The sequence below is a fragment of the Pholis gunnellus genome (assembly GCF_910591455.1).
Source record: "Pholis gunnellus genome assembly, chromosome: 7".
In the NCBI taxonomy this organism is placed as follows: Eukaryota; Metazoa; Chordata; class Actinopteri; order Perciformes; family Pholidae; genus Pholis; species Pholis gunnellus.
The window spans coordinates 21,348,329-21,470,224 of NC_136533.1; the positions used below are offsets into that span (position 1 = coordinate 21,348,329).

Genomic DNA, 121,896 nt, shown 5'->3' on the forward strand with positions numbered 1-121,896 from the left:
CTGTTTGATTTTCGTGCGCGCATGGATCTCATTTGCGCTCTCGGATTTTGACAGTGATTTGCCTTCATATGCGGCGTGTGGTGTTAAATGTATGGCTTGAGAAGGTCTTGTAAATAAATGATTCCGTGTCGGCAGAATCGATAGCGCTCGTACAGGAAGTCATCATGCCATACCAGACAGTGATGCCTGTGGTGAGGGTGCTCTCTACCAGTCCTCTGTAGGCCTGGGTGAGAGGGCGACGGCTCAGACCAGCTTTCCTGAGCAGCCTGATGAAATAAAGCCTTTTCTGGGCTTTCTTTACTGTGGCTGTGGTGTTAGGAGTCCAGCTCAGGTCCGAAGTAACCTGCATTCCCAAGAATCTGTAGCCGTCGGTCCTCTCCACCTCGGTCCCCTTGATGATAAGAGGCTGTAGAGGGGGAGGATTCTTCCTGAAGTCTATTATTATTTCTTTGGTTTTGTCTGTGTTGAGGATGAGGTTGTTCTCTTCTCCGTAGACAAGAATGTTATTTACCAGGGTCCTGCACCCTGACTCGTCCCCTCTGTATATATGTGGCCTAATTAAAAGGATGAGACCAAACACTCAGATACATTTAGATTTTATGTGGGTCTGTCATGTAGACAAGTTAACAAATTGAGTTTGAGGCGTTTACTTAGATTCAAGCAATAGTTTTATTTATCACAGAGATATTAGCCGAGCAGTTAAACATGCACGGTCCTAACAGTTCCTCTCCGAGTGAGAGCAACGTGAAAAGGCGCTTGGACACGGCAGCGCGGTAAGTTTTGTAGGTTCTCCTTAGAGGAGCCATTGGTCAAAGTCAAGTTGCAGGCGGGATCGATTTTAGCAGAGCGACGGCCTGGTTGGAGCACTGAGCATATCCGCTCACACTGGCTCTCGTCCGGGATCCTCCTTCGATGCGTCTTCAGTGTGTGTGTATGTTGTGAAAGCCTAACAGGCTCCAAAGTGTGACGTCTACGTTTTGCTATCTCAAGCTGTGGTACGTACTGTTCTCAGCTGGCAGTTTACTCCAAGATTTGATATCAGTGTATAGTTGCCCAAGCGTGTCCTTCAGAGTTACAGTTTTCTCATTCCTTTGTACAGGTGAGTGCTAGAGCGCCCCGCCTGGAGTTTTAAACCCTTCATAACCTGTAACTCGCAACTCCGCTAATTAGCACATAACGCTCTGATTAAGTGTATTTACATAACAGGTCTTTTATTTCCCCCCGACTGCACTCACAGAGTACAGCGTTAATTAGTCAGATTTTAAGGCACTTTACAATTTACAGCAAACCTAAACCATTGCTTTTTACTGAATTTAAGGTTACGATATACATATAGCTACATATAAAACACAACAGTAGTGGCTTCCTCCTGCCAAACAGAAACAAAGAACCTCGGCATCTGGGCCATGCTGTTCAACTCTCCAAGATATGCAGATAACATTCATTTACACAGGAACACAATTTATCACTCACTCACTCCCTCATCAGCAATCGACCTGTGCGCTCTGATCCACACCCATGGAACTGACGGCAGCTTCCGTCTCCCCTCTAAACGAAGCAGATGTACACAACTCAACACCAGATGCGTACAACTTAACACCAGTTAACAACAAACAGTTAACCCCAATTTCAAGGTGATTCTGCATTTATTCGTAACTTACGCTGACCCGTAGTTCAGGTATTTCTAATCAGCTCAGTCCTCAGCAGCCTCTGATTCCCGCTCTTTATTTACACATGTCGCGTGAACTCAGTCCTCTCGCGTAGCTCACGCTTCACGGTTCTTAAAGTGACAGTACAAAAACCTTCCTACCCCCACTTCGCCTGGCTACACATATATATATATATATATATATATATATATATATATATATATATATATATATATATATATATATATATATATATATATATTTGTGAGCTGTGGCCAGGTTTTAACACGTCAAGCACTTCTACATATCACAATTAGAAGAGCAATATACACTCTAAAAAGCACAACACAGCAAATGTGTAAACCATTCGCCGTCAAGTCAAGGCTCGCTCCGCCGTCAACTGCCGACAGGCTCCGCCCCACCCCATCCCGCTCCGCCCCACCCTGCCCCGCTCCGCCGTCGAGTGCAGACAGGCTCGACGGGCTCCGCTCCGCCGTCTAGTCCGACAGGCATGCCGACAAGCTCCGCCGAGCCACAAGCTCCGCCTGGCACACAAGCTCCACTGAACCGACAGGCCTCTGCCAATACCAACAAACTCCCGAATCCGACAAACTCCGCCGATGCCGACAGGCTCCTCCGATGCCGACAAGCTCCACCGATCCGACAGTCTCAGGAGACTGTCGGATCGGCGGTGCTGCTCCGCCGAGGCTAACGCTCGGCAGAACCTGTCGGATCAGCAGAGCCGCTCGTCGGACGCTCGCGGGTACTGTCGGATTGGTGGAGCTGCTCCGCCGAGCAGGCTCGGCGGAGCCATGAAGGCAAAGCTCCCGGCGTCAAGGCTCAAGCGGCCGCCGTCTAGGCTCAAGGCTTCGCCGTCTACACTCAGGCTCCAGCGTCAAGGCACAAGGCTTCGCAGTCAAGGCTCAAGGCTCTGCTCTGCCATCTGTTCAAGGTAGGGCCATCCAATCAATTTCAGCAAACTTCCCAGTATGATTTAATGCAAACAAATTAAGGTATCAAACACGCATTACTACCTTGCAGTTAAATATTTAACATTATTCCAACACGAGAAAAAGCAGTAAATAACATCTTATTTTTGTCACCCTCACAGGCAATTCAATATATATATATATAATAATAATAATAATAATAATAATGACGACTATAATACATTTAATTTCACTATATTTTTTAAATAAAGATGTCTACATTTCCCTTTCTCTCCTGTAAGCTAAGCTCTTTTTTATTCTACTAAGTTAATAATCAATGTGAACAATTTGATATTCAAGGAGGGATTTGGTAATCCTAAAATCAGTCTGGTGGCACCAAACATCCTGAGCCAAATAACAAAAAGTGGTAGCAGTCAAAGTCTATTCTGAATCCAAAGTTACAGGTCAGATATGCTACTCGTTTACACGACAGGAGTTTGGTGCAAGTATCTTACCACAGCATCCTACATCAGACCCACGGGAAGCTTGAAGTGAGCTCTGAGGCAGACTGGCACAAAGACTTCCTGCCCCCAGGTAGCACTGAAAACTGGCCGACCATCTTTACACTCTGCTGACGGCAGCCTGCGGCTTGCCCCACCCAGCGAAGTAAGCCACACAGTGACCTATCATTGGCAGGACTCAAGAGCGCGACTGAGTCTTCCCCCCAGTTCAAACACTCACCGTCAGCATTGGCTCCGAGAAGCCAGCTACTACCTGGGGGCAGTTCTGAAAATATGCTGCAGCCTACCTCAGAGCTATCCAGCTGTCCTCTATGGAGTTGTTTTTTTTCCATACTATACAACATTTCTACAACTGTGTGATTATAAATACCGTGGCTCATTGGGTAGAGGGGGTCGTCCGGTAACCGCGAGGGCGGCGGTTTCATCCTTGGCTGCTACATGTCCTGTGCCGAAGTATACCTGAGCAAGACACTAAACCCAGCCCACTGCTCCCAATATGCTAGGGATTGGTTAAATGCAGAGCTTGAATTTCATATGTATATAATGACGACTATAATACATTTAATTTCACTATATTTTTTAAATAAAGATGTCTACATTTCCCTTTCTCTCCTGTAAGCTAAGCTCTTTTTTATTCTACTAAGTTAATAATCAATGTGAACAATTTGATATTCAAGAAGGGATTTGGTAATCCTAAAATCAGTCTGGTGGCACCAAACATCCTGAGCCAAATAACAAAAAGTGGTAGCAGTCAAAGTCTATTCTGAATCCAAAGTTACAGGTCAGATATGCTACTGGTTTACACGACAGGAGTTTGGTGCAAGTATCTTACCACAGCATCCTACATCAGACCCACGGGAAGCTTGAAGTGAGCTCTGAGGCAGACTGGCACAAAGACTTCCTGCCCCCAGGTAGCACTGAAAACTGGCCGACCATCTTTACACTCTGCTGACGGCAGCCTGCGGCTTGCCCCACCCAGCGAAGTAAGCCACACAGTGACCTATCATTGGCAGGACTCAAGAGCGCGACTGAGTCTTCCCCCCAGTTCAAACACTCACCGTCAGCATTGGCTCCGAGAAGCCAGCTACTACCTGGGGGCAATTCTGAAAATATGCTGCGGCCTACCTCAGAGCCTCAGAGCTGTCCGGCTGTCCTCTGTAAAGTTTTGGAAGATACTGAGTTTAATTTGCATATTAACCTGGCTTCATACATAAGATGACACGTCAACATTCTAATTTATTCGAGTCAGAGAACAGTGCGTGTTCCATCCAGCATTCTATTCTATTCTCAAGGGCAGATAATGTCTTCTTTTATGAATTCACTATTTGCTAGTCCAGCGTTCACTATGTTTTCCATGGCACAGTTTTCACAAAACTCCACACATTATGACCAATTAGCAGTAATGAAATAACACTGTATATTACAAATAAAATGTGTCTATTGCTTTGCAGAGTCACAAGTCAGAACAAAAGTTTAAGCTGTTGCAAGTAACTCAACAAATTCTCCTTTTAACATTGTTAAGCTGTCTATGTTTGCAAATTCATATTCAAATACTAATATATTGCATCCCGTGTACTTGATGGTAACTATAGCAACATCCAATCTCACCTGCTCCTGAGTTTGGGAATTAGTCAGTTGATGGATTTAAGACCTTAAAACTGTTTTGAACTGAAGTATTTGGTGGTTAATAGTTATTAAGACAAATAATAATAATAAGTCTTTCTATTACCCAATTTACATTTTACTACTATGACTTTTTTTGACATAATATAGGCCTACTATGACTTTATTCAATATGCTATACTGTGACTTATTTATTACTTTATTCGACATGCTAAAGCTAAACTATGACTTTTTTAGCTTGTGAAGTAATTCATATTTTTCTAGCTACAACGTTAGCGAGCAAGCAAGCTAAGGTTAGCCAGCTAGCTGCAATTTAGCTATGCTGCATGGATTTGGCAAAAACGTTTTGGACATACTTTATATGACTTTTTTCAATATACAATACTTAAACTTTTTAGACATACTGTAATATGACTTTTCTTTGACTTGGTCCATATTATTTTGCGACAAAGGATGCTCTGCTTAATATTTAAAATGTAAAAGGTATTGTGGACTCTCATCTTAGTATAAATATTCATTTTTAATTGAAAGCTTCCTAAAATTCCTCTTTTTGGGGTCCCAGTAAAGGAGGACGATGCTGTAGGATCTCTGAAGTACTTAAACTGCAGGCTTGCTATCTTAGTGAGTGTGCAGTATGAGAACAACGGAACTGTGACATCAGTGGCGGCTGGTGGAAAATCCCAGTATGATTTAATGCTAACAAATTAAGGTATCAAACACGCATTACTACTTTGCAGTTAAATATTTAACATTTATTCCAACACGAAAAAAAGCAGTAAATAACATCTTATTTTTGTCACCCTCACAGGCAATTCAATATATATATATATATATTAATATAAAATACATATATAGATATAAGCTATGATGAGTTTTCACTGTTAATTTACCATCTCAATTAAATGTTGATGCCTCCATGACCAAGTTAAGCAGATGAGACTGAGGACAACTATGTAGAAGAAAAGATGTTCACTTTGCCTAATATGTAGCTTGACAGAGTTCTCATGTGTGCCCTGGTGTTCTCATGTTTCCTTACCTCCTCATCCCTCACTCCCAAACCTGGTTTTTTCATGTTTCCTTACCTCCTCATCCCGCACTCCCGTAACTGTCCGTGCTGGATCTGTTCCCGTTGTTTTAAGTTATTAGCATGACTGCATCCAGCTAGCCAAACCTGTCTGGTACAGCTAGTAGAGAAGCTTCATGTACTGCTTCCTTTTCCCGCTAGTCTGCTGTCTGATTGTGAGGTCAGGCTGATCTGGGGTCAGCTCTTTGGCCTGTAGTTTCTCCTAAAACTTCTCCTCTCAAACGGGTCTTGGGGGAGTAGCGCTCGCGCTCGCCTGTGGAGATTTCTCCTGACGAGAACGCGCAGCTTGGGGCCAAATCGTTTTGGCCCCACTCTGAATCTATTTGAGGACGCTGATTGGGTAAATTGTATGTCACTCATTTCTATCTTTAATCAGCAATTGGCTAAACTGCTTCATAGACCCACCTCGGTGGGGCCAGCCCCACTAGCTGCGCGTTTTGAGACGTGCACACAAGCGGAGATGATGAGCAGACAGGCTGCATACAAAATCCCCTTCAAAATAAAAGCACAGGATTTTCTTTTCTTCTTTTTTTTTGGGGCTCAAGGTGGGGCCAGGCCCCATGGCCCCCTATTGACCAGCCGCCACTGGAACCAATGTTCACAGGGTAGGCATTGCACGTAGAAATGTGTTCTCAATTATATGTTATCTATTTGTATTGTCATATGCAGGCTTTATAGAGTTAATTCAGATACTGTGTGATGGACAAAGAGAACAGCCAATAAGAGGTGCTGAAGGTGACATGTGTCAATAAAGTTTTACTTTGAAAAAAGAGTTCCACTGAACAGAAGTGATGCCCCACGTTGTTTTATTCCTCCGTAATTACATTTGGGTTAGCACTGGGTATACACGCCAGCATCGCTGTACAATCTACATCTGCTAACAGGTTATGGGCCCAGAGTTATCCAGAGCTACCCAGGGTCACCCAGAGAAAATTATCCAGCGAAGTACCACCGAGAGAAAAGTCGCAACGTACCGCGTGTCCAGTGAGAGTTTGCATACTATGCTAGCACCATGAGTAGGCGAAATTATGAACTGTGGGAGACGAAATTTTTGGGCCATCTTCGGTTGCAAGGGCTAAAGGATACTATTTTAAATGAGCCCACCGAGGATGAAGAACCGGCAGCCTACGAGACGAAAAATGCCAAAGCATACGCGGAGCTAATCCAGTTTCTGGATGATAAAAGTTTGTCGCTAGTAATGAGAGAAGCGGCAGACAATGGGCGGAAAGTACTGACGATTCTGAGAGACTATTATGCTGGCAAAGGGAAGCCACACGTAATTAGTGTGTATACAGAACTGACTTTGCTTCAAAAGTCGAGCAGTGAGAGTGTGACAGAGTATGTTATACGTGCAGAGACCGCCATCACAGCATTGAGAAACGCAGGTGAGACATTGAGTGACGGGCTGTTAGTAGCAATGATTTTGAAGGGACTGCCAGAATCATTTAAGAAGAGGGAGATTGGGAGCTTGTATGTCATATGTGATGAATATTTTCTTGTTGATACAACGCCAAAGTTTATGGGCTGTTAAGTCCCATTAATAAAAATATATATATACATAATCAATCAAGTTGTTGTCTTGTAATAGCTTTGCTTAGTTACACTGACATTCCGTGACTGTTCTTCTTTTTTGTGGGGTTCACCAGAGCTTTGTGTACATTATAGCCCAAACCTGAATGCTCTGCGATACCAAATTGTGAGAAAACAGAAAATCCAGAAAAAAGTATTTCCTATATTTTAAATACAAAATACATGTATTTTGTTACATTTTCTGGCACCAGTATTTAGTATTTTGTATTTTGTTGTAATACATTTATTTGGGGGTATTTTGTATCAAAATACATTTTGATGTATTTTTGCCCATCTCTGCCTGTCACCTGCCTTCTCTTGGACTCTCAAGTTGTCAGACATTTTCAACAATAAGTCATTGAACTTTTCCTTCTACCTCCTCATCAAACATTTTCTTTTTGGAATGTTAAAATAAAAAACATACAGTTTGAGTATTAAGCTTTGCAGCTACACAAAACAAGTCCGAGGGAGACATTAAAATGTCAGTCAGAGTCAGTGTTTTCAATCAACCCATGGAGCTAGCATTAGCTCAATTAGCTAGCTAGCTGGCTAGCTGCTGTTGTCATTACAGCTGGCAAAATTGGCTGTTGCCGGCTAGAAATGAGAAGCCTGCTTTTGTCAGTTGTACTTATTTGGACTAAAATATTAGTGAGCAGTCATTCCAGGAGCAGCAATTATTTTCTTTGGTGGGTGGCGTCACATGTGTCTGAATATATTGTAGTGTTTCTATTGGGATTGCTTCTGGAGAATGAATATATCTGAATATAAACCGTACTTAGGGAAAATAAATCTCCTTCTCTCCCCTCTTTCATCCTCCTTCAAGTCCCATTCTTTATAGCCTGTGTGTATTACTGAATCCTCCTCTCTCTGGTTACCTGGTAATAAATTGGTTGACACCAGACATTTAGGCCAGCGATGGAAATATCACAGCCAAATATCACGCTGACCCTCAGCAGCCCTCTCCATCACCCGCCAGACAATGTCCTCCTTTGTTCTTCACACAAAGAGGACAAGACATGGAATGGGAGGAAGAAGGACAAAAAGAGAGGAGGAAAGAAACATCTAAGAGATTAAAAAGAAAGGAAGAGGATACAGGTGGATACGGAGAGGGAGGCAGATGAAGGCAACAGAATCGGACGTCAAAAAGAACAGGTGTTTGATTATTGTAATTTCCTCCCTCACACTCTCTGAGGGCTCTGTAGCATCATTAAAAGCTAATTTGTTCTTTACCCAAACTCCTCCCCCTCTGCATTGATTAGATGTCTCATTGATGCTCCGGTGATTAAGACCGGGATTTTCATTCGTTGGCATATTGACCTAACCAATCAACGCACTTGTCATGATGAGCAAACTTCACTTTTAAGCGTTGGTGTTGTGTCGCATTGTTTAGTTTTTTTACCCTAATTCCTGCAGAGTCTGTTGGGTCCACTGAGGTAGAGAAAAAGCAATTAGGCTTTATGGACTAGAGGTTTCTGTTGCTTCTTGTGTTTCTGTGCTTTTGTCCATCAAAAGAAAAGGAAGTTGACATTATAGTGATTATGTTTCATTAATTATTTTTAAATGACACCTCTCAAAAAGTGCTCCTAAGTATCAGAAGCGAGGAAACAGATGGAGGATTGGAAACAGGTTCAACAGATTTCAAACTGTATTAAAAAACTAATCTTCCAGCATCAATAGTTGAAATTTCAATTTGTCCATCTAATGACAGATATATTGCAAAACTAGTGGCAATCCAATCAGCTTCAGCAAGTTCTCTCTCTCTCTCTTCTATGCTAATTAATGTTATCATGCTAACACACTAAACTAAGATGGTGACCAAGGCTAAACATTACACCTGCTGAACATCTTTATCAAATGTTAGCATGCTAAACAAAGATAGTAACCACGGTAAACATTACAACTGCTAAACATCATTATTGTTAGAATTGTGGGAACTGTGAGCACATTGGTGACAATTGTGACATACATGTTGACATTAGCGTTTTGTGCTTAATTACAGGCTAAACGAGTGTATCTCTGGACTTTAATCTTGTTTTGATTTCAATTTAACAATTTAAAATTGTATTTTGCACAGACATTAATATTTTTTAAATAAAATAAAGTCTGCATTGTTGTGATATATTGGAGCAGATAATGCATTCATTGTTGCTTTCATCTAAAATGACTCTCATCTAAAAAGTCATTCCAAATGTGAGCTAGCGCCTATTTTAACCCTGTACCTCTCCAAAGGAATTAGATACCGTTTATTCATGTTTCCTTCTGGTGGTATTGCTGCTGTGATAATAAGACAGAATGAGACAGCTGTTGGTGCTTTGTGAAGACAGAATTATTCGTTCATCAGTGAAAAACTTCAGATGACATTTCAGATAACCACATTTCTAGAGTGAATACACTGTATGTCATTTATTTAATCACTGATTGACTGATGGGTTATTTAAAGGGAAAAATTGTGATGTAACAGATTGCAATAGTGATTTCATAGAATGGTGCTGAGGAACACGTTTTTTCTCGTTGCCAAGCGAACAGGCTTTTTTTCGCATTGCTTTGTGTTGCTGCATTTGATATGTTTTGATTCCTTGACAGTTGGATTGAATCCGATGACAGCTCGGGGCCTGTGATGCTCTGTGTGTGTCTTCTGTAATTGGTAACACTTCATTTTCCTGTTTGAGAGGCAGAAAACCAGAGCAGCAATCTGTCTGTGAACAGGCAAACAGTCAAACCATCAAGGCAAGGTTTTTTTTTTTAGTTTTTTTTAGCAGAAAGGAGGAATATTGCTACTGATAGATCAAACCTAAAATCAATGAAGGCAGCGCGAGACAGGAATTCGCTCTCTCTATTACTCTCTCGCACATACACACAAGTACATGGGCTAATTAAAGGAATGGAGAATCAGACAGGCAGGTATGCCGATGGGATGAAGGAGACTTTAGACTTCATAAAGGAAGGCGAGCAAATTGACCTCCTGAATGAGGGAACCGTTTCATTACATGTCCCCCGGGTGTGCAGGGTAATAAGGTTAAAGCTAGGGGGCACGCACTACAGGATTAGAAGACACAAAGGCAGGATGGGAGTGAAGATAGAGATGAAGTCATTGCAGGACTGTAATGACTGTGTTGCTTAAAACACATCCCACACTGCCTCTAGTTTGAATTCAACTCACAAAGAATATAGCTGCAATTGAAAGAATTAAATTTCTTCAATGTAAAGACTGAAGATGACGATTATGTATTTGTAATTCAATGCAAAGGTTTGCATATTTTTTAGTTGACACGGATGCTGTGGGGGCGGTTTAACGTCATATTGATTAAAACAAATGAATAATTCCTAACCCTGACTCCTAATATCTGATTGGTCAACTTTTTCTGAGATTTGAGCAATGATTGACTGGAACCAGGCTATAGTCACACTAACCTCCTACTGTATTTATGTTGTGAACTTCTATCTACAATGATGGATCCATGCCCTTAGTGTCTCTGTGAGCTCTCAAGTTTAACTATGGGAATATAAAGCCTCATTGAGCTGAATCTGTCATGCGGGGGGCAAAGGAGAAGGACAAATAACAGTGATTTTAATAAAGAAATATCCAAAACAAACAAAACTTACAGAGCAGGGGAGTCCACAAATGAGTAACTAAAAAATCCAAGAGGCAAAACAACATGAACCTAGGAACAGGTAAATTGGACATGTGCACAAGCAAGATTAGCAGGAAAATAGCAGACAAACCAACACAGAGACATGGGAACACAGGGTTTAAATACACTGAGGGGCAGACAATTACAAAGGCGGGAAGTGAAGTGAACACTGGACACAAGAAGCGGGGAAATTCAAATACAACAGGAAACAAACTGAACCAAAACCAAGACCGTCACAGAATCAATAGAAGAAAAATAACGATTTTGTCCATTGAACAGATCAATAACGACATTTTTGTCATTAGTCAGCATGGTCTCTCCAGGATGCCGGTATAGCTGAGCCAGCAGGCGCTTAGCTTAGCTACGCCTGGCCCCGTACAATCTACCGACCAGTACCCCTGAAGCTCCTTATTTAACACGTTATCTCTGGGGTTTCATTTGTACAAAAAACAAAGTGACAAGTTGTGTCTTTTATTCAATTTTGTTCTAAATGATTGAAAGCAGAAGTCAGAACTTGTGTTTATTCTCAAAGAAAACACTCCAGTACTGTGTCCAGCGGCAGTATTTTGACCTTCCACAATGAGGTCGGTTTGGTTTGTTCCGGAGATATTTCACATTGTCGAGATCAGTCCAAAATGCACGACCATCGATGCAGAGCTTTTTGCAAAGCACTGATGGCTCGACTCTATCCAGGGTGCAGTGGTGAAAGAGAATTGTTAATGTGTTTTCTTTGTCAAAGCAAAGGTTAAATGAAGAAAAAAAAAAAAAAAAAGTCTTCCGAAGAAGACTGTTTGAAAAAGTGAGAGCTTTTTAGTTGGCCGAGGTCATCAGTCAGTCCTGAATCTTTTATAGCACATCTGAATGACCTATTGCTCTCTCCCCACCACCACCTCACGCACACACTTCCTGAAGAGGGTCCGTCAGACACAGTAAACCAGAAGCACACACACTTGCCCACACACACACACTGACTGGAGATGGGCAGTCACTATAGATGTGCATACACATACAGTAGCCTGCTGTTACCCGCACTCACATGCAGTCCCGGGTTGGATGGGCAATGAGAGTTCACCACACACACACACACAGACAGACACACACATAGCATGCGCCCAGAGTGATAGTGCCGGTTTGAAGGGCAGAGGGGCAGAGTTGAGAGGTTACCAGTGTCCAGGTGTGCCTCTCCAATTATCTGCCGCTGCCGACTCTCAAAAGTACGCGCACACACACACAGACACACAGACGCAAGCACACGCAGAAACACACCCTCCCATCTCCAATTCCCCTCTCATCTCTCCCCACCACACAATTAAAGCACCTCCCCGCTCCAGCACCTGGTCTCCCACTGTAGGGAGGCAGGTACAGGGGGAGAGAGATCAATTTGATATCCTGTTTGTATTGCCCCTCTCTCTCTCTCTCTTGTCTGCATCTCAGGCTGTCTTTTATTTCGTCTTTATTTGAAGTGAGATGGCAACCATGTGAGAGGCGACCCGCGTGGTCCTATTTGGCATGCTAGCGACTGCTATTTGACTTTGAAAATATGAAATCCATGAGGAACAGGGGGATACGGCTATGGAGGAGGAGGAGGAGGATGGGGAGGAGCGGAAAGAAAAGAAAAAATTGAGAAGGAGGGGTGTGAACACACTGATGGGTTTGTGTGAAGAGGAGAAAGAGTACAGGTGATGGAAACAATGTGGCGGAGGCAGGAGAGAGAGAGAGAGAGAGAGAGAGAGAGGTGGAGGTGAACGGGAAAAAAATAAAGTTAAACAAACAGAGAAAGTAATGACGGGAGCTGAACGTTAGAACTTTGTGGGGGATGAAAAGAAACGCTGGAACGGGAGCAGATCAAAGCGCAGAAGGGCGAGGCGTGAAATGGTGAGATGAAACAGGAAGTGGAGAAAAGATGGAGTAACAAAACAGGCGAGGCAGCATTTGGGCGGAGGCAGCAAGGAGAGAGGCCGCTTTCCATTCACGGGGTCAGAGGTTAAGATAGCACACACACTTCCTGAGCCCAGCAACAAAGCAGGATTTGGGGTTAGCAAGGTTTCGGTTTAACCCTGGGATTTCAGTCCTACGACGGTGGTTCACTTCTTATCGAGGTAAATGGCCGCAGTAAATTGTGCGGCAGACCTAACCTGCTATAACAGATTAACTAGTTAGTTACCTTTTTCCAGTTTCAAGTCCTCTTCAATACAGCATGATGTTCATTTAGTCAATTTTGATCCCGTTTAGAGTAAATACCTTGTGATTAACAGGTCGCTACCACGGCGTTGTCTGGTCCGGGAGTTGTCCGTGTTTGAGTCTTACAACTTTAACCCTTCTGCAGTGTGTTTTCAGTTCATAAAAGGTCATTGTAACATTTTTGGTCGCTAAAATGCAACCAAATGTCTCAGGACTCGATCCAACCAGGACGCATCGCAACAGGCGCGGACGCTTCAAAAATGCCACTTGGCAAAGCTAGTTGGGCAAAACAGCTGATGAGCTGATGTGCGTGCACAACCAAGCGATCAAATGTAAATAACGGAGGAAAAATGTATTCAATGAAGAGACGTCGAGCTCTTGCTCTTTCTCTATTGTTGAATGAGGATCAGGGGGAAATTATGTAGTTCATCGTAATTGACTATCGCTCATAGCCATGTCCGTTCCAACCACATCTACTGGCATGTAACCAGGAAGTCAGTAGTAAAGCCTGCCTCTTGCTTGATTTGATTGGCTGCCTCGGTCAATTGTGACAGACATTGACGAGCGGTGTGACCCCCTGCGCCTGGTGCAGAAAAGTTGACAATGTTTTAACTTTTATGCACGTCTAAACCGACTGAAAAATGCGGCGTGCAGCGCAAGACAGGAGCGCACGCCAGGCATATACCATAGGAAAACAACGGTTATGTGGGTGATGCGTCTCGTTGTGATCGGCCCCTTATTCGGCTCCAACCAATCATGTCTCTTCTGGTTGGAAAAAAATACAAGATGGCGACGGTCAACATGCATAAACTGAGGCTTCGACAGCATTCCACAAACCAATGGTCATGGTGACTACGTCCACTTGTTATATACGAAATCCCTTCCAGAGGCAGCATTGTGTGAATGATTGGAATGTGATGTGTAGTTGGCACCTTCTTTGGCAGCCTCTGCCATTAGTGTATCAGTGTGTGTATAAATGGGTTAATGTTGACATGTAGGCTGGTGTAAGGCGCTCTGAGTGGTTGGAAGACTTGAAAGGCGTTCTTCTTTAAGAGACAGAGAGAGACAGAGCGAGGGGAAGGGAAGGTGGACTATTGCACACAGCATCTCTGTAAGCCATTTACAGCAGGTTAATTATAATGAACGATTTCAATGTTACGTTATGAATGAAGCTTTGAACTCTTGAGCCCTACACTACGGGCCACACAACACTATTTTGAATTTGACAAATGCGGGATTTGGATCTACCAGCTTTTTATTTTTTTTAAACCACTTATTTTCCAATTATTTCAAATGCAGGCTATTATGTGGCTATTTCAGACGTTCGGAAGTCTGGTATGTTTACAACTTTTTGGTTATAACTGTCCTGCACACTTCAACCACAGGGTGGAGCAGCTGACTAAGCAGTTGCAACAAGACAATCTGTAAATTCGTAAATTCCAGTTTTACCAATTGCTTAAATTAGCAATTCATTATATTCTGGCCCGCCATCTAATGGTGAAGGAAAAAAAAACTGTCCCGAGGCCCTGCAGACTCCTGCATTAGATGGTTAACTAACATACATGCTATCACATTAACATACAAAATGTTAAGCTGAACAACCCTCTCTCTGTTCCTCATATATGCACAGATGGTAGCTGTGGGCATGGCGATTTGTGTAGGTGTCTCTAATGTAGGTGTGATTACAGTGTAAATCAGCCCTCTGATGTGGAGCGGTCCATGTCGCTTTAAGTTATAAATAACAGACCTTAATCTTGGTGTCATGAGTGTGTGCATATATTTGTCTTTATTTGTCTGCCATCTGCAGTGTTGCTGAGCATGTACCGTGTGTGTGTGTGTGTGTGTGTGTGTGTGTGTGTGTGTGTGTGTGTGTGTGTGTGTGTGTGTGTGTGTGTGTGTGTGTGTGTGTGTGTGTGTGTGTGACTGGCCCCCCGGATGTGCGTAACATCATTAACGATGGAACCGTCCTCTCAGGTAAGTGAAGTGGTCCATCTCTGTCAGCTTAGCTTCTCACCTGCACCCTCCCCCACCACAAGCTGCTACACACAGACACACACACACACACACAGTAACACACAGGAAAAATGATGGGCACACAGACGAACACACACGCAGTACAGCAAAGACCCGCTCATACATAAACACAGAGACCCTCATATGAGAAAGCGGGATGAATTAAATGCGACGATGTGAATGGACAGATGCTGTACTGCCTGAATCTCAAGCTGGCATTGCTCATGTTGGCTGCAGACGTCTAACTGCCCTTCAGTTGCAGATAGCACATTACACACAGTCGTTTGATGTTCCCAGTGTTAAAGGATGTTGCGTTGTTGTTGTTTTTTCTTCTATATTTTCACAGGCATCTGTTGAAAATTAAATTATCAGCTTTTTCTCCACTGCAGTTTTTTTTGTGAGCTACTATACTGTATATATATCATTTTGAAGTGGTGGTTAACTTGATATTAATGATCCCACATTTTTATATTGCTCTGCTTAATTGTTGGACCAGCATGTAATCCTTGGCTGTGTCATTGTTTTATGAGGTCTATTGTTCATATGTATGTCCCTATTGACAATAGTTGTGGTATTTAGATATATCGATACATCAAAATATTGATATCATGTTAATAATACACATATGATAATATTGTATAAATAATCCAGCGCCTCACTGGTTACAGACTCTCTCTCCACCTCCATACACTCGTATATATTCTATATATATCATTCTTGTGACTTCTTTTAGTCACAATATTCGTGTAGTAAAAATCTGATATTGTATCAGCCCCAAGTGTAATGTGCATTATCTTTATAATGTTCATAAGTAAACATTTCCCCGCTACCAGTTGTTAAATTAGGGACAACGGACAAGCACGGGCCCATTTACTAAGTTTGAATTGTGTACTCTGTACATGCGCACTAGTGTCCGTGTTATTGTTCAGTATGTAAATATACCAAAGTGATCACCCCACTGTTCAAATGCATACCAGGCAAACGCAGGAAGTAGTGTGCCCTTTATGTAGAAAAGCGGGTCTTAAAGGTGCATTTGTCCTTTTTAATGACCACAACCATGATTGATCTTTCCCAAACATAAAAGCCAGAAGCAAGAAGACATTGTTTAATGCTCAAGTTAGAACAGTTTGGTTCAAGACTGATGTCACATAATGCACCACTCAGACATGAGCAACGTTTGAATCAGGCTGCTGACAGTTGAGGGCTCGGGCCATCGTCTCTTGAACTCTTGATAAAGTAACCTAACTTTAAAATGTGGCTTATTAAGTCATGACTATTTCATCTAATGAAAAAAACACTTAGGATCTGAAACTGATCAGTGGTGGAATGTTGTACTGAACTACAAATTTGAGGTACTTTTCCTTAACTTGAGTATTTCTATTTCCCGCTACTCTACACTTAAGAAATATTTCTGACAACTGAGTTACTTTTTAGATTACAGTTGTTCATAACCTTCCTGTCCAGTGAAAACCATGTGCCTCCAAATTATAATTCTTTTTTTTTTAAAAGCCTCTTGGATCTTCTGGAAAATGCGTCGCCACAAAGCAACCAGGCTGTTTTTCTGAGCTTAAGAAAAGTTGACTTTTTAGAGCTACGTGGTTCTCACAAACCACCGTAAACAATAATATAATGTTGAAGGTTAAACTACCCAACAGTATAAAAACATCCACAGTGTAATATAACACATGAATGCTTTGCCATAACCACAATCATTCTCCTTAACCGCACCATAGTTGCTTTGCAAGATATTGGAGAAAGCAAGAATTTATAAAAAGCGTGGAGTTGGACGTCAAAGAGTCTGGGGTTTCTTAGAATCTTCCAGTATCGACATTTTTTGTTTTTACAATTAAAGTTGTTTGTCGCGACACAGGACATAAAGAGATGTCAGTAAAGCAGTAAAGATGTATTTCTTCATGGGTCGAACACATCCTATAAAAGGTAGAACTACATGGAAATCTGCCTGTAAAGGTCCAGAACCTCTCAGAACTGTGGAAGCTTCGTTCCAACCCCCGCTGGCAGACACCTCCTTACATTCTTGGGGCCAGTTCCTTTGTTTGATTCGCCAAACCCCCTCATAGAGACACTCAATGCATGACCGCAATCCTTGGTTTAATCTCCTTCAAATAAACACACTGTAACATATAAATATCCAGCACTAGGAAATGTTCTAAAACTTAAATTCCTCACACAGACACTGGCCAAAGCAATGAATTGCCCAAAAATGTTTCATTGTGTTGTAAAGGTTGAGCAAGGCTGAGACACCGTGCATTTGTCGATCTGAAGTGTCGAAACAGATGCTTTGTAAAAAAATTAAATCTCCGCACAATTCTTTCACCAAAGAAACTTAAATACATATTTGTCTTATAACAACTTTTTATTATTCATTAATCTGAAATGGACTATTTTGAAATGTCAGAAACATTAATCAGCTCTTTGTAATAGATATCACCTGGTATCTGTTTGAACGTCCTGCAGCAGACACATCATTTAAGGAGTTATATGTCATAAATTCCTAATGCGTAAGGAGAAACCAGACAGTCGCAACGCGCACACACACACACACACACAGCACAGAGCTCTGTAGGTCTTTACTTAATGAGCTTCATGCAGCTCTCCCCTACTGCGCTGAATAGGGAAAGAAAGATGGACGCATTAGAGAGGAGATGAGGGAGGAGGAGAGCAAAAGAGGGAGAGAGGGAGGGAGGGAGAGGTGGAGACGGGGACAAGGTGTGGGTGAGGGAAATGGAAGGAGAAGGGAGGGGGGAACGTGATGTCTGAAGTGTTTGTTGGTCTTTATGTTGTGTTATTGTGAGCGGTTAAAATGTTTTTTTCTCCTCCGTGTAATTTGAACGTCTCAGTGAAAGGATCTGAAAGGAAAGTAACGTCATGTATTAGAGTTTCTGTCATTTTTTGCGGGGAAAATGCAATTTCACATCTGGCTCCACAGATGTAGATTAGGGTCAAATCCAGGTGTAGATGCACCATTGAATCCTGATTCGTTTCTGATTTTAAACACATTTGAAGTGTTGCAGTCATTGCTATATGTATATCTATGCAGCCACAGTTCAACATGTTTGAGTTTTGGATCTTATGAGTTGGTTAATCATGTCTGCCTTTCTCGACTGCAGCTCTGTTTTAATGCCTACGCCTGGTGACACTTTTACCTGTAACACATTGTAACTCACGTTTATGTGAGTGATTCCCAAAGAGTTTGTCAAGATCCTCTTTAAGTCACCAAGTGTTAAGCTCTGACACTTTGTTTTTCAGTTAGCTCGAGCTAAAAGTCTTTCCATCAATTACCAAACATGCCACTGTGACAGCACTACTGCATCTTAGCAACACTTTGTTTTTCAACTCTGTATTAAGAAATGACACGCGTTGTGTTGCAGTTCCTTCCCATTAACATGTGTTGTAACATAGTACTCCCGCTCCTCTCAGCTCAAGTCTGTTGGCATTGATTTATATAAAATATCACATATGTATTGCACAAACAGTTCACATTATATATGTGTCAAATGATTATAACTAAAGAATGTTGTATAGAGCCAACATGGATATATTTATATCCATATATATAAACCAGGGGACTTTACAAAATAAAAATCCTTCAACCAAATAAATATTCATTTGTAACATCAGAGTGGAGGAAACCCTTCAAATGTAACAAACTATTTAGTTTCACAAGAAAACTAAAGGTTGTCAAGTTGTTTTGGAAAAACATCTTTTATTTTTTTGAGGCAACTTAATTGCCTCAAAAAAAGGCAATTATAATAATACTGCGAGAAAACAATCTTCTTTTTAATGATAATTATCGCATTATCACAAGAAAACAACATTTTAGAAATGTACTTGTGATCTCAAGATAATAGTTAAAATAATATGTCTTATTTATTATTATTATTATTATTATTATTATAGGCCAAACGGATTCAGTATTAGATAAATAAACAAGACATAAGAAATAAACAAACATGAGAATAAATACAGACAAAGTTTATGATGTGACAATGAAACCATGAAATAATCCAATTAAACTCACCTTAATATTATGAAATTTAATTGGCTGTCCGCTAATCCAGACCAAAACAACAGCCAATCACGTTACTTGACCCTATCTTGTTTTCTTGATCTTGATTGACAGAAAAAGACTGATTCAAGGAGGCGTTTATTTTGAAATAAAACCTGCTGGAATTACTATTATCGTTTTACCATTTATCAACGCTGCAACAAAGAGAAAACAGGATGAATGAATTCAATTAATATTAAAATGTTTTTAATTACAATTCCATGCTTACAATATATGTTTTGTCTGTATGTATTAACATCATTATTTATTTCATAATGTCTTAATTATCTAATATTGTAAAAACTTTACACGAGTTGAAAATATTTTAAAAAACTATAATAATTAAGAGAAGATTATTGTTGGGAAATATCAGTTCTATAATAAGGGAAGGGGTGTCCACATGATAAATAATCTCCCACTTTGATGACACTTCAGTCAAACAATCAAACAAAAAAATGACTCCATCTGCAAGCTCGTGTCTGTCATGCAGTCTTGATTTGAACATTCTTGTTGTTGGGATCTCTTCTCCCCCAGACTCGAGTCCGTACGGCTGTGTGACGCTTTCTGCCGCTTTCCATTTAACTTCCTTCTCCTGAGCGCTGCAGTTGGTGTGAAAAGCACGTTGGTGCACCGTGGCAGCCTTGACATGCTCAAACACACACGTGGTTAGTTTGTGTCACTACCTTAGTCTCACTTCTACACTCACACACATGCACGCGCACACACACACACACACATTTTATGACCCCCCTGTCCCATGTTCTCTCTGCCGGTCCTGGCTCCAGCTCCAATTACCTGGTGGCTACGGCGGCAGGGCCCTAAATGGGTTGTAGCACCGAACAAGCATGTCTGCAACGGATCGCCCAGTGGGAGGGATGGAAGAGGAAGAGGAGGAGGAGGAGGAGGAGGAGGAGGAGGAGGAGGAGGAGGAGGAGGAGGAGGAGGAGAGAAAAGAGAATGCAGCGCTAGAGAGAGAATGAAGAGTAAAAAAACAAAGGGGTATGTAAAAAAACGGAAGGTTAGACCAAGAAAGACGAGAGGAGGTAGAGGAAAACTGCAAGACAGGAGAAGAGGAGGAAGTCCTTGAGAAGATGCAGAAGCAGGGCGGAGGAGGAGGAGGAGGAGGAGAAGAAATGTGCCTCCTGCCGCTGGCCTGCAGAGGATTCAAGAAGAGGAGAAGAGAAAAGGAGACGAGGAGGGGTACAAGACGAAGGGAAATTCGTCTCAGTTTTGTTTAGTCAATATTTGATACAATCATGAATGCAGCTTTGAACGGTGTAAATGCATGTTAACATATTGATGGTGGCTGATGTGTTGGATTCTCGTTCTCTCAGGTTTCCAACATCTATGTATCATTCCTCATGTTTCCTCCCATCCCACAGTTCCACATTATTAATCTCTCTGTATTTTCTGTCATGTCTCTGCTGTATTCTGTATGTTTTCCTCATTGTCTTTTTGCTCTAATGCCTCTTTTCTTGTCTCTCTCCTCTTGTCTCTTTTCAGCGTGTGAGGAGGTAAAGGATAAAGGGAGGAGGAGGAGGAGGAGGAGACAGAGGAGAAGGAAAGCTAGCATAATAAAGGGCAGGAGTGGGTGAGAATGAAAAGGAGCTGTCATTTCCTACCCAGCTTAAGAAAATGATCTTGCTGGGCCCTAATGCAAGAAACAATCTGTGTGATTTGAGGTAAAAGCTAATTTGCTTTATTGGGCTATTTTTGTAACCAAAAAATGCAACATCAAAGGACCATTATTCTGAAAACCCGTTGGATACATTCAACATTCTTAATATAAGTCAAAATGGCTTCTGTCAACTATGTCTTCTAAATGCTCATGAGTTGGCCGTGGTGAGGCAGCCGTCCTGCCTTCACAGCATTTCTGTTGGTTCCATTGAGAATCTAGGCATCAAGAACTTCATGAGCTTTAACATCACAGAACACAAGTATTTATTCCTGTAACAGGAAGCTAGGTTAAAGGTAAATAAGTCTTATTTGTCATTGTCCCACTAAACAAAATGTGCTTAATTTATTTTAACATTACGCCAATGTGGTAACACTTTACTTTAGTATTCATACGCTGAACACTGAATACATACGTATAATGCACAGACTTAAAGATATTTTTTAAACTGTTAATTAATATATTAACAATTAATGAATGATTGATAACACTGAATACTGTAAGTCACATAATAAATTATGATTATACCCAACTAATACAGTTTGTAACCACTTACTACTCTTTAAATGTGTCTCAACCAATTCCCAAAACTCAAGGTCCACTTACTGGATTTCTGTGGGGCTTTCAGTCAGATCTCAAGGCTTTCATCAGCGGACGGAATATTCTCAGTCGTAATAAAAGGTGAAAAAATAATTACATCTATAGATGAATATATATGATTAAATAATTTCATGGACAAATTCAACAAATGAATATATTCTTCATTTTCCATTTCAATGTAAAATAGAAAGATTTGATGTGATTATTATGTTGTCACTTATTCATTATCTTTTTCAGATGCTTCATAAAAATATGCTTTCATTCTTGACAAATAGTAAATATCCTTATATCTCCTTACAGTGTGTTATAAACAATATATTATTGGATATTTGCTGCCTATATGTGAAACAGCCACATATTGCAGTTGAAACTCTCTGAGTTTGTGTGCAGCGAATTACAGATCCTTTCACATTTCAACTGAGGCCAAGTTTCTTTTTTTTCTTTTTCTTTTTTTAAAGCACCACCCCTCCATACAAATCAGACCACTGGTGCGTAAAACACCATCTGAACAATAAACCTCTGCCGAGCCATACTAAACGGTTATCAAGCATTCACAGGTTGAAAGATCCAGGAACTCATTATTCACGGTTAAGTGAAACACGAGCTGATGTAGCATCCGGTGTCTGAGAGTACTTCGTGTTTAACACTGACAATCAACATTTTACATTTTACTACCTGCCATGTCTTATAAACTGAGGCTTGTTAAACGGTGTGGTGATTTGTCTTGTGTTTCTTTTGTTTTTATCCTTCAAACTGTGGTTTTATTTTAATTTTAATTTGAAATACTTTACATGGGCCATAAAGCTGTGTGTGCTTGTGTCTGTGTATATATATTTCTTTCGCCCCACTTCTACACACAAAACAATAGTGTTAGAAATATTAGACCTGTGGTGATATTAAAGACAACACAACAGTCAGGGCCGGCTGAATATTATGTTGGTGAAGATCAGGGTGTAATAAATTAATACAAAATATAATATGTTTGTGAATGTGCATCCACCTTCTCTCTCTCTCTCTCTCTCTCTCTCTCTCTCTCTCTCTCTCTCTCTCTCTCTCTCTCTCTCTCTCTCTCTCTCTCTCTCTCTCTCTCTAGTAAACACATAAGGCAGTATAATGCAACATAGATTATACATTAAGTGACATTAAAGAGGGCATTATGTGTCATTATTACCACAGCTTTCAACTGATTTTAAAGATGTACAGATGCTGACAGGTGTAATGGTGGAGAGGAATCAGGAACACCTGAGTCTCTGTGAAAAGTGTCAAACGTCGTACTGACCGTAATTATGGAATTTCCTGCGTCTCTGAAAGCTACAGTGACTTGGCGGCAAATGTCCGAGGTGTAAACAAACATGGCCGCTTCATGTAATCATGAGATGACTCTTTAGATCATGCAAACATGTATTTAGTAGAGACGCACCGATACGGACTCCAACAGCTGGATCAGGTGTCGGTGGCAATAGGACCAATCTGATATTGGATACTGTTATTTTAATAAATAACAATTTAGTAAATTCATATCTATGTAGTCATTTGTGACATGTTGTCACGGCATACAGCTTACAAATGAAACTGTGGTATCGGATCGGTACTCTGCATCAGTTGAAACCCAAAGTCCAGGTATCTGTATCGGCTACATTATGTATCACCAGTGGTGGAGGAGGTATTCAAATCTGGTAATTAGGGAACAATAATGATACCACAATGTTACAAGTAAAAGTCATTCATTTAAAAAATATATTTAATTAACAGTACTACACAAGCAGAATTATTTTAAAGTATACTCATAGTATCTTGAATAAAAGCACTCACAATGCCCCTTTTTAATAATATTATACATATTTTTGGATCGCTTTTATTATTAAAGAAGTTAATCCTCTAGAGGTTATTATTAAATTACTTAAAATAAAAAAATTTAAATTAACAACCACGGAAACTATAATTATATTATTGGATTACACTGACTACAAACCTGCGTAATCTAATTGTATTCACTTTGGAATATAATTAGATTACGCAGGTTTGGTCCCTTTACACGCGTCTGTGAACAAATGCACATGCAGCAAGATGTGACTCTGTCTTTTAAGGACACTGAGGTCATGTCTTTGGTATTTGGTCCTGGGATTTGTTGGGGAAGTGTTTTAAGTGTGTTAAGAGTTGATATATTTAGTTTCAACTAATTTAAAGCCAATAAATGACTAATTTTCAAAGTTTTGTAGCTGGTAGTGTTGCGATTGCTTTGAGACAGCATTCAGATCTTCATCCTGGTACAGCCTTGAACTTCAGTCATATAAAATCTAATCAAATTAATTGTTTTCTTCAAAGCTGCTAAAATCCATATTGTACACCTCATCTCAACTTTCAGCTGATTGTTCTGGTTTTTCCAGCCCGCAACTTACTGCTGGTTGGTTCACGGTCATTGCTCTCTCCGTAAGCTCTACACAACCCACTGTGCAGTGTGCAGTCCCTGCCGAGCACCAAGCAGCAGACAGACAAGGTTAGCGGCAAGTTGGTGAACATAGAGGAGCGTTTAGCTGCAAAAGAGCCAGATATTTCCCTCAGGAGTTGGTGGTGAGACACACACACACAGCTACTAAAAGGTGAGTGAACATTAGATTTGGCCATGAACGCGGCGCCAAACGAATGCAAATACAGTAATTCTCCGTATCTGCGTAAAGCAAGCAATTGCTTGCAAACAGCAGCTTGTTTCTGCTGCCCCCATGTGGCCAAATAATCATCTCAATCAAGATGTTGAGCTTCAGACCCTTTTTGCTGTGTGTGTGTGTGGGGGTGGTAGCTTTCACCTGGAACTACCTCATTAAAAGTGAAAAGGTGCGATCACAGTTAAATTTGGTTTTTTCTCACTCATGCCAGAAAAAAAGATCCCCTTGTTTCACTTTCCATCAGTTTACAGTCCATGCGGCCTTCTTACGAATCAGCCAAGAGCAGCATGAACATGAAGTCGCATGACTTTTGTCTCATTCCTTGGTCAGTTCCGGTGACCTCTCGTCCTGCGCCATCAGCAAGTTTTGCACTGGTTGGCCTCATTCGTCCTCCTCTCCGTCACACCCCCATGCTGCTTTTGACTCAGAGCTCTGCCTGTAAACGTTCCCTCTTTCTTCTCTCTGTTATTTCACCCAGTGAGTGTGTGTTTTTCCACGTCTCCATATTTTCAGCATGAATCTCTTGTGTTCTTCTTTAGCACGTGTGGGCGGGTGTCTGTCTGTGTGTGTGTGTGTGTGTGTGTGTGTGTGTGAATGGGTAAGTGACTGTTAGGGTGTGTGTCCAACACCAGTCCCACATTCTGCATCACCATTCATCTCAATTTAACAGTGCTCAATGCGTGACTCGCTGCTGTGCATGTGTGCGTGCGCGTGTGTGTGTGTGTGCGCGCGGCCATCAGAGCCTGTAGATGTATAAATCATTGGTCGAGATTACGGCTGTTTTATTATTCATGATGCAGGCCTTTTATTGCCAGCGATATTTATCTCTTCGCTATCTCACATGACCTGCAAGAGAAAGAGGGAGGAGGAGAAAGAGAGAGGGAGGAGGGGGGGAAGTCAGTGTGTTCGGAGGGGGTGGGAGGCTTTAGCTGAGCTGTACATAAATAAATTTGTTAAGTGGGCGGGTGTGGTTGAGTATTTGTGTGAGAAAGCGTGTGTGTGTGTGTGTGTGTTTTTGTTGTTGCGAGTGTTACCTTCAAATCTCCCACCATGAGGCCGAGAAACCAAACGCAGCAGTCCTGCACGACACATTTTGCTTTTCCCTCCCTTTCGCTCTTCTTCCTCTTCACAGACGCAGTATTGTTTTTGTTTTTTTGGGATGAATTAATTATGAGTGCATATGTATTTCCCATGTCGTGAGTGAAAGTGCACTGTATAATCTGCCTTTGCTGTGATCCAATCACTCATTCCTGCGTAATCCTTTTATAATGTTATAATCTGTTTCCCGCCCTTTCTTTCTTTATTCAGATGCTGTAGATGATGGATCAAGGTTTTACTATCGACCGGTTTTTCAGCCCCACTAGCGAAGCCTGAACTGTGGATAGTTGCTCATTCGTTTGCTCAGTCTATTCAAATCACTTTGGTCCAGTTTCAGTCTCTGAGAGACGATGGTGGGACGGTTTCCCTTTTCTTTTTTCTTGTGAGCAGATTTGACCTGAGCTCCAGTGTCAGCCAGACATGGCTGAACACCCCGAGTGCGAAACAAGAATCTGTGTATAAGATGGTTCTGCAACACGCTGGATTGAGTTCAGGCAACTAAAAAATCCTGACTTAAGATCCAGGTGAGTTTTAATGTCTCACAAAGGTGTTAGCAAGGCATGAATCAAAACTCACCTGAAAGAAAACATGAATGCTTTTAGTCTCATCTAAAATATTGGGTAGTGGTGCTCTTCAGCCTCTTGTTGCTGAAATGAGTATTACAACAACTTTCCTCACTTGACCTCTCAGGGCTTCCGTAGGAAAACACTACTTCCTGAATCATGGTGGAGGGAGCAGCAGCAGCAGCAAATAGCATTGGCGTGAGCGTATCAGCTGAGTAATTGTGAGTCAGGTTACAAACAGAAATTAAAAAAAATCCCAGCATGCGTTATGACTTATCATAGTAGGAACTGGTGTTATTAATAACATTAAGAGTGGCTCTCAGTAACTCATGTACAGGGATGTGTCCCCAAACCAGCCCCCTTTGCTGACTCACTCTCTGCTAGTTGTGTAGCCTAATGTACGCTCGGTAGTTCACTCAATAGTTAGCAGGTTAAGATTGGTGACACTCACTAACCATCAGCGTTTTGCTTCAACACCAATATAGCTATAGAGTCACACAATGGCCATTTTCACATCCTTAAAATGCAGCACATTACATTGTTGGATATTTATCAGAAAATAGAGTAAATGTGAGTTTTCAGGGCTCAATAGTGGACATATTAACGAATAGTAAATGTAGTGCACTTTACAGTAAATAGGAAGAGATTTCAAATGTTCTAAATGCTAAGAAAAGATGCTCCAATGCTTCCTTTGTTACGTCCTTTGGCATAGGATGGATCATAATGCCGTCCCACAGTTCCTTGCTGCAGCAACATTAAAAGCGATGCACCATTTGACTGCCTACAACATCTGCTGTCGCTTTTCAATTGTACATTGTGGATAAATTCTTTCTGGTGTGATATTGTTTTGGACAGGAATCCTTACTCCAATCGCACACGATTGAGTTTGTCACGGCACTCATTTTCTATGTGTTATAAATAAAGTTTTGTTTTTAAATCAGACGTCGCAGCGCAAGTGCAGTCAGATCCTCTGACTTTTTTTTTTAAAAGTCCTTATGAGTTCTCTTTCTCATCTTTCCTTGACTTCATGACATTTTCCATCTAGGACAAATAGAAGTGGTTAGGAAAAGTCATAAGGACGTCATTTTTTGGACTATTCTCCAGCAGCCCAGGACTCTAAAACTGAGGCAGCGGTGTGCTTTTCCTGCTGTGATATGTCAAAAAGTCTGCCTTGCAACAGGCCTGTAGCTGTGCTGATGACTGGACGTTATTTGTTAGCTGATGGCCAGACATTTTGCGAGGCATGAATGAAACAAAGGATGCCTTATCAGCTCATGCAAGCTCACCTTCGGTGCTCCGCTTGAGCTCCTTTCCATTCCATTTCCAAACGTTTTCTAGTCGTACAAGCGCATAGGAGTTAAACAAAGGGGAAGTCTGACCTGTGAAACTTCAATACAAGTAAAAATAGGAGACAGAGAAGATGTTCGTATGCAAAATGTAATGTGACCACTATGCCTCGTAGCGTGTTTGTGTATGCAGCTTTTTCTGCCAAAGTCTAGGAAGCAAACACTAGCCAGAATATATCATGTTACCACATCAATCATAAATGAGCTTTTCAATATGAATTAAATGTCAGCAAAGCGATGGACGGTTTCCACCACTGGAAAAGTGTCTGCCGCCAAAAAACAAACTGCTGCGGAGCAGGCTGCTTCTGAAACATTTGGAAGTGTTTTGCTTGCAGGTTTAAATCATACACAAATAAATAATGTTCGTTTTTCTCCGGGCTCTCTTTAATGTTCTTCTCTTGGGCTACATTTGCTTTCTGATGATTTTTTAAAGCCAGAATTCAAGTAATTAATTAATTAATAACGATCTAAGGCCCGCTTCTGACTTAACAGGCGCCCGCTGTCCTTTGGATATTCAAGCTATCACTGCAAAATTCAACTTGTGTGGATTCTGCTGGGTTTTGAGGCCATTTCAACTAAGTGGTCCCCAAGATACTGTAGTCTGTCTCTTCCCTGAGTCTCTCTCTCTCTCTCTCTCTCTCTCTCTCTCTCTCTCTCTCTCTCTCTCTCTCTCTCTCTCTCTCTCTCTCTCTCTCTATCACACACACACACGCAGTCATGTGGGACTAAAGAGGAGCATGTGTCGCAGGTCAGCCTTGGTTTCACCTCACAGGTGGCAGTCACAGCTGTTCTCGCACACACACACACACACACACACACACACACAAACACTGTAACTGCAGTATGGAGCCCCCTGGTGAAGCACCGAGGCAATGGGAGGGTGTTCACTCTGTTTAGACTCCTTAATACTTCCACTGACAACAACTTCACGTGAATTTGACATTTATGATGTTGGTAAAATGTTTGCTGTGTTGTCCTTGTATGCTAGAATTTTGAATCATGATGAGTTAATACACTTTCCCGCCATTCTTTTGTCTGCCTGTCCACAAAAGGGAACTGATAAGTGTAATGTCTTCTTCACAAAGCCACTGGCAGGATTTCAACAACTCTGTGTAGCCTGACAGCACCACCAATCACAGGAGCACTGCCAAAAACTACAGTGAAACTAAGCAGCGCGGTACAACGGTGGATATTGCTGTTATACCTCCGTCTTAGTTTTTCTCCCCCTCTCGCCACATAATACATCACAATGAACTTTAATAAAGACAAAATTCCTTTGCCGGTGCGTCTGGACCTCAAATAATGAAAAATATTGATTTGAAACATCTTTAAGTCGATATTACTCTCTGTCATCGGGGAGCAAGAAGAGGAAGAGGGGCTCCGCATCGAGTTGCATTGTGAAGGTTACAGCACCATCTAGTGGCTGCTGACGATGCAGACAGCTTCAGTCACGATGCACCGTCGCCTGGTTGCTGTTGCTTTCAGGGCCTGAGCAGCAGGGATGCATATTTGTTTAGCTTCCTGTAGAAAGTGTAACCCAGAGATGGGAAATTCTTCCGATCTGCCTGTTCAATAATATACTGACGCATACACACTGACAGCAATCGAACTCTGTATATTACTCACGTGGCGGCGGCTTCACTAAAAGAAGCATAAGGAATTTTAATCTAAACATTATCTGCTTCATGGAATGATCATTTTTCATGACAGCCCCCGTGGGTCAGTAAGAGGACATGAAATTAGCCCCCCCCCCCCCAATCAGTTTTGGACAGTCCCTCAAGGACATTTACCTCCAAATGTTCCAGACCTTAGCAGCGAATAATGGCATGGCTACAGCTGATATATCAACAGCAAGTTGACTCTTTTTACTAACTTCAATCCTGAACATTGGCCCTGATATAGGTCTTAAAGCTTGACTTTGTCATAAAATACCTGCATTGGATGTACATGTGCAGTGCCCTCCATTCTCTATATGCTGCATATTGTTAATAACCTTGGCGTTGTTTCACGAGTGTGAGGATCTTCTCAAAAAGTGCATACTAAATTTCAAGCCAGTGGGGGTCAAATGTTCCCATGGCCCCAAGCGTTTCAAGAGCGATGGTAAGGGCGGAACAAGGTGGGTTGAGACTTTCTGAGTGGCGGCCTACTGTAAGTGTAGGTGCAGTGGAGATGATGAACTCTGACTGTACTGAGTGGAGGATGTGGTTTTCCAAAGCAACTTATTTCTTTTTTTTCAGCCCGTTGTGATATTGTGTACCTGACTGAATAAAACACGTGGGATGGCACGCACCGGCCTGGCAACTGCATGGTTTCACTCACCCGCCTACCTTTTCTTTAAAGTCAGGGTAAGTAACTTGAGAGTTCAGCACACTCATGGATGATGTCACCACAGCTCATGGATTGATTTGCACGCTTTTTTGTTGTTGCTTCGAAACCTGCTGGCCGGCCTTCAGCGTAGAGTTGCTCTCCCCGAGTCGGAGGCGTGGGTTGTTCTCCAGCTTCCTAGCACAGTCCAAAAGACATGCAGGTTGATTTGATTGTTGACTCTAACTTGCTTGTCGGTGTGAGCGCGAATGGTTTCCTTGTGTCCAGTCCTGTGATAGTCTGCCGACCTAGACTAGACGAATAGACTTAATTACTGTAACGTGTTCTGTAACACTGTTCTGAAAACTTCTGTTATCATTTGAATAAGGAGTAATACATTCATTATTTTCAAGTTGGAGCACTTTAGACTGGCAAGTTTAAATGTCTGGATTTATAAGGATTATGCCAGTCTTGCAACGGTTCATTTTCTAAAAGCTTTTAAGATCAATTACTGGAAAAGTATAAATGCTGTCGAGTTGAGTCCAAATGCAATTTTAATGAAATGACAACCACAATTAAAATTGAAATGTGTTTCTTTTTACCATTATGAAACAGGTCTGATGAATTTAGGTTGAAAAGTTTTGGAATACAAATAGTTCTAAGAGCACAAGTGGTAGTAAACTAATTCTTAATCTGTGTTATGAATATGAGGGCGTCCTTGGAAAATGATCTCAGCTGAAAGGGGTCCCTGGCCTCAAAAAGTTTGACAAACCCCTGAGATAATGAATGGATGGATGGATGGATGTGAGCTTTAATGGCGTTGAGGTCAACTGTAGAGTGACTTGAAATGAATTAGGGTTATCAATAAGACTGAAGAGCGTGTTTCAAAAAATACGATTGTAAACTTATTTGATATTTTGTATAGAAAACTGAGGTTCAACTAATTGAGATGTTAATTTGAAGTTGGTTAAAATGCTGTGTATCATGTATTTATCGACATTAATATTTTTCTTGTAAATATATATATATATTTTTTTACATATTCCTCCTATTTAAAAAGAACAATTGTACCATATGATGTTGATTAAGTCACATATTGATAGACCATAAAGAAACCAATAACAACATCAGATACCACCCTGATGAAGGAGAGATAGCAGAAAACATTTGGGCAATGACGCATGGTATGCTGAAGAGAAGATTAGTGAGGTGAGTACATGCAGGTTGGATAAATAGTTTCCATAAATGAGGGGAAATACAAAACATTCACATGGTGATTGCATAACCACACAAAGTGTTACTTGGCAACTGTCAGGAAATGTTATTCCAGCTCCATCATTCAAACTAATTGATTTCAAAATCATATTTGTTTTCTTCAGAGATCGTATTGTCCGATAACAAGCGTCTTTGTCTACATGTGTCATTCTTGCTTGTCAAAACAAATACAGGATGAGGTTGATATGACAAATGGTGTTTTAGGTTTCAGAACTGCAAAAACGCTACAGAATCATTCTGAAAAAGATTAGAATTAGTAACAGTTTCTGGCAGCACTAAAGTTCAAATATATAATATGATCGCTTGGTTTCAAGTTTCAGTTTCAATCTCATTAAAAAAAACATTGTTTGCTGCCTGCTTGTTTGCTTTGTTAGCTGTGAAGAATGTTAACAGAATTGAGCATCAAAAACGACATGTGTGACTGAGCTTATTAAACTGATTTCATGTCAAGTTTTGTCTCTCAGTTTTGATTTGGTAGTATTCCAAACCATCATTTACACATTATGTACCCAGTTCTAGACTGTGTTCAACATTTAGTCCACATTCAGCCATTTCCAATAAAGCTAATGTTTGCTGCAAAAATCTATGGGCCCCTACTGAACTCCCACCTACTGTTCTCTGCACAATGTGACAGGTACCATGTCACCTTCACGTTCCCATTAAATCCAGTACAAGTACTTGAAGCAAATACAAGGACATTTCATTTTGTGTTGATTTTGGCGTCCCTTGTGGACAAAGCCGGTAGTGTTTCCACAAGCATCAACACCACAAAATAAACCTTTAATGCATGCACATACTATTTCTGACATTTTAATTTAGTAATGCATATTTGCAAATAATCTAATTATAAATATATGTGACTGTACGTTTTACAACACATCAACACATAAGCAATGATGGAAAGTAACTATGTAGGCTACATTTACTCAAGTACTGTACTTATTTGAGTATTCGACTTTACTAGAGTATCTCCATTTTCTGCTACTTTATACTTTTACTCAACTACAATCTAGAGGAAAATATTATATTCGTTTTACACAACTGTATTTTGATCATTGTAGTTACAATCATAATCCAATAGTATAATATAGGTCTACATTATTCTGAAATGGGCTATTCTGCTAAATGAGTACTGTTATTATTACTGCTATTATCGTGTACTTTTACTTATGTCAAATAAAAAATGCATAACTTCTCTGCACTTTTACAGAAAAAATCTGAGTACTTTCACAACTGCAGATAAGCATCTTAGCCGTGCCGTTAGGAGCACGACTGTCGTGTTTTGATGACGCCATCACTGGGACTTTCCGGATACGTCATTCGGGGCTTCCGAGTTATTAAGCTAGCTCTACCTCTGTGTTCATGTCGTTAGACACTATAAACGTCGTCTCGTTGCTCTGGAGTACACACCAAAAGATACCATGAAAACGCCAAAGGCTCCCAACAGCGCCGAGAGGTTTGAATATTGAGACGTCGGTGTCTGGAGCGACGGTCAGACTGAGAGGCGGAATGTCAACAACGCGGCCTCTACTCGGAATGAGACGAGTCACCGAGGTAACGTGCGCCGAGCAGCCGGCCAGCAGGCTCCCTGCGTCAGCCGGGAGGCAGCAGCCAGAGGGCCCCACTGTGGACGAGTTTACGGTGCTAGAGGAGAAAGAAGATGAGCTGAAGTGTGCCAAGCCTCGAGTGGAGCAGGTTTTTAAAGTAACATTCACCATTATCGGTCTATTGGACCACACGGGACAGCCGCACGGCAGCAAAACATCACGGCAGATATGGCTGCAGCTCCGAGGGAACAGAGACGACGTGTCAAAGGCAAAGGTGAGGTCCTCCTAAACCGATCGATAAGAGCCCACTGTGACACGGAGTTGTTGTTTGTTTGTTTATATTTTATCCAAAGATAAAATATAAACCACACTGCCAGTACCGCTCAATGTCTGCCTGTTTGTGGCTCATGAACAGGTGTAGCAGTGTTCCTTGATTGGCACCTGTCGGCTCTTTAGTCACACATCTCACCAGAATGTTAACGGTTATAACGCCAGAGCTGGGAGATGATGTCGTATTCAGACTAGGTATGGCGAAATAAACAAACTGTTTTGTTTGGGCTTTGCTGGTCTATACAGGTTGTTGTTGTTGTTGTAGCAAAGAGATGCAGTTAAACAATGACTGTCTCTATCTCTTTAGCCACCACATCCGCAGTACAAACGGTGTTTTCTTGACATAATATCAACCACCCCTTGTTTAGATCAGATATTCACTGAAAGCGACAGTAGTCATAACGCTCCCGATATAAAACCTCACTTTTGACATTGTGGTGTCAAGTCGAAGATGTCATGACATTCTATTTTGTATCGTCACTGGCCATCAGTTAACAAAGAAGCCACCAAATGATGTCATGAGTCACACCCATGGACATAAATACGTCATTTCAGTTTACGTGTTGCATTTGTTTGTTGTTGTTGTTTGCGTTAAGACGTCTTGCGGTTTGTTACACGCACAGCTATTTTGGGGAGATGTGCACAGACATTACAACACATTGTATGCTTTTCTTTCTCGGTTGGAGTTTCTTTTATTGTGAGCATGTTGATATCAAGGACAGTGTATTGTGCTTGTATCAGTTGTTCAACAAGTTGTAGTAACACCCTAATTTGTAAATGAATACTTTCCACCAAAAAGGTGAACTTCACAACAACAGTCAATTTTAGAAAGGCACCTGGGCCTGCAACGCATTTAGAGATTATACACTACACTTGCATATGCAAAACAGCTGTCAGCATCTGTGGCATTTATTTATCCCTGTGTGACTTCCCATGCGTCTGTCACACTTCAGCATCTTGTGTCATGGGTCTCTTTTAGTGCGCAAGTTGCCCCCCCCCCCCCCCCCCAGAACAAGCTGTTCCAAGCTCTGCCAGTCAACCGAGAATGTGCTGTGATGATAAGAATGTCACAGGAGTCATAAATGACTTCCTGCCTCATATTAAAGTGGTGCTTCCTCTAGTTGGGAAATCACTGCCATTATTCCCATGACACCCTTTCTTGTAATGTAGTTTCAACCGTTTGCATCTCACTTGAACCACGAGAAAAACCGCTGCGCGTGACTGTGAAATAGTCCCGTATTGTTATACTTTCTCTTTTAATGATGTGCGACAGTTTGAAGGTGCTTCTCACAGCACCGGCGATGAAAAGCTATCTGCTTGAACTTTAGAAGGCGCACTACAGTTTGTGACTGGCTGTATTTAGTTTAATTGTAAATGAATCAATGGCTGGCAGCCAAATATTTGCTTTTTATTCTTGAATATGTCATGAATTGCTTTATAGTGTTTTTTTTGTTGTTGCTTCGACTAAACAGAGGGAGAGTGTCTGTACAATTAGTCACTTTGGTTTAACGGTTTGAATGTTGATTCCTTGAATGTTGATTCCTTGAATGTTGATTCCTTGAATGTTGATTCCTTGAGACAAATCTCCAAATACAGCCACACTGTTTCCCCTCCATAGCCGTGAAATGTCTGAACAGAATTCCATTACCGGAGCTTCTTTCATCCTGTTTCATTGGTGTGTTGTACTAGAACACTCTCTAACTATCAATAGACAAATATCAACCTTTTTTTTACCATTCCTTTAGCACTCTGCTTGTAACAGGCCTGTCTGTGTGTGCTGCTGTTTAATATAATTATGAATAAATGATGAAAGTTGTACAGAAATCTGTAAGGTCAAATACCATGGCATACATACAGTAATACATGCTGCAGTACTCTTACAAATCTTAAAAAGTACACTGACTTTAACTCTGACTTTTACCTCCAAAAATGTCAACTAAACTAAAAACCATATTTCTATTAATAGTTGTATTTCAGCTACAATAGCCCATTTGGTGGTTATTGCAGAGGGCCGCACCTCCTTACAATCCAGACTCATTTCATTGGTTGTTTGATTTCAAAAGCCAAACCCAAATATTTGTGAGCTGGTTCTCTTTCAAGTCTGACGTCCTTTCTTTCTGCGTCATTGTTGAGTCATTTTTACATTCATTGTCAGTCATTTTACACATTATTGCAAAAGAAATGTGACACAGTATCTGCTAGGAAGTAACCGCACCCACCTGCGGCTGATTCATCCGCACATTTCCCACAGCCAGGAGATTCCCTGAAGCAATGACAGGTGTTTAGTTTCAGCGCGTGTCAGCGCCACTGCTCTACAGCGAGTTGCGTGGGCGTTTGTGTGTGCTCATAAACTGAGAGAGAGCACGTACAAGCAATTTTTGCACTGATCTTGTAAAATAAATGTATATATTTCATTTTGCCTAACGTGCTTTATTCCGAATTTTGCTGAAATCCCAGATAGAATTTCTAGAAGGATGTCACTAAAATTCTTGTATCGTAGGAGCCCTGTTTGGTGTCTGTTTCTTCTTTTTGTGTGTGTGTGTGTGTGTGTTCAGAGTTTGTTTGTGGAGTTGCAAAAAACAACAGTGGTATATAATCCCAGCATTTTCCTCTCCTTGTCATGCAGGAATATGTTCGAGGACTCTGTGACCCAGAGCTACAGAAAGAAGAGAGGTACCCGGTGGACATGCACTGTATTTTTGCTGGGGCCCGGGGCCTCTTCCTGGAAAGGCTCATACGCGACACGAGCGCTGAAGTCGTGGTGCCTGAGCCGGGCCGCCTGCGGTTGTTGGGCCGGGCTGAACCCGTAGTGATGGCCCAGAGCAGAGTTCAGCAATTTGTAGCACTATTCCAGGTAGGGGTTTCTAATGACCTGTGCTTTTACTATACTGTAGTTTAGTCCAGTTGTGGGATGGACATTTCTTTTAAGTGCACAGAGGATTGTTCATGTACCCTCAATCTAGTAGTTGCAGAAGGCTTTACAGCAACTTTCCTAGTCCCATTGAAAATCTGTGTTTGTGCTGTATCCAGGAAAAGCGAAGTCTGCCGAGTGACACAGAGCCCACAGTGAAGCGAGCGTTCAAGTCCTTTGTGGAGGAAAGGGATGACAAGTACACTATGGAGCTTCTTCTGCTGCCCAGTGCCCTCAAGGAAGAGTTACTGGGACTGGCTCATAGCCCCACTACCACAAACACATCCTCCCTGGTTAGTGTATACCTTTACTTTTACTTTTTTACCTTTACTTTTTTTAAATAGGATTTATTACAGTACAGCAATAACCACTGTGTCTAGCTGAAATGCGCTACAGTGTCTTTGGGTAACTGTAGAAACTTTAGAAAACAGTGGCTGATTTCCAAATTGCATACTTTTAAAAAAACGTACAGTACATACTTCAGCTGCCTTGACAAAGTACGTACTGCTGCTTTTGCTCGTATAACCATTTGCATACTGCAAGATGCGACCTGATGTAGTAGAATATCTCGCTATTTTTGGCATTTGACATACTATGTTTTGGGACAAACAAAATCTTTTTCTGGCATACTAATAGTGTGGTAGTGGGTAAAATTCATCTACTGTAATGTTAAACCCTGAGGCACTGTGTGACGTTCTGCCACAGCTCAGTCAAAAATCTAATTGTAACTTTGCAGCTAAGGTGCAAGGATTCCACTGGTTTCATTTCACTCAAATACATCAAATCACGACGATAACGACGTGCATATCTCACCCCGACTGAAGCGAATTTACTTCCTGCTCTTGTCGGAGAGGTCACCAGTTTATTTGCCGATACAAAGTCTGCATCATCAGTTTGACATTCGACGTCTGTGTGTGAAAATGTTGGTCAAGTGCCTGAGGAGTTGAATTTCGGCAATATTCAGATATGGCAATGAAATGAAAAGTGTGTTCGCTACTAAGTTAGATAATCAACATGTCAAAGTAAATATCCATAGCAAGGTATTGAAAGAACTCCTGGTTGGATGTGCAAGAACTGCTAAAAACCCCAAAAGTGGGAATTTGATTAGTTAAAAGAAGCTAGAACTGCCGATTTGACATCCAGCACCACGGCTACAACAACTCGCGCGAGCCCGACTTTACCTCCAGCACCTATTTACTCCTCCAGCGTCTGCAGGGCTGTCATCTCTGGGGGGAAACCCTGTTGCTGGTCCAGACGGTGGTATGAGCAGTTCAAGTGGATCAAGTACAGTAAGGAAAAAGATGCAATCCTTTGCAAGGCCTGTAGGCATTTTCCAGAGTCTCCAACTGAGTTGACATTTGCAACTCTCGCAACAGACGCGCTCGATTCCTTGTCGGTTGGGATGCATTTGTTGGTGTAGCTCACTGTCTTAGGTTAACTAAACTCTGGATCTGACCTTAAGAAGCCGGTGCCGCTTGGTTGGATTTTGGAAGCGCTGAATGAAATGGTCAGGATAACCTGCGCACTGACGGTCTCCTGCGGCACATTCAAACCAAAATAATATTTTTTCACAGCAGCGGAAATGACCAATGAAACTGACAAAAACACAAGGAAAGTCCTCAGGCATCAAGATCAACATGGACTTACAACAGATGTGGAACAGTATTCTGAACAGTGCATTTCGGAGGCTGCTCTGTCAACCCTGTGTTCATGATCTGGTAGTAATAGTGATTTAAAAAAAAAGAAATCTTTACATTTGCTTTCAACTAAGTAGATTTGGGATTGCAGGATGATCATGGAAAATGTTGATTTGGACAAATGAAACGCAAAGATCTCGTCCCGTGCAGTTTTACAGGCCTGCCCAAATGTTTTTATGCGTCCGCGCTGGCGACAACCGTGGCCGGAGGAGATATGTTTTTGGTCCGTCCGTCCTGTTACTGTGAACGAGATATCTCAGGAACACCTTGAGCCAATTTCTTTAAATTTGGCAAAAACATTCACGAGGTCTCAAGGTTGAACTGATTAGAATTTGGTGGTCAAAGGTCTCTGTGACCTCACAAAACACATCTTTAGCCATAACTCAAGACTTGATGTTCTGTTATGTCAATTTCACACAAATGTCTATGAGGATAAAATGATGAAGTGAAGACATTTTGGAAGGACATGACGGTTGAGGCGACGGTAATTAGAGGCGGTAATTAGTATAGTGTTTGTCCTTGGCTGCAGGATACCTTTTTATATTAATCAAAGTAAGGCAGGTTGTTCCTTTCCAGTTCTACAGGACGTGCATCTCCAAAAACTAAACATTTCTGAGACCAAACAAAGCTTGAGACATATTTCTTTGAAAGCTTGACATTGTTCTATCCATGTTTTAACCTAAACTCACTTGTCCAATGAGAACGTTGAGTATTCCTGCTGGTCAGGGTCAGGATGGGATAGAAAGGGATGCACGATATGAATCGAGGCTGTGGCGAGTGTTTGAGGGGAACTTTGTTCTGTCCTTCTTAACCACGGTGATGCGATGCTGTGTTCCCTCTCCCAGATTCAGCTCAACCAGACGCTGCATCCCAGCATGGCCGAGGTCGACCAGGACCGCTCGCAGAGTAGCACTCCCGTGACGGAGCTCTCCAACCGCATACTCGGCACCAGCTTTGAGGAGAAAGGGAGCGGCGCAGCGTCTGTCGGTGGAGGTAGTAAAGCAGCAGGAGCGATGGGCTCGGGCCCCGAGGCCGTCCTGCTCAACGGCACGCGGCCCTCGCACAAGCGGCGATCCTCTGAGAGCGAGAATCGCGACACAAAGAGACAGTACTCCCTGGAGCGGCGGGACGAGTCGCCGGAGAGGGCGAGAGAGAGGGAGCGACAGAGAGACAGGGAGGGCCGGGGGGGCGGTAGCAGATCCAAAACGCCCTCGGCTTCATCCTCCTTCTCCTCCTGCTCCTCCTCCTCAGGAAAAGCAAACACAGTAGTCGGTGCGCTCATGTTGGACTCAAGTGAAGGAGTCTCGGATGACGGGGAGGCAGTAAGCCCAGAAACCAACCTCCGCTGCTTGGTCAATTTCTTCAGGTAAAGGTCGTAATAGTTTGAGATGTTTGCAAAACCTATTATGGGAATTACTTGTTAACCGGATATGTAGCTGTAGTCAAGTATAACATTTGGATTTTGTATTTACATTCTTTATTTGTGGTTTTGTGTCAGTCTATACGGGGTTCTAGATAACGGTGTGTTTTAAAGGAAAGGTTTTCAAGTCTGTATTAACACCGTGCTCATAATCCCATATGTGCATGGAAAGACTGAACTTTTGCTGTAATTGTTCCTTCTGTCCATACCGGTCATGAAGACATACCTTCGTAATGGGATTTCTATGTAAGAGGTGGGGCTCAAAACCCACAGTCAAATGTCTGTGCAAAACTGCATTCAAATGTTCAGATGAGGCTTCAGGGGACTGAGTTAGAAGACTGTTTCCCTGCTGAGCAGCAGTGGTAGGGTAGTGACAAACACAAGGCTATAGCTTTGGAAAGTTCTTTCATATTTGCATTGTTTGAATTTTAGAGCACACTTTATACAAAATAAGGACTGTAGAACAGAGGATTTTTTTCCTGTAGGATTAAGTCAATTTCCATATTCATCACGTGACTGGGATAAGACAGGAAAAATATAAGAAACCTCAGAAAGCCTTTACTGTGGAACGGTCCCCCATCTGGAATAGCGTTAGGAAGGTAGCCGGTATGGTCAAGAACGACAACAGCTACCATATAACTCTTTCAGTGTGCATATGGGCATGTATGAGTATTACAAATATCCTCAACACCTCTTACTGTAAATTAAAACGACGTTGAAACTCGTTTTCTTCAGAACCATGGGTTACCAGCAGGAAGTGGTGGAGCGCATCGTCAAGGAGACGGGACAGACGGAAGATACCTTCCTCGTTCTGGAGAAGATCGTTGAGGAAACCAAACGTTGTGAAGAGGGGTCAAACGGAGGGGAAAAAGAAAGATGGTTGAACTCTGTGCGCCCTCCAGACGCTCCCTCCTCATCCTCATCATCATCCTCCTCCTCTCTGGTCTCTCGGTTCCGAGAGAAGGAGCGCGAGCTGAGCAGAGCGCTGGTGGACCAGGGCCGGTCTAAAGAGAACATTAAGCCCAACCAGCGTGGAGGCAGTAGCAACGGTCTGGGGCACCGGAGGCAGTGCAGCGGCAGTGAGACCAGCACTCAGCAGGTAACACCCTTTTAAAAAATAAGATTGTTGCTTCTCGGTTCAACCTTCTTTTTTCCCTTCATCTCATAAAACACCCAAATTCAAGCGAAACCCTTGGACCATGACGCGGGGGAAAGACCAAATCTCAATTTTGAAGTCCCTGACTTAAGTGTAAAGGTTTTTTTGCTTCTTTTCATGATACATTTCAGCTAATATAACACAACGTTCTTCACCTCAGTACCTGCTCTCAGCTGTCAAATCCACATTTAATCCACCAGCCCACATCACATTTCATTTCCAGTTCTCGTATCTAAACTCCCACGACGCATTCTGTTTTCTTCAAAGCCACCTTGTCATCATTGAGTCTTCTCTCCTGCGCTGAAAGCTGATTTCACCTGCTGTGCCTGCTTACATTCCCCAAGATGCTTTGCATGCAAGCTCTAGAAACTAAACGGTGCCAAAAAACAAACCCCATCCGATCTCATTTCAGGCCATCACCATCAAGAGGAGCTCTAGTGCTCAAGGAGGCGCAGGAAACTACGAGGTTATTACCATTGACGACGACGACGACGACGTCCTCATGAACAGCAGAACAGCGGATAGTCGGACGTCCCGGATGATGACGGTGCCGCACCTGGACGCCCAGTCCGGATCCAGAACGGACTACTTGGCGCGGGGAGGGGGCAGCGCCTCGCAGAGGGACTACCTGTCGAGGGGCGGGACTCAGACGTTGGGGGGAGCAATGAAAGTTGAGACTGTGACGGCGCTGCGCAGCACGCCTCAGTGGTTCACGGCCACCACCACCTCCTTAACACCGACCCCCAGTGTAGGTATTACCTTCAAGTCCACTCATGAATGTGTTTTGGCTTTTTCGTTACTTCTCTTGGCTGTTTGGCCTTCACTGTGCAGAATGATGTATTTAAATGTCTATTTGAGATATTAACAAGATGAGTTCTAAAATAACAACTTGTTTGGAAGCCAATCATGATCCAATCATTTAGTTTAATTTAAATTGAGTTCACATTAACCGCACAATTTTAGTATCAGTATGAGAGTATTTGTATACGTCTTTAGAGTGTCCAAAGGGGATCCAGCGCTTGGTTGGGAAGTTGATGAAACCAGTCGTCTGATAACTTCCCGTTAGTCATGTTACATTACTACTGATGAATCATTTCTGGTTATAGACTCGATGTTTAAAGAACCAGTTTTACTTCTGGATGAAACTGATAAACCATGAAACAAAATAAGACAATATTTAGACTTATACAAAGAGGAACAAAAATGCCAGAAAGAGTATTAATCAATTGATTTGGTCTAAACCTGTCTGAATACAGATTTGTATTCCATTGAAATGTGTTTGACCAACCTTGATACCTCCTTGTCTTTCTGTTATTTTATGAGTCATTTTTTTCCTGCTCAGTCAGCTCAGCCCATCCCCCGGCCCGCGGCCTCTCCCTATCAGACCATCGGCCACATGGGGTTCCACGGGGTCGGAGCCAGGACCCCTCCTGCGAACGACCCCCCCGTGCCCCCGGTGACCGGTTTCGCTCGTTTCAATCAGTCGCTGCGGACTCCCTACGCTCTGAAGTTGCCGAATGAGCCGGGACGTCCAGAGCTCAGGCACATCATCATAGACGGCAGCAACGTGGCTATGGCGTGAGTCTGCACCACACACAAGCAAATATGAAGCCAGAAACACTGCGCTGGCATGAAGCAGGCTCTGCCCTTACATTGATATATGAGAAGGACACTTTAAAGGGATGTATTTAATAACAGTGTGTCGTGGAAGCTGCATACCGATTAGAAACTTTCAAGGGTAGAAAAGACAAAAACGGAACCATCTTCACTGTGGATTCTAATGTGCAGAAATAAGGGTTCAACCAAAGAAATCCTTCAGATACACGTTCAGCAACAAACAAAGCATCCAGTTTGTATTTCCAAGTAAACTTGCAGATGACGTTTCTGTGAGTTCTGAGACAGACTCGGCACCTCTCAGAGGGAGCAAAGTGCTCTGTCATCCTGGAGTCCGATCTGTTTAAATCTCTCATCGCTGTGCTCGGGCTCCTATCACTCTTGTGGTGACACTAGTGTCATTCTGACAGCCTTGTGGCTTTAGGTCGGGGGATTTTTGTTGAAGTGTCTGTGTGTGCAATGCACATAGTATTAGTCCAGCTCACAGAATATTGGTGTCACTTCTGGTACTTTTCTTTCTTGAAGCCCTGCATTCTTAAAGTAAAGTCAAAAATACAAGAACATTTTGAACCACATCTGAAGTAGAATGTTGACATGAGAAAAAATGATAATTTCAAGAGGTTTATTTTTATTTACTATTATCTCCATCAGCTCACTTTTACTGTTTTAGCCGGTGTGTTCCGCTAACGGCTATCGTAACCAGCCGTAACCAGTATACACACATTGCATGATGAGTCTTATACGACTTTGAGGCGATTGCTTGTTTTCCTTGTTTGACTTTGTGTGTTTCACAATGCATGAGAGGCCTTTGGTGTCGAGGCGGGAGGTTAGCCAATTGTGGGTTGTGTTCATTCAGTCGCAACATACATCAGTGGCCGTTGCAGACACACCTGGCGGAGATTTCTAGTTTTATTTGTTTATAATGTTCTCGTATATTTGCACTTCATTACTGTGTGACGTGGCTATGAAATAGTTTTAAAATGTTGGGCCAGCTGTTCAAAAAGCAGGATCAGAAGCAGCATACTTCACAACACATTTTACTGGTATGGTTGTCACGAGCGGTCGTTCCTTAGATGACAGTAGTTATGCCACACCTGTCGTATGTGCACCACGGTTTTTCCTTTTACACATGAAGCCATCACCCTTCCCATCAACATCGCATCGTCATCAGTTAAGGTTACACACACACACACACACACACACACGCTCTGTCATACTCTCAATCTAAATGAGCCACCTGTTAGGGTGCGTAGGCCGCAGCTACAACCCTTATTGTGTGGGTGCACCAAAACTTAGCCCACGGATTCACACAATGTTGTTACTCATCACCTTTGTGAGTGGGGGGGTGTACTATGGGGTGTTTTTGGGAAGAAAGGCCTTTTCTAGTAAAAATCTGTCTGTATTATCCAGAAATTATGCAACAAAGGAAGGATTGTTTGTATCACTCTCTGCTGATGTGTCATCACAGTTTTTTAACGCCGGGTGACTTCGTCTTGACTTCTCTGTTTTGCGACCGCTTCTTTATGGGCTCAGTTCTGTGTCACTCCCACTCTGCCTCCCTCCTTCCTTCAGTCCTCCCTGCCTCCTCTCCAGACGGCCGCCTGAACAGAAACCTTTGACTTGACATCTGTCATAAGGGATGAGATGCTGTCGTTATTGTTTTTGATGAGGTCATGTGAAGACGGAGACACGGTTATACGTCTGGTAGCCTGTTAAACCACAGCACATGAATCCAGTTCCATGTAGTGTGCTGTTTTCTTCTTGTTTGTTTATTTTTATTGGATGCAAAAGGCCACAACTGCTTCAAAATGATGTCCCGGTTTCCACGGTGATTTTACTGCTTGCATTATCTCTTCCTGCTCTGGTGTCCTTCATCACTTTCTTTTTCAACAGTTGATGGAACTTCCCTTGAGTTTGCATTGCGGCTCTGACCGCAAGCTGAAGTGTGTGTGTGTGTGTGTGTGTGTGTGTGTGTGTGTGTGTGTGTGTGTGTGTGTGTGTGTGTGTGTGTGTGTGTGTGTGTGTGTGTGTGTGTGTGTGTGTGTGTGTGTGTGTGTGTGTGTGTGTGTGTGTGTGTGTGTGTGTGTGTGTGTGTGTGTGTGCGCGCGCTCTAACTTGTGTTTGTATGTCTGTGCTTGTAATGCGATGTCACACAAAATAAGTTTGTAATCAGTTCCGTGCACTGCGACAGTGAGTGGAAAATACATCAGTGTTTTATTTGTTTGTCTGCATCACTGTTTGTGCGACGGGTGTCGGGCCTACGTCACTTAGCTGGAGACCTGCTAAATATGTTGTGTGTCACAAGCAGCCACACAGAGCGTTTGCTGTACGTCTCTGCTTCACCACAGCTCACGTGAGGCCAGATTGATGATCAAGTTAGTAACCCAGAGCAAAGGGAAGTTGCCAGTAGTGACAGAAATGCACATGACAAGGAAAAACAAAATAAATGGGCGAACAGAAGCTCCATTCATAAGGCTCAGGTTGACCTATCGGAACAGTTTTGTAATCATTTCTCTCAGAACGTCAGTTTGCCAAATGCTCCTCCAGCACTAGTTTGGCTTTTTGGACTCGGGACTTCTTACCGGTGGGCACATCCAGCTGGCCATTCAGTCCTGATTCAGATTTAATGCACGGTCAAAAACAATTCTGTTGACATGTAGATTTCCCCAATAGGTTGATTATCACTGTCAGAAAGATGGAAGGGTTTTGAGGCGTCGTAATGAGGCAGTCTGTCCTTTAACACACACACACAAACACATCTGAGAGCATCAGAGAAAGAATGACGTGTATATATATATATCTCTCTTTAAAAACATTTGAAAACAAATCTTTGCAGAGGACGTCACTAATGTTTTGAGTCTGTGGCTTGCAGCAGCAGCAGCAGCAGCTTCCTGCCCTCGGGGAGTTTCTTATCTCTGTTGGTGTTTGTTGTTTGTGATGTTTTGCGGTTTTCTGTCCTAGCGACCCATTTGTTGTATTACATCTGTCTGACGTGAGCGTACAGACCCAAACACACACACACACACACACACACACACACACTGCATCTCACACAGCTGACCCAGATTGTTGGCGTTGACGTGCAGTGTACGTGTGTACGTGTGTGTGTGCGTGTGTGTGGCTGCTTAATTGCATTGAGTACAACTAAAACAACTGCCATTATTTCTGTTTGCAGGGGAGACCATTGACAGTCAGTGCTGACCTGCTAACATGTTAAATATTCTTAATTTCTTTTACTTGGTCGCATCAATAAGACCTGATATTTGCAGCACGTCCTTACTTTCTTCGTGTTTTTCTTCTTTATTCTGATTCAACGATGCCCGTAAGGTTTTACACAGAACTGCAGGCGCTTGAACAATACTTCAGCGATAACGTAGCTGAGCCACGCTTGGCCTTTTTTGTAGCTTTGTCGCTCGTAGTGTGAACGCGTCATTAGAACATCATAGACTTGTGAGAATGTAGTGTGTAGGGATGGATACAACTCAACTCGTACTATCTGCCAATGTATCAGTGCTCCCTTTCGCCCGCATTTCATTTTAATTTAAATGTTATTTTGATAGTGATGTAAGGCCAGAGATGTTTGTGGCACCACAAACCGAGGTGGTGGCTCAAGACTTCTGGGTGTTTCTGATAGCGTAAATACAGAATTCTTACACTGGCATTGACAAAGAAACCGTTTTTTAATGTGGCTCAGTCAGGTCGTGGCCCGATACCCCATCTGCTTGGTGGGGTCGGCATCCACATGTTCCCTCCATCTCACTGTGTCCCTCTCCTCTTCCTCGGCACCTCTCCAGGCACGGCCTGCACCGCTTCTTCTCCTGTCGAGGAATAGCGCTGGCTGTGGAGACCTTCTGGAGGCTGGGTCACCGGGAGATCACCGTCTTTGTCCCCCAGTGGCGTCAGAAAAGAGACCGATTCACGACAGGTACACGTGTTCATACACAGCGCCGTCCTCAAGAAGTAGAAGAGTGATGTGTTTCTCACCGTTTCATTAGCAGGTTTAAGTGCTGACTTTAAGCTTCAAGGAGGTTTCAAAAGTGGTATAGATGCATTCTTTTACATGTTACCGTATCCTGTTAAATGTGGAAATGTAATATAGTTTCATACATATTCATTTCAGACCTGGTGGTGAAAGGAACTAGACCGTTTTAGATCAGACACGTGAAGGTGCCCTTTGCCGTGGGTTAAACCCTTCTAAACAAATTGTGTGTGCGTTTTCTTCCTTCCCCATTTTCATTATCATGTAATATTAATAGAATTATTGTTATCTTATTACAGAGCAGCATTTTCTAAACCAGCTAGAAGACCTGAGACTGCTCTCCTTCACTCCCTCCAGAGAGGTGTGTGGCCAGAGGATATCCTCACACGACGACAGGTACACACACACACACACACACCTACACACACACACTTTTCTTAAACCTTTGATTAAATCCGACTTCTTAGAGGAGAGAGTCCACCAATCTTGAATTCTTTACATCCAGACAGCGACATGTAGACTACAGGAGATTCAGGCGAGCGTGCGTCTCCAGACTCTGGGATTGAACCGCTCGGTTATCTTTCTGTTCTGTTATGAACGTATCTCTTCCTAAGCGGGTATCTTAACACCGTGTCCCTTACTGTCACCCCACCCATCACCAACTACAGTCAGATGAGTAAGCTTATTAGCTAGACGACAGATTCACCAGTCCAAAAGTGGTGTAATATGATTCAAAACTCTGCAATAACTGCTCTGTAATTGAACCCTGATTGTGAGTTTTGAAAGCCAGATCTCTCAGGACCTTTTAAAATTGATCAGCAAATATATATGTTCTCCCAGATATAATAGGTAATTTGTGTTCGGGGTTTGTAAAGATTAACTGAAACGTCATCCTGACTCAGCAATCCTCTACCGGTGGATTCACCTCCTTATGTGAGCCGTGAACGAGCTTCTGACCTTTGAGCGAAGGGAAAATCCAGAGTGTCTAATCACTCACACACACACTCACACACTCTCTCTCTGTGTGTTAGGTTCCTTCTCCACCTCGCAGAAAAAACAGACGGGATCATCGTAACCAATGACAACCTGAGGGACTTTGTCGACACCTCGGACACCTGGCGCAAGATCATTCAAGAGAGGTGATTGTACGCTTACGTATACACAGCAGCCCGGTCACTCATTCACCTCTACGGGATACTGGAAAGTCCAGTGAGGCAGACCGCCAGCTGGCGTAGGTTACTGTTTACTGCCAGTTTATTTACACTTACTACTATTCTTAAAGGAAGCGCAAACAGAACCCAAAGAGCATATTGACATTCACGGGGAACTTAGAAGTGTTGTTGGACTGATGTCTACACCTAATGCGTAAATAGGTTTTTGTTTGAGTTCATATGAAATTCAAAACCTTTTAACTATCATTTATTTTTGTAGTTTCATTTTGATTTAACATTTTAAAAAACATGAGAATTGGATATTAAGTAGGACAACTGGTTTAAAACGCTCTACTGGTTGAACCTGTGCCACCCATTCTATGTGATGCTGCTGTCACAGGTTAGTTCCTGGTCAGACTAGTCTGACTAGCTCAGGCGGATTAGTTCGACCTGTGTTTGTGAAGCCAGGGTGGATAATGTGAAATGTGTCCAATAGACTTGGAATTATTCTTCTGTTTCGATTAATTTTTGACTATCAGAAAACTTGCAAGCAGGTTTGTGTTATTTCTTGCAAACGTCCACATTAAAAACAGCCCAGTTTGCACTAAGAAGTTCATGAAGCAAAGGCTCTGTGCCCTTACCCTCTAAGGCAGGGGTGGCCAACCAGTCAGAGACCAAGAGCCACATTTTTTACTGTGTTACCGCAAAGAGCCACATCATACACATGGGCACACATGAACATCACCCTATCCCTTCCTCACACACACACATACCTTTGCTCAGCCAGATTTATTGTAAATATCACACACCAACATGATAATGACAGAAATTGACTCCTAAGACCACAGGCCAGTCATTTTCAACAATGAACATTGTGTGCACTGTCTCACACAGACAAACTCTCAGTTCAACCAAGTCCACAAACAAAAATATAATAATTTACAATAGTGTTTTTCTTTTACTATGCATGTTACTTAGTGGGACTTCTGGCATTCCTTGCCTTGAACAATCCTCTTCAAATCTGGCTTGTATTCCGTTGTTGCCACTCGAAGCAATTCTTTCACATGGGTGTCAGTCAGAACAGATCGATGCTTTGATTTCACGTGTTTCAGGGTAGAAAACACAGACTCGCAGACGTATGTTGACCCAAACATTGACAGTATCTTAAGCGCAGCCCGTTTGACATTGGGGTATTTTTTCATTGGCACACTTTTCCAGAACTCAATGGTCCCGTCCCTTAAAGCAGGTTTGAGTTGGTCCTCCTCACAAAGATCGATCATCTCCAACTCAGCCGCATCCTCATCTGTGACTAGCGGGGCTTTCAAACAGTCCGTCTCGGCGTTAAATGGGTCGACGAGGAACGTAATCTGTGGCCGCACATGCGCGTTTGACGAAAATACCGTATTTAACTCAAGCGAAGCGAACACGAACATTAAAAAAACACAAATACAAACTTCGATATGAACGTAAGAGCCGCATGAAACCGGGCAAAGAGCCGCATGCGGCTCGGGAGCCGCGGGTTGGCCACCCCTGCTCTAAGGCCAACATTTGTATTAGTTTAGACATTTTAGAAATTGGACGACAATAGAATCACATTTGTGAAACTTTGTGTAACGGTCATATTTCTTTCCTTTTCACCGATAGGTTGCTTCAGTTTACTTTTGTGGAGGACCACTTCATGATCCCTGATGACCCTCTGGGGAAAAATGGACCTCATCTCGACATCTTCCTGCTCAGAGACAACAGGTGTGTTTCAGCTGCACATGTTCGTACGGTCAGAGCCGACAGGGAACCTGTGACATCGATCCTTTTTTATGATTGTTACGTCATGTAAATACTTTCACTCATGATACGTTGTATATACGATATGTTAAATTATTGTTGTGGCAGTGTTTTCTCACCCCTCTCTCTATTCCTCCCCGTCAGGAGGGCTCCAGTCACCCCTCCCCCTCTGAGACTTCCAGACTTCCGGCCGCCCTCCCAGCAGCAGCAGCCGCTTTACGTCCAGGCCCTCCACTCCGCTCCTCGGCCCCCCGCCTCCACGCCTCGCCCCCCCGCCTCCACGCCTCGGCCCCCCGCCTCCACGCCTCGGACCCCCACCTCCACGCCTCGGGCCCCCACCTCCCTGACGCCCCACCCCCCCACTGTGCACTGGCCCCACTCCGGTCCCCCCGAATGGCACCCGCCCCGCCACTCCCATTCCCCCTCGCCCTCGCCCCCTCCCCAGCGGTCGCCGGGGGAGACGTCGGAGCTGAAGAGGAAGCTGTACGACATCTTCCCCGACCAGAAGCAGCGGATCGACCGCATCCTCAGCGACAACCCGTACATGAGAGACCTGAACGCCCTGTCTGGGCTGCTGCTGGGATAAATATCTGGCTCGAGGACAATCCGCAGACACACGCAGTACATATGAACACATATGCAAGAATATACACGTGTCGGCATAAAAATAATTTATTTCACCGTTTCTTCCTGCCTGGAGGTCATGTGAAGTTTTTGATTTTTTATATTATTTTCCGCAAAGACCGATCGTCAAACGAGCTGCTATTAGCAAAAAGTCTTTTTTTTTCTCGCCCTGCTCTCTGCTCTCAGATTGATGAAGGTGAACAACACTGGTGTCTACAGAGCCAAAATGTTAACACGTTGCCATTTCAGTCTTTTTTGGTTCCGATGGTCATAAATCATTGCAGATCCTTGACAAACAGCCCAGAGGTTCCTTGAATGTGGGACCATCGCTGGGAGAAAATGTTTTGGACTGACGGCGGCTCGGGCTCAGTACTTGACGGGTTTCCTCTCCTTGTTTACCCTCAGACTCTAACGCGTCTCTGAATACACAGAGCGCTGAGCTTTTTCTGGATACAAATTGGGACATAGACAGGTTTTGCATATTCTTCTGTTTTCAACATGTTAGTTCTAGACTTGTTATGTTCTGTACTGCACCACGTTGTTTAACTCGACGTCAGTGAGCAGTTTCAGCATTCAATCATCGACAGCACTACTTTTTTGGGAGCAGTGTACTTCTAGGAAGCAAGATGAGATCACTAGCTTTAGCATCATAAAATCACTATTAGTGACAGTTAATGTTGGACAGAAATCCCCAAAAAGTCATATTTGGATATTAGACACAACTTGCCACATTAAAGAAACACCTCTAGGCATGTGTACGGCCAGTATTTCTAAGCTATATAGATGGGCAGTTATGACGGTGTGTAGTCCTCTCATTATGTCTGATTTAGTTCACTATATGTAGTTTACATGATCTATAACTACAGGCTGAATTATTCTCACTTAGCAATTCATTTCTCATATTAAAGCAGCACTGCCCGTCTCTATCCCTTTGAAACAGCCTGGCCTTCACTCCTCAAATTCCTGACTGAATCCGAAATGATGCTTTCATACATCACCAATTATTTAACAAATGTCAACTAACTTATAAAAACAGCATCATTCTTCTTTAGTCATACATCTTGTGTTTGCTGATTTAATCTCATTGAGGATGCTTTACCATAGAATTTCACTGTTTGGCAGAAATCTGCCTCAATAATCAGAAGGAGATTCTGGCGTGTTTGAGTGGCATCACTATGACATAACCCCCACCCCCCACGTCCGCCATCACCGGAGACATGTTCTAAACCATCTCTGAAGAACTCGGGTGCTGAAACTGAATTTGCTGCTCTGATTAGGAATGTGGTTGAACGTGTCTTCAGCATCAGTTGTTCCAGTTAGATACACTTCAAGCCTGTGTTTTCAGGAGGATGCGGTCACTAGTTCTACATCAGCGTTCTCCGTTTTGTAAGTCCACCACACTACAAGAGTTTGGATTTATCCTTTTTTTATTGATTGAGTTAAAGAATCCACTTTAATTTGAAATCGCACACCAATACGTTTGCTCGGCAGAAGAAAAATCTTGCAAAGACGACAGATATTTTCATGTTACATTTGTAATTAGTGTTTAAATAGCTAAATTGAATGCACTGAAGGTAAGTAATGGTGTAGTGACTAAAACAAGGTTCCATCAATGAATCGTCTGAGAACTTGTGGTGTTTTTTCTGTTTTTTTTACCCTCGTACACCCAGAGAATGCGGGCCGCAGCTTGCATATTTCATGTGCATCTGAGTTTTGTAATATACACACATTTTATCTCCTTGTAAGAAAAGAAAAAAAAGAATCTCTGCACAACAATTTTACAAGGTGTCTAAAAGTAAGTTTTGTTTGTACTTGCTATGTTGTTGTAAGGATTACTGAAGGATTTTCTGTTTTTGTTGTATCATAATTCTTTTGTGTATATCGATTTTTCTTTTTTGTAAATACAAGCATTTTTGGCTATACGGTGCACATATGGTTTTATGTATGTGGGGAAAAAAGGAAATAAATACGGCAGTCCCCATAGAACTTTCTTTGTGAGTGTAGTTTTGTGTTTGTTCACATGTTCACTCATCTACCATGTTTCAAATTGTTCCTTCAATTCATTTTTCAGAGGCAACAATACTGTGATGACAAAAAGTTTAAGAATCACCCATTCAAAAGAAAGTTTGCGACATTCTGGGGTAAGACGCTCATGTGCTTTCTTTCAAAGAGTTTTATTAAAAGACTCTTTGAAATAAATCACTCTTCTGGACAAGAAATGGTCTTGCACATAACCACCAGTGAAGGTGTTCATACAATAACCCTTTAGAGATGCCGGTATGATGATTTTAATACCTGTGACCAAGAGTCAGGACAGCAGTTTCCCCGCGCCTAGTCTTTATGCTAAGCTATGCTAACTGGCTGCTAGTGGTAGCTCCATATTCATCGTACGGACATGAGTGGTATTGATCTTCCCGTGTAGCAAGAAAGTGAATAGGTGCATTTCCCAAAATGTTGAACTGTTGCTTTATATTTTTAAAGCGTAGTTACAAGTTAATTACATTATATATATATATATATATACATTGAGCAACATTATTTTTGTACAAATTGGCAGTTTTGAGTTGTTTCCTGAACTCTCTGATCTATTTTCCTGTCGGAGGTTTTTTTCTAAATCTGTTTTAGTAGTTGCCTAGTTGGGATTCATGGTCCGTACAAAAGTTTTTGACAATCCATGACGATATTTATTGAGATATTTCAGTCTGGACCGGCTGACGTGGCCATCCCGAGAGCCAAGTCGCTAGCGTGACTAAAAAAAAACAAATTGGCAGATTTTTATGGAAACTTCAAAATCCTTGATCCTTGCAAGCAGTTTCCAGGTCAGGCTGGCCCACAATGAGCACTATAAGTTGAAGTTTTTTATGCCATTAAAAAGTACAATTCAAATGCAATGAAATGCATCTGCCCTGGCTCTCTCAGCCCTTAAAAACTACATATAATAAATAAACTCTTTTGGGCATTTTCCTGAGGGAAGGAGTGAGAGGAGGCCACATGCTGTTAATACATGATGTCATGTCTTCATCGAGACATCCAAAAACTGTCAACATTTGCTGCCATGAACATTGATTGGTTTCACTGTCCCGAGATGGATAGCTCTATTCTCAACTAAGACAGCACCCCGTCGTCATTGGGCAGTTGTGTGTGTGAGACGATACACATGTTTTTTTTCTTTTGGAAAAATGCATGGGAGAAAAACAAGAAATAAGAAGCAGAAGTTCTCCGTCCTGCTTTTATCAGATTCTGGCTTTATAATGTTTTAAAGGTGCCCACTTTGCCCTGATCTTCTTTGCATGTCTTTGTGCAGCGGGAAGGCCTGTGTGCCTTTTAGGTTTCATGGTTTCCTGGAATGCGTTTCAAGTTCAGGGCGTGAACTTTGGCTCGCTGTCTGTCAGTGTTCAAAAAGCAAGAAAATGGCAGATGGCATTTGAGAACTACAACCACAATTCCACATGCTTCTCTCCAGTAACTCTTGCAGCATTTGATTTGGATTTTGGGCCTGTTATCAAATCCGTTGTCAGGCGGAAATCCCACCTCCCACCTCTGATGTCCAATCAAACGTCTGCAGCTCTGTGGAAGCTCTGCGTAAGCTTTTCCGGAGTATAGTTTACGAATAATAATCAATTATATTTACAGTATTTCTAGTAGTTTCTACACAACTCTAAATGACAAAGTTATTGGATCCCCTGGTGCAGATGTTCACAGAGTCATGAGAATGCTTCAGACACTGTTTCAGACCCCTCCACTGGTCTGCTGGTGAAACTCAGCTAAATACTGCAGCTTCTGAGGAAAAGGGCATTGTGACACACTTTCTGATGAAAATAAGAGATCTTTTATGTATTTATTATTTCACATAACTTCTTTGCCACAGTGCACAGCCGTCCTCTTATGGTCGTGGATTGTGTTTCGCTGCAGTGTAGATGAGTGCACTTCCAGTAAAATGTGTTTCTTTTTCATGTTAATACTAAAGAGAAAAGACTTTCTCGCTTTATTGCTATAGGTTTGAAAAACACACTCATGTTAATGGCATAGTATTGCCAGAGTATGGATACAGTTTTGCTTCAGCATTCAGATGGGAATCCTGCTGTCGAGCTGTGGTCATGTGCTTCGACAGGCACAAAAGGTCGGAGTCACTTCTGCAGATTGTTCACTAGGGGGCAGTGTGCATCGAGATATGGCCGCCGCAGATGCGTTTCCTCTCCGCTCACGTGCGGAATAGTGCACGATGAAAGTGGACAGACTGCAGAGCCTCCGCGGAGATAACGGATCAGCATTGTCATCGCATCCCAGCAGAGACATGTTCTCCACTGCAAAAGAAGAAATAAACGCATGGACGGTATATTTTCAAACTCTAACTCGATCTATTTCATTCGAGAGTATGTAACATAGCCTACAACATGTTATTGTGTGGATGGTAATGGGGCACAGGCATCCTGCGGTGGGTCTGCCACAACTAAAGAGTTGATTTTTGATGAGTAGGGTTTTCATTCTCACTCACGTGTGACGGTGATATGGTTTGTGGTGGCACATGTTAGTAGTGTGGTGATTTTATTTGCAATGTGGTTCGCGTTATCTTTTTCACAGGTGCTGCAGCAGGTAGTTGGCTTACATGCAGCGGTACGACCCACACTGACTGTTGTGGCCTCTTTATAAAGCCCCTGTGTCTCAATACAACTGTTAATACCTTTATGTTCTCCTATAAGATACAAATAATTAAAACAGAGTGTTTAGATCCGATAAAAAAAAAACTTTTATTTCAGTTGTGAATGAATTAAAATGTATTATGCCTCCTCGCCAGCAATAGCCGTGGCCAGAGGCATTATGTTTTGGGGTTGTCTGTCCGTCCAGGACCATTCTCATGAACAGGAAAATTAGAATCTATTTGGCCCGAAAGTCCATCTGGACTCGTGGATTAACTGATTTGATTTTGGTCATCAAAGATCACTGTGACGTAAAAAAAAAAAAAAGAAAAAACACACCATAACTCAAGAATTCATGCGCTTATTATGACAATTTCACACAAACAGCCACAGGATGAGGTATATGACGTGTTGGACGGACATGCATGTAAACTGGTGGTGTTATAGATTTGTTTATTTCCCCTGTTTTCCTAATCCTTATGATGATGAGATGTGTGCCCATGATTGTCCACATGTGATTGATGAAGACAGCAGACATGCACTCGAAGATGGCTTATGAAAAAGTATTTTATATTGCTCTTTATGCTCCATATAAATGATTGATTTAATTCAATTTGTAGTATTTTTGTTATATCTATTGAAGTATTCAGTTATGTTTTTGACTGGACAGATGCTGGCTGACAGTCCCATGTTAAATCTATGGCTTGGTTTATTGTAAGGAAGGCCAGATGTTAGTACTTATGAGGACTGTGGCTTTAATTTCATCTCCAAATCTGCAGGCTGCCATCTTTTTGAGCTCTTTTACAAGCATTGCTTTTCAATTAGATTTACGAGATGGCACATCTTTGTGAGCAATGTTTATAGTGTGAGATTCTATTGAAACAAACTGTTTGCAATAACTGTTTCAGCTGTGGGGGAGCTGAGAATAGAGGATGACTCTTCTTTAAAATGCCAAAGCCCCTTGAATAACTGGTTTTAAAGTGTTGTGTTCTCTTGTGTGGTTTGTTTTTAACGAGGGTTATGTTTTTTGTAGGGAATCAGGATAATCCCTTCAGTCTGTTTTTTTATAATTTGAAACATGGCTTTTAAAACCATTTCTGTCTTTAATCTTTGTCCCAAAGCCCGAACAAATGTCCTGATTAGGGCCCTCATCACCTGTTAAAAAAAAACATAATGAATATTATTTTACCAGCTTCATAACTCGCTTATAAAGCTGATATTGAGCTGATGATATGGAACAAAAGTCATCCGTAGGAAACGAGACCCAAGCTGTGAAACATTAAACACAATGGATGCTAACATGCTCTTAGTACTGTCACCACGATTCATGGTGACAGTACTTGTTGCACCACCAAACCCCACAAACCCCAAAGATTTATATTTGCATTTCTGTTATTAGACAAACTGGGCCTTCATGACTCTCCTGTTCGGTTTGTTATAGGGCCAGGACAAAACTTCACCTTTTCGCATTTAGCTGATGAAATCTGATTGTGTTCATGTTTACACAAGGGCTGCCAAAAGGAAATCAATCCTGCTGGACTGAAACCTATCGATGTACTTCCTGGAAGGATTTTAAACGCCCTGCGGGTGTTGAGGAGAGCACACCTTCCAGCCGCTTTGCCTTCATGCAAATGTGTGCGGTCCGTGTTTGAGGCAGATCAGATTCAGACACGTGGACTGAGGTTAAATTATTGTGCGTCTGTTTTTCTTCACCCAGAATAATTCGTTTTTTTATAAACCTCCGAGGCTGAGATCCCCATTTTCATACTATCGCATAATTCATTATCCCTCAGAGACAAAATAAACTCTCACGTAGTAACGCAGACCAGGAGCAGTATGACAGAAGCAACATGCCTCTTGCGAAGGCAAATACGAATGCATGGCTTGTGTTTTCAAGTGACGCAACGTGTGAACCCAGAGAGTATTCCTGCTCATCATGCAGGTCTGCGTCAGCCAAAAGATTTGCCCTGGGGGAATTCCATGCAGGCCAGGTATTGTAATGTGGGACAGATTGGGGGTACTTCTTGTAAGAGGCCTTTGCATGCAGTGTATACCTACTGCACAACTTTGACAGTAACACTGTTTGACTCAGGATTGCAGAAAGAGAAGAACACGTTTTTTTTGTCTCCCTGTGAATGTTTAGCATTACACCCTTAGACTACACCACTCTTAAACAAGTGCTTTTGTATTGAATCGTCTTAGGTTCTATATTTTGGTACATATGACCCCCCCTAAAGAGTGGGTTCATTCTAAAAAAAATGTTTCTTTTTTTTTTATTTTAAATTATTTTGAATGAACTCTTTGAAGAAGCATTAAATGTTATTTTTGAAATATAAATAATCATAGGATAATAACAATATTTTGTCATTTAACATTTTTTTAATAATCCAAATAACTTGAAACCCTTCAAAGGGCAACAGTGGTAAAGGCAGCACACACACACACACACAGATCCAGGTCAAATTGATCTGGCCTTGGGTTTAAGCTAAATGTTTTATCTAAATTGTGTTTTCTAATGTCATGACATCTTTTTCTCTGTCAGACACGTACAGCAAAAATAGGAGTCTTTGAGGCTTGTGGTCGCAGGATGTGATCGTGCCTCCTTCCACCACTTCTAAGCAGAAAATGGGGAAATACTAGTGCCTATTACAGAGCTGTGGCTTTTGCACACTTAATGAGGCCACTCAAGTCTGTGCCACTATTTCCGTGTTTCTCTGAGTCAGACCCTCAATTGCCTTTCTTGTTGCTCCGCGGTCCTGTGTGTGTCATACACAAGCCCGTAGTTATGGTTATAAAGACACAGACAATGCTGTCTGTGCTGCACTTGTGCTTTGATCGCTGCACCGCAGACCATAATTTAATAGCGGGATTTCATAATCACATAATTACATTAGTCCACCGTAAAGTTACTCGGTGCCCATGAGGACTTTAGGCCACACGGCGGGCTGGTCGGAGGAAAACATGACATAATGTAATGTGGGGCAGAGCTTCTTCAGCCAAAGAAATAACCTCTTCTTGAATGTGTCATAATAACTCTCGTGTCCTCATTTGGGAACCCTCATGCAACATGTCATGTGACACATTTTGGACTTCTGCACATGCTAGACCGGACTCAAGACTGTCACAGAGGAAGGAATAGTTGGACATTTTGGAAAATATGCTTATGCGGAGAGTTAGATGACAAGATTGGCATGTCTGTGTGATAAAAGAAAATGAAGCTGCCGCCAGTTAGCTTAGCTTAGAATCAAGACAGGGGGGAACAGCTAGCTTAGCTTTGACCAAAGGTAATAATATCTGCCGATCAGCACCTCTTACTAATTGTAATATCATATCTTTGCTATGCTTTTTTGTTGCCTTTTTAAAGATCCACCCAGTGGGTTCCCCCTTCTTACCAGTCTTTTTGACATGCTAGGCTAACTAGCTGCAAGCGGTGTCTTCATATTGAGCTTATGGGAGTGTCGTTTTGACAGTTTCACGATACGAGCTTACAAGCATACAAGCATAATGACTAATAAATATGATGTTGGATAAAATATTTTCAGACAAACATATTCCGAGAGAGACATTCTTGCTCAGTGGCACATCAGCAGCATCCAAACAGTGATGCTTCGAAAGCCACACACATTCCCGATCCAATCCGCTGCCTGCCTTAAACTCGGCTATTTCCCTCGTTTGACCTCCCCTGACTCGCAGACAGCATACTTGAGCTGGAGTTTAAAGGACAGGGGTTCAAAGCCATGTCCTGTCAAGGGTTTTCCACAAGAATCTCAGCAGCACACAAGTCCTCAGTGAGAATCCTGAGAAACCCACAGCTAAGAATTTGCATCGGTTTCGGGTAAAGCACTGCCAAACAACTTTATGTCTGGAATTTGCTGATGAACATTTCTGCCTGCTCCTTCTTCCTCTCGCTCACTCTCTCCTTTCTGCTCACATATCTTTCCGCTCCACCCTCTGCTTCTCTCACCCTCTCCCTTGCCTCCATCGCGTCCGTCTCCTCACTTCCTTCCTCCCTTTCTCTCAGACTCTCTTCTAGGCCTCCTCTCTCCTCTTCAAACTATCTCCCTTCCCTTCCACATTTTCCCTTCCCTCAAACATCTCTCATTGTCTTCTTCTTATCATTTGGATATGAAAAATAATTAATACAACCTGTATGTTGTTATTTCCGACCATAAATTCAAATTCCAGCAGCATACCATCGCAGCTTAACATTCTCTTGGGTTTGGATCACCCCACTTCCTCTCCCTTCCTTCCCCCAGCCCCTCTCCCACTCCGTGCTGCTCTCTGTGCAGTTTCATTCCTTCTTCGTTTGCTTCATCATCAAAAGGAAGTGGGCTCACTTCATCCACAACTGGACAACTCTCATTCAATGATGCTAACCTTGAAAATGAGACAAAACCTCCCTTTTAAAAAGATGAACTTTCTAAGCGTTAATTACATTTTTATGATGAATATTTTTTTCATTCTTGCCTTCTATTTATCCATCTTTTTGCATTGTTTTCACACCAAGTGCATTGTTTATTATTCAGTAAAGCACACTGTGAATTTGGAAAAGTGTCCTGTCATTATTAGAGCATAGCAGAAGTGTAATTTGTAATATGTTGAGGAGGTGTTTTTTTTTATGATATGTGGGGTTGAATTCCATATGTTGAAAGGGAAATATACAGAGGATAACTAAGACTAAGATACAGCCATGCAGCTCTTTAACGGTGCTTTGAGATAAATGGCCTGACGATAGCACTAAATAGAAAGTTAGGGGTTTACCAAAGTTATTACAACTCATTCAGAGGGGGGACATGGCTGTCCATACAAAATCCCATGGCAAATGGTCCAATATCACAAATACCACAAATGTCAACCTCTAAGTGGTACTAGATAAAAAGTCAAAGGATCACCAAAGGCACTAGCACTAATCCGCTGTGCACCATGAATATATCCACCAAATGTTATAGTAATCCATCCGACAGTTGTCAAGGCATTTCATTAAAAACCATAATGTCATGGTGGCGTTAGAGGAAAAGTCAAGAGATTACCAAAAGCATTAGGCTTCATCCTCTGGAGACCATGAATGTCAGTGCAGAATGTCATGGCAATCCATTTTACAGTTTTTGAGTTCAGTCTGGACAAAAATGGTGGGCCGACCGACATTGCCGTCCCTAAAGCCCAGCACTAGCGTGCATGGCTGGTAAGCAAACACAGCATATTCACATAGGAAGTGGTGTATGCTATTTCGCCAGAATTTTTTTGTATTATTCAACCTATAACTCTATATCCATATGTTGGGTAAAGAGGTGACATAGGATAATTAAAGAACGCACCATTTCCATCCAGAAGAAGAAGTGGTTGTATACTCTACACTGGTCTACTTTGTACTGTTCAGAGAAAAAAGTGGTGTACTCACTACGTTCAGAGAAAAAATGTCTTATCTGTATGATTACAGTAAGAAGTACACTCACAGTCCCTAAAACTGATGATCGGATAATTGGCTAAGCCCATATTTACAAAAGTCTGTTATTTCTCTCACTTTTCTTGCTGTCTGAGTCCCTCTCGCTACCCCAATGCGCTCAGGCTGCTGCTAGCCTGCTGGGACAATGCACTTACATAACCAATCCCCTTCTGTAATCCAGCCTGTGTAGCCCCTCCCACCCCCTCCCCACTCTCCTCTCTCTTCCAATCTCTCTGATGGTGGTGGACTGGGACTCCCTTATGTCCAGATTACTATGGAGGAAGAAGCAACATGCCCTCTTAATCTAATCTCACCCAGCTACATGTTTAAGTATCAAGACTGAATCTCATGGCTTCGTTCTCAAGTGCTAAACTGAGGACGTGTTTCAGGTTGTTACCTGATGTGCTGTTAAAAATAAGGATAACTCCAAATTCCTAATGCAATGTACTTGCTTTAACCAGATTTATTTCTTGACTTTTTGCCTCTCAACCAATCATTTTTTCAGATATATTTCCTTTTGGTTTAAGCACGTGCGTTTTTTTTATTTTTATTTTTTTATTATGAATTGGAGAAGTAGAGGCAAAATGCGAAAGTCATTAAACGTAAACAGCACTGCCCACCTCGATTATGTGGGGATAATGCAGGTGTGTGTGGTCGTGCATGCATATATGTGTCAATGCGCTGGGGGGGGAGGGATTATCCATGAATTAATCGATTATCATTTATAGGTGAAAATGATCAAAACAATATCAAAGTAGGAAGCTGGGTTTGTGGCATATATGTGTGCATGTATTTATTTTTTAAATGTTCATTTGAAATTTGGAGCAATATGTACAATGTGGGATTCGTGCAGAGCGCGCTCCCGCGACAAACTTCAACAACTGTGCGCGCTCTGGAGCGGCTGGTACTTAACGCCTGGCGTCTCGTCTCTGCTACAGGAGCAGTGTGAATGTGTACACCGAACTCACCAATGAAACACGATTAGGAGGGATCCCGCGTCTTTCACTCATTTAATTGCAGTGAACTGAAGGATATTTCGTCCGAGGTAAGCGGGTGTGCCGTAGCGAGCGAGACGTCGGATTGTGGAGTGTAGTGTGTGTTGGTGGGAAAACAACAGCCCTGCTGTAGCAGACGTTAGCTTCTTCATTAGCGCGGTGCTAATGCTGGCTGGTAGCTAGCTGTGCTTGGAGGGGGGGAAGCTGGCTAGCCGTGTCGGTAACTCCGCTTGTTTGTTGTCGTGCCGCTTTAAAATGCACACCTCTCTGCGGTTTGCAGTCGATTGGCAAGCCTGCTGGGCAAACGGGGTTGTCAGCGTCCTCTGAACGGTGCACGAAAAACGCGAAGGTATCGGTCTCTTCTTGGCTTGTTCGCACACTTGCTAAGCTAGCAAGTCACCGATTCAGCTAGCTAGTAAGCTGTGGGCCACTGCTTTACGGTACAAGGCCTTGTGTGTCTGTAACAGTCAACGCTAGCTAGGCTATGCCGTTGTCTGCCTTGCCAGACAAGGCCATTTTGCTTTCTAAGCAGGTTAGTTCAGGTCAACAGAAACCTACCGTGGCATTGTTTGGCGTAGCCACGTTACTGGCATAACCTGGTTTTGTGACTGCTGTCGAGGAGGTGATGAATAATGTTGACTCAAAGTACCGACTGCGGCTGCTGTCAGAGATCCACCGGGACTGACTGTGTGTGTGTGTGTGTGTGTGTGTGTGTGTGTGTTTGTGTTTGTGTGTGTTTGACCTGTCTCAAAGGAGAGGACGAGTGAATGTCAGCTTTTGGTTGTTATTGTTTTGATCTACTTTATTACACGCTCATCTCTGAGCAACAGATGAGCAGGTCGCGTTAATTTCTGCTAACATGGACACCTGTAGATGTGTTGACTATGTTGTCAGCATCAGAACTAATGGTATCTCAGTATGACCTCATGTTTGAGTCAAGTAATGGAGCCCCACTAATGATGTTTGTTGTTGTTCTCTGCTCAGGTTGAGGTGGGATGGATCCATGCTGGAAATAACAAGCGGTCGCCTAATTTAAAGAAGGCACAAGAGAGACGAGGTCTAGTTGTCCAGGACAACAAACAGCAGTCTGGAAACTTGTAGATGTGATGTAAGTGACATTATTGTCCTCATCAATGCAACGGCTTCAGATGCATAAATGAGGCAATGCTTATGTACACGTTTGTTTGACAGGTTTCACTTATGGCCTAATACTCTGATGCATTATACAGATACATAGCTCATGTTCACTGGTGTGAGTGCACCCTGTGCTGATGGCAGATGATTTAATATTTAAGTCATGTTTTGAGGGCAAGGCAGATACAGTATGTGGTCGTCACTGACCAAGATAGACTACTCGGCAAGTGCAGCCACATCAAGAGTCTTTCTGCATCTCATCGACGAAAATGACATGAATCGTGCATATTTCACAAACGCATAGAAGCTGTGCATTGTCTCTACAACAAAGCAGTTTGTCGGAGAACAACTTTAGAGTTAAGACTACTACAGAGGTAAACTCTGCTAACCTGGAAACGACCCGGTGTCATTCTGAGTTGACTATCGTCAAACTGTAGACGAGGAACCTTGCTGTCATCCCCATATTGCTGGCACCTTTGCAACTATCAACGGCGCACACTTTGTGCTTCTATTAATTGACAACTACTTGCAGCACAGACAGCTTGTTGAAATGGGTGGGAAATATTAAGGCATCTATTTTGGATATTTTGAATGGCCATAAAAAGTCCACTGTCCATCATTTTAAGGTTCGATTAAAAAAAACGACTCATAAATCTTACCTTTTCATGGCTAATCTTAGACAAACATTCTTCTCAGTCAAAATAATAATAATTATAGTATGACATTAAATGAACGTGTGTGTGTGTGCGTGTGTGTGCGTGTGCGTGCGTGTGCGTGTGCGTGTGTGTGTGTGTGTGTGTGTGTGTGTGTGTGTACGCACGCACGCACACACGCACACACATACGTCGTCTTGAGATGAGGTTTGATGAGCTAAAATAAGCACACGTATACAAGAAACTATACTGAGAAGAAAAAAAAAATGTTTATTGTTTTTTGCTGAGTGTGCACTGCTCTGTACAGTGTTGGTTGTCTGTAAAGCAGCAGCAGCAGCAGAGATGAACCTGCTTTGACCTCAGGGTTTTCTGTAGCTTTTAGAGAGGCTTAGTCGTTTTGTAATGTAGCCACCGGGTCTGTTTTCATATGTGGGTGGATGTTGACAGATGCCAAGATGACGGGGATTTCTGCTACGGATAGAAAAGACTCACTCTCATGAAATCCCCGTGCTCGGTGAAATACAAAAAAAAAAAAAAAGATAATGGTTTGACTGTTTCATATTTTGTTTAGCCTAGACGCATGAAAAATATAGCTCAGTAGTAGTGGCACGTTGTCAGTAACTGGTTGTAGTAAGGTTGTAACTGTTTGATGCGTGCAGCAGTGTGTGTTTGGGACAGCAGCGGAAACAAAGATTGAAGGAAATGCATAATGTGAACAGTGACTCCTGGGCCATGTCTTCTGACCAAGTTATTCATACAAGGGCTGCAACCAGCGGTTATGAGACAAAGCATAACTCTTTTGAGCAAACGTACCCACTCAAATACGACGTGAAGTCACAGATAATAAATGTTCTAAGAGCCCAATATGATCAGAATCCTAACGCGCTAATTCACTTCCCAACAATGATGTTCTCAGCGGAATAGAGCTGAAACGAGTGGTTTAATAACCACAGATAAAGTCCCTGCACACAAATTTCACTTATTAGAAGATGAGAAAAATATAATATGGTGGCTTTTTTTTTATTGACATCACTTCAAACTTAAAGCTGCAGGGCAATTCAGTTAAATACATTTTTCTAAAATTAAGAACTTTATTTAAAGATGCACATTTTTCAAAAGCTTTCTGTTTATATAATATATTCTGTAATCCAGGCCTAATATTTTCTTGAAACAAGAGAACATTTATTTATTACTAACTGCACCTTGTTGAACTTCACTTGAATACTCCTGCTCTATAGAATATCAGAAAATAGCAAGTCATTTCTGTGCAATTTTCTAAATCCCAAGTTGAAATTTTCTAATTGCTTGTTATTACTGACCCACAGTCCCATATTCATATTGACTATCATATATGACAAAGAAAAGCTGCATATCCTCACATTTGAGGCGTTTAAACGTGGCGCTAAACCATAAATCAATTATCAAAATAGTTAAAAACAAAATAGATTCAGCTCTTATTAAATCTCTCAAACATTTGCGAATAGTAAAAGAAAAACAATAAACAGACATGTGTAGCAACATATGCTAATATATGTGTCTTCATTAGATCTCCTCTGTCTGTTTAGAGCCTGGCTGTATGGCTATCCCAATATAGGTCATGTTTATTATTATCATATATCCAAAAGCAGTATTCAGTCATTTACTCATACGTCAGCACTGTGCTCAATTAGGACCCATTCTCGCATGCTTTTGTTGGTACGTGGCCTTTCTGTGAACTGTTACAGGTTAGAAACTTTGTGTTTTTTATTTCTCCTCTGCGGTAAATTTAAGTTACATTGTGAGGATGATGTCACCGGAAAAGTGTGCCGATAGTTAAGGTTTACAGTGGCACTAAAGGTTCAGACACCTGCCGCAAATATCCGATTTCTTCAACATGCGTTTGCATGCTAGTCTGTCCCCCCCCCAAAACTACAAAAGTACGTGCATGCCCAGTGTCACATGGCATAACAGTGTATTTCCTCCACAGGATGTTTTGTTAACTAGATATCAGTGGTTAATGATCCCACTTGTGTACAAACCTATAGGTTTGTATTATGGTGTATTGATTTAAGATGAAGATTATGGTTGTTTTTTTTAACACTTGTCATGTTCAGCTTCCTATAGTGGTGCATCTCACAGAATGTTAAACCCGCTGTATATTTCTTGCTGAAGTGCCTCCGTGGGGTGGTCGTTAACGTACACCGTGACATTTTTATATACACAAGCTTGCACCTTATTCAGTCTTTAACAAAAACTAGTCTTTCTTAAGCGGTATTTTGATGCTTTAACCAGGAGAGTTTAATCCTGGTTCAAGCCGTGGAAGAGCTCCAACTGTGAGTCATGTAACATTGTCTATAGGAAAATAAAACCAATGAGACTTCCAGAAAAGCAACGTTACGACTCTATCTGTGCTTACAGGCGGTATTAAATCTTTTTTACTGTACTGGCACAACATCAGCAGCACGACAGCTGTTCCTGCCGGCGTGCGTGCGTGCGTGTGAGAGAGAGAGAGAGAGAGAGGGATAGTGGGATAGTGGGATAGTGAGTCATTGGCTCTGTATCAGTGAGGTAATTCTAGATCTGTTACTAATGCCAAAGGGAGTCCCTGCTTGCTTTATTGCTCTCCGTGTGTGTACGTGGAGGCAAAAACAAGGTGTGTGCGTGTGTGGGGGGCTTTGTGTGTTTTGAGTTTTTCCTCTGCCCTGATATCCCAGCTCTGCGTGGCTTCTCCATGGTAACAAGCTGCTACGCTGCACCGTTACTCTGTTGTTTCTCCTGCTGTGGAGAAGATGTGACGGCCAAAGCAGAGTACGTTTCCTTAAGTTAAGTTACCCGGGTGGTGTTGTCCGTGTATCATTCAGCGATTTATATTCTGGGCCAGGGGCTGAGATAAGAGTACAGCTAGTAAAGAAGTTGTCATTCGACCGGTTCACAAAGTCTGCACTCAGCAAGCCGGTCTGTACTTCTGAAGAGGCCTACGAACCGCCAAGAACTAGATCTAGCGTTGATCCTTTGCTCCATGAAGAGGAAAACCTGTACCTGGCTCAAAGGACTTGTTTTAGTCTCCGCTTAATGTTAAAGCACTTCATACACAAACATCAAGACCTGAACCAAAAAGAATTGTAACTGCACCTACGACTAAACAAACCTGAATCCAGAAGATGTGAGTAGCAATTGGCACTTCCTGACGCACCGCCTTCTGTTTGTTTGTGAGTGGTTTCCTCTGTTACCTTATCTGAGCCTAACGGGAGTACCTCTCATTAAAAGTGAATTGACTCCTGTTACATTGAAAACTTCCATCTGCCCTTACACACACACACGCACGCACACTCGCATACAGTCGTCTCACCTTTCTCTGTTGGAAGAGTTACATTGACAGTTTAGTAGCTTCAGAGAATGTGGCCCCTAGGAGTCGGGTTGTGGCCACTGGTTGTTGGGCACTTGGGTCTGCTGGAGATTTCCAGCTCTGTCTCTAAACCTGCCAAAAAACACACCGTCTTTTTGCTGTTATGTGCGGATTTTACATCCAAATGTTACGTCCCGTAGATGTCGGGTTAACGTGTGTGTGTGTGTGTGTGTGTGTGTGTGTGTGTGTGTGTGTGTGTGTGTGTGTGTGTGTGTGTGTGTGTGTGTGTGTGTGTGTGTGTGTGTGTGTGTGTGTGTGTGTGTGTGTGTGTGTGTGTGTGTGTGTGTGTGTGTGAAAATCTCGGAAAATCTGACTTGGAACTGGATAAATTCACCTTAGAATTAGCTGCAGGATGAACTCGTCGATGGTGAACTGATTGAGACCAGCTCATCAAGGGTGATAATCGGATCTTCCGAAGCATTGTTAAATGGCCCCTGTTTGGCATGTGACATTTCTTTGAAATGCAAATGAAAAAGCCTTAATGCAATCCAAAAAAATGCAATTCTGAACAGGTAACGGAAGAGAAGATATTTCTGCCAGATGAATACGCGCCGGCCTGCCGAGCAGCGGCAGCAGTCATTTCATATGGAGATCTCGGCTCGTGCTCCGCTCTGTTCCACCGCGTTTTACAACATCTCGATCTCACTTGCCTTTTTGTCTCTCTTGCTCCCTTAATGTCGGTTCCGTAGTGCTTTTATTTGCATGACAAAAGTATGTGTTGAAGATGTAAATAATGTGTCTTCTCCTTTTGTGAACCGCTGGCTGTAGGTGATGAAGTGTAAAGGTCTCTGGTGATGAACTGCTGCTCGGGTCCAGATGGCTCATTGTTGTGTCCGCTGCCCCTTCTAATAACACACTCTTGGCGTTGGCCAGTGTCACTAGTGTTGTTTTATAGTTCACTGTGTGTGTGTGTGTGTGTGTGTCACGGCGGGTTCTCTTTGTGCCTGTATTTTTTTTTCTGCTGCTGGATGTCTGACTGCATTATGTTTTGTATTGTCTGGTGATAATGTGAACAGATGCAGCGTAACGACGGTGAAGAGAATACAGCAGAGGGGGTGCAGCAGTATGCCTCCTGTCTGTGGTTTAAGGGATCGTTAGGCTTTTATCCATACTAGTTCTCTTATCAATACTGCCTATCCATACTCCTATCGGCTCTTTTTGATCATTTTGTGAAAGCAAAAGACAATTAATACAAATTCAGTTTATTATTCGGATGTAAACAAATAGTAATTCTTGAGCAGCAAGGTTTAAATAAGTCAATATTGTAGACTATACTATTTCAATGCCAACAGCAAATGTAAATAAATATATAAAATAAACAATATTCTTTGCAGCAGAAGGCTAAATCAACCACACCGGCTCCCCTTTATTAATAACTATGTATTAAACAATTCAGTATACACTGATAGACTTATTAGTTGTTAGCTAAATCCCTTTGGCTCCACTGTAGAGAAGAGGTGCAGATCTCTGACACTCGTCCACCCACTCCTGTCAGCTTCTCTGTAGCTGCTAGCGTGGGACCGGCGCTGGTAAGGGGGGGGGGGGGTGCGTGCTGGGTCACGGCTGCAGCCTAAATCTTGTGATAAATTGCTGCTATTACCCGTCTTCCTTGTGAGAGTCACAGCAATCTTCTGGTTTCTCTGTAAGAGAGCATCAGCATTTGTTGGTTTTTTTTCTTCCTGTCACAGGAAAGGGGTTTGTTATTTGCAAGAATATTTACAAATCTGTACACGCAACGACAATCCCTCTCAATCATCACTCCTGACCCACTAGAAGTGTGTGTGTCTGTATCTGTCTTTTCTTCTTATTTTGCTGTGTTCGGGACTCTTCTGGGTGTCGGCGAAGAGCATTTGGAGCCCACGTGGGGGGTGTAACCTCCAGTTAATAAGCAGGGTGTGCATCCCATTCTCGTTACTATGTCGAGCACCGCTGCTTAGTCCCCGCCCCCTGTGCCCACCGAGGCGCCACGTGTGTGGCCCTCTCTAGCGTCCGATAACGCACGGGTTTGTTACATCGCTGCGTGTTTTCATGTGCGTCTGTCTGTATTTGTTTCCTCTAGGGATGCACCGATGCCACCTTTTTTTTTGTCAGTACTTACATTTGAGTATTTGCTGATTCAGAGTCCCCATAGGAGTACTTACAAATAGCATTACACGTATGACTTTAAAAAGGAGCACAAAACTGTAGACAAGAGCACAACGTTCTTCATAGATCATCTTAATGTTGCGCTCAAAGTGCACCACATTGATTCATTTAACTTTAAAAATATACAACAATTTCTTCCGGGGGATAATTTTGCTAATGACCGAACTCTGTGATAACACACACACACACACATTACGCTGCGCGGTGTGAATTGTGGTTGAATGTGATAATTACACCTATTGCGCTGTGGCAAACTGTGAGCGGGGATGTCAATAGAAGGGCAGAATGAAAAGAACAGGAAGTGAGAAAGTTGAGGTGCGGTGTCAGTGAGGGCAGCTGCTGGTGCAGCCTCCAGCCAGACTCGGCTGAAATATGAGACTCGCCCAACCTCAGAGCCGGGCGGAGGGAGGAATGAGAGAATGTCCACCGTGGAGAAGGGAAGACGAGAAAATCTGCTGGTTCGGGGCAGAGCATGCACACAGGAAAGTTGAGGGGCAGACAGAGGAAAAGGTACTGACATGAAAGATGAAATGTAGCAAATAAAAACGAGTACGAATGGAGTCGTGGTCTGTGTGAAGGAAATAGGTTGTGGAGAAGAAGGGGTTGTGTGTTTGGTCCGAGCTGCTGAGAGAGAGAAAGGGGAAGGCTGTGAGTGAGCATGCTCTGATTGGACTAAAACGCTGGATGCTGGCTTAGCTTCTCGCTCCGTCTTTGCACAGAAACACACCCAGCAGCAGTGACACCTACCGCACTCCAGGGGACAGAAAGAACATGGCTTGAATAAAAGGAAAAAAGTCAGAGGGAGAGTTACTTTGTGTGGGACTTTCCCTCCTTTTTTCTTCTCTCGCAGGCTACAGCCCTCTCTTCTTCCACCGGGGAAAGCGAGAGAGAGAGAGAGAGATCAGGGCTTTGTTTTCCAAATCGGCAAAGGATTGTTCTTCCAGCAACTCTTTTACACCGTACAAGTTTTTCATAGAAACCAGCCCCCTTCTTTTGCCGTGGGAATTGTGCTTTAAACAGTGATTTTTGGAAGAGGATGTACCGTCTTGAAGCTGCATTGGCGCAGCGCCAAACAGACCCCGAAGATCCGGCACTGGGAAAACCAATGCTGGAACTTTTATAAAAAGGATAGTTGTCCGGTGTCGGAGACGATCTACAGTGACTTGGCTAAACCCCGTCTGATGTTGTCTTTAGCTCCTGGTGGCTGATTGGGAGGGGCCAGGGAGTGGCAGGTTGAACACACACTGACCTGCTTGGTGTTCATTCTTATTTTGGCATTCAGATCGGCAGGTCGGACATAAGACACTGGCGCTGTGGTGTCCTCCTACCCATTCCCATCATTTTTTTCTTTTTCAGGGTATCAAGCATCTCGGCTTATCCTTGTCCGGACACGGCGCTCGTCCTTTTATAGCCGCTTTCCCTGGACCCTCATGAGCTTATGCTTCCTAAATGGGGGAGCGGGGGGGGAGAAATGTGATCCTCTGCTTTGCGGTGTGCTCTGGGCAGCGGCAACAGTGCGGTTTCCATGGAAAAGGCCAGAGAAATATGGCGACGAGGGGCTGCATGAGCGCTCTACCTCTATGTCTCTGGTCCAAGTGAAACCCAAGCCAGCTAGCGTAGCACTGCAAGCTCCGCCCTGGAATTCCTGGTCCAGACTCTTCTCATGTGTCGCCACAAGGAGCGTGCACGGGACTAAAGGTGAAACAGGCTTTTAAAAGGACAATGCATGTGAGCGCACTTACTTCTGGGGGGGAAATATTTACCCCTTTTCTCCTCGGTGCGTAGTGTACAGCTGTCCTTGTAGCTTCTGCTAAGGTGTGTTGTAAAATACCTTTTTAAAGTCCCGCGCTCAGTCCAGCTGTAGCTCTCTGTGTCCGGGTGATGACTTGATACTGTGTGTGTGTGTGTGTGTGTGTGTGTGTGTGTGTGTGTGTGTGTGTGTGTGTGTGTGTGTGTGTGTGTGTGTGTGTGTGTGTGTGTGTGTGTGTGTGTGTGTGTGTGTGTGTGTGTGTGTGTGTGTGTGTGTGTTGTGACAGAATGCGCGTTGAATAGCTTGTCCGGGTACAGAAGGAGCTTTAATCACGCGTGTGAATTGTCTGAGTGTATGAACACTGTACTTTGTGTGTGTGAGACTGAGAAAAGAGTAGGCTGTGAGTTGAGAACAAAGAATGTCATGTTTGTGTTGAAGCCCAGCTTGTTTTGTGCTCGTGCTCTGTTCATCTGTCTCCTGTCTTCTTCACTGCAGCCTTCTCTTGTATCTGTTTGCTACCTTTCCTTTCTTGCTACTTGTTTCTTTCTTTTTTGTTATTTTCTCACTTTTCTCGGCTTCGCTGTAGAATTGGAGCCTCAGGATTGTCAAAAAAAGTCCTCCGTTTGTAGTGCTGCGGGTGTTTGATGTGCCGTGTTTTGAAGTGTAAAGCATTTTGAATTTGTGCTTTGTTTAGATAGACCATAAACTCCCTGGAGATCCGTCTCTGCTGTGAAAACCAGCGATACTTTGCACATCACAAATCAGATTCCGTCTTCTGAAACAGATTTGTAGAAAATGGGATTAGGGTTGTGACAATAACTACTTTTGTTGGTCAACATATTGCCCCAGAAATAACTGTGATAAACTCTATTATTGTCATTTCATAACCGTTTTATACCACTGAAATAATGATAATATGATATTATAATAATGCAAGTATACTCTTTCAAAGAGCAATGAACTTTACATTTTTCAGAATATTCAGACATTGTAGTTGAAATTTGTTTTTTTTTAAATATTCTAAATAAATAAATTATAGATTAAATAAAACCACACAACAAAATCCGTTTGCGTTGACTTCTCTTCTGTTCATTAGGTGAGGCGCTGAAAAAAAACTTAGCGCTGCGCCCAATTATAATGGAGTGAAAACCCTGCTCTTTATTCTGGCGCCATGTTGACATTCTTCTTTAAACAAACGTGCACGTTAACGCGACGGACGCTAAGTTGATAATGCGATGATCCCGGCGAGCTTAAATGGGATCTTTGTTGGCGCTCGATAAACACAAATGTAAATGCATCAAAACCGATGTCACTTTCCCTCCCATGACGGATGCTTCTAAGGCGTGCCGTTCTACATTACAACTCCAACAGTGGCTACGTTTGCATGCACTCAATCATCCAATTCTCCAATTACAATGTGAATGTGTGTTTCCACACGTGGCGCGCTTATACAACCCCACAGACAGGTTTTTTACTCTCTGGAGTCTTTCATCCTGTTTGGGAAAGGATCTCTTTACGTCCCCTTCCAGTGTGCTTTCAATGTAATGAATTCAAAAGTTTATCTGAAGCTCCTCTAAATGAAGTAACTCAAGTGCATGTCTTTCAAAGTTAAAGACATTTAAGTGCGTGTTACCCTCTGGACAGTGTTTCTTCGTTGAGCTGAAGTGGAGCGATAGTAACCAAAAGAAATAGTACATTTTGTACTACAAGGATTGTAACGCTGGGAGGTATTAATCTGACTCTGCAGAAGCTTATTTACGTTAGATATAAACGTTTGGATACATTATGTCATAGAAAGAGGACTACTTATAGACAAGGAGTTTTTCTTCCATGTTAAGTATGAATCGGGCAAATGATTTCAGCAAGCCGAACCGGTTCATAAGGGTACCTGACTGATCGGGTTAATTAAAAAACTGCTACAGAAACGTCCATCAGGGTCTGAGGCTGTTCTCGTCTTTCCTCAGAGGAGTCATGTTTATTATGCTGCAGCAGGGGAGAGCAACTTGGTACAGATTATACGATAATAGCACAATAGCCCACCGTCGTTAATGACAAGGTTAGTGGAAGATTCTAACAAGCCGCTCGGCTGCAACAGTCACCATTGCACAAACCGGTCGAATCCATAATTCGTCACCAACATGCAGTGTTTAGGGGCGAAACACAGCAGCTTGAATCTCCAGCTCACCGGTCTGGGAGAGTTGGCCCCGCTACGGTGTTGCGTGCATTGCCGTGGACACATGCAGAACACTTTCCCAGTTGGTCTCCACTGCAACTGCTAGTTTAGCTGCGAGGTTCTCAGCTGTGTGTGCCTGCCCGTTCTGTTTGTATTGGCTTCGGTGTAGATGTAGCTTGTGCAAAGGTGTTTCTCCTTGAAAAAACATTCCCTTTCTTTTATAGAGCGGCTTTGAACCACAGGGGACGTTTATGTAGCCTTGAGAGTGTTGATAAGAGATGGAAGAGTAGAGGAGCTGTGCCTTCCCACTGCAACGTCTTTAGCATGTTTGTCACGTGTGGCGCAGAAAGCAGTGAATAAGCTGCGTTGGAGTTTGATTGAGCAAGTAAAAAGGCCGTCTTTTTTTTTTTTTAAGTTGCTGAAATGGAAAGCCTCTGCATATCTTTCCATGTTGATGCATTCTCATGATGTAAAATAAGCATGCTAACAAAGTGTGTAACGGGCTCCACCTTACTTTTATCGCTGGCTTTAAAGTGACTTCTGAACACATGCAGGTACAAGCTGTTTAGAATCTATACTTTGTCTGCTGGGTTTGCTTGATGTGTTTTTAAAACAGTGTTGAAAACCTTGTAACAACCAACAAACCTTGTAACAATGATCTTCTACTGTGGACTGGAATATACGTTTGCATTTAGATTCTGGATATTATTCTATCATGATTGTGTTTTAACACTTCAGAAGTGATCTCTAATCCCAATACAGGTGTTTCACGGCTCTGTAACGGCTGTTGAAACCGGTTTATTTTTTCACATGAAGTAATAACTGTTCATTTATTTGAGTGGAGAACGGTGTACTCTATGGATTCAGCGGAAGCGGTGACGGGCGTCTAAAACATTGCAAAATCCGTACAGCGTATTTTGAAGTGGCTATTTGAACGACAGACGTGGAATTTATACGGAGGTCAGGACGACATCGTCTCTGGCTGATGGTAGCTGTGCGGTCAAAAGTTCTGAGAAAGCGTATCGTCCAACCCGCGAAACCAACTGTTCTGTCACTTCTGGAAAGTGACTCATCAGCAGAACACGATCCTGACACAGTAATTAGGAGCCACAAAATGTAACGTACGGATGTAGCTTTGTCTGCTTTATTGACGGTGCTGGGAAACCGGTGTGGAGCCGACAGACGGCACAGCGGGGCGATTTTAGAAGTCTAGTCTAATGTACATTGCATTAGCGGCGCAGTAAGTGGCCTAAATGCCCTCATTGAATGAGCATTTGCACAGCGTATGAAAGTGCACATGATGGTCTCCTCTAGCCGAGGTGAGCTACCATGAACATCAGACTGTCATCGTGTCAATCACATCTCTTTCCTACGTGAACTGATCCCTCTGTGGTAAACTCGCTGTCTGTTACTTCATGTTTTATTGTAGGTTTACTGTTGCGGTGTTTTTTATTTGGTACGATTCCCAGACAGTATTTTCTAGCTTTGTTTACTCGGTCATGTTTGTTTACCTTCTTATTTTTCTTCTCTCTCTCTCTTTTCAGAGGTCCCCACATTTCAAGAGAAGACGAAAGCCTTATTTGGAAATCTTATGGACGAAGGTTGGTATTTCTTTTTTTTTCTCTCCCTGTTGGTGTACAGCTGTGTTTGATGATGCTTCCAGCAGCCTTTTCTGTTGACAAGCTTCCCAGTTCCTTCCATTCGTGCGGCACCATTTACTCTGTCTCTCTCTCCCCCCCCCCCCCCCCTTTTTTTTTTTTGTTGAACATGCTGTATGAACAGTCACAACATAGTTGAGGCCCCCCCTCTCCTCCTCCCCCCCCATGTGCCGTTCTGTTGCTGCCTTCTGAACAAAGAGGACCGCTTGTGTCTGCTCTACTTTCCGTCAGCATCCTTCCCCTCACCTCCTGACACGGAGCAGCGAGCAGCGTCGCGCTCTCTCTGGTTAGCTGACTCACTCTCTGTCTCTCTCCCCCCCCGGACCCTCTGAGCTCATGCTCATGCTTTCAGCGCCTTCTCTCACACCGTGTAGTTCATTTTGTTATCAAGGTCCTCTGGAGAAGTATCGTTCCGCAATGTCAACATTGTAGAAACTCCAACCCAGAACCACGTGGACTGTAAATTCAGCCTTTTCTAAGCCACCTGCTAACAACAGAAGGCTGCTGGGCCATGCGGGTCCTTACTCTTGTCTTTATCTTGGCAGTGTCTCTTCTTCGCCCCCCCCAACTGAACAAGTGCAACTGAACAAGTGCTACTCTGTTTATCCCCCCACTGGCTCTCCTTAGCTGGGCTTGCTGCTACTTGTTGTTGCTTTATATGCTGCCAACTAGCTATTGTAGCCGATGTTCTCCAGGAAACCCGTCTGTCAGAAGTGTGTAACCACCAAGAAAACCATTCAGCGTGTCTGTCTTACAGTGAGTGAAACTTGTCTTTAATGATCTCATGGCTATTATACCACCCCCAGCTCTGCCAAATCCCCAAATTGTGTGTTTGTGTGTGTGTGTGTGTGTGTGTGTCTCAGCCAATCAGAAGCAATGTGTTCGTCACATCAATCACAACCGAGCTGGCTTTTTCAAACCTCTCTGTGCACCAGTGAAAATGAGTGACAGATGATCTCCTCTTTTTTTTTTTTTTTTTTTGAATAGCGATCTTAAGTTGACATTCTAACCTCATGTAGTTGAATTGAAACACTCGCATGTAGGGATTGGGTGTGGCAGCTCAAACGTTTCTCAACTCTCTGACTGTAGAACTGGCCCCCTTCTCCTGGCCTCCAGTGTTGTTCTATTTCAGTAAAGTATGTTTAGCCATACAGTTGTTCTGCTGACCGAGCTGCAGTCTGTGTTCTTCATGTTGTATTAACTGTAACCCATTCGTCTCTTCGAGGCTACTTTCACCTGATTTAAGACATCGTAGGTTAGATAGTTAGATGCTGAGCTTGCTATAAAATGTTCAACAAAACCAAAGTGCGAGTTTTGTAATCAAAAATGTGTAATCGTACGTCTAAATGTGTGTCTCCTAAAGCTTCCCATCTACAGCAGATGACTCTGTGCCATCAATTGTGATCATATCATTCTCTTTGAACTAGTATGTTAGAGACTGCCAGTACAAAGCTACATCGTTAGCTATTCCAGTCGCGCATGCTAGCCGACTGTGACCCTGGCCTTGGCCAAGCTGAATGTCCCGAGTTAATTTGGTCCCGCCGCTCTTAGCGCTGCTGCTGCTAGCATGCTAGCCGGCTAAGAAGTTCTATTGATAGCTGCCCGAGGCATTATCTCCACCGCAGCAGATGTGTTCACCAAGCCGGCGGACACAGCTAGCTAATGCTCTCTCTCATCGGGTCCGGTTGGTCCACCTCTGCAGATGCACTTCCAGAAGTGGGGCCCGCCTGCTAGCATTGCTGCACCGCTACCAAGCTAGACGTAATAGGGGGAAGCTTATGCAAGTAGTGATGACGTAGATAAAAGCATCGCTTTTTGGTTCAAGGGGCGAACCCAAAGCCTTCTGGGAGTAGTCAAAATTGTCGACATGAAGTCATAAATCACTGAAATGTGAAGGTTTCCCTCCATAGGAGCATTCTAAAGAACTACTTACTTAAACGGACCTTAGCTGTGCTTTTTGAAGATGTTTCATAAAGAGTTAATAGCAGTAGTAATCGCTGAATCACCAAAAAGAGAGAAAGAAAATGAAAAAATTACTTGCAATCACCACACAGACCACCTACGATGTTCCTCGACTCTATTTCACACTTTTTTTTTTTCTTTAACGAGCAGCTAGGATTGCCAAATTGAGCAGCCATTACCAAAGCGTTGGCAGCATTTTGTCCGTGGGTGTTAATTTCCCAGCTGTTGAACTGTCTGTGTACATATTGCAGCGCTGTCTCACCACCCGATTCTCTTCTTTTGTTCTCTACCTCCCACTCACGCTATCCTCCCTCTCTCCTCTCTCCATTCTGTCTCCCCGCGCTGCGTCCGTCTGTGGGTTAGGGCTATAAAAAGGATGCACTCTGCCAGGTAGCAGAGTGGGTGGGGACACAGGTATGCACACAGTCATCCCACCCAAACCCTGTACTGCCCAGAAAAGACCTCACAGGTGAAACATCCACCTGTCCTCACCTCCCTCCCTTTTTTTCATTATCTCCACCCCCACACTGCTGCGGCCACTCTTTGCTTTCCTCTCCTCCTCCATTGTCCTCTTCACCCACTGTCAGTTCCCCATGTTGCGGTTAGGTTTTGAGTTATTTCTGTCCTCCACGGCTGTACTAACCCTGTATGACTCTAAACTTGCCTGTCTCGTTCCCCCCACCCCCCTTCCTTTCCTTGTTTATCATCTCCTCCCTCCCTTCATCCCTCCTTCGTCTCCAATAGCTCTCCTTCTGCCCTCTTTTCCTCAAACCCATTCTCTCCTGCCCATCATTTTTGCTCTTCTTCTTCTCTACTCCTCTCCTCTGCTCCACAGGCCACCCCATAGTTAAACACAAACCTGTTACCAAGGCAACTGCTCAGCACGATAGGAAACAGCAGCTCCACACACACACACACACACACACACACACACACACACACACACACACACACACACACACATCTGAGTTCACTTTAGTATGTGTGACCAAGACCGTCTGTGCAGCTCTGACTTGTTGCTGTGACAATAATAGACGTGTTGCACATGGAGGGCTCAGACTACGGAGAGACTGACAGAAACGGACAGAGAGCCGAAGTGTTCTCTGCTCATTCCTCATATAGTGGCATGGAAAGATTGTGCCCCCCCCCCACCCCAAAAAAAAAAGGGAGTGCGGGCGCTCCAAATGAAATCCACATGCCTGCAGTTACCAGTGTCTTTACTCCCAAAGGCAACAGTAGAATTGGTTTAACGCCCTGTGGTTGCAGATATGACGTCGCCTACAGCAGTCACACAAATAGCAAAGTGTGGTAGGTCGACGAGTCCGCAGGTTTTTGAGACAAGTGGGGTAACCACACCGATGGCTTCTGTGAAGCAAGTCTTTGTATCACGTGACGGATTGATTCTACATTTCTACACGTACTGAATCTATGAGGAATGTAGTCGTACCGGCAGAAGCCACATTTAATCACAGCTACTGGATGCTTTTATTCTGAAATGTGTTGAGTTTATTGTTGATGGCTGAGCATGCAGTATGTGGCCAACACACGCAGTGGACTCTGCTTCCATTGCTGGAAGAGCTACTAAGCATGGTGAGTGTCACCGACAAGATGTTAAAAAAAAAAAAAAAAAAAAAAAAAAAGATACGTTTGGCGTGTACCTGCATGTGATCATGTAAACTGAATAGTGCTGCTCTACAAGGCCCAAAATGTGTTCACTGTGGGCCAAATGGAAACGGTTATCTAGAATGGGCTAGTCGACATTTATACAATACAATATTTACTCCCAAAGGTAGAAAAAGTCAATCAAATCCAAGCACACAGGGCCCGCTAGGACTATCACTTTTTAGTGGACTGCCCATCAGCTTTGTTGTAGAGGTGTCAGTGGGAGGTGCCGGGGACTTAGCGGTCATAACTCATAGATGTGCAGTAAGTAAGGAAAGTAAAAGGACAGGTCTAGACCGACTTCTCTCTGATACAAAGGCCGTGTATCTCTGATATAGTACCATATAATGTGCTGCAATCTGTAACATGGCTCTCTCTCTCTTTTCCTTCTTTTCAGAAATGAGTCGCCAGACTGCCACCGCGCTGCCCACAGGAACCTCCAAGTGCCCCCCCTCCCAGCGCGTGCCCACCCTGTCAGGCACCACCGCCTCCAACAGCGACCTGGCCAGCCTGTTTGAGTGCCCCGTCTGCTTCGACTATGTCCTACCCCCCATCCTGCAGTGCCAGTCTGGCCACCTGGTACGTGCCGTCCAGCCTGGAACCCAACCAGAGCCGGTTGTTGTTGTTGTGTGCAGTAGAGTTTAGATATCAAAATGAGTGCCTCACTTGATTTACATTTGAAGTTAAATGGAACTTAAATACAGGTATATTAATGTCCTCCACAGTTTTGATCGTGACTGACCAGACTGTATTTGTTACGTGCTACATAAATTGAACTATTCACATTGTTACAGCCTCTCCTCAATGTGTTCAGCAGCCTGCAGTTCAGTGGAAGCGTTGTAGAATTTTTTGTCGCGTGACTTTTGGTCTCAGCCGAGTCAATCGTGGCTTCCTAGTTGCGCTGAGGACGGGAAAATGTTCTGATTTTTACAGTATCTGGTTACTTCAAAACGGTTCATTTGGGATGAGTTTTTTTTAATGTTTTTGATGAGATATCACAATTGTAGGCTTTGTTGCTGTTTCTGACAGAAGCGTTTGTCACGCATGATGTGTTCAGGGACCGTCAGAAAGGCGAAAATCTGACGATAATGACAGTTTTACAGCATCTGGCTGATAAAGCGGTGTAGTATGGGCGATGGTTGGAAGAAAACATGCTTTTCAATCCTGCCAGCGGGTTTTTGTGGGTTCAGAGGGCCTAAAGAGAAGAAGAAGAAAATCTTGTGGAGGTAAAACCGCTAACTTGTTCCCCGTGTCCCTCCCCAGGTATGCTCCAACTGCCGGCCCAAGCTCACCTGCTGCCCCACCTGCCGAGGCCCCTTGGGCTCCATCAGGAACCTCGCCATGGAAAAGGTGGCCAACTCTGTCCTCTTCCCCTGCAAGTACGCCTCGTCGGGCTGCGAAGTCACCCTGCCCCACACCGACAAGACGGAGCACGAAGAGCTGTGCGAGTTCCGGCCGTACTCCTGCCCCTGCCCCGGCGCCTCCTGCAAGTGGCAGGGCTCCCTGGACGCCGTCATGCCTCACCTGATGCACCAGCACAAGTCCATCACCACACTGCAGGTCAAACATTGTCTCCTCAGCTGCTTTTATGAACTAAGCATAATACGGGTATACTGTGACGTTTGTCAAAACAAAGGAACGTCTGTGCCTAATAATAAGCTAGCTGTGTGTGTGTGTGTGTGTGTGTGTCTCTAACCAGGGGGAGGACATTGTGTTCCTGGCCACGGACATCAACCTGCCGGGTGCGGTGGACTGGGTGATGATGCAGTCGTGCTTCGGCTTCCACTTCATGCTCGTGCTGGAGAAGCAGGAGAAGTACGACGGCCACCAGCAGTTCTTCGCCATCGTGCAGCTCATCGGGACCCGCAAGCAGGCCGAGAACTTTGCCTACCGGCTGGAGCTCAACGGGCACCGGCGCCGCCTGACCTGGGAGGCCACGCCGCGCTCCATCCACGAGGGCATCGCCACGGCCATCATGAACAGCGACTGCCTGGTGTTCGACACGTCCATCGCACAGCTGTTCGCGGAGAACGGCAACCTGGGCATCAACGTCACCATCTCCATGTGCTAAAGAGCCTCCAAGAGAAAGAGGGTCAAAAAAGTTACAGATTATCAGGGGGCATTTTTGTTTTTAACGGGGTCAAATCGGTTGTGACCTCACAGTGCCCCCCCTCTTCCCCTCCCCCCCCTCTCTCCTCTCTGCCTCACCCCTTGAGACGTGGAACTGGACTGTCTGATCAGGCAGCCGTGGATGCCCTGGGGGTGGGGATGGATGGATGGATGAATGGAGTGGAGGAATGGATAAACACATGGACATAACTGTGTAGCGACGGCTATAGACTTCGAAACACACACACACACGCACACACACACACACGCGCACACACACACGCACGCATAAACATATATATATGTGAGACTCATGCACGCACATGCGATCTTGCCCTCTCTTGGTCATGAAAACACGGACACAAACTGAAAGGCTGTTCAGACAAACTCGTCTCTTCAAGTGATTTCCCACCACTCTTATTTTCGTGTCTCTTTCGTCTCGTCCCTCAGTCATCCTCCGACATTTCAGACACTGCGGCTCTGCCCTGACAGCTACACACTGGGGAAGCCTCAAGCTATTATTTCAACACAGACTCCCGGTCAGTGCTGGCCAGATAACTAGCCCACCCCCCCCTTTCCCTATGGTTTGTAATCCACCTCAGAACCCCTCCGTCCTCCGGGACGGACCGGCTGACAAACGTGGCTGTGGCTCGGTTCCACCAGGGCGGGTGTCTTCACGCTTAAGCGAGCTCAGACTGGAACCCAGTGCCCATGAAAGCGCCTCATCGCAGATTTTGGTGTTTACCGTCACCTGTGACTGACGCGGCTCATCGATGGCTGGCTATGGGAACGGCCACCCGCAGACATGGACGGCTGTAGCGCCCGGACCCACAGAGGGCCCAGTTCTATCCGGGATGGCAGACTCATCTGGTTTCCTTTCCGGTCCTCATTGGTCCACCCGAGGCTAAAGATTGAGCATCTTAAAATAGTTGACTGTCGTCGTTGATGGTTCTTAGAACAGACTGCTCTCATACTGTATGGATTTAGGAAAGCTCTCAGCTACAGCACCCCTGGATTTTTATTTTTTTTCTCTCACGGAGTCTCACACACATTCATTACAGACAGTGTGTGCTGGTGGATGAATTGATTGCGTGTCGGAGCATTTTTCACTGCGTGTTAGAGGGTCTTTGTTGTTTTTTTAGAACAAGGAGAAAAAAAACACTGCATTTCAGTTGAGTCAGTTTTTCTTTTGGGATTTATTTTTTTTAAGTCTTTTTCTTTTTAATTATTTTAGTTGTCTTTTTTTGTATGCGAGGAGAGAAGAACTCCTGGTGTGTGTGTGTGTGTGTGTGTGTGTGTGTGTGTGTGTGTGTGTGTGTGTGTGTGTGTGTGTGTGTGTGTGTGTGTGTGTGTGTGTGTGTGTGTGTGTGTGTGTGTGTGTGTGTGTGTGTGTGTGTGTGTGTGTGTGTGTGTGTGTGTGTGCGTGCGTGCGTGCGTGCGTGCGTGCGTGCGTGCGTGCGTGCGTGCGTGCGTGCGTGCGTGCGTGCGTGCGTGCGAGGTGGACATGTGGCAAAAAGCCTGCTCATTTTCTCACTTCCTTCGTTTGCTCTCGGCCTCCGTCTCGCTCCGTCTGCCGGCGTCGGTCTCAACCACTGATTGACTGATCACCCAGGAACGAGGAACCGTTTCTACCGTTACAATGTTGCTATTGTTATTATTAAATGGAGATTATCATAATTATCTTATTTTGTAATGACTTTTAAAAACAAAAAGTAAAAGGCAGTTGTAAAACTTGTGGCTAAACTTCAGTGTTTGTAGTTAAAAAGCAAGTTGTGTCGTTCTTCTGAAGGTTTGTGTTTTTTCCCGAGTTGGATTGTTTTTCCTCTATTCGTCTCTCTGTCCTCTTGTTTGTGTGGTAAGTCCTTTCTTTTTTTTTGTCTACGAGGAGGGAGGGAGGTCAAGCCAATCATCTCTCCCTTGCTCTTCATGTGGAGTCTCAGTAACGTTGCTGCTCTCCCTCAACTCCTTCACTTCTTTTCTGTTTTAATTTGTCATTAAATAAATCTATCTTTTTCATACCTGGTGCCTTTTCTTCTTTTCTTTTACTGTGGGCCTCAGACCTCAACACTGACTACATTTATTTAATGCAATTCTGACAAAGTACCAATTATGTGTCTCTATACTTAAAGGAGTTTTGACTGCTAGTAACTCCACAGGGCATCTTTTTAATATTTGTATTAGATAATTTCCTTACAGTCCTAAGATATTCAGCTCATTGAGGAACAAGCAATCTCACCTCGAGGTCAAATTTAGTCTTTTTTTTTTTTTTCTTGCTTGTGATCAAACCACACGAGCCTCCTCAGCAGATGGAGTTTGCCCGGTTGTCATGGAATTGTAGATGTTTTTTTAAAAAGAAGAAATGGTTCTGGGCCTTCTCGCCCAGGCTTGCTTTAAATTGAGCTTCAGAGTTAATTTTCATGACCGCTGCGCAATGAAATGCCTTCATTTCAAGTTCTCAAACCTGCGTTTTGATTTCTGATCTTTAGAACCAGAAGAGGGGAGCTAAAAATCAATGTGACTGTATCGGTACGTACTCTACAAATACCCAACGTTCTACCATTGGAAGGTGAGGAGTGTGCATAACCCTGGTGGCTGGTTACAGGGACGGAGTAGTAATGTATCAATAAAAACTATTTTTTAATCCTCTCTCTTCTGTTCACAGAAAGGTCGAAGGTCAGGGTTGGCTTGAGAACGACACAAAAAGTAGCCGGGGATCATAGGAATAAGGTGTAGAATGGCATCATGTCTCGTCCTGCAAATGTGTATTTATATATTTTCTGTAGGAAATGATTTGTGACCAGGAAGAAACCTAAACTATACTGTTGAGTCCAGGATTAAAACGGTTCATTTCCCACTGAGCCTCCTCTTAGCACGGTCGGGCTGTGTGTGATTGTGCTGGGCAGCCCACCAGGTGTGAATCAGCGCATCTTCATTACCTCAACAAAACAAAAAAACGTCTCAGCTAATCTTTGGCTATATATGTCGACACTGCTAATTCATACCTCAAGGCTGTTCGTCATGATCCACGTGCACTTGTTCAGCTTCTTATCAAATAAACGCCTCAATACAGGAAGTTGAAACTATATCAATGCTGTTAAATGTTGAATTGATCATTTCGTCTGCTGCATAAACGAGCCGAGTGGAATGTAGTAGCCTGAGACTCTTCAGCGAGAGCCGGTGACACTGTCCCCGATGCTGCTCATTGTTAACTAGGTCTTTGGATGTAGGGCAGCCTGTGAGGTCAGATAGGTAGAGCAGTCAGGCAGCATGGTACACAGTAATAGTGTTGGGCATAAGATATTTTTTTTTTGCTCAAAAATCCCTGAAGAATGTCTGCAGAGATGCGAATGCTCGTGCCTTTGACAAGTCTTCTGTTCGCTTGCAGGTTGCGCTGTGATCGCAGTCTGCAGGTAAGAGACTGAACCAGAATGATTTGGGGCGATGGGGGGTCAGGAAAGGGGGGGCGGTAATGTCATCTTTGTTTTTCTCACTCTGTGTGTTTTGGCTATAACAGCTAACGGAGCTATCAGTACTGGCAGACCGCTTGGTGAGTTTCATTTTGTTTTTGGCAGGATTTCATGAAGTGGATTGTACAACGACTTCGAGCCAATTGCTTGCATGCATCGCCTCTTGTTTTTGAGTTGGAATGAAGTGTGCTTTACAGCCCATTGCTGTCTGGATGGGTATAGTTAGCCAATTCTGGATTGTATTCGTTCAATCAGACAATACAGCCGAGGTCATTGCAGACATCTTTGAGTGACCCTTTCTAGTTTGGTATCAATTAGATAATGGGCTAATTTGATATGAACATCTATGTTCTGTTAAAAAAAAGAAATGTGCATTTGGGGTAACCTGATCTTAAATTCGTATTAATGGTGTGAGGAGTTGCACCACTCTAATGTGTTTTATTTTGGCATGTTATAGGGGGAGTCTGAGCATTTTTCCTTCCCTCAAGGATGGATCAGTAAGTGAAGCATTCCCCACACAAATAACTTCCCTTCAGTCGCCTACTGATCCGTATCCTTCACATGAGCACATTTGAGCCTACAGTAACAGATATTAGTTTATGTATTTCCAAAAATGTGGTGCACGGTTATAAAATATCTGAATATCAGGAAGTGGACAGTGTCATCTTCAAAATGAATTGGTGCGTAATACAAATCCTGATGTTTGTTCAAACCTTTCCGTCCATCGTGTGGTCACAGGGGTGCAGCTCGTCTGCGGGGCCCACACCTATAATCAGCTGATGCAAGATCACACGGTGTAAACTGTGCGTGCGGGGACGCTCTGCCATGTGAAGTGGGTACGCTGCAGTCTTCTAAGCCCACCTCAAGGGCCTCTGGGTTATACATTAAGGGCCTCAACTCACTGGAGAGGAAATGTGTGCTTGCGGTGAGGGCGGGGGGGCAGGGGGATGTTGAATCAAGAGGGCTTAGAGAGGTAGTCCTAATACTCCGATTGAACTGAGACTGGGTGTGTCTGCAGTGAATTTACTGTGACACACATACATGCAGTGTAGCTACATATATATATATATGACAGACATCACAAAAGAGCCACACACAAACGTATTTTAATACTCCGGCTCAAGTGTTTATGTTGTGACCGAGAAGGAGGGAATTGAAAGCCCACGATATGCAGGTGATCCATGTTGTGGTGACGTTACAGCGAGAGCACCTGGCACTGAACCAGACTGCTTCACCTTCAGCAGGGCCTCTTTGCTTCGTTCCTCAAAGACTAAACAGCAGCTCCTAGAGGCTGAAATGACCATTACACCAGAAATGCAAAAACTTAAGAGGCGCTCAACTGATGATAAGGCCTGTTAGCTTATGAGATGTCTTGTGTGCAAAGTTGACATTTTGGACTGATGGTGGTACAAGAGAAAAGCTCCTGGAGTGTTTAAAATGTGTTCGTCCTGAAGAGCAAAACATATATATATATAAACCCACCGATCTCAATCACATGCATCAAATACAAGGATAAACTTCATGAATTCAGCAGGCGATCCCCCCACAGCAGCATACTGATGATTCTTCACAGGAATGCAGATCAGTTGTAATTGACTCCCGAGTGACACTCATTCTGGTTATTGGCCCGCAAAGACTGCCATGGCGTTCTAAACAGGCCACTACTCCGACCGTTTTATTTTCTGGCTAATTAAAGCAGTCGGGACTCGTTAATTAGCTTGTTGTCCATTATTTATTTTATTTGATGTGGATTTTGGCGAACATGCGGCCACACTTTAGGGCCCCACCACTGACGCGACGGGGGACTTTCCATATGGTTGCTTTGACTTTCTAAAGTCCTCTTAAGGCTCATTTAAAACCAGCCTCTACATGTGATTTTTGCTTTTACAGAAATATATTTGATTTAATGATAGAGGCCCCAGGAATTGTCATGTGTGAGATTATTGGAACATCCGTCTTGACCCAAAACTAGATTTGTCAAAACAAAACCTGACCACTACATCGTTGCATAGAAAAATGAATGTTCTAATGGCAGAACTGGACATATTAGACCTATGGAGACCCATCAGAAAACAAGAAGGAAAAGATAAACTAGAGACCAATCTATAAATCACAGCCATCCTTGCCAAAAGACTGGCAAGGATGTATCTCACAAAGACAAACAGCATCAGGCGATCGCTGCACATATTAAACCACATCCAACAGAAGAATCTTGAAGCCTGTAGTCGGTCTGGGTGCTGAGAAGGCCTCTGAGTCAGTGAGCTGGCCTCTCTTGTATAAAGTCCTTGAAAGATTTGGCCTGCACAACAATTTCATTACAGGCCTTCGTACACTATATGCTAAACCTTTGGCCTGGATGAGAATCATGGGTATCTCTCAGATACCATTACATTAGCGCGTGGATCAAGACAGGAATGCCCAAGTTCTCCACTGCTTTTTGCACTTCATGTAGAGCCTCCAGCGCAGTGGATGAGACCGACAGAAAGCATCAAAGGCATTTGTATAAATGGATCGGACCACGAGGTGGCCCCGTGTGCCGATGATGTCGTGATCTATTTAAGTCCCCTCTCTAACTCTGTTTTTTAAATTAATGAACCTGCTAAAAACATTTGGTAGATCTGCAAGATATAAACTAAATCTGCAAATAACACATTTTGACTTCTAATTCTACACCTCCTAAATACATTAGAGAGAAAATTCACCTTAACTGGAACCAGAGTTCCTTGAAATATCTAGGAACACACCCACCGAAAAAGATCATTGGCAGAGATAAGTTACGCCCGCCTCGTAACACAAATGAAAGATGACATACATCGATGGAACTTTATTTCTTTCCTCGGTCTAAGTCAAAGAATTGACTCTGTAAAAATGAACATTCTGCCACAATATCTGTTCCTGTTTCAAGCAAAACTATTTTCTGAATTGGATAAAATCGTTTCAAGATTTCTTTGGCGAGGGAGAAAACCAAGGGTTACATTTAAAACTCTACGACTCCCAAAAGAGGAAGGAGGAATGGCTCCACCCAATTTTAAGGATTACATATGTCGTCCAGATTAAGCCCCTTATTAACATGTGCACTGACATGTGGAAAGACATTGAACTCTCCATTATTAATGATCCCCCCAATTCATGCAGTATTGGCCCACAAAAACATGGGAAAACTTATAGACAATTTGCCAAATCTATGGATCAAATTCAATTTAAAAAATCTGGAACATGATAAAACGAGAATATAAACTACAAATACTTCAATGGTGTGCTTATGATTCTGGGTTCAAACCCAAATGAAATGGATCATAGATTTAAATCCTGGATCCCGAGAGGTATAAGAGTCTATTCCCTGACAGAGAAGGACAATTAAAGGACGTCGCACACCTGAGGAAAAAAGCATTATCTGGAAAAATCTGATTTTTATAGATACCTCCAGATACGCAACCACTTTGAACATAACATTAGAAATACAACAGACCTTGATGACCCAATATTGACAATAGTTATCGGTGCCTCCCAAAATGATTCAAATAAGGGAGTTACCTCTAGATCCCACAAAGGCCTCACGACAAAAGATCCCACACTGCAGTACAGAGAAGGTAGCCTCTCAATATCAAACGAGGACGGGTGAGATGTGTGTACATTTCAATGGCAATGCACCAATTCTCACGTGTGGCGGTAATTAGGGTTGGAAGTGTGTTATTCGTTTCTTTTATTACGCCGAAGCAGACGGCACGCTTGGCTGGAGGGGGACGCCACATGTTGGAGACGGCGTGGTGGCTCGGGAAGCAAATCACCGGGATGCATTTTGGGAGTGTCCAGTGATAAAACCTTTCTGGGCAGAGTTTCATAATACATTAAAAAGCATACTTAACACCGACCTGCCCCTGCAATGTTCCACATTATTCTTAGGAAAACTGTCAACAAAAAAAAAGATAGATCCACAAGTATTTTTATTCAATTTTAACACAATATATGACAGATTGACAGATACTTTTAACAGAACAATCAACGCACTGTACCTTTCTAGTCTCTCCGACCACTCAAAGCGCTTTCACACTACTTGTCGTCATTCACACCCATTCATACACTGATGACAGGGGCTGCCATGCAAGGTGCCACCTGCCCACCAGGACTAACTAACCATTCACACACATTCACACACCGTAGCCACAGCTACGGGAGCAATTTTGGGGTTAAATGTCCGCTGATTTAAGGACGACCCTGCTCTCCACTGAGCCACAGTCGCCTGACTAGTAGGCACCTGATTTGTCTTCAGACTTAATCATAGCCTGTTTTGAGACGGTGGATGACCTGGTGTGAACTGATTTACCGCCAGACTCCAGCATGGACTTCGTGGTGATGGGTGGGAGGCGGGCAGGAATTGGTTCGGCAGGGTTTGCATCGACTCCAAAGTACACAAGTCTGTACTTGGCGTACTTGGTATTGAGACAGGCCCCCAGACTTTTGAGTTGGAATAGTACTTGGGCTGCGACTGATGACGTTTCACAAGTCCACGAGAACACAAGTACAGACACGAACGCACACTGGCTCCTGGGTCCGCCCACTTACTGTCAAACAGAAAAACTAGAAGAGCCAGGGGACGCCCCTCGACCTAAACCTGGCCAACATACCATCATATGTTACCTTAAGTAAAAGAAAACTTTCTTTTAAAAGGTTTCTGTGTGAGATTTGATGAAAAATGACACAAGATCAAGTAGATGTATATTAACCATTAATTGCTGTGTACAATATTTTTGTTATGTTACAACCATCATCCAAATGATGATAACATGGTCATGTTTTGATCAATATTTCATGATAATTAATCAAATGATGCCATGTAATATGAAAGAAGTGTCTCATAGCGTTCACTTTCACCGCATCATTTCCGGCAGCAACAGGAAGCTGTTTTTAGCAGAACGAGCTCTGCAAACCCACTGTATGCTAACTGCCTAGCACCAAATAACACACAGCGTTAGCATCTAGCTGGTAAACACAGTAGAAGCTAAAAAAGACATTTCTTTTTTGCCATTGTTGGGGAGAAAAAAAGGCTCAAATATTGGACATTCATCAAACTCCAGATAAATGCAACCGTGTCTCCTTATCTGCTGGATGTGTAAACAAGCAACTGTTTGCTGACAGGTTTGCCATAACAGCTTCAAAGTTGATGCCTGTTTGCCTTCAGGAGTCTCTGCCAGAAAGGGTTATTGTAACCCAAAACCACGACAACCTAACCAAGTACGTTTGTTGACTAAAGATTTCAGGCAATAAAAAGCTCTGTGGGCAAACTTCAAGTGCATGTCGGTGTTGTGTTGACAGCTTCTTACCGCTGCCCCCAAGTGGCCAAAACCTGTTATTGCAGGTTGGATGTATATCTTTTGCTACTCAACGTAACAATGAGACAAATACACATAAGGAGCGGCATGCTATGCTATACATTTTCTTTATTTGTTTTTATCATTTGACAAATTAAAAACACAATACAATCCCCAATTCTTCACATTGCTATAACATGTCACAGCTGATGTTTGCTTATTTTCTTGCAAAAGAGAATATTTCTAGAATTGACACACATGCCGTGTGTGAAATCTGTACCCACAGAACTCAAATGTGTCTGTGCAAAATGTTCTGCAGGACCTGCATTAATCATTTCATTTGGGGGGGGGGGGCCGTCACACTGCACGCTGGTGTTTCAGATTACATCGCTACAGGGGAGAGAGAAAAATATGACATCTGTGGCACAGAGTTGAAAATACTTTCAACCTGTGTGTGAGATTAGTACAGCCCCTCACTGAAGGACGGGAACATCTGAAGGAATATAAAAACCCTTTTTTTAAATTTCAAGCATTTTTAATTCAGCTCTTAATTAGTTATTTAGAAGAACAGAAGTGCATCATGGGTGGTATGAAATCAGATTTGTGTCTTTTCTAAAATTACAGTCTTCTACACCACTCATCTTTTATAGAATAACAATAGTTTTTTGTACCCATTCTTTAAGCACCTCAGTAGGAAACACAAGTGTGGTGACAGACGTCAGCCTGACGCTGACCTCTGGGCTATGTTCTTATCTGCAGGGTAAACTGTCTGCACACAGTACTGAGAGATAGATAGACGACGTAAGAGAAAGTTGTTTAAAATATTGATGCAACTCAATGTTATCCAGCCCTAAAATCAGTCAAAACAATAACTAAATACATCAACACATTTATAGTTAAAAGATATATGAAGCTTTATTCTTCACCTCCATTCAGTTGATTGAAAAAATACATTTCACACATATACAGTATATATATATATATATATATATAAATCTGAATGGCTTGTTAAATCACATACTTTCTGATCCAAGCAGCCCACAGATTGTGTTGCTTTATTTCACAGTTTGTAGGTTGAAAGGCAATCCAGACACATAAATATATAAGTGCCCGAGCACTGAAAAGGTATTCTTTTCATATGTCTGCTTTTCAGGAGTTGAAAAATAAAATGAACTAATCGTCCTTATTTTTCCCATATTAAATGAGTCTGATTAATAATTAATTTATTAATAAAAAAAAATCGCATTTTGGATTAAGATTCTGTCATAGTAAAAATATTTGTCCAGTGAAATTCTTCCCACGCCTCAGGCAGGCAGGGCCTCAGTACGGTATCTGATACATTCTGTATTGATCAAACTAGTCTTTAGTTGTTATTTGTTGTCAGATTTCCACCGCTAATAGCTTTAAAAATCTGCATTTTCAAGAACTGCTCTGAATCATCAGCCGCTCCTGACTCACGTCCACCCTGCCCTGTTCTCTAAGGCCAAAAGCCGGGACATTTAAAATCACTTTCGTTTATTAAAAAATGTGATGAACAATTTCAAATGGCTCTTATACACATATATACTGTTTTCTTTTTCGACTAGTCTAAGTTTAAACTTCCGTATGAACGTCAGGGAAATTAGTCGCCTGAACACAATTTCATCATTTTCCACCATCGCGTTCACAAAGTCTAGAAAAGAAGACTGAACCCTAAGAGGCACCAACATGACACCACTCTGAACGGCTTTACTGCCAATATGTGATGAACAAAGATGCCATACAGAGAGATTGTAGCTTCATTTATCTCAAATTAGACCCTAAGATGTCCAAGCTACCCATTCTACTCCGTCAGGTCTATTGAGGAACACATGCTTCACTTTACATTGTTACCGTGTGTGTGTGTGTGTGTGTTTTCAGCGGTGTGTTACAGCTTGCTGGTCAGTTGAGGCTGGGTGTGGCTGCTGGCTATCCCTGGAAACCCTCCATCAAAGGCAGCGTTCAGCACCTCGTCCAGGTTTGCGGCCGTGACAAAGTCCAGGTCGGCTGTGACGTTGGCTGGAAGCTCCTCCAGGTCCTTCTTGTTGCGTTGAGGGAGGATGACGCGCTTCACTCCGGCCCTGTGGGCCGCCAGGACCTTGTCCTTGATGCCGCCCACCTGAGGAAAACAGACCAATCCAGTGGGTTAAAACATGGATACCACATTTCTTTATGATTCTGAATGTGTGTTGAAATGTGAGAACTCACCGGCAGCACCAGCCCTCTCAGTGTGATCTCTCCCGTCATGGCAACGTCTGATCTGACCAATCGGCCGCTAAAGAGCGAGGCTAGGCAGGTTACTATGGTAACACCCGCAGAGGGGCCGTCCTTGGTGACGGCTCCAGCTGGGAAGTGGAGGTGGATGTCTGTCCCTTCTAGCGGGTCTGGACCGCCCACCACTGTTCAAACCCACACAAATGTCGGGTTCAAATGCATGTCAACGAGCCTATTTCACTGTTTACCTGCCGGCATGTACAGTTGATGTATCTGTGTGAACTCACGGTTGGTGAGCTGGTAGGTTTTAGCGTTTGCTCTGAGCCAGCTGATGGCCAGATGGGCGGATTCTTTCATAACGTCTCCAAGCTGTCCGGTCAGAGTGAGCTGACCTTCTCCCTCCATCCGACTGGCCTCCACAAACAGGATCTCCCCACCGAGGGGGGTCCAGGCCAGACCCACAGCCACACCTGGCAGGGTGAGCCTCTCAGACACCTTCCAACACACACACACACACACACACACAACATCTGTGAAGCTGTAGTTGGTGGAATAATCCGAAGAATTCAAGGAGGGCTTGTAATCTTCAAGCATTCAGGAATAAATGTGAAACAAAGGGCCAACATGATGTAATAGTGAAGACGGGAGAGAGCGGGTGAGATGAAAAGGAGTGAAGGAGTGTAGAGGGAGGAGAACAAAGAGAAGTGAGATGAAAGACAAATTGGAAAAGAAAACTACGGGGAGAAAAAGAACAAAAACACCTGACAAGCTGCGTTGTGTTTCACATGATACCGTACGAGGACATCTCAAGCACCTGCTGCATTATTCTGACTTTATGTACGGCAGCTGTTGTGGAGCTCTGAGACATGTTCACAGGTTGCCTTTACATGAATGAGTTCAGACAGCCGGTGAAGAAAGACAAAGTCAATCCTGCACAGCTCTCTGTAATTGCGGACCCCTGTTGGCGAGTTGCTTACCTCCATTTCAAACAGAGGAGGACCCAGGATGTCCTTTAGGGCAACGTGGTCGATCACTATGGGCATCTCTGGGGGGGCGGCCTTGTCTGAGCACACATGAAATGAATTGAATCCTTTTGAGAGGAACTGATGTCATGTCACACAACCAACTCATGATGCAGCAGAACTAAATCTGTCAAATACTAATTTCCATCCCATTTTGGAGAGCCAAATACCAGATTAGAAGGGGAAAAAAAACAATCTATGTTTGTGGAAATCAAGTGGCTGCAGAGTGTGAGGAATAATCCCAGAACTGAAAGGCATATAAACACACGGCATGCTGGACCTGTCCTCACGTCTGACATGTTGTATAGAGAAGCAGAACTATGAGGTGAGGCCTCAGAGAGAGAGAGAGACAAAAGCTGCAACCGTGTTTTACACACACACACACACACACACACACACACACACACACACACACACACACACACACACACACACACACACACACACACACACACACAGACATTATGCAAAGATGCACAGAAAACCAAATATAGATATACATCAAACTGTGACACTGCAAACAGTGAACAGAGACATCAAACACACACACACACACCAATGTTTGTACTGCATGTCCCTGACATCAGTTACCTGGCAACACTGTTACTCCGTTGCCCTGGGATGTCCAGACAGCCGAGGTACCGAACTAGAGCTCTCCTCAACACTGAAGAGTACAGACTGTGACAACACTGCCAAACGTGCAGCATTATCATTCACACAGGCCTGTTACCACGGGAGATGTTTTGACTTGTGATACCCGGAGAAGCACAGGTGTTACTGATAGGGGCGGTATGATCGGGATAAAACACTTGATCGGGGTGATTTTCTATTATCAGGGTAATCGTGAGTATCGTCACATGAGTGACCTGAGAACGCTGTCTGGCTCAGTATCGTAGTATAGAAGTGAAAAATAAGAGCCTGATTAAAAAGAAATACGGGAATAATCATGGACGGACTCACAGAATGTAGCTTTTTTTCTTTATCTATATATCCTTTACTGATGAAGGGTGAGATTTATGATTACCTTATCTAAGATTCCTTTTAGTAGATTAGTGTATATTATTGCGACTAAGGATTTGACCCTGAGCCTCCCACCGATCCAAAACGTCCCGTTGAGACGCAGAGAGAAAAGAGAGCCCGGCTTCTTACCGCCCTGCGGCGCCGGACGCTCGGAGGTCGAAGCATCCGTCATGGTGACTCTGTGACCTTCAGCAACTTTCACAGCCACCGCTCGGCAGATTGCCCCGAACTTCCTCTCCAGGGAGCGCACACCCGCCTCACGGCTGTAACTAAAATAACAAGCGCGCACACACACACACACACACACACACACACACACAAACAAACAGCAGATGAATACAGTTATCTGGGGGATGAGGTTTCATTGGTGCGGTAGCTTCGGTTGCTGGGTTTGTGTCAATGACCAGTGTGCGTCAGGTATGTGATCAGGAACACAAAACGGAGGAAAACCACTTGATTTTAACACGAGCTGTCGTTTTGGTCTGACCTGCAAATGTGAACTTGTCTGTTTCTTGTGATTTTTAAAGAGATAACGCCAGTAAAATCAGGAGTATCCCTCTAAGGATGAGCACCAAAGCTGTATGCTGTTGGCCGGCTCTATAGCTGCCAGCCTGGAGTGAGGCAGGTGTTGTACAGAGGCTCTGCAGGTCTGCAGGCAGCACACTGCTGGCCGTCTGAAACCACTGAGAGCCTGTGTATCAGCAGCTCCATGTTTGCCGATATATTTTAGAAACATGCCAAATATCACCATTAAAGGTCACTATGTGGTTGAGAGATATTCCATCTGATCAAAAGGTCCGATCACTGCTCATCATTCCAAACAATTAGCCGTCAAACCACTCGACATCTTCCGATGACCAGAAAGTGGAATTCCAAGTTCGCCTCAGATCCTAGAGCGCTCCGCTCTGCTGCGTTACACATCTGTCCCTCACAGGCTAAATGCAGAGGCTCTCATGTAATACATATACATGTAATACAAATGTATTCAATATGAATGCACTGTTCATATGATGTTTATATCATCGAAACAGCGAAATCAAAAGAAATCACGCAGGTTGCTGGTGAACGGCCGGGCCGTACTGCTGGTACAGGGAGGTACAGGGAATCCAGAAGCTAGTTTCCTTTTTTTCACTCCGTCTGTTATTTACGAATGTTTGTGCTTTACCTGCTGATTATATCCTGAGTGGTGTCCTGTGGTATATGCAGCTGTTGAGGTGTTAATCCGTGCTGCTCCAGCTGGTTTGGGATCAGATGACGGTGAGCTATCTCCACCTTCTCCTCCTGAGTGTAGCCTGAAACACGAAAGGCACACCGCTTCAATAAAGCCTTCCCTCAAAGCAGTAAGTCATACTATCTCATCACATTCAAACAGAACTCATGCCACAGCAGGAGTCGGAATTTGGCAGCCTGAAGCGGAGATGAGGAGCAGACTTCAGACAGCTTCCTTTGGAGCCACACAAGGGATTATACTAATGTTGAACCCATACGCAGTACTACTATGATACTTCACTTGCTGAATAATTAATGTGCCGAAATTACCTTTTAAATTAATACTGCTTTCCCTCCAATTACAAACTTGTGCCCGGAAATTACATTTCTAACACAAATGTGATTTTATTTATTGTTTGCTTGTTTCCGTTTTATCTATTTAGTTTTTTCTACATTCATCATTTCCTGTCTTTACACTGCGTATGCATGAAAAATGAACTAAAATAAAATAAAAACAACGTAGCGGTAGTTCATGGTGACAGAAAAATGCACAGTAAGTGCAAAAAAACATGGACTATATCATGCGAATAAGGTACAAATTACTACTCAGGTGTTGAATAATAATATTCATATATATAATCTTCACATCTAATAGTAATACAACCCATGAATGATTTGTTTAGCAACAAATTGAGTGGCTGGGGCTCGTTATTGGATACGCAGCTGGACACAGTGTTGATTCATCTGTTTTCTGACGACACTGCAGAAACCTCAATAACACAGACGCACTCGGTTTGGGAATTACTTTGCTACCAGAACAAGAGTTTGGCTTCGAGATCAAATTGAAACTGCAGGGATGACTCCTGAGAGTGACTCTTTGCACCTAAACTCACCCGGTACCTGCAGCACCTCCATCCTGTCCAGCAGGGCCGGGGGAATGGTCGCCGTGGTGTTTGCAGTGGCAATGAAGAGCACTTGGGAGAGGTCAAAGGCCACATTGAGGTAATGGTCTGTGAAGCTGTGGTTCTGCTCTGGGTCCAGGACCTAAGTGAACATAGTGCATGTTTTTAGTGATTAGTCAAACGTAATTTAATTCATCTCAATTAGCGGGTTGGTTCAAATAACAAACCGTTTAATAAACCGAAGCAAACCAAATGTTGATTAGCAATTTTAGCAACGGCTAACCGGCAGATTAAGTTGAAAGCATGTAAATATTAAGGCAGGAATTCAAAAACAGAGAAGACATCTGATACTAATGGAAGAGGATCGGGACTCAAATCCATTCTTCACATGTGGCCCTAATCCTCCTCCCCTCGATGCAACTACACAGCATCCTGGAGAGAAAACACAGAGCTGACCTCAAGCAGCGCAGCCGCCGGGTCTCCTTGCAGGCTCTTCCCCAGCTTGTCCACCTCATCCAGGAGGATCACGGGATTATTTACGGCAACCGTCTTTAAGCCGTTGATAATGCGGCCGGGCATGCTCCCCACATATGTGCGTCTGGAGAAAATAAGAACGATTTGAAACTGATCTGCTGTGTAAATGGTGACAACAGAGAACATTGACATTCTTATTCTGTCATGCCACGTTGACATGCTGGTCCCGCTCTTGTCCACTTATTGCATTTACCACGTGACGGCAATAATAGAGTGCAGGCACAGAGTTCTCACAAAGCTCAAAAGCGAGCAAGGGTCAGGAACTCGCAAGCTGAATCGTGAAATGTGCAACAACTGGAGCGGTCTACCTTTCAGAGGAGTGATGTATTTGTTAAACAAATGAAATAATGAACTGAATGAATGAAACATTTATCCCTAACTCTCTCGGTTAGCGAGACACGCTGTTCTCATCTGGCTTTTAAGAAGACGTCTCAACTCTGTCCCGTTCGCCTTTAAAACACCAGGATCAGCTCTGCAACCTGAGATGAGTGTGTGTGTGTGTTTTGATAGAGATAACGCTCATTCGGGACTAAGGCTGTAAACGGGCGGATCAAAGGAGAGCTGCGTGATCCGACTGCCGAACTCTCAGGTAGTGAGAGAAGGGATAAGATGTGATGTGGTGGAGGAAAACTAGTCCGAATGCTGAAGATTGAACAGATAACATGACTGTGGCTTGTTGGCCTTTCCTTAATTTGAGTATTTCATTTGTTACACACTTAGAACCTTTTGTTCATCACTGGCGGCAATTCCATGTTGCTAATGCAGCTTTCACTGCAGCATTTCTGTCTCTGATTATTTCTTTTTCAGACAATACATTCCTGGTTTTGAGACAACTCAGGACTTAATGTCTATTTAATGTAGATGTTCATATGTAATCATGCTGGCCACTACTACTGCTGCTATAGACTCTCCAGTAGAGATGATATCTTATGATACCTGTGTCCACGGATGTCAGACTGGTCACAGACGCCTCCCAAAGCGATGCGGTGGAACTCTCTGCCCAGGGTCCTGGCTATGGAGCGTCCGACACTGGTCTTCCCAACTCCTGGAGGCCCCACAAAGCAAAGGATGGGTCCCTGAAGACAAAAGCAGCGGCATGAAATTCACGGATAAATATGAGGTACATTAAAGAAATCCCTGACTTTTTGTCTTCCTAAGACACACCTTCAAAGAAGCCTTCAGCTGCCTGACAGCCAGGTACTCCAGCACGCGTCTCTTCAGCTTGTCCATGGCGTAGTGATCGTTGTCCAATAGAGTGCGAGCAGCTTGGATGTCCAGGCAGTCTGAGGAGTGTGTGTGTGTGTGTTTGTGTGTGTGTGTGTGTGTGTTGGGTGGGATGGATGTGGATGAGATGGATGGATCCCAGAGGGAGGGAGAAAACATTTGCGTTAGTAAAGACAGTGACAAAGACAGTGAGGTGGGGAGTAGAGAAAGAGGGATGAGTGTAATTTGAGAAAGTGAGGAGGAGGAAGAAGAGAGTAGAATCAAGCTTTTTTTTTTTTTTTAAAGGACGCACAATCCTCCAAAATTGTTAGATGAAACACTTTGCAGGACATACTTTGGTTTTGACTCCTGACCATGCAAACGCTATGAACCCTCAAGTCTCTACTCATCTGAGGTTATCTGTAATCACGGCAGTCTGCGGTCACCAGCAAACACAAAGCAAAGACCGCGTCTCACACATGAGCTATTTTGTTTGTGAAATCCATTTGCAGGGGTACTGATATTGTGGTCGGCCACCACAGATACATTATATCTTTATGTGGCTTCTGTTGGGGGAAATATTATTGCCTTGGACTTTTGATGGAAACAACTTTGGTTTCACAGGATGTGAGACTTCTAAGAGGCGTAAAGTACGTCATCTGAAGCTGCATTCAGGAATGATTTGACAAGGAACAAGCTGTAAACGCAACACTGACATTTGATCAGCTTTTGAAGTTGTTATGGCTCGTATGTCAGCAAACAGTAAAACACCCAGCATATATGGAGCAATACAGTTGGATTTGTGTTTTTGACAACAATCTAAGTTTAATATTCCCTCTCCTTTCAGTTCTGGTTTGCTCTCCACCAGCTGTTGTTTGAAACAGCTGACTCTTTACTTGATAAATGCCACACTGTGTTCACCAGCGAGTTGTCTTTGACTTTCTCTCTCTCTGCTGTTTGGTGTGGAGCAGGCAACGTGCAGTGAGTTAAACACAGTATTTTTTTTACTGAAAACAGCTGTGGAGGGAAACTGAGATTGGATAAGAGTGGTGAGACTGAGCCAAAACAGTGAAAGCTCTGAGCCGGTAAACCTAAACAAATGAGCAACAACACTCCTGAGGCTGCACTCACACTAAATCAGGGTTTGCGGTGAAAACGCCAGTCCTCCCATTCATTTGAATGTGGGTAGTGAGTTTAGGCTGCGGCGGTGGCAAAAAAAACGAAATAAACTGAAAAGCTGAAACAGATCAACCTTTGAGAAACATAAAGCGATGTCACGCTGCCGTGGCCAATCCCGTAACCGGCCATTAAACCGGAAGACGAGCTGAGCTGAACTACAGAGTCTAGTGACAATTCATCCCAAGAGACATCTCTCACATTACACCTCGTCATAATACAAATACTGATGAGTTTCAGTATGAATGACTACACTGTGGCTTTATATATCGGAGTAATCCGAGTTAAAGGTATGAATAGATATGAGAGGCAACCTCAGTAACGAATGTATCAAACCGGTTTCATCTCTTCTTTCAGCTGACTGGCCGTGATGTTTAATTATTTGATCATATTAATTGCTGTTTAATATTTAAATCTGTAAAAATCGAATACCGTAATTTGGTCAGTCCAAAGACAACAGAGCGCTCCAGCAGACTGAGTGCATTACTGAGCAGTGAGCACTAAGACATGAGGCTGGCTATAGGATCGCATTAATCGCCTTCAGCTTTGTTTACCTTTGGTGCTTTTGCTCCACGGCAACTCTACCATCAAATCCAAGTAGTTTCTGGTCAGAGAAAATTCAGGCATGGACTGAGGCATCTTCTTCAATCTGAAAATGGATGCATGAGATTAATTAATGATGTTTTGGACTATTTTTCTTCCAAAACGTGTTTTCTCTCAGGCAAATGGAAAGAAACAAAAAAACAAAAAAAGACTTTTAGGTGTTTATTTAGGTCTTTGTCTATTTGCATCTGAAGATTTCTCCTAAATTCAATAAAAGTTACCATAGATAGATAGCAAGATAATGCCTCATTTGCATATTTAAACATAACATTTTGGACTAATCACCTGTAGCATCTCCCCTTAAAATGTTGGATTCTTAGTAAAACTAAATAATTAAGCTTTTTTCTTTTGAAATCTAATTAGTGGTACATTCTGATTCACCATCAGCATGTGCCGTTACTTCTACCAAAAATATTAGCTTTTTTTAAAACAGTGCAATCAAAGGTAACGTTTGCCCGAGAAAGATTTTAAACTGCAGATGTTAAATAATGACATTTCACAGATAATTACAGATGACTAGGACAGCGAGAGCACAAATGACAGGGTTTATCCCGGCGAGTTCACCTCTTGAGCTCTTTGAGGCAAACTCTGAGTGCGGCTTCAGGCATCTTGGCCGCGTGGACCTTCTTTTCCAGGACTGCAGTGTCGTCGCCATCCTCATCTTCAGCTTCCTCATCCAGGTTGAACCGCCGGCCCGGGAGCGCTCCACCTTTACGCACTGATAACACCTGAACGGATGAGACACGGAGAGGTGAACAGGCATATAAATACAGACACGGTTGAAAGGAAAAGGACAAATGCAAACGTTTGTTACCCTCTTCTCCTTTTCAGGACTTATTTTCCTGGTTTTCTGCAGCAGTGTTAGTCCCTCTATCTGTCTGGTCAACATGGGCAGAGCTTTCTTAAATCGCTCCTCCAAGGTCAGCGCATCCAGGACCTTTCCAGCACACACGGAGATACAAAAAACCTCATTTCAAAAAACACTCACCTCAGGGAAAATATTTACATTAAGCCCACTCTATTGAATCTAGTATTTGGACGTTTTTTTTCTCACTGGCACCATTCGGTAGTAGCTCTAAAATAAGACTGTGGCAGATATTCCAATACACCTCTCCTCCTACAGAACACATTATAAACCCTAGAATGAGTGGCTTTCAACCGTATGTCACATCCTGTTTCTTAAAAGTAATTAGTTTAAACGTTGGGTGACACAGACCCAACAGTTCATCTCACCTGCAGTTTCTCCTTGTTTGAGGTGCGGATCATGGAGGCCACCACGTCAGGTAGAGTTTCTCTGGGCAGACTGTCCAGCAGACGCCTGAACTTAGCCACCACTGGAACTGACATGTCCAACATACCTAACAACTACACACACACACACACACAATTTTGAAATTTGATTTATGACACAGTAATCTTCTCGTGAGTACTTTGAGTCATAGGCTTGTCGACTTAACACCAGCAACCTGCAGGTGTTCCCAAAGCAAGATAAGATCAAATAAGAATGTTTTCATCCTGAGGGACATTTGAGGAGTAGGCAGGCAGTCCATGGCAGAATAAAACAGGCAATAAAAATGTGTTTTGTGTGAAAATACTGTAACCACGAGAGTAACCTTCAAGCACGCAGCCATAACCGGCCACTCAAAATATTGTGCAGTTTGCTGCAGCAGAATGAGAGATAAGCCGTGGACAGACACAGACCTGCACACTCACTCACGGACGTACACTCAAATACAAACATGGATGCAAGCACACACACACACACACACACACACACGACCAATCTCGTGATCTTCCCGGCGGAGATAATAACTACGTTGTTTTTGTGGTAATGCTGGAGGTAAGCGGCTCAATTAGTCGCGGATGTAAGTAAGGAACAAGAACAACTTCACGACCATTAGTGTGCAAGCAGCACTATCAGTCAAGCTCTGACACAAGATATCAACGGCTTGTTGAACTTAATACCTCAAACGCTCGGCTGACAAGAGAATGTACGTTTTATTAAGTGTTCAGTAATGTTGATAACGAATGGCAAAAAATACTATGGTCACTGGGTGGAGAGGAAATATATGCCGTACATGCAAACAACCTTTCCATGTTCTAGCAGAGGCTGGACGTAGAATCAACCCGAATTCTTTCACATTTTCTTAATACATGTCATACTGCTGTGAGTTCTCTGAAGGACAAACCGTCCAGTGTTCTTTTATATCTAGGACCATGAATAAACCCACATGGGATCTGAAAAGAAACGATCATTTCTGGGTTGAGGAATCTCATCTGGAAAAAAAAAGACTCTGTAGAAAGCACCTCTGTAACTGTTTGTTCAACAGGTCATTTAAATTCTGTGTATGAATGACAACACGCTCCTTCTCTTCCTGTAATTTATTATATTTATTTCATATTGCTTACCTCTGGTATGCCAAAAGAAATAAGGTAAATAAAAATAACACTATGAAGAAGACATAGTTGTGTGAGTCCAGGACAATAAGCAGTAAATTGGGACATGTTTGTGGTCCTTCAACCATGATTGAGCCAAATCCTTTAACTTAATCAAGTAATCTAGAGATCTTTTTTTTTTTTCTTGTTTACTACCTCTCCTTCTCTACCACATACACAAGGTAGTCACACACACACACACACACACGCACACAAACACGCACACACGCACACACACACACACCTGTACAGCAGCCTGGTAGAACTTGTGGGACAGCTCCCCCAGCTCTCCATCTTTGGCCGTGGCACCCTCTGTTACTGGGGTCGTGTACTGCTCCAGTTTATCCAACTGCTCCACCTGCAATTCATTTTCCAATTAGAGAGGCACACTCACACATCATGCACATCTGCATGTGTTAACTACTGCGTGACAGGTGTGTTGATCCTATACAGGAAAAGAAAAATAAAGCAATGAGTAAGGACGCCCCCCCAATCAAGAATGCACCTTTTGTCACTTTTTTTTTGCTTGTTTATGCTCGCACAAAAACTCCACAGGGCACCTTTAAGTACTGGCTAACACAAGTTGCACTGGTCAGTTTATTAAAAGGTTCCCTGTAGAGTTAGACCTCAAGCACCACTATGGACCAACTTCTCTATGAATGGGTCCCTGTCTTGTTTCCAAGGACCCTCACCACAGGGCAGTTTTAATCATTTACCGTGAGACGTCACAAGAATGATGATGGGGTTGTTGATTAAATTAACTGTTGTCCCGATTTTGAATAAAGGGTTACCTCTGCCAGGACAAAGGGTCGCTCCTTCAGCAGACTTGACACGCTGAAGCGGCACAATCCAGTGATGAGGAGGGTGTAGTGGGGCTTTGGCCAGTTGCTGCCCACCACCTGCACTGCTATCCCTGCTGTACCAATTCTACGGAGAGAGAGAGAAAGTGAGAGTGAGACAGAGGAGGTGGGTGACGACAGACAACTCACTGGAGGAAGCCTGTCGTCATCATCATAGCGGCGTTAACTCATCGTCAACAATAAATCGACTGTGATTGTTTCAAGTTTGTTCGGATTCAGTCTTCACACTGTGGATCTGGTGAGGACCTCTCGATGACTTCCTGCTTCGGATTATTATAATCAGCAGGCGTGCTGTAGTATGTGGTAGCCTGAGATGTGAGATCATCCACAATTTACTGACACAAAATTGGGAAATCTTTTAGTGTCGACAGCTCCAATAGTTTCTTCAATGCTCAGCAGCTTAAAATATGACTGTGAGTGAGCGTGACAGTGCAGCAGGACATTGTGCTACTTCTAGCTACGCATCCATTCACCGATCAGCAGCTTATGGCGATGGTGCCTGACTCAACAACCCCCTTCCACACACATATAAGAAGTGTTTCTGATTATGGGCTTGCCGTGGCTGGCACATAAATTCCAGGGTTTTATGTAAAGTGGCAGCCACCACAGAGCAGAAGCGTTTTGAAGACCCTTGTAGCGTTAAAAAAGGGAAAAGACGATTGGATAACCAGCATTAAATCCCTCTTTCCCCCTAACACATATGCCACATTGCTGTGGTTTACCACAACAACTCAAGGAACAGGAGCCATCATGTTTATAAGTTCCCCCTTCTGCATCCTGGAGCCTTTAATCGAACCGAACAAGCCCTTTAGGAGACGTGGGAGGCCACAGTGCAGTGCTAAAATGCCAAGTTGGGTGCCTTACCCAAAAGTGTAGCACACTGTTCCAGTAGCTGTGGTTGAAAGAGAGACAAACTGTCCCGAGACAAACAATTGCTACTTAGTAACCAGACAGCTGGTTAAAGTCCACCTCTTTTGGCTGCAGGGCCACTGCTAAACTGTAGACTTTCCTTTTTTTTTGCGATCAAAGTTTAGTTCTTCAACACTGGAGGTTCTCTCAGCCTCTACACATATATGTAATACTGGACATGGATCATTGTAAAATAACTATATAAACATGACATTTTTGTTTATCCACTTATGATGTTCATAAACTGCCCGACAAAGGACTATTATTTGCCCCTCCAGTCTTTAAAAATGATAGACAGACAGATAAGAATACATAAAAATATAATAATGGGGTTACATGATTTTATACCCTGATTATTGATTGTATAATTATCTAATCATCTAAAAAAAAGCAACTTGTTTTGGAAAAGTGGCAACTGTATGCCATTTCACATGCCAATTTCCCAATTTGTCAGACTGCTGCCATGCTGAAATAGAGTGAGCCTAATGAGGACATTTGGTTTCCTGGAAATGCCTGCGAGAAAAACACGACATAACTTCATCCAATCTGTGAGGAGTGACTGTGGACTTTTCTAGGACAAATCACACACTGCAACTTCTGTTCAAAACTATGAACCGCGCATAACACAAAAATAACTATTAGACATTAAACATGAAATGACTTTTAGAAATATAAAAAAGGAGAAAAGACACATCCGATAAGCTTCATAAAGTCTGCCATGCCACTGAGAGGCCAGCTAAAGACCTTATGAAACTAGGCTAGTGTAGCCTACTTTGAACTGGGACACGTTGTTACCTAATGGTTATCTAAACTATGGCTGTATCAGTTTGCATTAAGAGTGGCTTTTCCTTCTCAAATTGTTTAATTTTAATGTTTTTTTAGAGGCCTGAAGAGGTAGAGATATTTACTTTTCACTAGAAAATGGCACAGATTTGAAAAACGTCTGAAAATACTTTTGGGGAGCCAAACTATGTCTTCCTCTGGTCCTCTAAGGTAATAAGGTCGGTCTACGTGGAGGGGTCCTGACCCCCAGGTTGGAGATCCTGTACAGTCACCTGGTGTGTTTCTCACCTACTAAACAACATCAGCACCCATTTGAATACGTTATTTAGCTAAATGTTTATTACTTGTGCAAGGTGGGTAGGTCGTCGGTGTCGTGTTCTGGGTCTCTGGTGTTGGGGATTACTCCTATGATTGTGCTTTTCAGAGAAGTCCCCTTCAACAGCCGCTGGCTGACCAGGTGCATGTTCCGCGGAGAGTCCACGGTGAACCTAACGGTGGAGCCCGGGAGGAGCACCCCTTCATGGCTCAGCAGCAGCGGGAGACGGCTCGGTATCTGAATTCCGTCGCCGGGTGCCATTGTCCGTTGCTTCCAGAAGCCAGGTCACTGTATATATGAAAACAACTCCTGCAAACAGAGACGCCTGTCAAATGGACCGGACAAGAGTAAACATAAGACTTCCGAGTCGTGTTTTCAAAATAAAATGCTCACTCACGAGCCGAACACATAATTAAGCTAACCACAAGTGTAAACGAAGCCCGGGTTTAAAGATGTTGTTTCTGAAATTAGATCGCGCTTGTTTTGTAATTTGGTCTTTTTCGCACCGTTCTTCGCCCTGAAATGGCATATTTAGGATTTTGTCCGCTCTTATTCTGGCCCCCTTTCACTTCTGGTGTGTTCTGGATAGGCTACGGCAAGTACACATGGACAAACTGTACTTTATCGCTGCAAAATAAACTGTGATCGATTCCAATGAGAGCACCGCTTTTTGATCTTTTTCCTATCGTTTGTATAGCCTGCAAAGTTCATGTTGATCTGTTTCAAGTGATGAGAAACTTGCTACTTTACAGATTAAAATAAAAGACCAAGTTTATAAAATATGATTTATTGCTATAGCTTTAACTTCTAATTATCTGTCCAACAGTATATCCAATAGTTAAATTAGCTCCACCCAATCAGATGCACCACGAAAATGTTACTTACATGTTAATACAGCAATAATAATAACACAATAATATAATCTGACAGGGTCCAATATACTGCATAGTGAGTACTTTTACCACAAGTACATTTCACAGATGATACTTGTTTTTACTTAAGTATACGGGTCAACGTTACGTACATATACCGTATGTAGGTTTGAGAGAAATAATTTGACCAACACAAGATTTAAAGATCTGCATTTTATTATGCAAAACAATTGGACACATTGAAATAATAATGGCAGCGTATTGAAGGACTCACTTTAATAATCACTGGACACTACACACAGGGTTAGTTGATAAAAATAGCTATTTAATATTTCCTTCTTTCATTAAAGTATTGTCACATAGCATAATACATTCAAACAAAATAAATAAATTCAATATGTTGTGTATAAAAAACCCAGTTTCTAAAGACAACAACCATCCATGTGTTTGCATTGATCATCTCTGTTGTTGCAGTCAGCTTTGGGAAATAGCCCTTTGTGTTCACAATAAGGGATCTTTGAATACACCTCTTATGTTTACAAACAGACAACCATACAGTTATATATGATTAAATACAATAAAAATGCATGGGCTGCATTTAGAGCAATACACCAATAATTATCATTCATTTGTTACATAATGAAAGCAGTTCTCATTAAAGTTCCTTTCAGACCCGACTCAAACAATTGCTGTGTATATAACACAATCATTAAACATTCTCCCCCTGAAGAGTGACACAAAGCGCCTTGGAAGACTTTCTATGCAACAAATACCTGAAGATTACAAGTGAAACACCACATTACTTATTTAAATTGTGTAGGTGCCATTTCATGTAATGCAAATTACAATTGTAGCTACTTTGTATATTTCATTTGTGGTTAATTTTTGATTGAATTTATATTGTCCTTCATGTTTGGTTAACACCGAAATCTTACAGCACAGTAGTTAGTTACTATATGTCATTTAATTTCTTAACACAGAATGAGTATGAGCGTACTCTTTAATGTTGAAAGAGAAAATAAAATCAATTTGCACAGGATTTTAAGTGTGTTTTTGAAAACAACGATGGTAACAACTGCTTTGGAAATATGCTATCATAACAAACACATGTGGCCCAAAGTAATGAAGGGATAATGAATTGGTACACTATGAACTGACTAAACCAGCAAGTCAGGATTTGCAGGCATTGAACCAGACGCATCAAGATAAAAGTTGGCACCAATGCAACTCACGCAAGCAAAAACACGAGTGCATGAAGTAGTGAGCAAATGATCTTGAGCCCCAGCTGTTCAAAAGACTTCAAGAAGGCCTACAGTGTCCTTCATATGGCCAACGCATTATGCAATTTCTTTACAGACTTGCATTATCCTTTATACGTTGAGCCTCATAATCGTAGTGCCTCTTAAACTAAAGTATGATCTATATGATATGTGTGAATATATTGTCTTCCTCAAAACCTGACAATTTATTACATTTCATTTAACAGCAACAAGATGGCCTCGAGTTGAATTGCTCGAGTGGAAAGAAATAAAACAGTAAAGCACAACCTGAGAGGCAATCTCATACAGAAAACAAAGACAGAAGAAACTGATTTGCTTTAAAGTAAAATCTTTTTGTTGAAAGTGTAAAATATTTAGATGTTGACTTTCAGGTTACACTTTAACTTAGCTTTCATTTCTGAGCTGAAATTCTGGAAGGAGCAACTGAAAATCCTTCAAACCATCCTTGGATGCCAATTTAGTTTTCTGTAGCAAAATGTAACAAACATAACTACATAACTGTATTAAGAGAATAAATAGATTTGGGGTCTGAGTATAAACTACAAAGAAGTGGGACTGTGAGGACACTTCATATTTGAAATGCTGTTGGTCTTCCTTTAAGATTTGAACATAAAGTATAAGAATGCATGACTTGGACGGAGAGAGATGCATGAAATGGGGAAACCATGAACCAACTTTGTTTTGACAGCTTTTGGATATGCAATTTGGGCCTATGGCACAGATCTAGATAATAATGCTTTAATGTAAGCTGCAGGTAAGAAATGCGTTGTCAACAACTGAAGAGGTGAAGAGAAAACAGTAGTGACTAAGGGAGGGAAACCCTTTCCACAACGCAAAATAATAACACATTTCAAAATAGACTGCCCGGTACCTTCTTCAATACACACACCCTGGGATCAGACCTTTTGCTTTTACACTGCACCCAATGGATGTTTTAATCCTGCCATGTCACCCAATGTATTATAAGTTATGTTTGGTCTTGTTTCACGGAATAATTAAACAGTAGTAACAGTATGCTTGTAGGTTTGAAGTTCAGTCCATGTACACTGCGCTTGCTTTAGCTAAAAGAGGCGTCTGGCTATGGTACAAGTCAGCAGAAGTTTCTCAATATAATAGCGCTACAATGTGTAGTCTCTCTTCCTGCTTCCTGTTGGTTTCTGAGGTGAACCTCGCAGGTCCAACGGAGCACATCACAGGCTTTTTGGGCAGAGATTTGGCAAAGCCACAGTGACCTCGATTTGATGATCAGCTTAGAAAAATACTTAAGGCTTCCTTTGAGACAGAGGATTGGAAGATATTAAGAGTATGAGCTTTTACTCCCCAAATGAGCTTTATTACATTTTAGCAAAAAGTCCATATGCTCGTGAAATCGCCATTAATATCGTTGCTGTACATACAATAGCAGTCTGCTTTGTCTGATGGAGAGTGTTTGTGTCTTCATCATATTAGATAGATTTGGCAAAGAGTTATTGATGTCCACAAATCAGACCTGAATGTTCTTGTTTCCGTGTGGATTGGCCTTTAACCCCTCTCTCTTTTGCTCAAGGGATATGATGATACCAATCCCCCATCATCAGTACTTCACACAGCTGGCCTCTTCTCAGCTTTTGGTATGTAAGTCCGTCTATCTGCCTTTCCTCCAATGGGAAACACTGCAGTCTGAAAAGTAGACAAGAAGAGAAACTTGAGTAACTCTAATAAATATTCCTTTATTTCGCTATATGTTTAACTGGCAATTTCTATGGATATAAACCTGGGGTTCAAATGTACGCTCAGGTTTCACATTTTTGAGGAGTTACAGTGAAAGTAGTTGCAGATGTACTTGATAAACTACACAATACTGGTGGTGTTCACAAGATGGTGCCTAAACCACAGAGACTGTAGCAAGTTATTATCTGGTTCATTTCCAAAACATACACAGACGTCCTACTATTTGTATGTGCAAGCAAAGTACACATACAAATACCACCAGCAGACTAAGGAACAACTTTTTCCCGATAAATAACACAGACACACATGCAATCCAACCCCTGTGCAAAATGAAACCTCTTTATTGTTGTTTTCTAAGACGAATATTTGTTTTGCTTCTGCTTTCATTTGGTTGTATTTATCTTGAATTTATGAGCAGAAAAGTGCTTAAAGGAATAGTAGTATACTAATTTGGTATTTTGGTGAAAATACCAATATATGTTCTTTTCGAGAGTTGGATGAGCAGATGGATACCACTCCCATGTCTATGTGCTGAATCTGTTGCTAGCACCAGCCGCCGGCTAGTTTAGCTTAGCCTGACGACTGGGAAAAGGGAGAAACAGCTAGAATACAGAATACATGTAGAAGACAATGAAAAAACAACATCTTGTTTTGATGAACAAATACGTTTTCTTGCATTTCAATTCTTTTGATCACAATGTCTAACAACAAGCCGGCTACATTAATTAAAGACGTAATGGATGCCGACCGTTCGAGGAGCAGATGTGCCGTGAAAATCGTTTAAAAATATGTTTACGGACTACACCTGGCGAAGGATTGTGTGAGTCACAGGCAAAACAAGACGATAAGTGATTGTGTGGGATCGTTTATTCCGTTTTTGGACCCAGCAGAGTGCTGTGAAGCTTTAACTCCATCTCGAAAGAGCCAACGACTGCAGTTCCGCAAAGGCTAATTGAGGCTGGCTCCAAAAGCGAGAATATCCCCATCGAATTCCATTTTAAAATGTCCAACCACAGAAAAAAACAAACATGTTTACAGCATGGTACAAAAAACTGTTATGGTGTCTATAGCCAATTTCCCCATCTCAGTTAGTGCTAACTGTCTGCTCTGCTGAGGCACTTATTATTTACAGTAGTTTACTTCACATACTGCTGGGTAACTATAGTGAATCAACCAATAAAGCTTCATTGATATAATAACATCCTAATTTACATATTGATTATATTTGGTATTAATCTGAATTTGCAAAATAACAAAAGCTGTAAGATAAATGCAGTGGAGTAAAAAGTACAATATTTGCCACTGAGCTGTAGTGGAGTAGAGCTATAAAGTAGCAGAAACATAGAAAGACTCAAGTAGGTGAAGTCAGGTCATTTTGGACAAATAAAGTTCTACATCTTGAGCTTGCTGAGAGCAAAGGTGGACACATAATCAACATCCTCCATAGTTAGGCTAAGCAACAACATCATTATGGGTATGTATGTACTGTCCTAACTGTCAACTAAATTCAGTTTCTGTCAAATCTAATCTCACACTCTCTGTTATTATAGTACAGTCACATTAGAAAAAACGTTTTAAGTTACAGCCTGCAGTTTCACCGGAGGGTTTCCTTTGTTATACTCACAGTCCTGCGGCGCTTCTGTGCTGGCAAAGCACTCGCTGAAGAGGCAGTGCATGGTGTGGCAGAAGTTGTCCAGGAGAGACTTTGGTGAAGCAAATCGCCAGCTGGACTCTGGCACTCGGTCAGGCTCTTCTGTTAAATGATCCCAAGTGTCCTGGATAGTCTCTGGAAGCTCCTGCTGGAACACCTGGACACACACGAAAACATACACAGAAAAACCAACGAGTGAGAGGCGGCCAAGTAAGCTAAATCCATGATCCATTACATCTATAAATGTCAATATCTCATCGGAAATTAATCAACAGCAGCGTGAAAAAAACATTTATTGTGAGCATTTCAAAATGTGATAAGTATGGTGGTTCATTGATGGAAAATAGAAGAAAAAGCACAACAACTTAATTGAGCTGTGAAAGGAAAGTAAAAGAATTGTAAACAGAGTTGGTTGTCATGGAAGTAACTATACGTATTATTTATAAACTCTGATGTTTTCACTGTTCGAGATTTGGTAAACTCCAAGCTTGCACAACTAATGTATGAAGACACATTATAGTTAGTGAGTCAGTAAAGATGAGTTTTGTATGACTACACAACCAAGATAAGATCAAATGCAAACAGAACGTATTTACAGTTAAATGAGTCTTACGTCCTACCTCTTTATTAGCATGAGTAATTAAGTCACATAAATTGAAATGGCCCAAAATATAAAGAAACCTAACTTAATCACAGATGTGGATTATATCACAAGGAGTCATGGTATTGACGAGAGTTCAGGATAAAGGCCAAAACCCACATGTCAAAGCATGCGTCCTATTGTGTTAGCTCAGCATAACATATCGATTAAGGTGGCATCAGAACTCAGTTTGTTTAAGTTGTTGTTAAAAAGTTGTTAACAAATATTTTTGTGGAGAGGTTCATTTATATATAAAATACATTTGTGAATCCTTCTGTCTGCATTCAATAATATTGAGACTGAAGTAAGAACAAACCAGATACATATCACCACTAAGGCATGTGATCTGGCTGTGATCTGTTTAGCCTCACAGTCTACTTCAACAGCAGCCACGGGGCTCTGTGGGGAGGATGGCTGATAGGTCAACGGTAGTGATCTAGATAGATAACAGTGGTTCCCAAACATTTTCACATCAAGGACTTCTAACCTGACACAAATTAGACCACAGACCCCAATTTGACAATATTGTGTCCCTTGGTCCCCCTATTTTTTGCTTGTAGTTGTATTATTACAGAAGGTGTATGGAATCCATGACCAAAATAGAGACATTCTGTCGTTTGTTTTACTTATGGATGGAATTATCAATCTGCCAAAGTACCCAATACCCTGCAAAATATTCCTCATATGCACATCACTGAATCACTGAGTGTACTAAATTCCCCTTCAATGAAATCTTGTTGGAGCTTAACTAGAAGCCATATTTAATTCTCCAATGATATAGGGCATTCATTCCCTATATTGATAAATAGGATAAATGTGACATCCATCTCCTATCAATTATCCTCTGACCCCTACAGTCTGAGGGAAATTCCCTTACTAACTGAATTACTTCATTTGAAGAGGATCTAAACAGCCGTGGTACAGATACGTGAACTGAAGCTTACCTCAGCGGGATGTGACTGTACAAGGACACCCTCCGCATCCCTGAAGCGTCTTTCCAACTCAGTGGTGTATGGACGTGAAGGATGTCTCTCTGGCATAACCCGGATGATCTGCAATTTCAATTTATCTTTAGTTTAAGACAAAAAGATGCTCTCAAACATAAAGACCGCAGACAACACGCTCAACTCTCTTCTCCATTCAGATCGTTGACTCCTTGTACATAGACAACACAGCGTGTGTTAGTAAAAAAACAAACTTGGATCAGTGAAAGGATTGAAATTCACAATTCAAATTTGCACTTTAAGGAAATGTATCTAATAAAAATGTAACTAAAAAAAGTTAGTGGAGCCTGCAAACCCAAAATTCATAATGAATAGAACATGCATAGTACAAAAAGAAGTAGTAAAAAAGAGCTGTCCTCTAATTAGCCACTGATGTGACACACCTGACAGGAGGTAGTGTTTATTATATTCTTTTGGAAGGTTTTACAAGTGGAATCTGTACCGTCACTTTCACCTCTTAAATAAAGCCTAAACTGCTGGCCAAAGCCAGAAGAGGTCTACTACCCGGACCCGCTACCACCCCCACCTGCCAGCCAGGTCCTCATGAAGGACAAAGAGGAAGATCCTAACGTCGAATCTGCAGCAAGCAGGGCCACGCTTTCAGGTTGTCCAGCAGGCGAAATGTAAGCACAGTTGTCAAATCTCCTAAAAGGCCAACCTAGTAATTAACTGAGGTCATGTCACTCATGCAAATGGTTGGCTCTTTACTCAAGATCAGAATTTGAATCCACATTCATCTAAAATATGATCACAATTTTAAGATACAGAACAAATAAGTGAGAAACCAAAAATGACCTAAAATGAAATGGTAAATGGAATTGTACAGTGCTTTTCTAGTGTTCCGAACCACTCACAGCGCTATAACACTACATGTCATCATTCACACACCCATTCATACACTGATGACAGGGGCTACCATGCAACGTGCCACTTGCCCACCAGGACTATCTAACATGCGTACTATATTCACACACCGTAGGCACAGCTACAGGAGCAATTTTTGGGGTTAAGTGTCTTACCCAAGGACACATCGACATGGACAAGCGGAGCCGGGGATCGAACTACCGATGCTCTGATTGAAGGACGACCCTGCTCTACCACTGAGTCACAGTCGCCCACAGTATCATTGTACTGACAACAGGCAAGCCACCTCCATTGCCTTCAACCGCTATACTGGTGTGACGCAGTGGACTGTGATGGATTGAGTGACTTACTTAGCTTTGATTACCACTCAGTATTAAGTTAAGTGTGCTTAAAGTTTGGCTTAAGAGTGTTACCATTTTTGTAAGTGGTACTCACTTACATGTGAAAGCACACTTACTGTCAGTGTTCATGGCTGCAAGTTGGGATAAACCAGCAGAGAGAGAGAGAGAGAACCCAACAGAACAAGAGTAGGCGAGTGAGACCAACACCAAACACAGCTAAACCAACTCCTTTGGTGCTTATTTGCAGTCAGTTCCCACTTAATTCTAAGGATTACATAGGTTCAAGCCCCATGGCCCTGAGGTTTTGGAGACATCAACAACAGAGTGGAGAGAGCAGAAGGACCTCATCCCACTAATTCAACCTGTCTGACTGTTTGTCAGCAGCTCAGGTGAGCGGCACATATTATTGTATGTGTACGTGCTGAAGCAGTACTTGAAACTCCTGGCCCTGGATAGCATGTGCCTGTTCCCTTAATCAGTCAAATTCTGATCTTTATTGACTGATTGACGAAGGTTTAGTCTTATGATTCAACTCAAAGCTGCATTGTATCTCAGTGTGGAAAAAGTACAAGGACGCATGTCAAAAATGAGTTGCTGACTGAACTACTGTGGACCTTTTTCAGTGTGTCATTTGTGCTGTGCAGTGAAGCATTATGGTCATGCTTCAGCTGTTAGGATTTTATGACCATCAACCAATTTAAATAAATAAAATACCTTTTTTATAGCAGACAAAATAAAAGAAACACCTGCCATTGACAACACATATTGTTTTAAAATAATCAATGACCACACTCAATGTAAACTGCAGTGTAAAATCATTTTTGACAGCTCAGGGTTGTTCAGGCTGTTTGGAGAGAAGGAAAAGGGCCCTGATTTGAATAAATTAAATAAACTGTTTACACAACGGACACAAATCTGTGTTTTTGGACCAACTCGTTTTTACAATATTCCTACCTTCTTTAACACGCCTTGGTTGACCTGGAACCACAACCTCTGGAGAACCAGCTCATCCAACCCCTTCACCTGTAACCTCTGATGTGTTGAGCAGAGGAGAGAAATGTCATCAACAGGTTTATCAGATTATATGAATCTGCGACAAAAAGAAGAATGTTAAAGAACACATTTTTACAATTTATTTAGATTTTTTTTTATCAGCATTTAGCACTAAACTGTGTATATATAGAAAGAGAAGACACTGTGGTGTATTTTCCGCCTACACATTAAACAGCATAAGTGTTTGAACTCATGTCCTTTGCATGGAGCAGATATAGGGAGTGTAGGAGCCATGTCCTTAATTTATGCACCCTGATAACATGTCCAGATGTTTCATATTATCGGAGCAGGGTCCGAGGAGAAGAGGGGGCCCATGTCCGAGACATGTTTATTGGGGTTGACCTGGAGCGGCCAACATGCTACGCTCCTTGTGAGTTATCTTCTCTAACCTCAGGGGATGGGCATCAGCTGGATATAAGGAGACAAGGATTCTCCGCACTTTAGAACCTTTTTGAATTGACTGAGGATTCTCCGGCCGTGTTAACCGTCCGTATGACATGTGTTGCTTGTTGTAATAAACTTCATTATAATATCAAGAACAGTGTCCGCGGAGCTTCCTTCGATCACCACTTCAACATCACTGCCGCATGAAATATACTACAACACAACAAGTAAATTATGGTTATGCCATATTATATATTACCATACATATATATCATGTATTTACCATTCTGTTGATGTCTGACAGTTTAAAGATTTCCTTATGATGAACCCTAATGGTGTAGTTGATGGGGAAGTTGTGCTTCTGTAATGCAAAAAGAGAGAGAGAGAGAGAAAATGATACACATTTCATAACTCAGATAGCTTTAAACCGTGTTTGTCTTTGATTAATTGACTATGACATTTACTATCAAAAATAGTACATTTAAACAACTTCTCACAGAATCTCACACAAATAAAAACCATTGAACCATAGTCATGAGCCAAACATGTGCCATGTTCTATTAATAACCAAGTCATTCATCACAATAATGATCCATCTGGGCCAATCAATGGGTTTCACATGAATATGACATCAACATACTATAATGCATTTCACATTACTGACAAAAAATAAATCAAATGTTTCATCTCTCATATGCTCCACATACAAGTCTGTTTAATAAACAGCATCCAAGATATTGTGCATGATGGATAAAGGGAAAGCACAGATCCATTGTCTGCCCCGATTTAATTGTTTAGGACAATTATCAACCTGAAATGACAATTTACCAATTTTCCACAACAAGGTCAGTTTATTTTGCTACTCAGGCTGTGAAAACGGTTCTATACTGTCTTCTGCCAGGCAGAGAGGGTAGACAAAAAACACAACACTATCGAGTTGCATTATGGGAACTGTAGGAATAAGTGTTTATGGCGCCTGTCCTAAATTATTGAACTAAAAGTCAGGTTTTATGGAATTTTACTGAATTGATGGGAGTGCCCCTTTAAGTTTCATTGGTACAGAAAACAAGGTTTCAATTTTTATTTTGTGGAGAATTTCTTGCTGTTTATTTCTTTTCTTATCATTGTTGTCTCCTTTATATGTCCAGTTGGCTGGAGTCCGTCGAAAGTCATTTTGGGAAAGGCGGGAAATCCCCAACTTTCAGTAGAAGTGGACAAAGCTTCTAAAAATGACCCTAGAATACACAAGCTTCATACCCAGATGGCGATATTTAGAATGTGTTTATTTAAGGGTGAAATTTGCTTGCTTGCTTCCAAAACGATTGAGACATACTTGCAACCATGCCATTGTTCTCTCACCATGTACCGTCGCCTGTGGCTGAGGCTGTTGTTGAGCGTCCTCAATGGTGTGCACATGCTGGCTGGTGTCGGGGCCATCAGAACAGGTGATAGCAGAAACAGGCCTACAGAAAGCAGGAAACACAGAAGATGAGATTGCATTCACTGTCATTGAATTTATACTTTTCACACTGCTCACTGGGGACGTCCCGATCAAGTGTTGGTCAAAAATACAGTCGAAGTATAAAGTCTGCCAGAAGCGAGGGAAGGAAGCACACTACCTGTTGTCTGCCTCATTATTCCCCTGTTCTTTCAAAAACAGAATTATGATCTGACTAATTCCCTAAACCCTCTGCAACACTCTGTCCTCTTCGCTAAGGTTTAAATAACCTAACACTACTTCCGCCTTTGCTATTGAACATGAACATGAGTTGTCTTAACAAACAGCCATTGCCTTTATTTTTCGAGACATTATTAACAAGAGGTTGTTTGTTTTGATAGAAATGACAAATGCTCTCGTGTTTCCAGTGAAGACATTCATATCCACTGTCTTTTAGCTTCTATCAAAATGTCCAAGTAAAAGATACACAGGTGTCAAACCGCCATTGTTATTGACTCAACCAGCAAATCAATCAACCAAGTGATTATTCTGAACTGTCATTTTTGTGTCAATCTAACAAAGACAAAGAGTAACATATTGCATCACTTCAATTAGGTAGACTAGGCTACTGACACACCAATTTAGAATTGAATAGAAAGTTATGGTTTTTAGTGATTCTTTGCGAAACATGTCTGTGGGCCTTTGAGAGGCTAGTGTATCCAGTCTCTTTCCATCCTGCTGTAGAAAATGTTTGTTTGTGGAATATGCTATTATTATACCTCTTAGAACTACTTGTGCTTCTCAGGGTGCTTTTGCTTATGTCAGTGGTGCTGTTGGTTTCTAGGAAGGATACTCATTCCTTTTTGAAAAATCTAAGTGAGGTATTGAAGCGCCATCTGGGTAAGGTGTGTGGGTGAACTCCTGTTAGTAAGGGTGATAGGGGGGGATGTTTTGTGGTATGAGGAGTAGTAAGAAATATCTCTATTGTCTAGGTTGTGTAGTCTCCAGTTATCTTTCAGCCCACATTCTGACATATATTGTTTAGTTGTAGATGAGGAGTAGAGAGGCTTATGGGAGGTTTGAAATAGAGGAGCGATTCATATCTGGTTTTAATTCAAAGTACCTTTTAATATGGGAATTTGGGAAGTTGGCTAATTCTTAAAAGTGTGAAAGAAAATGGAGAAATGTGTTTATTAGAATGACATAGGTATACTGTTATACTGTCTTTTTCAATGCTGCTGTTGATGGCAATGAAACTTCCATCCGGATTAGTTACAGTTGATTAGTGAGAGTGTGATTTGTTTTTGCTTAGCAGGATAAAAGCATCTAGTTGTTTTGGAATTATAAGTGGAATCATAGGTCTGGCCAATCCATCTAGCCCTCTGTGAGACGGGTTTCTTGTAAAAGAAGAACTCTGATTTCAGTTTGTGTAGATGTTTCAATATTTTGGCCCTTTTAGCAGGTAGACGGATGGACAATAAGACAGACAGACTCTTTTCACAGAGATTTTGCCGTTCCGCCGTTCCGGAATAACTCTGGCCTCCAATTTCGGCTCCATACCTTTCATACAGAACAGGCTGTCTGAAAGGGACTATTGACAGATCAAACAAGGTGAATGTATAAATATTCAAGTAGATAGACACATTATGAAGTCCTACATGAAATAATTGAGTTGGTTCATTTGGATTTGAGTCATTTTTGGACGGCTTCACTCTTGTAAAACAAAGCCATAAATCATTGACTCTCTGTGTAACAAGACTGCCAGCATACACGGACCCTAACACTTCACACATTGATAACATGTGTGCCATTAAGAGATGTCAGTTGTCTTCTGCAACCCATCTTTCTTCATTGTCTCTACAGAAGACCATTCTTCAGCCAGAGCTTATTGTCTAGATTTTCTGACACAAGTTTAAAAAGGCGGAGCAGAACAAAGTCATGCATGTATAGGTATAATAGATTCTCTGACCATCCAAACAGTTTCCAAGTATAAGATCAATTTGCAAGGATTCAAACTGGATTCACATTTAACAGCTCGTCACATTTTATTTCTGATCAATTTGCCTACAGTGTATATACTTCAGTTTCAGTGTTACAAAAAGGTACATGGGTATTTCACTGTGATCAGGAAATAATATTATCTTTCTATGAACTTGTGTTCTGGTATTATTACAGGGACAACCCGAAACCAAAGATGACAGATGTCCGACTGTGTTTGTAGAAAACCGACTTGTCTCGACATCTGAAATCAATCATCGGGAAAGAGATTGAAGTACATTTTTCCCAGAGGCTGCATTGCTTTGTTCATAAGATTCTAGAAAGATATATTTGGAGGTATTACATATAAATATATAACATACATCTTGCAATGAATGTTTAATAAAGTTACAGTTTAAAGTATAGCACTAAGATGTGAGTTATTTGGTTTACTGGGAGTATCCTGTAATTAGGGAAGGAAGGGACGGGAGAGCCCTGGTCAATGCTTCTCTTCACTTTAGTTTATCAGCAAGCTTTAAAGGACAGACAATTATGAAGACTACATACTCACCTGATTGTCGGGGGTAAATAAAGTTTTGCTGCCGGTTTTTGGACATTAAACATAGCAATGTGGCGTACAAAAAAACTAAAAAGGTCAACATTATAGAGGAAAAGCCAGCAGCTAATGTTTCTGATAATTAGGATGAATGCCTTTATTTGGATACAATGATTTGTTGAAGATGAATTTAGACAGTTATTTAATCTTTCCAGTGTTGTTTGCCTGTCGTTGATTCATATCCTTCTATATCAACGCAGCTATCTATGTCCCCATGTTTTTAGCCAGACCGCCCAGAAAATAATTGGTCAAAGATTTATTTATTCACGTACCAATCCCAGGTTTTACTTACAGTAGCTGCTTGAGCCATTAAGCAACACTTTCAATATTATTTTAGTGTGGAAAAAGTTGCCAGTTCTCTGTACAACTTTACATGTGACTGATGAAGAAGGTGAATCATTTAGCAAGACAGAGGATTATCAATTTCAACTGTGACCAGATAATTTAATTATTTGTAACTTAAGCAAATTAGTGCCAACTTATAGAAACAGTCAGTGCTTGTTTCTTTGAAAAAGGAAACGCCACTTCTTATTATGAAAATATAAGACCAGACTATGTGGTTTTTCTCCAAGTCTAGCCAGCTTGATTACATTATGGCAGTGTAAGTGGGTTGCGCAGTTTCCATTTTTACTCAGTTTATTGATACTGTATAAAGGAAGTTATACTGCGCCACACTGTAAAAGTTGTATGTCTTTTATCACTTCATTACACAGACCTCTTTGGAACCTCTGCAGTACATCAACACTAATGAGGCTGTTGTAGGTGAGGGGTTGGGGGACTGCCTTGTTTGTCATATTCCAAAATCAGATATCTGAGCCAGTTACCCAATATATCCCTGAACACACCCTGTAACTCTTTACTCTTTCTTCCCCTGCATACATTTACCTTAGCACCTGTGATATATGTGTGGCATTTCTTTGCCCTGATGTGAAAGTATTCAGGGTAAAGTGCATGTAAATATATTCACTGAAGTCACACTGAAACAGTGCAGAGTTTATGTGTCAGTCCTAAAAATGTAAATGTTATCGTTATACCGAAACAGCTGTTCAGTGTGCGTTATGAGCACATTTCTACACACTATGTTGCATTGGATTTACCCAATATGGAACATTTTTTACTTTGAACCTAAAATAAACAACTTACTTTGCTAGACGGTCGGGTCTAAACCCTGCAGACCTCGGATCGGTCAGAGAAAATTGATGCTAACTCGACACAGGCCATCCTGCACAAATCTGCCATTTCTGATGGCCAACATACTTACCTTCAATAGCGACCCCAGTTTTTGTATTCACTTGTTCAACACAGACCCCATTACTTCAATTCATCAAGACTTTACTCCATTTTGGGATTCTTTGTTTACTGTAGAGGCATGCGAGAAACGTTTTCTTCAAGAATTCAAGGTCACGGTGGGTGAGTAATTGATATCCTTTACGTCTTTGTAATAAGGCCCCTTGTACCAATAGTGAGTGGAGTTGAGCCAAACCATGCTGAGGAAATGAGGCATTTTAATTTATTTCTAATAAACACTTGGTCCTGGGTTTTACATGTCTGGTTTAGGATTATATCTGCATTGAAAATGACTCACGGTGTTCCATGAAAAGCTCTAACGAAGAGAGAACTGCAGTAGTTGGTTTAAAAAACTGACGGGTTTCCAAAATAAGAACTACAATTTCAAAAGCTGGTCATGTTTAATGTATGACGCATATCTATCTAGACACCAACAATCTGCCAGTGCCTGCATTACATACAATCTCCTCATGCTTTCACAAGTCTCCTCTAGCATCTGGCGAACACTGAGATGAAGACAAACACTTGAACTTGAAAGAATCCAAAGTGACATGACATATTCTCCTACGATCTCATCAACATAATGACATTATCCTCTCTGTCCCATTTCTACTGTAACTTATCCTGTTGAGGGCTGTGGCACTGCTGGATCCTATCACAGCAAGACGGACGAACACATTAACACTGAATAAAGTATGAAAATGAAAGGAGAGAGTACCGAACCATGACTATGCACAAGGCATTGCATTTGGCAAGTTGCAAAACAAGATCAAATCAAGATTGGCTTCACAGTAAATTAGAAACACGCTGTATCTAAGTTGTGTATCTAACACTGATTGCCTGATGCAGAGCACCTGGTTCTGGAGCATCTGCTCCAGTGTTGCTCTGCCCTGGTCGCTCTCTGACATACTTGGAGTGATCTCTGCCAGTGGCTACCGATTATACTTTGGTTTGATCTTCTTTGGTTTCGCTGACAACACCCCACACTTCATCACACATGCATCCATGCTCACACTACTGATATACTGACTGACACACTTCACAAAAGGTAATTACTTTCTTATTTGGTTAACAATAAATACATTAATTTACCACCATCCCTTGTGTCTTGTCCATATTTGTCATGGCCTAAGAGCTGGGTTGTGACAAAGTGTATGTGCACTTTTGAGGGGAAAAAGACACAAGAGCTCAACTCTCCTGACAGTCCTGCGCTGTATTATACACCACAGAGCATTCCTGATGAACAAGACTGTCAGAATACACTGATCTGAACACTTCACAGTTGAAGACATGTATGCTTATCTCAGTATTGTTCATGTTCTGGCTAAACTATAGCGACATCTTGAAACAAATATATAACAGATGTTCAACTGTGTTTGTAGAAAACTGACTGTCTTGACATCTGAAGTCAATCATCAGCAAAGACATTGAAGTACATTTCTTTCCAGAGGCTGTAATGCTTTGATCATAAGATTCGAGGGAGATATCTTTAGAGGTATTACAGGTACATCTTCAGTACAATTGACTAATGATTTTTCAAATTGTATTTGTTTAAATAACAGTCCCTGGTTTTACATAAAGTAGCTCCTTGGATCCAACACTGCAAGCGCCATTAACTCTCCTCACCCGAGAGCCCCCCCAGGAGCCTGACTGCAGGGGAGATAACTAGAGTGATTATCCAATTATCTGGAGGTACAGGGCCACCATACAAGCCAGAGCTGCATCTCACACACACACACACAAATTACCCTCCACTGCCACATCAGGCTGTGTTGACTTAACATTTGCTCTGTTTGCTAATGTTAGCTACATCCTACTTGCTCACCTGCCAAAAGCAGCTGTCTCAGAGCACGACATGAGAAGGACTTTCAAGAGTCTCGGCACCGGGAAGGCAGCAGGACCGGAGCAGAATCTAAACGACAACGAGCCGGTGCTTGGAGAGGTTTGTCAAAGACTTCTACGCCTCCTTACCATGCCTGTCCCTGGACCTGCAGCAGTTTGCATACCACTCCAACGAATCCGCGCAATACACCCCCTCATTCGAACTGTCCAACCCGACTTGGAAATTGGGAGTGGGAATTATGTTGAAATACTGAATGTGGATTACAGCTCAGCATTTAACTCAATAATCCCCTCAAGACTCTTCACAAAGCTTGAAGACCTGGCAGTCAACTCCACCATGTGTAGCTGAATCTTCAACTTCCTCACAGGCGGACCTCAGGTGGTGCAGGTGGGAAGCCACACCTCATTACTCCTCACCATCAACACAGGAGCCCCCCTCAAGTGTGTGAACTGAGCACCCTGCTGTACTCCCAGTACACACACAATTGTGTGGCAGAGTAAGAGCGCTTCACTTTAAATATATATTTGACACTTTAATAACAAACTTATTTTAACTTACTCTTAATTTTTGTTTGTTTATTCTATTGTAAATGTTCATATTTTTATTTAGAAATTGTGTCTAATACTATTGCACTGTGTTTAATGTTATGCACCTATTACCAAGCCAAATTCCTTGGAAGTGCAAATGTACTTGGCAATAAACCGATTCTGGTGGGAAATAATGTAGTGGGTATGGACTTGGATGGATGGTAAATGGACTTGTATCGTGCTTTTCTCGTCTTTCCGACCACTCAAAGCGCTTTCACACTCCTTGTCATTATGCACCCGTTCACACCCATTCATACACTGATGGTAGGGGCTACCATGCCCACCATTAGGACTAACTAACATTCACACACACACTGTAGGCACAGCTACGGGAGCAATTTTGGGGTTAAGTGTCTGACCACATCGACATGCTCATATTTTTTATAACTAAGCAACCAGTTTACTTCCTGCTTACACCGGCACCCGCATGTCCAGTGTACGTGAATGGAATATTAGTTTTCAGGCTTGCTGGTATGGACGGAAATCATTTCTAAAACGATGCTGAAACAGCCGTGTGGACGGAGATCGTTTTTGTTTTAAAACTCCGGTTTTAAAGGAAAACGTATTAGTGTGGATGTAGCCTCAGTCTAGTGGATTGTTATGAGGGGAGCCCAGCCTAGTGGGGAGCATTAACTTACATGAGAACTCAATTTCCACAATCTCAGCCGGCCCACTTTTGCCTTTACAGTTGCAACTTATTTTAAGATGGGCATCGTGTGACTCAAGTCATATTGAAGTGACTTATCCAAAAATGTATTAATGCCAATAAATATATAAATAAATAATAAACTGGACAATATAATGATGAGTGAGTATCTTCTAGTCTTTTTAGTATTCCCTCTTTTTTTACTATCCCTCTGCAATGGCTCAGCAAGCAAACAGTACATAGAAGAACAAAGACTTCATACATAAACTTTGGATGTTACAAACTTGATTTGAATAACACAGAATCATATTCACCTGAACTGAACTTTGGATTTAGTTGTACCTTTCAGATTCACACTGACCTTCTAGCTATCTGCAAATTATGGTCACACTCAGACATACAATTTAGTTTTTTACACTAGGACACAAACTAAAAAAAATCAGCTCAGCACCAACTGCAGCGGCAAGGGCCACTACAAACACACACACACAAACACACACACACAAACACAAACACGTGCGGATGTTTCTTACCCAAAAGGCCTCCCAGCAGGTAGAATGAGGTGGACAGTTGGACCATACTCTTGAGCTTGAGGCCTTGACTCCACAGTGCTTTACCTCATCACAGTGTGTAAACACACACACAGGGCCGTACACACACACACACAACACTGATATCTACAACTCTTCAGTGTGTGTGTTCGGTGGGACACACATGAGTTATTGTGTTACCAGGTCGTCATTGCACTGTTGAGCATCTCTGGAACATTCCAGCAGAGACAAATCCTGGATTTTAAGGCTCTTGTACTTCGGTCTCCCTGTTGCTGAGAGTCTGAAAACAAGACACAAAAACCAGTCAGGGAGCCAGTTAAGGAAATAAGCAAATAGTCAAACGAAAAAAAAATTTCCAGTCAATTCCACTGATGAGTTCAAGCCTGTAAAGTCTTGAAATAAAATGTCGACATATTTTGATATAATAGAATGCTTTAAACTTTTCTTCTTTATGCACATATCA

The 121,896-nt window shown here is 42.5% G+C and overlaps 4 protein-coding genes across 6 annotated transcripts; 2 read left to right on the top strand and 2 right to left on the bottom strand.

Moving 5' to 3' along the window:
• The first annotated feature begins 32,124 nt into the window (after positions 1-32,124).
• Positions 32,125-50,993, top strand: n4bp1 (nedd4 binding protein 1). The gene is made up of 12 exons (XM_079162673.1): positions 32,125-32,612; positions 35,295-35,522; positions 35,699-35,872; positions 38,122-38,642; positions 39,432-39,795; positions 40,265-40,600; positions 41,195-41,430; positions 45,261-45,391; positions 45,745-45,841; positions 46,477-46,584; positions 48,241-48,342; positions 48,523-50,993. Exons 1-12 carry the CDS (start codon positions 32,301-32,303, stop codon positions 48,962-48,964), a joined length of 3,051 nt encoding a protein of 1,016 aa, XP_079018799.1. The 5' UTR covers positions 32,125-32,300; the 3' UTR covers positions 48,965-50,993.
• Positions 50,994-60,002: 9,009 nt separating this feature from the next.
• siah1 (siah E3 ubiquitin protein ligase 1) lies at positions 60,003-80,722 on the top strand. Of its 3 annotated transcripts, XM_079163781.1 has the most exons (6): positions 60,020-60,127; positions 61,062-61,185; positions 72,862-72,918; positions 76,997-77,178; positions 77,863-78,159; positions 78,299-80,722. In XM_079163781.1, exons 3-6 carry the CDS (start codon positions 72,909-72,911, stop codon positions 78,668-78,670), a joined length of 861 nt encoding a protein of 286 aa, XP_079019907.1. In that variant the 5' UTR covers positions 60,020-60,127; positions 61,062-61,185; positions 72,862-72,908; the 3' UTR covers positions 78,671-80,722. The 3 variants fall into 3 exon arrangements, with proteins under 3 accessions (XP_079019908.1, XP_079019907.1, XP_079019906.1); XM_079163782.1 differs by lacking the exon at positions 61,062-61,185 and having other exon boundaries at positions 60,003-60,127; XM_079163780.1 differs by lacking the exons at positions 60,020-60,127; positions 61,062-61,185 and adding an exon at positions 69,062-69,092.
• Positions 80,723-87,662: 6,940 nt separating this feature from the next.
• On the bottom strand, positions 87,663-102,996 carry lonp2 (lon peptidase 2, peroxisomal). The gene is made up of 17 exons (XM_079163252.1): positions 102,718-102,996; positions 100,613-100,748; positions 100,066-100,179; positions 98,619-98,750; positions 98,200-98,322; positions 97,950-98,113; positions 97,337-97,431; positions 95,568-95,686; positions 95,340-95,479; positions 94,326-94,467; positions 93,861-94,011; positions 92,924-93,050; positions 91,888-92,027; positions 90,694-90,779; positions 90,004-90,211; positions 89,711-89,901; positions 87,663-89,621 (listed from the first exon to the last, which is right to left on the bottom strand). The coding sequence occupies exons 1-17, from the start codon at positions 102,948-102,950 to the stop codon at positions 89,391-89,393; spliced, it is 2,532 nt and encodes an 843-aa protein (XP_079019378.1). The 5' UTR covers positions 102,951-102,996; the 3' UTR covers positions 87,663-89,390.
• A 5,129-nt stretch (positions 102,997-108,125) lies between these two features.
• Positions 108,126-121,591, bottom strand: il34 (interleukin 34; the record flags this gene model as incomplete). Its single annotated transcript, XM_079163553.1, has 6 exons — positions 121,416-121,591; positions 113,848-113,951; positions 112,772-112,849; positions 112,006-112,083; positions 109,787-109,894; positions 108,126-108,359 (listed from the first exon to the last, which is right to left on the bottom strand). Exons 1-6 carry the CDS (start codon positions 121,459-121,461, stop codon positions 108,126-108,128), a joined length of 648 nt encoding a protein of 215 aa, XP_079019679.1. The 5' UTR covers positions 121,462-121,591.
• Positions 121,592-121,896: the final 305 nt, after the last annotated feature.

What these genes read in the sequence shown, in the direction of transcription:
- n4bp1 (XM_079162673.1), top strand. Translation starts at nt 32,301, where the DNA reads ATGTCAACAACGCGGCCTCTACTCGGAATGAGACGAGTCACCGAGGTA. An exon ending in ACGACGTGTCAAAGGCAAAG is followed by an intron (nt 32,613 to 35,294) that starts GTGAGGTCCTCC and finishes CTTGTCATGCAG; the next exon opens with GAATATGTTCGAGGACTCTG. An exon ending in CCACAAACACATCCTCCCTG is followed by an intron (nt 35,873 to 38,121) that starts GTTAGTGTATAC and finishes TCCCTCTCCCAG; the next exon opens with ATTCAGCTCAACCAGACGCT.
- siah1 (XM_079163782.1), top strand. An exon ending in AGTGCCAGTCTGGCCACCTG is followed by an intron (nt 77,179 to 77,862) that starts GTACGTGCCGTC and finishes GTCCCTCCCCAG; the next exon opens with GTATGCTCCAACTGCCGGCC. An exon ending in AGTCCATCACCACACTGCAG is followed by an intron (nt 78,160 to 78,298) that starts GTCAAACATTGT and finishes GTCTCTAACCAG; the next exon opens with GGGGAGGACATTGTGTTCCT.
- lonp2 (XM_079163252.1), bottom strand. Translation starts at nt 102,950, where the DNA reads ATGGCACCCGGCGACGGAATTCAGATACCGAGCCGTCTCCCGCTGCTG. An exon ending in TCTACCAGGCTGCTGTACAG is followed by an intron (nt 98,751 to 100,065) that starts GTGTGTGTGTGT and finishes GTGTGTGTGTAG; the next exon opens with TTGTTAGGTATGTTGGACAT. An exon ending in TCTGACATCCGTGGACACAG is followed by an intron (nt 94,468 to 95,339) that starts GTATCATAAGAT and finishes TATTTTCTCCAG; the next exon opens with ACGCACATATGTGGGGAGCA.